We start from the raw sequence: 130,325 nt of genomic DNA on the forward strand, positions 1-130,325 counted from the left end.
GCCTACTGAGTTTGGCAGCCCCCTTGAAGACCCTTTGTGTGCATTTGGATAAGAACCTGCGCCAATCTTTACCCCTAGACAGAGCCAGTGTCATGGGCATGCAACCTGTGATGTTGCATGGGACCCCATGCTTAGAAGGACCCTGTGGTTGGCTTAACGTTGCCATCTTAAAATTCTTGATGATTTGTAAAAAATGAGGTCCTGCAAATTATGTAGCCATTTTTGCTCCCAGATTCTAGCTTTTATTATTGCCACTCAAAGCACTTCCCAGGTCTTACATCTGAGTAGTTCAATCCTCTCTGCCCATATCACTCTAGGAAGGGCTATTGGAAAGATCACCTGAAAGTGAGCTAATGCTAGGCCAGCCAGGTGCCTGTCTAGATGCCCTGGACTACTTCCTGGAAGGGTTTTTGCCTCCCTATGTTACCGGAAAGGGGTCTCAATCCAGACCCCAAGAGAGGGTTCTTGGATCTTGCACAAGAAAAAATTTGAGGTGAATCCATAAAGTGAAAGCAAGTTTATTAAGAAAGTAAAGGAATAGACAATGGCTACTCCATAGGCAGAGTAGTGGCAGAGGCCACTCAGCTGCTTGTACTTATTGTTACTTCTTGATTATATGCTAAACAAGGGGTGGATTATTTATGAGTTTTCCAGGAAAGGGGTGGGCAATTCCCAGAACTGAGGGTTCCCCCCCTTTTTAGACCATAGGGTAACCTCCTGAAATTGCCATGGCATTTGTAAACTGTCATGGCACTGGTGGCAGTGTCTTTTAGCATGCTAATTAGCATATAATGAGCAGTGAGGACAACCAGAGGTCACTTTTTTCACCATCTTTGTTTTGGTGCATTTTGGCTGGCTTCTTTACTTCATCCTGTTATATCAGCAAGGTCTTTTTGAGCTGTATCCCGTGATGACCTGCTGTGTGATCCTGTGACAGTGGATGCTTTAACCTCCTGGAAATGCAGCCCAGTAGGTCTCAGCCTTATTTTACCCAGTCTGTATTCAAAATGGAGTCACTCTAGTTCAAACGTTTCTGACACCTAGACGTTATGAAACTCTGGATCATGATGTGGAGTGTAGAATTCATCTATCAAGCTTCACCAGACCCAAAAACGAAGCCATCTATCACTTCACTCCTTTTCTTTGGTTCAAGAGCTCTTGGTGGCTCTCAGCCTATAGGACAGTCCAGGCTCCAAAGCTAGTGTTCCAGTATGGTTTCAATCTACCTTTGCAGCATTTTCTCTCAATGCTCGCATATAGTCTCTTCTCTGACCACAGTGTCTTCTTTTCTTTTCCCAGGTCCATCTTAGACATTGTGACCTCTGCACAAGGAAAAAGCTTTCCTTTTCCATTCTGGCTCACCATCCCCATCTTTCTCACCAGCTGATATTCCTCCTGTCCTTCAAGGCCCTGCCGTGTTCTCATTTCCTCTGGAAAGGGCCTTCTGTGACCACCCCTCCTATATCCTCTCTCCCAACAAGACTGCACCCTTATTGAAGACAGAGCCAGTGTCCCATCTTCGTACCTGCCCCTTCAAACCACACATCCAGCAATGGTCAGTGAATAGTTTCTAGTGCCTTTTCACTGGAGGGGAAAAGCAAGAACCCCATTTCCTGATGAGGCTTGATTACATACTTCCAGACCCAGCTCACCTGCTGTTGGAGGGTGAGTCAGGGAGGGCCTTGTCTGACCTGTTTCCCCAGCTAAGACTCTGGGATCACGCCTGTCTCCATTGCCGAGGGGACAGTGGGGGATGTTGGTTGGCTGAAACATTCAGAGAAGGGAGGCAGGTTCCCTAACAAGGCCGAAAGTATGTGTGGATGCTAGGGATAGAATTTCCAGGCTCCAGGAAGGATGATTACTGTTCTCTGGCTGACCAGATTTTATCCAGTTTGGACACCACATAATTACATTAAAAGTAGGAGGTAGAAGGGGTATCAGGAAGAGGAGAGAGAGGGAAGTCATGCTAAATGGGAAGTGGCTACAGGAACTTGGAGTTAGCAAGCTGGAGAAAAGAAAGTTTGAGAGAAGGGAGAATCCTTTAATGTCTTAGACAAGGTGATCCATGTCTTTAAGACTGTTGAAGCCTGCCTGGACTAGCAGAGGTGGACAGTTTTGTGTGGTCTGTCAGGGCCAAAGTTGGTCCAAGGCAGCAAAGTTACAGGAAACAGAGTTCTGCTCAAGCAGGACTGTCAAACCTGGAAGAGTAACAAGAAGGAAGGAATGAGCTGGCCCTTCCTCATTAGGAATGTCCAAGTGAAGGTTCCAGCCACAATGGTTCCTGCAACACAGCCCTCAATTCTGTTTCTCTGCGTGATTCTCTCACTCCATTTCTCAAAGCCATCTTTAAAACTGTGTCTTCCTCCTTAAGCCTCAGATTCTACCCCAGTGTAAATGCATCAACCATGTTCCACTGCCACGGCCCCCATTCTGGTTCTGTCATCTCTGGCAACAGTCTCCAGCAGTCTAACCAGTGCTCCAGCCTGCCACCTAGAATCCCACCAATCTGCCTCTATGCTTCCAGAATGAGATTTCTAAAATACAAATCTGGATCAGTTACACACCTGCTCAAAGCCTCCAGTGGATTCTGGATGTCCTTAGTAAGTGGGTGAATCCTTACAGTGACCTTCAAGGTCCTTCATGGCCTGACCTGGCCAGCCTATCCCATCCCGTTTTCCCTTGCACCTTACACACCAGCAATACTGGAGACTCTAGATCCCATGCCCACCATGCTCACACTCACCTCTGAGCCTACATGTGCTGTTTCTCCCTGCCTGGAAGACTATTTTCTTACCACTCCCCCCACCCCACCGACTCCACTCCACCTAGCTCTTTGCTATTTATCTATTAGGTCTTAAGTTCAGTGTCACTTCTTCTGGGAAGCATTCCTGGATTCCCGAAGTCTGGGTTATGTGTCTCTGCAGTATATTCCCTCAGCAACCTATCACTAACTTTTGGTGTGCAGTATTATATGTGCCCATATTATTACCTGTACTCCACACTTCCTCTCCCACTAGAGGGCAGGGACCATGTCTTTTTGTTCACTCTCATCTTCATTGCCTAGTTTCTGACACATAGTAACTACTCAAAATATATTTGTTGAATAAAAGATTGTTCTTTGCAGAGAGGCTGTATAAGTGACTCCTGCTTTGGGCCCTTTCCACCTCCGGGTCCCTGAGGCTGTAAGACACACCTTTTCCTACCTTAAATGATATGTTACCATGTGTAACAGGAATTTCCCATGTTCACTTCCTGCTTCAGAGATTCACTCCAGGCTACGATGCAAGGGGCAGTAGGAGCTTCCTTGAGGATCCAGTATGAACAGTGTTTGGTTGAACAATATGATTACAGAAGAAAGACTCACTGGTGAAATGTTTGGTTGCCATAGCATGAAGCTCATTCTAGATACACATGGGAGGGTAATTAATTTCCTGCAAGGGGCTGGACAGACATCCTGCATCCCTGTATGTTATCTTACTTCTGTGATTCCTATAGAACCTGGTGTTACCTCATTTGGCAGAAACAACAGACAGATCATCAACAGCCAACAAAATATCTACCCCTCACACTTTGTACATGAACTCAAAATAGATCACAGATCTAAATGTAAAATGTAAAACCATAAAATCTTTAGAGGAGAACATAGGTGAAAATGTTTGTGATCTAATGTTAAGAGAAGAGTTCTTAGACATGGCACTAAGAGAACAATCCAAAAAGTAAAAAAAAAAAAAAAAAAAATGAATTCACTGAACTGAAAACATTTGCTCTGTGAGTCAGTTAAGAGAATGAAATGAAAAGTACCAACTGAGAGAAAATATTTGCAAATTACATATCTGACAAAGGACTTGTTTTCAGAAGAAATAATTCTGTAAACTCAACAAGCAATCTAATTAGAAAACAAACAGAAGACTTGGACACTTCACTAAAAAAGTGGCTATAGTTTTTCTGTATATAGTGGCTACCACTGTACACAGATGGCAAAATAAACACATGGAAGGTGCTCAACATCACTACTTTTGTGGAAAACTAGTTATGATGCTACACACCTATTAAAGTCACCAAAATAAAAAATACTAATAAAACAAATGCTGTCAAAAATGCAGAAACTGGATCTTGTAAAGGTTTTTGGTAGGCGTGTAAAATGGTACAATCACTCTGGAAATCTGTCTGGCAATTTCTTTAAAAGTTAAACATATAAGTACTACTAGGTTGCAAAAGTAATTGCAGTTTTGCATTAAAAGTAATGGCAAAACCGCAATTATTTTTGCACCAGGCTAATATATGACCCATCAATCAAAATCCTGAACATTTATGTTCACACAAAAACCTTTATACAAATGTTCATAGCTGCCTTATTTGTAATAACCAGAAACTGGAAACGAGCCAGGCATCCTCCAATGGGTGAAGGTTAAACAAACTGTGGTACATCCATACCATAGAATGGTAGCCAGCAGTAAAAAGGGAATGAATTACTGATACAATGAAACAGGTTGGACGGATCCTAAGAATATTGTGCTGAGTGAAAAAAGCCAGTCTCAAAAAATTAGATATTAAAAAGATTTCATTTATAAGATAGTCTCAAAATGACAAAATTATAGAGATGGAAAAGAGATAAGGGGTTGTCAGGGGTGTGGGACAGGGAAGAGGGCTGTGACTGTAAAGGGGCAGCATCAGAGAGATCCTTTGTGGTGGTGAACAGTTCTGTGTCTTGACTATAGTGGTGGCTCTACCAACCTATACATGTGCAGATACACAAAACACATGAGTGCATGCAGCAGCTGGTGAAACTGTATTGTGCCAATTGATCGGTGATGCATTGCAGGTATGTAAGATGTCATCATTGCAGGTAGTAGGGTGATGGGTCCATGGGACTTCTCTATACTGTTTTTATAATTTCTTGTGAGCATAAAATTATTTTAAAATAAGACCTTTAAAAGGTAGTCTGGGATAGAGGCGGTGAAGGAAGCTCTTATATATTTAACTTGTGCTAGGTGTCTTAAGTGTGTTCATTTATTCAGTGCATTTATTGAGTGCCTTCTGTATACAGTGCTATGCCTAGGAATACAAAAGAAAACAAAACGTTACCACCTTTTTGATATTTATAGTCTATCTCAAAAAGGTTAAGTAGCTTGTCGAAAATCACACACTGGTAAATGATGAAGTTGAATTCAAACCTGCACAAAGCCAATGCTACCTCTAGCATTCAAGTACCATGTGGCCCTATAGCCCTTGTCCCCCTGTTCTCTTTGAGCCCCTGTTAACTCCATGTCCCCAGAATGTCCTAGAGCAATTAGTAATCCTTTTTCTAAGGCCAAGATTTTGACCCTGTCAGAGTTTTTGTTTCAGTTTTGTTTTTTTCTGTCAGATTGTCCCAGCCTTTTTGTCACTGAAACAGAAGGTATCAGGGAAAGGCATTGGAACAAGAAGTGATTTTTGGCCAGGCACCATGACATGAGCCTGTAGCCCCAGCTACTTGGGAGGCTGAAGCAGGAAGATCTCTTTTGCCTAAGAGTTTGAGTCCAGCCTGGGCAACATGGCAAGACCCCTTCTCTAAAAAACAACAACAAAAGCCTGATTTTTGTTTCCATTTGTTTCTTTACATAAGACTTTGGACAGCTTTATTAAAATTTTAAAATTACTTATTATAGTTAAGAGTTGGTTTTCACAAATATTTCTATTGTTAAGTCAAGAATGAATACTTATTTTGAAGTTTCCATGAAAAGAAAGTTATATTTGTAAAACATAAAGACATTCTTGGCATCTCGCTGCAACCTCTGTGGAATGAGAGTAATTAGAGGTACTCAGAAGTGTTCCTTTTCGTTTTGTATCCTGGTTGTGGTCTGTCTGACTCATGGTCCCCACAGCTTGTGCTGTCAACTGGGAAGTGTCTATCTCTCCTCCCTGGAGAGTTAACCTGCTCCAGTCCCATACCCTCTTCCCGCAGTAATTAAGTGTGTTGCAATGTCTATGTGCAGATGTCACCTGACCCTCAGGATGGGGTGGAACCAGGGAGCCAAACTCATGATCACTATTAGGATGTGTAACAAAATAATCCAAACAGTGCCAGTCATCAAGGAAAGACAGACAGGGCCTCCCCAGAGCACCCTTAAAGCATCAGCACACTATTCCTTTAATCCTGAAGTTTCTCTTTCTGTTTTCCCTTCCCCAGATGGCAATGGCTTTGTGTTTTCTGATTATAAAAGTAATAGACACACTTATTTTCTTAAAGCATATAAAGATATAGAAAAGAGTAAAAATCAACCAGAATCTCACTATATCCTTCCAGATATATCACTATATCTTTCCCTTTTCCAGACCTATATCATATCTGTAAGTACAGAGGACAATATTTAGCAGGTTAAACAAAAAGTTAAAATAAGAAATGATGATAATAATAAAATATATGTGTACTTTAATGTTTTATTTTAACGTTATGTCAGTGGTTTAATACACTCTAATATAGACAGTCTGCTGAAGGGAGTTCACCTTTGTATTTCTTACAAAGATATCATAATATTTTGTTTTCAAGTTCTTGTTTTGGCTTCTTTGAATAAGAAAGAGAACTTAAAAACATTTGTGAAGCAACTCTGAGAGGGGAACCTTGAATTTTTATTATCTCACCCCCTTCCTTTTTAGCTACCTTACCTACTACCCACAAGACAATAGCTATTGAATTTAGTTCTTCAAAACATTCAACTTTTTTTTTATAGCTTTTTTTGATCTTATCTCCTTTTTCAGTGTACATAATATTTAACTATGTAATTACAGTAGCAAGTAAATTGGCATGAGGAGAACTTCATAGAGAACTATACAACTGACACCTGGTAAGCACATGAGCTCCCTGCTGGGAGCAAAAGAGGGTAGGTGTGAAAGCTCACAGCCTTCCCTCCAGGGCCTTCCATGGGCCTAAGCATCAGGCTTTCCAGATGGAAGGGAGAAGGCTGACTCAACTGGGGAGTCAACTAAGTGGTTGGAGGTCAATTAGGAGAGTTCACACTCTATATAAATACATATACATTCAAAATAATTTATTTACAAAAGATGGGATTGCATGTTACATGTAACCCATTTTTGTTTATTATGTTATTGACATAACCATAACTATAACTGACATAATCACTTTAAATGATTGCATATTGTGTGAATATGGCATCTTTACCTAGTCTCCAACTAAGATCTGTTAGACTTTTTGTTTTGTTTTGTGCTTGTTTGCATTTTTATATACTTGTTGGATTATTTCCTCAGGATAAATTCCTAGTAGTGGAGTTGCTGCATTAAAAGTTATTTATGTTACTGCCAGGCGCAGTGGCTCATGCCTGTAATCCCAGCACTTTGGGAGGCTGAGGCGGGTGGATCACTTGAGATCAGGAGTTCGGGACCAGCCTGGCCAACATGGTGAAACCCCGTCTCTACTAAACATACAAAAATTATCCAGGCATGGTGGTGTATGCCTGTAACTCCAGCTACTCAGGAGGCTGAGGCAGGAGAATCAGTTGAACCTGGGGGGTGGAGGTAGCAGTGAGCCGAGATCGTGCCACTGCATTCCAGCCTGGGCGACAGAGCAAGACCCTGTCTCAAACAACAAAAAAGAAGTTAAATATGGTATTAAGATTATTGTTGCACATTGCTACCAATTCCCCAAGAAAATGTGTCCCAATTTACATACCTCTAGTAATAAAACCCCCAAATTTTCCTATAGACCTCATGGCTGTTCCCCTCCTTGCCCAGCTTCCTGGTGAGTAATAAGGACTCTCCAGTGGAAAAAGTTTGGAGGGTAAGATGAGCCCCCCCCACATAGAGGTGCCAAATGGGATGAACAGTGCTACTTAAATGGTAAACCCTTTAGAGACAGAAAATACTGGGAGTGGGGTAGGAGTGGAGTGAGACTACCTCTTTCTTTCCTGGAATCTCAGTGCAGCATGGTGTGGCAGAGAGGGCCAAGGATGAGATTCAAAGAGACCTGGTTGTGATGGATGGCTCTGTCATTTATATATAAATGACCTTCAGGCAAGTCATTTAACTTCTTGGAGCCTCAGTTTCTTCATCTATAAATAAAGTTATCCTCTCTTAGAGCATTTATCCCATTTGGCCTCACATTACAGTGATACATGTTCTAGCCTGACCATCAGCATGGAATTGCTGTCTTAATGTGGGGAAGAAGCTGACCTTGGACTTTGTTCTTACAACTTGGGTCTTGTCTAGTTCCTAACAACAAGTCCTTGCTTGCTATTACAGTTTGGGTTTCTGCATTGTACTTGACAATCACATTGCCCAAATTGTCCTATCAAATGCATCTAGAAACACAGCTGGAGACTGGGGTAGAACGTGAGGGAAATGGAGAGAATTGTGCCCTAGTATGAAGGTACTATGTTGACAAGATGGTGGTTAAAACTGTGATGGAAAAGCATTGAAGCACGCCCTATGAAAGCATGACTGAGACACAGAGGCGTTAATCAAAGGGTAGAGCCTCTCAAAAGTGCATCTTCCTCCACACATGATAACTTCTTTGATCATGCAGTCTCAATTCACAGTGCATTCTCTGAATGCCAGTTGGTTCCTTGCTGCATCAGTGATTTTCCCCTGTAAGCCCACAACGTCCCATCTTATCTATCTTCTTTGGTCCCTATCCCTTAGAAACTTGTGCATCAGTGGAAGTCCTCTTCCTGATCTCTCAAAAATCTGGAATTTGAGGGAGTGGTTCCTGCACACTTTCTGCCTGGCCTTCCCCAGCTCCCTTCAGTATCCTTTTTCCAAATATGATAACACTAGAGCAGGCAACAAGTCTGAGACCTAGTGAGTGTCCAGTCAAGGGATGGGATGTCAGTCTCCCCTTTTTAGTGGTGATCAAATATTTCCATTGATTCTCTTGAGGTGAGGAGGATACTGTCCATTGCCTGCACAATATCTTTTCCATCTCCCTTTCTTCAATTTCCATAGATAGTGGCTAGAGACCCCATGTCATTCACGAAGTAGTTCCTTACCCCATCTCTAGAGGATGACTCTTGATTGATCGAAACCAATCACAGTACCCTCATGCCCTTTGGCCATCCATTGGTCAAAGCACAGGCAAATGACCCAGTTCTGACCAATGAAACACAAGAAGTATATGTAGGGAACAGGGGAAGAAGGCCAAGTCTCCAAGACTTTCCCCCTCCCATGAAAACCAACCCACGTATGGCATAACAAAAATAAAGAACCTGCGTCCCTGATGGCATAGTTGAGCATGCCCAGTGTGAGCCAACACAGCAATACCAGCTCAAAACACTTCAGGTCATACTTTTTGTAACTTGCAACCAAATGCATTCTCAATCAATACATGTGGTCTCCCTCCCTTCACTGCAGAAGGATGATCCAGTCAATAGCCTTGTTCACCTCCCCATGGGGAGATGAGCAAAGAGCCTAAACTCTCTTTTCAAACATTGCACTCTCCAAAAGCTAACCCCATGCTCGATCCCAGGCTTCCTCTTACCTTGTGTGTATTTGGGGTGGTGATGGCAGGATAAGAGATGATGCTGGTTCTTCTTGCCTGGTCCCTCTCAATCAATCCTGCAGGAGTGGGGAACAGTTGGCTTCTTAGAAAATGGGACACCTGAAGGTTTTTATTCTCAACAGGGTTTTACTAGCTAATTCCAGATAAACCAGAATGGCTTCACTTTATATTTCACCTCCTACTCAAAAGGTCATACTTTTAACACGTTCACTATCACTGGCCCTATGGAACATCCACCTCTCCAGGTTTCTCCCCATGAAGTTGGAATGTGGCTTTGCCCCAGCATGGTACCAGTCATACTCTTGCTCTTCCACCAATGGCAGGGAAAGAACAAGTGATGAACACCTGTTCTGTACCCAGCATTGTCCTAGAAATATTATACATACCATTTTTACCTTGCACTTAAGAGCAAGAGCTATGACAACAGACAGACCTGAGTTCGAAGCCCTGATCTTTTTATGTGACCTTGGGAAAGTCATGTGACCTCTCTGAGCCCCTTTTCCTCATCTGTAAAAGGAGGATAATAATACCTGACCAATAGGATTGCTGAGGGGTTAAATAAGTTGCATGTGCCTAGGACAATTCTGTTATGTATGTTGATTGTTATCATTATGATCATTCCAACACAACCTGCCTGATCTTGAACTCAAGCCTGCAAACACTCCTTCCTTCCTAGACCAACTGCTAGACTTTCACACATGCTGCTGGGCTCCCTGCCTGGTCCCAGCCCCCTCTGTCCTGCCTAGGTGTACCTCTGGTTTGACAATACCATCTCTTTCAACAAAAGCAATTCCTTCAAAATAACAACTCTTGTTAACTTGGGCACTTATTAGATGTGAGGTACTATGCTCAACATTATACATGTATTATCCCTACCAATCATCCTAGAAAGCAGGTATTAGCATTCTCATTTTCCAGGTTAAAAAAAAATGGCTCAGTGAGATTTAGCAGCTTTCCCAAGGTCACACAGCTGCCATGTGAATGAGCTGGGATTTTAACTAGTCTGTGTGCAACAAAGCCTGTGTTTTTTAGTCATTGCCTACAACCCCGAGAGGCAGAAGGGGCAAACGTTCTACTTCCTTCTCATTTCACAGAGAAGGAAGCTGAGTCTCAGAACATGTCAAGATCACACAGCTGGTCTGTAGGAGGACCACGCCTGCAACCAGATCCCAGTAAAAGCAGCCAAGCCAGAGTCATTTCAGGCACCAAAAGGTTGAGGGAGTATCTTCTGACTTCAAAGGCAGGAAGGAAAAGAGGAGACACTTTGAAATCTGGGAGGGGAATTTATAGTATTCCCTTAGAGTCTTTTTGGCAAGAGTCCATAAAGTATCTGTGGAGACAGGGATGGAGTTGTCCCTGTTCCTATCCTAAGTTGTCCCTGTTCCTGCACATGCATTTGAAATGCATATGTAAAGTGTACTGAGGTTTAGAGTTGGGAAATGCACTTCCTATCAGGGAAGACTTCCTAGAGGGATGCATTTTCAATAATCCTCAAAGGATCAATACAAAATTGAACAGGCAGAGTTGAGGGTGCCTGGATACCTGGCAAGTGTATAGTCCTGACATCAGGCCGACACATACTAGATGGTTATTATGAGCAAGGCAAGACAGTAGTGCACCATTTACATGCTTAGTGATGTGATTTTTAAGCTGTCCTTAATGTTTAAGATTGTGTTTGCTTATGTTATTTTATTGGGTGAATAAAGGGAAGAATTATCATCTACAGGGGTGTCCAAGGGAGAGAATACAGTTATGGGTTCTTAGTTTCTGTTTCTGGTTGAGTCAGTAAAGCCTCTTCCTCAGTCCTCTTTTCTGCTTATCACTAGACACAGAAAATAAAAACTGTGGCTTCAGGCTGCTAAAAGCCTAAAACAAAACAAAACAACAACAACAACAACAATGACGACAACAACAACAAAATAAGGTGGGTTGGACAAGCTTGATAGAGTTCAGACCTAGGCTCGCTCACCACCCTGAACCTGACCTTCGCAATCTCCTTGCAATAGAAGCCCTCTAACTTTCTAAGCAGAGGTTTCCAAGACAGTCTCCCCATGAATTCCTGTTGGGAACATAACTTCTTTATTTACTCATCTGCTTTAGGATTCATAAAGTGTTTTCCATCCATTACGTCATTTGATCCTTACACTGTCCTTAAGAGATAGATGTGCATGGACTATTCTTATTTACAAATGAGGAGACTAAGAGTTCAATATAGGGGTGTCAAATAGGGTTAAATTCACAATTACTTCCTGAAACATTATATTAAGTATTCTGGGGTCAAGTCCAGGGGTTTAGCAAAAGCTAGTACTGTGGCCAATTAGCAATGTCTTCCTCGGGCACAGAAAAGGAGGATAATGGCACACACTCTGGCAAGTTAAGGGACTCAGTTCTCTGATTCCCTGCCCAGGGTCTTTTTCTCGCTGCATGTTCCTCACAGAAGGCTTGTGGGAGGAGGCACAGGTATGTAGATCAAGGTGAGGAAATGGCACAGAGTAAATGCTCAGTGTGGTGGAGTGAAAAATGGCCCTCCAAAATACATCCATGTTTTTATCCTAGAATCTGAGAATTGGTTTATATGGCAAAAGAAAGGGGATAAGTCTTTGCGGGTGTGGTTAAATTAAGATTCTTGAGGTGGGGAGATGATTCTGGATTATCCAAGTGGGCCCTAAACACAATCACGTGTATACATAGAAGAAGGAGGCAGAGAGGGATTTCACACACAGAGAAGCTGATTTGATTTGAAGATGGAGCAGAGAGATTTGGAGATGCAGCCATAAGCTAAGGAATACTGACAGCCACTAACTAAAAGTAGGAAAAGACAAGGAACAGAGTTACCCCAGAGCTTTTGGCGGGTGCACAACCCTGCTGACACCTTGATCTTGGCCCAGTGCTACTGATATCTGACTTCTAGATGCCAGAGCTGTGAGGGAATATATTTCTGTTGTTTTAAGTCACCAACTTTGTGGTTATTTGTTATAGCAGCCACAAGAAACTAATACACTCAGTAAATATTAATTTTCCCTCCTTTCACAATCTTTCTGAGTTCCGTAAAACACACACTCATACACAAACATGTTGTATTAAGCCGTTCTTGCATTGCTACAAAGAAATACCTAAGACTGGGTAATTTACAAAGAAAAGGAGTTTAATTGGCTTATAGTTCTGCAGGCTGTATAGGAAGCTGGCATCTGCCTGGCTTCTAGTGAGACCTCAGGAAGCTTACAGTCATGACACAGGGCAAAGCGGGAGCAGGCATATTGCACAGCAAAAACAGGAGCAAGCAAGAGAGTGGGGCGGGGTGCATACACTTATAAATAACCAGATCTTGTGAAAACTCACTCAACACCAAGAAGACAGCATCAAGCCATGAAGAATCTGCCCCCATGACCCAAACACCTTCCATCAGGCCCCATCTCCAGCATTGGGGATTACAATTCAACATGAGATTTGGGTGGGGACAAATATCTAAACTCTATCACATGTTATATAACAAATAATATGTATTTCCATATATATTCCATTAATAGGAAAAACCTCTATGATGAGTTGAAATGTTTTAAGTAGAAACAAATGCTTACTAAGAATGTGCTTAGATGCTTGCTACATGAAGCTGTTTACTCTATGTGGGTACTAATTAAGAATCAATCTGTCTGCTCCATTTCCTACAAGTACAGTTATTTGTCCGATGCTTTCTTCAGTCCATTTTCAAGCCCACAGATAGAATAGCAGCATCATGAACAAATGTGAGCCTTTCCTTCTAAGAGAAAGGCTTTGCCTCCACAACCTGGAGGAGGTTTTTTGTTTGTTCATTTGCTTGTTTTCATTTTGAAGGTGTCAGGGCTGCAGTTTTCTTCCTCTAGGAAGAAGCTGGTAAATAAGCAGAAGTTTAGTGTGCCATAAAATTAGTACACAGGCAGAACAGTCCAAGGCCAACAAACTGAAAGCAATAAACCATGTAATCTCAGCTCATTACCTATGGAGCCTGAGTTAGAAAAGAAAATCCATTATGAAAATGACATTCTTAATAATGAAATCTTATTCATGGATGGATGGATGTTGGGGAAGCTGTGAAATGTGGCTTTGGAGAGGTTTGGAATGTTAATATCTGAGGATTCAGGAGATGGATGTTGTAGATAATCACAATGTAAATATTAGATTGTGAGTCACTGGACCACTTGAAAAAAATATTCTATGTACACGTTACTCAGTAGAAAACACCTGTTGCAAGAAGTCACAGAAGACATGGAGCTGTCAGAAAAAAAATCATTGTCAGAAGAGCTTCAGTGAAGATTTTTACCAGTCTAGACATGCTTGGTAGCTGGTAGTTCTTGGTGCTCTATTTGGACTGGAGGAGATTTTAAAATCTATTTAACCCAACTCTTCCCCACCCCCCACGCCACTTCACAGATGAAGAGCCTGAGGCTCAGAGAACCTCAGTTCAGCAGTGTGTAATGAATTAGTGTGTGGTAGAAACTTTACTCCTGGGCCCATGCCTCTTCCCATTCACCATGCTGCCTCCTAGGACACCCCTCAACACACACACACACAGACGCGCACACACACACACACACACACACACACACACACACCTGCTCACCTTGTCAGAGCCAGTATGGGCCTTATCTCCAGCCTTCCTTGTGTACTTGCTGAATCAAGTTAATCTATAACAGGTGTTTATTGTGTGGAATTGAGAATCTAGCCACTTTACACTTGGCTGGATAAGAAAAAAGTGCCATTTAGAATGTGTTTATCTGGTTTATTAGACTCTACCCACTACTCTTGGGAAACAAGATTCAAGTTGAATTGGGGCACCAGGACATCGGAAATGAGAGGACTTCAATAGTCCTTTGGTTGAACCAAGTCTTTTCTGGTCTAATGTAACTTCAAATCACTCTTGTCTTTATATACAGAAACCCTAAAGGAACCTCACTTGAACTGAAGCATCACATACCTTCATTACTACCTCAACCTCAACATGATCAAACTCCTCAATCCTAAGTAAATGCAATATTATATCCAACACGTGGGTGGGTATCCTGTTTTTGAGACAGGGTGACTTATTTCAGTAGCTGCAAAGTCCTGAAAACCACAAGTCCTGTGAACCCTGGCTGATATTTAGGCCTTCAATAAATACTTGTTGAATACGCAAAATTTAGCCCCAAGTTTATATTCTTAGAATTCATAGTTCAAAAGAAAGAAACTTGGCTTTTGCGGCATCAATAGATCAAATTATATGAAAGTACTCTTATTGGCCCTGTTTTGGGCACATGCTCCCCCCCACCTCACCCTGACAATTCCCCTGGGCAAAATGATGGTGTACCTTGATTGGTCAGGCCTGGCTCAGGGACTCAGCCCTATGTCTCATAGCAGGCAGGATACTGAAATTGACAATCCCACCTAAACCACTTAGGGTAAGGGAGAGGCACTTCCCCAGTGGAAGATGGGCAGACAAAAAAGAAATTTTCCTACCACAATGAACTTATAGTCTTGGGGGATATGATTTAAAAATTGTCCTAGTATAATGTGGTAAAGCACCAGGTGTTCTGGGAGCAGGGGGTAGCATTTATTCTACAAAGTCCTTTCATATACATGAAACAATTTGTTCCTCACAGTGCCAACCACTATGAAGTTGGCATCCTCATCCTCACTATATAGAATCTTTGGCCTCCTATGATCTGTCTCTTCTCTTTTTGACTTCAAGTCCCTCTTTGTCAAGCTCCCTTAGCCAGGCCACCCCACCCTCAGCTTTCTTTTCATTCCCAGATATCTCAACCTCATTCCTTTTTTTAATGTAGAATTCTTCTGACTTGATGGCAAATAAGTTGTCCTTGGTCCCATAAAAATATTGGCACCTATCACTATACAAAACACCCACCCTAAGGCAAACACCATACCATATGCTTTACACACATTCTCTCATTTAGTCTTCTTAACAGCCTTACAAAATAGTAGTAGAATTGCAGAAAGATTGTGTGACTTAGCCAAGGCTACTTGGCAAGAGCTGGGATATAAAGCTAGCTCTGTCTGGCTCCCACAACAGCAGCATTTCCTCCACTTGGTTTCCACACCAACTGAGGGATGGTTGAAAGAGCTGGGGATGTTTAATCAGGGGGACAACACACTTAGGGGTACCATTATCCATTCAAGTATCTAATGGGCGGTGAAGTAGAAGAGAGAATTCACTGGAATTTTTGTGGCACCATAACCAAGAAAAAAGGACCGATTATAAACATAAAAGTGAGGGATAGTTGGCCGGGCGCAGTGGCTCACGCCTGTAATCCCAGCACTTTGCGAGGCCAAGGCAGGAGGATCACGAGATCAGGAGATCGAGACCATCCTGGCTAACACGGTGAAATGCCATCTCTACTAAAAATACAAAAAAATTTAGCCGGGCGTGGTGGCGGGCGCCTGTAGTCCCAGCTACTTGGGAGGCTGAGGCAGGAGAACGGCGTGAACCCGGGAGGCAGAGCTTGCAGTGAGCTGAGATTGCACCACTGTACTCCAGCCTGGGAGACAGAGAGACTCCGTCTCAAAAAAAAAAAAAAAAAAGTGAGGGATACTTCTGTTCAATGTAACCAGTATGATAGAAGGTAGTGAGTATCCCACCACTGTGGGTATTCAAGGAGATAGTGCCAACAGCTTTTAAGGGATGTGGGAGAGTGAGAGAACTCTGACTCGGGGAGCATATTGGGTAGAGGATTTCTAAAGATCCTACAACTATGAAATTACTCCTTGTTTTCTGCTAACCCCATTTCCTCAAGTTAGAATCCTTGCAAGTCTGACTCGAGATTCTGGATCAATTCCAGAGGGTAAACTGATTTTTTTAAGTTAAGCCCTGTCACAGTGGCTCACACCTGTAATCCCAGCACTTTGGGAGGCTGATGTGGGAGGATTGCTTGAGCCCAGGAGTTTGAGACCAGCCTGGGCAACAAAGTGAGATCCCGTCTCTACAAAAAGTTGAAAAATTAGCCAGACATGGTGCCTGTGATCCCAGTTACTCAGGAGGCTAAGGCTGGAGGATCACCTGAGCCCGGGAGGTCAAGGCTGCAGTGAGCTGAGACCACGCCACTGCACTCCAGCCTGGGCAACAGAGTGAGATCCTGTCTCAAAGAAAAAAAAAAAGTTAAGCCAAAAGACACCTTGGCTGGAAACAAAACAAAACATGTTGATAATATGAACATACCGTAGGGACATGTTGTACATTTTTATGCGTCTTTAAGCATTTTAATCTGTCTCAGACTTTTCCAGAGTTTTTAGTTTCATGTTTATCATTTTAAAAACACTCCTTTTTTATCCAATTAAGATGACTGCTTGTTTGAAAATAGTTTTACTGATTTTAATATTCTGCCTCAGACTCTAAGAGAATTACAACAGGAGCCGAGCTTGCATTCGGCACGTGGGATCAAGCCCTAACAGCACCACTTTGTTTGCCGTATGTGGCCTTGCCCTGCGTGCAGCTCTGAGGCTGAGCTCTTAACATGAAATGGGAAATAGAGCCCTTCCTCCTTCCTCCGAGGTTGTCCTGGGAGAGCTTGGCTGGTGGGAGTGCTGCATGAAAGAAAGGACCCGGCTGGGGCATGAGCTGAGGGGCTGACAAGAGGGCGGAGTGCCCACACTGTGAGAGGCATCTTGGAGGCATTTCCTTCTGTCTCCCTCTACCTCACCCATGGGTCTATCACCCCAGGCTTTGTGCTAAGGGGAAGATGTGGGACTGTTTCTCTCGTCCTGAGGCAGGAGTCCAACTGTCCAATAGGACAATCTGCTATAAGTGTCCATAGATGTTCGGAATTGGGATCAAACTAACTTGGCCTTGGAGCTGAGGACTCGTTTCTTTCTCATCTGTGGCATATGTGGAGCTACTGTGTCCCAAGCTCCATTTTGCAGGTGAGGAAACCAAGACCCAGAGAGGTTCCCTGTCTTGCCAGAGGTCAGGTAGCTGGTCATGCTGTGTAAAGACTTGAAAGCTGGGCCTCCTGATGCCCAGCCCAGTGCTCATTTCACTGCTTGCACAGTTCTTCCTCCATGTGCAACTTCCCGTCAGGCTGGTAGAGGACGAAGCTGAGCCAAGGAAAGGCGGGTTCTTGCCATAGGCCTTCTGTGGGTCTGTAATGTGGCCCAGCTGTGATCACAGCTGGTGGCCTGGCCTCTGGTGCCCTGGATCCAGGTCCCTAGTGACACTGTGTCTTGAACCTCCTTTCTAATCTGCCCCATCCTGGGGACATGCCAGCCTGAGAGCTCTTCCTGTTGGGGTCAGGTGTGGCCCCCACAGCCTTAAGACACTTGAGTTTCTGATACGGCTGGTGTCAGCGCCTGTGCCATGAGCACCACCGTTGCTCCTCCAGCTTCCCACAGAAAGGGTAACTGGTGGGCCATCCTGCTCCTGAACCAACTCTGAGTGGGGGCAGGACATGTGAAATTTGAAAATGAGTCATACGACTAACTGAAATTAGGAGCCACCATGCCCCGATTAACCTCAAATTTAGTGCTTCCTTCCCCGTTCCTACCCAACCATGTCCTAAGAATGAGTTTCCTGACAATTTTTATCCCTCACTCAACAAGTATTTATAAAATACCTACCTGTGTATGTTCTGTACTAGGCTCTGGGGAAGCAATGATGAACAGAAAGAACGCTTAACTCACAGACAAGCTGGAGGCAGAGGCAGAGGCAGAGGGGTAAACAGGCAGTTACAATATAGCAAGAAAAGCACCATGCCAGAATGCTGAGGGGCTGTAGAGGATATCAGTCACCACAGCCCCGGGCATAATGGGACGTTTTGTACAAGGGGCAACATCCAATTCTTCTCCTCCTCCTCTTCCTGCAGAATTCCAATCTATCATTTTATTCAGTGTTCTGCCTCTCCTGCCATCAGCCTATTGCCCTTGCTTACAACAATCCACATATCCAGAAATCAGATACATCAGCAACTCAGTAGCCTTGGGAATGATCCCAGTGCCTTCTGCTTGGGAAATCCTGATTTTGCCATGTTTCGCCATCTATGCAAAGCACAATGCAGAATTATTTTATATAGAAACTGAGATGAAAGGTAACCATTTGGCCTCAGATGGTGCCACCTTCTGTATCTTGAACAACTTGCAACACAGCTGGCCAGCTTGGCCCATTACCAGGGACACCACTCTATCACTATAATTAGAGCAGCAGCCAACAAGAGATTAAACCAGCGCTTGTTCTTCCATGAAAGCAGAGCTGAGGGGAATAAAGCTTTTCTCATGAGCACAAGTAATTTAGTGTGTAGGGCAGGCTGGTGATGGAAGGAGAACAATTACTCATTTAATGTCACCTGTCGAAACTAGAAATAAATTTTGGCGAGTGGATCCTTGGTCATTGTATTTCGTGTAAAGTCATGAACATTCCAGAGCTAGGCTCTGGATTAAATTGGTCATGAGGATCAATGTTAAGGCCAAGTCTTCCCTAAGATTTCAGTTTTTCTCAGCCGCCTTTATAACAGCCAACATTTGTAGAGCACTTACTGTACTGCATATCATATACATTTTTTTTTGTTTAACCGTTTTATTGAATCCTCTATGAAGTGGGTACTATTACTATTCCCATTTTATAGATGAGAACATGAAAGCTCAAAGTGGTACAGTCTCTTCCTGGGAAGATGCAGAAAGTGAGCCTCTAAAACCTATGACCCACCTTGATTTCCCCAAGTAGGCGTATTTGAAAATATCTTTGAAAAAGTAGCTGTATGAAGTTTTGAAAGGCCCTGAACCTGTGGCTAGTTCCTGGGCTCTGAACTTAATTTTTGTCAGTGGTGATATTGACAAGGAAACATCGCTGCCCTTGTCATTGAATGTTTTTGGCCTCAGCTCTTCAGTATTCTCTAGCCTGATATTGTCAGCCAATTGCTTAAACTTCCTGAGCCATGTCTACAAAGTGGGATGCTAATCCCTGTTCTGACTACTTCACAAGGCTGTTACAAATCTCAATCTCAGTGGAAGCAAAAGTGTTTTGCAAACTGTATAGAGACAGAAATGAGATTTTTTTAATGCACGTCAACATTTTTGAGCACTTAGCTTGTGTTAGGAACTGTGCTAGGTGCTAGAAATGCAAATAAAAATGAATGACATATGTTTGTTTACTCATTCAACAACTGAATATTGAGCAGCTCCCATGGGCCACATACCGTGCCATGCACTGGCAATGCATCTGTGTCTGAGACAGGCCCAGGTTCTGTGTTCACGGCTTATGGTATGCAGAGAAGATAAATGTTCTCAACCTGAATGCAGCAAAGTAATAATGTTCCACAGGTGCTGTGATAGCAGCATTTCAAAGTGCTATGGGGCACCTAACAGGGCATCCTAACCTGGTCTAGGAGTCCAGGAAGACCTTCCTTGGGAAGTGATACTTAAATGTCTGCTGTGAACACAGAGACTATGGGGAGATGGGTATATAAACCAATAAATACACAACTATGATAGCAGGATATATAAGGTGGAGAAGGGAGTCTTGCCACATCTGTATCAGAGTCAAGGTAGATTTATTACCCAATTCTGAGTGTTGCTGTCACAATTTGGACATAGCCATAAAAAATTTCCATAGATATTTAAATGTATCACTGCAAGGAGATGACTAAGACTCAAAATAGTAACTACTGAAAGTAGTAGGAATACTTCCTGCTTCACCTTCTCCCTCTCTACACCTCCCTTGCATACACACACATGCACACACAGACACACGCAGACACACACACAGACACACACACACACACCACCACCACCATATAAATCTGGTTAATCTGGCAAGTAAAATATAAAATGCACACCATGGGCTCCTAACCCAGATAGTAACAGTGGTTCTTAAAATATCTCATGACTAGATCTTGGTGATCTGTATATAAAATGAGTTTTTAACTTTTCATTGTTGAAGCTTTTTCATGAGTAGAAGACAAGCGATTGAGCAAGACTCCTAAGTAATCCCTGTCCATCTCCCAATCCCCAGCCCAGAGCGTCTGTGAGTTGGGTTACAGTTAGAAAGCTGAGGCTGCCCAAGGGCTGGCAAGAGAGCCATACGGGGTCAGAAGAGTTATCCTAGCCCTATATTCACTGCTACTTTGGAAAGTGCATTGTTCAAGTCATTTTCCCTCCCTGAGCCTCAGTTTCTCCATGGGTGAATGAAGTTGGGAAAGTCCTTTTGAGCTGGTGTTATGACTTTCTGAAGAGGACTCTCTACCCCATCTATCTCCCCAGGCTAAAGTGGGTTCCTGTATTATATTCTTGGCACTTTTCCTGTTTAGCATTTGCCATTGTCTCTATTTCTTTTTATCTATTTATTTATCTCTATCAGTATTTGCCTCCCTTGGACTGAATTCCAGAAGAGCAGAGGCTGTGGTGTCCACCACTTTACTCATATGTTTAGCCTGGACCTGGTGTATGTTCACAGCTCAACAAACGTTCACTACCTAAAGGACAGCAAGCACTCACCCCCCCAGCCCCTCTGGCTTGGTACCACAGAGCATCAGGATTTCCTACCTGGTGTTTGTGAGAAGCCCTCTGCTGACAGATGTGTGGGGTTTTTGGACATTCCAAAGGGTCGTTTTGTTGCAGCCATCAAAATGATTACAACCACAAGTCCCTGGTTCAAAAACCATCCCTGTCCTTTCCACAGGTATGGAAGAAGCGAGGCCAGAATCAAAAGTTTAGTCAGAACAAAGTCAGCTGATGCTCATATTGTGACAAGGAGGATTAGCAAACCTTAATATGGGATTTTTAAAAATCCAATAGTGGTTAAATTTTGTGAAATCAGCACATCTTAGAGTGATTTATGGAATTGAGCTGCCTTTAATGTCGTCTTATAAACCATTTTTTTTCAACTAGACTCATTTGTTTCTTCATTTATTTAAAAAGTGCATCTTTTTAGCCTTTACCATGTACAGACCTTGTGCAAAACATAATGAGGACAAATGGATGTCCACTGGCAGCCAAGTGGAGGCCGCGTGGAGGAAAGAGGTGGCCAAGTGGAGGAAAGAGGATCTACTTAAGAACTACAAGGCTGACTATAAAAAGTAAATATTTGTGACCCCATTTGATTAAAGTCTGTCTCTTACTGCTAGACAGTAGAGTGAGCCCCAGGAAGCCACGAAACAGTTTTCTCTGTCTTGCTCAGTACCAAATCCCCAATGCTGAACAGTGCCTTGGTCCATAGAAGGAACTCAATATATGTTTGTAGAATGAGGGAAATAGTGTCACCTAAAAGAGACTTAAAAGTGCTGGGGGGACTGGAAAGGTAAAGCTTAGTCTCAGCTTGGAAATGACATGATCAGAGCTGAGAGAACCGTAGAGTTAGTGCTTCCAGCCTCTGGTCTCATCCCTATTTTACAAAGAAACTGTCATTAGAGAGGGAAAGTGATTTGCCCAGGGTCACACAGTGTAATGAGCTGAATTTTGTCCCCCTTAAGTTCATATGTTGAAGTCAGAATATGACTGTACCTCAGAATGTAACTTTATTTGGAAATAGAGTCTTTAAAGAGGTAATAGTGTTAAAATGGGTCATCAGGGTGGGCTCTTATCCAATATAACTGGTATCCTTATAAAAAGAGGAAGTTAAGATATGGCTACACACAAAGAAGGAGGCTACGTGAAGACATAGGGAGAAGATGGCCATCTACAAGCCAAGGAGAGAGGTCTCAGAAAAAAACAACCCTATCAACACCTTCATCTCAGGCTTTTAGTCTTCATAACTATGGAACAAATTTCTTTTGTTTAAGCCACTCAGTCTGTGGTACTTTCTTATGGTGGTGCTACCAAACTAATACACACAGAAAGTGATGGCAAATCTTGAATTAGAAGTCGGGCCTGCTAACTCTCCATCCTTGGCCCTTGGCATGACAGTACCCATCTGGTACAGTCAATGCCCTCCCCAACACCCACTCCCAAGGATGACAATGGCAATGGTGAGAATAGTTAACATATACATTGTGCCTAGTATGTACCAGACCTTCCTTTAAATACTTTACATACATTAGCTCATTTAATTCTCTTGACAGCACTGTGAAGTAAGTACTCTACTGTTATTATCTCATTTTTACAGATGAGGAAACTGAAGCACAAGTGCCTTCGTAAGTTGCCCAAGGTAATGCAGATACTAAGTGCTGGAGCTGGGGTTCCAGCTCAGGCAGTGGGCTCCAGGAGCCTGCTTCTTCTACCATCATACTATTCTAGTGGGCTATGTCTACCAGCAAAGGTATTTTTTTTTTAAATTATACTTTAAGTTCTAGGGTACATGTGCACAACGTGCAGGTTTGTTACATATGTATACATATGCCATGTTGGTGCTGCACCCATTAACTTGTCATTTACATTAGGTATATCTCCTAATGCTATCCCTCCCCCAGCCCCCCACCCCACAACAGGCCCCAGTGTATGATGTCCCCCTTCCTGTGTCCAAGAGTTCTCATTGTTCAATTCCAACCTATGAGTGAGAACATGTGATGTTTGGTTTTTTGTCCTTGCGATAGTTTGCTGAGAATGATGGTTTCCAGCTTCATCCATGTCCCTACAAAGGACATGAACTCATCGTTTTTTATGGCTGCATAGTATTCCATGGTGTATATGTGCCACATTTTCTTAATCCAGTCTATCCCAGCAAAGGTATTTTCAAAGTTGAGAGGTATTGGTGGCAGTTAGAGGCTATCACTGCATTTGGTTTCATATAGCCATTAGACATGGATATGCTTAATCTGAAATAGCTCACTGGAAGCATAAAACATGAGCAGAGGGAAACCAGGAGCCTGACTAAGGAGTGGGGTGCTCGGATTTAGTTGCTCCAAAATCTTCCAATGTGTTAGGATATTAGTGCAGAGGCATTGAAACAGATTTTAAGCCTCCCTCAAGTTCAACAACATCTTCTAAATCAGACTTTGAAAATGAAAGAAACAAACAACTTCAGCCAAAATGCTTGCAGTAAGAAACCTGGGTTTGAATACTCTCTTTACTACTTACTTGCTGAGTGACTTGGGGTTTATGGAATCAGCCTGAACCTCAGTTTCTCCTCCCAGGAGATGGGGAAAATAACACCCATCTCGTGGATGAGACATAATGTATGAAAACACTAGCGCAGTGCCAACACATAGTAAGTGATGAATAAATAAAGCTTTATTTTATTTTTATTTTATTTTTGAGACAGAGTCTCGCTCTGTCACCCAGGCTGGAGTGTAGTGGCGCGATCTCGGCTCACTGCAAGCTCCGCCTCCCGGGTTCACGCCATTCTCCTGTCTCAGCCTCCCTAATAGCTGGGACTACAGGCGCCCACAACCACGCCCAGCTATTATTTTTTTTTTTTTTTTGTATTTTTAGTAGAAGCGGGGTTTCATCGTGTTAGCCAGGATGGTCTCGATCTCCTGACCTCGTGATCCACCCGCCTCGGCCTCCCAAAGTGCTGGGATTACAGATGTGAGCCACCACGCCCGGCCAGAAAGCTCCTATTAGTTAAGCAAAATGACCAAACCCAAACATTCCTTCCTCTATGAATCCTCACCCAATGCCTCATCCTAACCTGTCGGAATTAATTGCTTTTTCCTCTGGCTTTCGGTGGAAGTTGCTTGCACTTCTACTTGTCACTCCATTTGTCCGTGTATTAATGACACGCCTGTACATCCATCCATCATTCATTAAAATTGTGCTGAGCATTTTCCATGTCCCAGTGCTGTGTTAGACACTGGGAGTTCAGAGATGGATCTGACCTGGTTCCTGTCCTCAAAGGGCTTGGGCTTTTGGGGGCAAGCCAGGGCTGATGTGCCCAAAGGACACAGACACTAAAGCAATAGTAATACATCTACGATTTTATTGTATCATAGCAATATTTTCCATGGAAAACCCAGCACTTTGTTGGATTTCTATTTATTTATTTTATGATTTAGTATTATTTTTATAAAATAAGGAAGTCATAATGTTTTCAGATCGTTTTCAAATTAGCTTCTAAAGGTCTTAATCTGGTTCCACTTGGCAACAGACACATCTAAGGAACCATTACAAAGAACTGTGTTAAGTGCTGGGCTAGAAAAACCCCAGTGTTTACTCGGGGCTGAGGTAGGAGAGCCCCACTGCCCCACTGGAACGCCCCAACGGAAGGAGCCATCCCTAATGCTTGCTTCATAGACCTTCAAGCTGGACAGGGCTTAAATGCCAGCTCCTCCAGTGCCCTCCACAAAGGGTCGTGGAGGTCAGGGGGGAGGTGCACTTCAAGTGGGAGGCTCTCGCCCACTCCCCCTCTAGCCTGCGCCGTAGAACTCATTTTTTGTTTCATTTGAGGAAACAGAACCTCAGGCGGTAGAGGTGACTTGCCCAAGATCACACAAATGGAGTGGAAAACATTTAAATAGCTGACATCTATTGATTCCTTTTTATATGTAACGCACTGGCTGAGGGGCTTTACATGCGTTTTCTCATTTAATCCTCCTGATAATTCCATGAAGTAGGTACCCTTATTTTCCTCATTTCACAGATGAGAAAATTGAGGTAAGTAAGAGACTTTCACAAGGTCATTTAGCAATTAAGTAGCCAAGTCCAGATTTGCTCTCAATAGATGGTGGTTGACGTTGGAATAACAGTCTGATCCTGACCCTGGACGCACATCTGGGGCCCGTGGCACCTGGGGCAGGGGCGCTCGGTTCTGGGCTGGGGCTGGGGGAGCGACCGGCACGGGCGGGCCGGGGGTGGAGCCTCTGGCGAGCTGTTCACAGCGGGCTTCCCAGGAGGTGAGAAAGTCCCGCCCCTAGCCGATGGAGGGCTGGGATTGGTTCTCCGGGACCGATTGACGGCTCAGGGCACGAGCGGGGACCGCAGCGGCGGAGGTGAGGGCGCCAGCAGGAAGTGGGAGAAGAGGCGACCCAAGGCGGGCTGGCGGGCTGGCGGCAGTCGCTACTCGCCTAGTAGCCTCAGCCGCTGTGGGCTCCTGGGGAGATGGAGGGGCCGGGGCTGGGCTCGCAGGTGAGTGCGGCCGGGCGGTGGCTGTCCTGGGGGCCGGGAGAGCGGCTGCAGCTGTGGAGGAAAGGATGGTGTGGGTGAGAGGCCGCTCGATGAGGGGGTTTCGGGAGCGGCGGGGCCTGGGTCTGGGAAGCGGGAGCCTGGAAACACCACGAACGATGCTGGAAATTCTCTCTGAGGTGACTGGGAAGAAAAGGCGAGGACTGACGGGTGAGGGCCCGAGCCGGCCCCTGCAGCCTCCATCCCTGGCCAGGGCGCCCCCTGGGGCCGGTACCCGGAGCCCGGCGGGGACCTCTGTGGGCCTGGGGAGGAGACGATGGCCCTTCCCGGGAGAGGTGTCAGGTGACACACCTGATTCGGACCCGCCCGTCTTGACGTTGGCCCGGAGTCGGAGCGGTTCTGTTGATTTCTTTTTCAGCCCTGGCGTCTTAGCACCCGCCTTCACCCCACCCAGTCCAGTTTTCGCTCCTGTTTCCGCATCCTTGCTTACTCCTTGAAATAATTAAGGCTGCTTGTTTAGGATGGAGGAAAGGGGCGTGGAGAGGGGAGGTACACCACAGCGATCTGCAAAATCTCAAAGGACAATATTCCGTGGAGGAGGTGTTATATAAAAGCCAGACGGAGTTCCAAAGAAGCCAGGCGGGCCAGTCGGAGAAGTTGCAGGAGGTAGATGTTGTCTCCAAGAAATCAAGATTTTTGTGCTTTTTGCTTATGGCCCTTTCCTAGTGCCTAGAGTACTGACTAGTATATTGTAGACGTTCACTTAATATTTATTGAATAAATGCAGAATTTCCAGGTTCAACCAGTTTTAGTGAGTGCATAACCCATGTCAGATGCTTTCATATGCATTATTTTATTCCAGAATTGAAGCATCCTTAAGAAGATATTATCCCCATATACAGATGAGAACGAACACTAAAGCTGTCTTCAGTTGGAATCAGTTAGGCGGTAGATTCTCAGTTTGGGATGATTGGATTACCTGATCTCTAAAAACGTTTTTCCAGTCCCGAGAGTGTTCCTCATGCTTTCCCTTTCCCTTCTTTCAGCAAGATCTTGTGTAGGTTTAAGTGAGGGACAAGATGTCTGGGGAAATGTCAAGGTGTTCTTATTGGTTATTCTTGCATTTTAACAGAAAAAAAACAGTTCTCAGGCAGACTGGATTTTACCAAAGGGTGTTGAATCTTCACATGGAAACAGCGCCTCATTCTTTTTCTCAGAGAGGCTCAAAGAAAAGTTGGTAGGAGTAACTATTATGTCTTAATTACTGCCACTCATTTACAGAAGGCTTCAAGTGCTTAAAGTTCACTCTCTCATGCTGAAGGGAAGATTAGCCTTGTCCCATGGGGTTCCATGGCCTATAGAGAGGGAGAGAATGATTTGGTGGTTGAATTTAGTAGGGAAAGGTAGAGAGATCATTGTCGTTGTTAATAATAATTGCTCTTGTTCACTTTTTCAATAATGTGAAGACCTTACCTATATATACTGCTTTGCAGTTTGCAAAATACTTACCCATTTTTGATCCTCACTATAATCCTATGAGGTGGGGAGAAATGATTATTCTGATTTTAAAAAGGAGAACAGAGGCTCAGAAAACTGAAATCACTTGCTACAAGTCAAATAGCTGCTAAGTGATAGAGCCAAGACTTCAGTCGTTCCTTCAGCAAATGTGTTTTGAATGTCTGCCAGGCACCGTTTTAGGTGCTGTGATAAATTAGTGAACAAAACAGACAAAAACATTACTGCTCTCATTGAATTTGGTTCTTTTGATTCCAAGATCGGTGCTGTTGGATTTTTGCCAGGATTTGCCTATACAATCAGGTCTGCAGTTTCCTTTCTGACCTCATCTTTTTTTTCTTTTTTCAGACAGAGTCTTGCTCTGTTGCCAGGCTGGAGTGCAGTGGCGCGATCTCGGCTCACTGTAATCTCCGCCTCCCGGGTTCATGTGATTCCCCTGCCTCAGCCTCCTGAGTAGCTGGGACTATAGGTGCGGACCACCAAACCCTGCTAATTTTTTGTATAGTAAGATGGGGTTTCACCATGTTGGCCAGGATGGTCTCGATCTCCTGACCTTGTGATCCGCCCGCCTCGGCCTCCCGAAGTGCTGGCATTACAGGCGTGAGCCACCGCTCCCAGCCTGACCTCATCTTTTACTGCCTTGCTTGCCCGGTCATCCCCAGCCACACCAGCCTCAGAGTCTTTCGTACTTACTTCTGGAATGCTCTTTCCTTGTGTGCCCACTTGGCTTATTCCCCCACCTCTTTAAAGTCTTGACACAAATGTCACCTCTGTGTGGCATTCTGTGACCCCCATATTTAAAATTGCAACCCTTTTCCATCATCAGCACTACCAGCAACACTCCCTGGCCTCCTTCCTTGCTTTAGATTTCTTCTCAGCATTTAACATCATTTAACGTACTTATTGGTCTTGTTTATTGTTTCTTTCTCCTCCACTGAATGTTAGTGCTATAGGGACAGTGATTTTTGTCTGTTATGTTCACTGCTGTGTTCCTGGCATCTGGAACAATGCCTAGCACTGGTGAGTACTCTGTAAATACTTGTCAATGAATGAACTTGGAAACTAAACTGTGGTACTTCTGTTAATGAGAACTTTAATGACATGAGAACTTTTAATGAGTGTCACATATTTCTCTCTCACTCACTCGCTCCTTCTCTCTCACTTTCTTTTTATTCGATAATCTGGCAGGATAATGCCTGTCATTGGAGTTTAAGTGTGGTTTTCTAAATCTTGATTTTGGCTTAAATTAATGCCCACTATAACTTTAACAATTCTTATATACAATTTAGAAAAATAATCTCATTCATGACGTCTCTGTCTGAGAAGTATTACATGATCCCTCAGAGCTTAAAGATGCCCTAGTTATTTATTGTGTAAGAAACCACCCCAAAACGTAGTGGTATAAAACATGCCTGTGTCATGCTCATGGACTCTGTGTGTCAGGGACTTGGAGAGACTGCAGCAGGGTTGGTTTGTTTCTGTTCCACCATGTCTAGAGCATCAGCTGCAAAGACTCATAAGCTGGAGATGAATTGAGAGCTGGGGCCAGTATTTATGAGTGTCTTCACTTACATCTGGCAGTTAACTTTCAGTAGAGACACCTACACGTGACCTGGGCCTCTGCACAGTATAGTGGCTGAGTTCCATTAGTGACCATCTAATGAAAGAGCCAGGAAGAAGAAGCTGCCAGTTTCTAGGGCCTGAGCCTGCAAACTGGCACAGCATCACTTCTGAAATATATTATTAGTGAGGTAGTCACAAAGCTCAGAGTCAAGAGGAAGGGACATAGACCTTTACCTCTTGATGGAGAAGTAGCAAATAATTTTGAGGCTATGTTGTAAAAATTACCACACATGTATTCATATGTCTGTTAGATAATTTTCATAATATCTTGTTCTGCTTTTCACTCTTCTGTGGAGGACAGTGAGCTAGCTACATATCTCTTTCTTGGTATCTCTCTTTTTTCCCTCTTTAAATTTTTTTTCCCTATGTATCTTAATTAAAACAAAAACAACAAAAAAAAAACCATTTTATTCTAGTATCTTGAGGTAGTTGTAGACTGGAATCCTAGGAAGACTAGAGGAAGTAAAATGGAATGGAATCATAGAATACTTGGAGCTGGAAGGCTTGTCAGTGAATTACCTAGTTGAGAGATTCTTAAACTGGCATATAGGATAAGCTTCAGGGCGTTAGTGAACATCTTGAAATTAGTGAACATCTTGAAAAGTTAGTTTACATGTGCAGTTGTGCATTTCTCTTAAGTAGAGAGGCCTTAATTTTGGTAACATTTTCAAAAAGGTCCATGACATTTGGAAGGTTTGAGAACCATTTATCTAGTCTAGCCCTTTAACTTTTCCCATGAATTCAAGACTCAAAAATAATAAACTTACTTTCCAAAGGTTCATAGCAAGTTAGCAGAGCCCAGGTGTCAGGGCTCCTGATGCAGTGCATTTTCATTGCTAGTCAGGTGGTCCAGTCATGATATGATCTTGTTTGATTGTTTGCTGCCACTTGGAGTCCACCCATTCTTTAGGTCAAGGTCTGAGGAGTAGTCTGTATTTCACTCTGCTCTGAAAATGGGGAAGGGAGTATATCCCTAACTAGAATATAAGTTCCTTGAAAACCAAGGACCTTGTCTGTTGTTCATTGCTATATTGCTGTGTCTACAATAGTGCCCAGCACATAGTAGGCATTCAGTAAATGTCTAGAATGAATGTATTATGGAAGGAATTGTGTCTTATTCATCTTTTATCCCTGATTACTTACTTCTGTGATTTGTATGGGTGTTCTTTATATTTCCCTGAATGAATAATTAATGAAAACTCTTGGGAGTTGGCTGGCATCATGAGAATTTGCTTAGTCTGTTCTGTTACCTTAACATTGTAGGCAGCCATGTAGCAGTTAAGCTTCTTTATCCATGTAGTGTGTTTGTTCATACAGTAAATTCTTTACCAGTTCACAAGTCAGTAGTGACTATTGTAATAGCTCAGCTTAGGACCATGCAACATGAGACTGAGAAGGAGCTTTATGGGTGTATTGATATGTCCCTTTCACTTTACAAACGTAGAAATGAGCCAAAAATAGAGTAGATGATTCACCACTATCATACAGTCAATGTGGCAGTACCAGGAATTTGGTTATTTGGCCCGTGTCATCAGTGCAATCAGGAGAGGTTAGGCTGAGAGAATACTGTGGAAGCAGGGACTCAATGTATCTTCTTCCCTATCTTTTGAGACTCAAGGTTACCTGTCTTCTTCTCTGTTGTGTCCTTGCCCTCCTTTTCCTGAGCTTGCTTTACAGAAAACTTCACAGAAAATAAAAATTTCAGCTCTCTTCTGTTTGAACATGGGGATAGGAGCTGGCGGCCAATTTCATATTGTCATGGGTCATGTTATTGTAGGATTTGACATGTATTTCTAAATTATATTCATTAACTAATAGCTCAGTATATGTTCATGGCAAGATTTGAATTAAAGATGGTGGTTATAAATCTGCCTCAATTTAGCCTCTTGACAATTTTGAATTTTTTCCAAGGGGGTACTGACTTGTCAGATTGGATTAGATCATCTTTGTTTATACTTCATGTGTCTGATGAAGAGTTCCTGATCTGCTATTTTCTTATTTGCTTGTGCTTATTATTATTATTATTGTTACCTCAATTCATGGCTTCTTTGTAGAAATCAGCTTAAGCTACTTGCTTATTTTGGGAGAGGTAATTTGGTTAAAATTTAACAATATAATTTGAAAATAATCTAATATATATTGTAAAATGCTGAAGGTCCTACTGTCAACTCTCTGTTTGTGGAAGCTTTCTCTGCCCCCAGGTTACCTTGTAAACAGAGTATAAGGAGTGACCTGCTTGGCATATCGATAAATGAGACTGCCGTCGTTAAAAATTAGTAAAGCTTTCCTGCCAGCAGAGGTGTGCTAAAAAGAAAAAATAAATTTGGTAAAGCTTTAAAAACTCAAATTTGTAAATTTTATTTTTCCTTTTTAAGTAAAAAGATAAAAAGTTATTATAATAGAAGCTTTAACATTTTCTCACATTACCTAGTGGGTTACTGCATATATGGGTTTGAGTGTACTTTCCTCACTTTGCAGATGATTGACTTCAAACACAAGCTTTGAATATAGTCATTTTTAGGTTTTACTTTGATCTGCATGCGGGTAAACAATGATGACATGAATAGAAGATATCTTCTGTTTTCTAGTTTCTTAAAGTTGCCATTTAATCATATATAATCACATATTGCCTGCTATTATTATTTCACTCTGTCTCTGACATATCTCCCTTATTAGACTTAAATTCCTGGAGGATAGACACCCATGTCTTATATGCCCTTAGCATAATTGTACATCATAAATACACAGTAATTAATTGCCGACTAAACAAATGTTCTTAATTGTGGATATTCTTCACATTAAAACATGTAAACCTCCTCAACTTTATACATGAAAAATAAAGCTGATGTCCTTAATGCCTTAACATAGTATAAGAAGCAACAAATTTGTATCTAGAATGAGTCAGTATTCTGTGATGAAAAATCTGTGTATAAACAAAGGGTCAGGGTCGGGTGTGGTGGCTCATGCCTGTAACCCTAGTGCTTTGGGAGGCCAAGACGGAAGGATAACTTGAGGTCAGGAGTTTAAGACCAGTCTGGGCAACATAACGAGACCTGTCTACAGAAGAATAAAAAAATCAGCAGGGTGTGGTAGTGCTTGCTTATAGTCCTACCTACTACGGTGGGTCGGGTGGTAGGATCACTTGAGCCCAGCAGATAGGGCTGTAGTGAGATTTGATGGTGCCACTGCACTCCAGCCTGGGTGACAGAGTAATACCCCATCTCAAAAACAAAACAAAAAAGGCTTAATCTTTCTAACCTACAAAGAAAAACAGATATGTGCAATTCATTAGAAAAACAAGTAGACTATGAAAAGTCAATCCACAAAAGAGAAAATATGGAGAGCCAGTATACCTAACAACAACAACAACAACAACAAACAAAACACTCAGACTCATTAGCAACTAGGGGAGTACAGGTGAAAGATAGGATGCCATTTTTAGCCATCAAAGTGTCAAGGTTGTAAAAAGATTGATAATATTCAGTTCTGGGAAGGTTTGTAGGGAGAAAGAACACGTATATACTTTGCTATTGGGACTGTGAATTGGGGAGAGTATTTGGTCAGAATCTATTTATGTTTAAAATGCACGTTTTTTGACTCAACAGTCCTACTTTGAGGAATCAATCCTATAGAATTAGAATGCCCAGGGTGTTGATTGTGTATAGATATGAAAGGCTGAAATCAACCTGTGTCTCTAATGAAAGGGGAATGGTTGAATGAATTATGCTAGATCTATATACAATGGAACAATAGTGAAATATTACTGAACTGCAGGACTGTACATGATATATTGTTACATGAGAAAAGCAAGTTGAAGAATAATGTATATAATGTGATCCTATTCTTTGTTCAATAAGTATAAGAAGAAAATGATTAAAAATGTGGATATATGTATGTATATAGCACAATATTATATATGTTAAAATATATATACATAATGAGGGAAGATGCACCCAATTGTTAATAATGGTTATCTCTGGTGGTACAGTATTGAAGAGGAAAGAGTCCGGATTGTTAACCCTGTATTCACTTCTGTATTGCTAGATCTTTAAAATTAATATGTTATCATTTTATGGTTTTAAAATTCTAGTAAAAATTTTTATATAAAAATACACTGATTTTTTTTGTCAATCTTAGCTGCACTTTTTGTTATACCTGTTACTTATTGAGATTCTAGAAATTTTTAGTATAGTTCAACTCTTTTCTTCAACCCTTTGCCTTCTTCCAATTGAATATAATTACTGTGATATCAGGAAAAGCATCCTAAAGTAATGTTTTTATTTACATTTTAATCTAACTACCTACATGTTTATTTTTAGCTGTGTGTGATTCTGCGTGTGTGTTGGGGGGGTACTGATTATTTACCAGATAAATCAGAATTTACCTATTCAGAAAAGCAGGTGGACTGAAGAAGAAAAAGACCGGAATTCAAAAACCACCAAATCAGTAGCTGATTTGCCTTTTTTCTCTCTGATTTGCCCCCAGCCTTGACTTGAGCCCTGGAAATAAGCATCAGTGCAGACGAGTGCTCTATGAGAAGCTATCTAGTTAAAGCTCAAGGAGCTGCAAAGGGATTTCCTGGCAGCACAGTCACCAGAACCACTGAGGGAGAACTCTCTGAACAGAGGAATTGTGACCCCAAGACAGTAGTTTTTAGACGTGACACCAAAAGCACAATCCATAAAAGAACAAATTGATAAATTGGACTTTTTTAAAATTTAAAATTTCTGCTCTATGAAACAGACTTTGAAGAGATGGGAAAGTAAGGTACAGACCAGGAGAAAATATCTGCAAATCACATATCTGACAAAAGACTTGTATCTAGAATACATAATATAAAGAACTCTCAAAACTTAACAGTAAGAAAACAAACAGCTCAATTAAAAAGTGGACAAAAGACTTGAACAGACACTTCACCAGAGAAGATATACAGGTGGCAAATAAGCACGTGAAAAGATGCTCAACTTCATTAGCCGTTAAGGATATGCAAATTAAGACCGTGATGAGATGTCCCTATACATCTATTAGACTGACAATCCCAAGTGCTGGTGAGAATGCAGAACAATTGTAACTCTCATAGTTGTTAGTGGCAATGCAAGGTGATATAGCCAGTCTGGAAAATAGTTTAGCAGTTTCTCATAAATTTAAATATACCTAACATATGGCCAAGCAGTCTTATTCTTAGAGAAATGAAAGCATGTTCACACAAAAGTTTGTCCACAAATATTTTTAGCACCTCTATTTATGATTGCCAAAAGCTGGAAAACAACCCACGCAGACTGTTTGGATAGATTATCTGTGATGCACCCATGTAGTGGGATACTACACAGCAATAAAAAAGAAGGAATTATTGATAACATACAACAACTTGGATAAATGTCAGCACCATTGTGCTGAGTGGAGGAAGCCCCTCCTAAAAGATTGTGTACTGTATGATTCCATTATATGACATTCTGGGAAAGACAGAATTAATGACAACAGATCAGTGGTTGCCAAGAGTTGGTTGGGGTTACAGGAGGGTATGACTGCAAAGGATGATGGTGGTGGTTACGTGACTCCATACATGCATGTGTTAAAATTCATACAGCTGTATACCAAAGTTAATTTTACTGTAAATTAACTTTTTAAAAACAGTGCCCCTTCAAAATAATCCCTTGAGGGATTATGGACTCATTTAAGTAAAACTGAAAATTTTAAAACTTTCTTTTAAAAACTTTTGTTTTAGGTTTGGGGGTACATGTGCAGGTTTGTTATATACACAAACTTATGTCATGGGGGTTTGTTGTATAGGTTATTTCGTTACCCAAGTATTAAGCCTAGTACCCAGTAGTGATTTTTTCTGCTCCTCTCTCTCCTCCCACCCTCCACCCTCAAGTATACCCCAGTGTCTGTTGTTCCCTTCTTCTTTTTTTCTTTTCTTTTTCTTTTCTTTTTTTGCAATGGAGTCTTGCTCTGTCACCCAAGCTGGAGTGCAGTGGTGTGATCTTGGCTCACTGCAACCTCTGCCTCCCAGGTTCAAGTGATTCTCCTGCCTCAGCTTCCCAAGTAACTGGAACTACAGGCACAAACCACCACCCTGGCTAATTTTTTTTCTTTTTTTTTTTTTTTTAGTAGAGACCGAGTTTCACCATGTTGACCAGGCTGTTCTTGAACTCCTTACCTCAAGTGATCCACCCACCTTGGCCTCCCAAAGTGCTGAGATTACAGGCATGAGCCACCATGCCCAACCTGCTGTTCCTTTCTTTGTGTTCATGAGTTCTCATCATTTAGCTCCCACTTATAAGTGAGAACATGCAGTATTTGGTTTTCTGTTCCTGCATAAGGGTAATAGCCTCCAGCTCCATTTGTATTCCTGCAAAAGACATGATCTCATTCTTTTTTATGGCTGCATAGTATTCCATGGTTTATATGTACTACATTTTCTTTACCCAGTTTGTCATTGATGGGCATTTACATTGATTCCATGTCTTTGCTATTGTGAATAGTGCTACAGTCAACATTCACATACATGTGTCTTTATAGTAGAATGATTTATAGTCCTTTGGGTATATACCCAGTAATGGGATTGCTGGGTTGAATCGTAGTTCTGCTTTTAGCTCGTTGAGGAATCGCCATACTGCTTTCCACAATGAACTAATTTACACTCCCATCAACAGTGTATAAGCATTCCTTTGTCTCCGTAACCTTGCCAGCATCTCTTATTTTTTGACGTTTTAATAATAGCATTCTGACTAGTGTGAAATGGTATCTCATTGTGGTTTTGATTAGCATTTCTCTAATGATCAGTGATGTTGAGCTTTTTTTCATATGCTTGCTGGCTGCATTTATGTCTTCTATTGAAAAGTGTCTGTTCATGTTCTTTACCTACATTTTAATGGGGTTTGTTTTTGTCCTGTAAATTTAAGTTCCTTATAGATGCTGGATATTAGAACTTTGTCAGATGCATAGTTTGCAAATATTGTCTCCCATTTTGTAGGATGTCTGTTTACTCTGTTGATAGTTTATTTTACTGTGCAGAAGCTCTTTAGTTTAATTAGATCCCACTTATCAATTTTTGCTTTTGTTGCCATTGCTTTTGGCATCTTTGTTATGAAATCTTTGCCCATTCCTATATCCAGGATGGTATGTCCTAGGTTTTTTTCTAGGGTTTTTATAGTTTTGGATTTTACATTTAAATCTTTGATCTATCTTGAGTTGATTTTTTATATGGTGTAAGGAAAGGGTCCAGCTTCGATTTTTCTGCATATGGCTAGCCAGTAATCCCAGCACCATTTATTGAATAAGGAGTCTTTTCCCCATTTCTTGTTTTTATCAGCTTTGTTGAAGATCTGATAGTCATAAGTGTGCAGCCTTGTTTCTGGGCTTCCTATTCTATTCCATTCATCTATGTGTCTGTTTTTGTACTGGCATCATGCTGTTTTGGTTACTGTAGTGCTATAGTATCGTTTGAAGTCAGGTAATGTAATTCCTCCAGCTTTGTTCTTTTTGCTTAGGATTGCCTTGGCTATTCAGGCTCTTTTTTGGTTCCATGTGAATTTTAAAATAGTTTTTTCCTAGTTCTGTGAAGAATGTCTTTGGTAATTTGATAGGGATAACATTAAATCTGTAAATTGCTTTGGGCAGTATGGCCATTTTCATGATATTGATTCTTCCTAACCGGGAGCATGGGATGTCTTTTCATTTGTTTGTGTCTTCTCTGATTTCTTTGAGCAGTATTTTGTAATTCTCATTGTAGAGGTCTTTCACCTCCCTGATTAGCTGTATTCCTAGGTGTTTTATTCTTTTTGTGGCAGTTGTGAATGGGGTTGCCTTCCTGATTTGGCTCTCGGCTTGATAGTTGTTGTATTGGAATGCTAGCGATTTTTGTACGTTGATTTTGTATCCTGAAACTTTGCTGAAGTTGTTTATCTGCTGAAGGAGCTCTTGGGCCAATACTATAAGGTTTTCTAGATATAGAATCATGTTATCTGCAAACAGCGATAGTTTGACTTCCTCTCTTCCTATTTGGATGCCCTTTATTTCTTTCTCTTGCCTGATTGTTCTGGACAGGACTGCCAATACTGTGTTGAATAGAAGTGCTGAGAGCAGGCATCCTTGTCTTGTAAAAACTTTATTTAAAATTAAAAATTTCTAAAAAATATTTAAAAACTGTCTTTTAAAAATGAAATTTAAGAAACTTTCATTCTTAAAACTTTTTGGAACTCTTGGAGAATTGACTTTGGCACATTATTTCAAATGTCTTCAATTTTTTATTCTCAATTGTGTATTCATCCTTAGAGAATGATTTTCTTTTTAAACTGAAAAGTTCATGGAAATAGGTTTGGTGATAAGATAGGTGAAAGCTAGGTAACTTTATTGATGGTAAAAAGCAAGATGAGATTAAAAAATAATAAGTCAGTTTTCATTTATAGCAATTTTCTAGGTACAGTTATATATCCCACAATGTTTCGATCAACGCCAGACCACACATATGATGTTGATCAGAGCAGTAGCTTATATCATCTAGCCTAAGTGTGTAATATGCTATACTGCCTAGGTCTGTGTAAATACACATTGTGATGTTTGCACAAGAATGAAATAGCCTAATGATATGTTTCTCAGAATATATCCTCATTGTTAATGAAAGCATGGCTATATTTGATGTAACCCTCCCACTGAACACACCAAAAAATGCAGGGTACAGTATAAAAGCATTTAAAGTATTTTACCTTTTTGATGCTAGTGTAAACATTTTTTTTTAAAGATTCCTTAGGATTTTCTATGCATATGATCATGTTTTTGCAAGTAAAAATGGATTTACTTCTTTTCTAATCTGTATGCATTTTTATTCTTTTTCCTACTTTATTATGCTGTCTGGTACTTCAGTACGGTGTTAATTAGAAGTAATGATAATGAGCATATTTGCTTTGTTTCCAGTCTTGGAGTAAAAATGGTCTTGTACCATTCAGTGTGATGGTAGCTGTAGATTTCTTGTAAATGTTCTTTATTAGATTGAGGAGGTTCCCTTCTTTTCCCTTGTGTTGAAAGATTTTACAAATTTTGTCATATGCTTTACATAAAGAATTTTCATATAAAGAATTTTGTTAAATGCTTTATTCTACTATGATATATATTTTTTACTGTTATATATTTGAATATATATTTTATTCTGTTAATATGAATATTCACCTTGTTTATTAATATGGTGGGTTACATTGATTTATTTTGAAATGTTTAAGCTGGGTTTGATGTATAGTCTTCTTTATATATTACTGGATTCACCTTACTAATATTTTGTTTAGGATTTTTGTATCTGTGTTCATGAGGTATACTGGGCCTATAGTTTTCTTTACTTGTAATGTCTTTGTTGGTTTTGGTATGTAGTGATTCTGCCTCATAAAATGAGCTGGGGGCCGGGTGTGGTGGCTCACGCCTGTAATCCCAGCACTTTGGGAGGCTGAGGCGGGCGGAAAACAAGGTCAGGAGATTGAGACCATCCTGGTTAACACGGTGAAACCCCGTCTCTACTAAAAATACAAAAAGCCGGATGTGGTGGCACGCATCTGTAGTCCTAGCTGCTCGGGAGGCTGAGGCAGGAGAATGGTGTGAACCCAGGAGGCAGAGCTTGCAGTGAGCTGAGATCGCGCCACTGCACTCCAGCCTGGGCAACAGAGCGAGACTCCGTCTTAAAAAAAAAAGAGCTGGGAAGCATTCTCTCTTCTGTTTTCTGAAGGAGTTAGTATTATTTCTTCCTTAGATATTTGATAGGGTTAACTAATTAAGTTATATGGGTCTGGAATTTTTTATGAGAAAGATTTTCATTATGAATCAAATTTATTTAATAGATATTATGTTATTTATTACTTTTAAGATCCATTTTGATAATGTGTGTCTTTTAAGGTGTTTGTATATTTCACTTAAGTTGCTAATTTATTGACATAGTTGTTCAAAATATTCCCTTTTTATCCTTTCAAAATTTGTAGGCTTTTGTAGTGATGTCTCTTTTTTAAACCTGATATTCGTCATTGATACTTTTTCATTTTTCTTGATCAAACTGATCAAAGGTTTATCACTTTTATTGACTTATTCTTTCTAGAGAGCCAGATTTCGTCTTCAATGATTTTCTGTATTGTTTCTCTGTTTTATAGTTAACGAATTCCTTCTATTTTTATATTCTTCTTGTTGTATCCACTTCGAGTTTAATTTTCTTTCTCTAGATTATTAACGTGAAAGCTTAGATAACTTACTGTAGGCCCCCTTTTTTTTGGTAATATAAGCATTTAAAGCTACAAATTCCCTGTAAACACTGCTTAGGCTGCATACTAAGCTCTTTAAAACTGTTGTGCTGTTGCTTTCTGGCTTGCCTTATGTCTGATGAGAAGTCTGAGTGTATTCTTTTCTTTGCTTTTTTGAACATATGTGTCTGATTTTTCCAGACTGGTTTTTTTTGTTTTTTTTTTTGAAAGGGAATTTCGCTCTGTTGCCCAGGCTGGAGTACAGTGGCGCGATATCAGCTCACTGCAACCTCCGCCTCCTGGGCCCAAGTGATTCTTCTGCCTCAGCCTCCTGAGTAGCTGGGACCACAGGTGCGTGCCACCATGCCCGGCTAATTTTTGTTTGTTTGTTTGTTTAGATGGAGTCTCGCTTTCTCACCCAGGCTGGAGTGCAGTGGCGTGATCTCGGCTAACTGCAAGCTCTGCCTCCCGGCTTCACGCCATTCTCCTGCCTCAGCCTCCCAAATAGCTGGGACTGCAGGTGCCCGCCACCATGCCCGGCTAATTTTTTGTATTTTTAGTAGAGACGGGGTTTCACCATATTGGCCAGGCTGGTCTCGAACTCCTGTCCTCGTGAACTGCCCGCCTCGGTCTCCCAAAGCGTCCAGACTGATTTTAAGATCTCTTTATTACTGATTTTTAGTGATTTGATTATGATATGTCTTGGTGTAGGATTTCGGGGCTTATCCTACTTGGGATCCATTAAACTTGTAGTTACTGTGAGTTTATAATTTTCACCAAATTTGGAAGATTTTTGTTATAATTTCTTCAAATATTAAAAAAACTTTTTTCCTTGTCTTCTGGAACTGCAATTATACATCTTCAGTCGTCTTCTCTCTGTGCTGCATTTTGGATACTTTTCCTTGTTGTTTCTTCAATTTAAATGGTCTTTTCTTCTATAGTGTTTAATCTGCTGTTAATCTAATCTGGTGTAATTTGTATTTTAGAGGTTGATTTTTTTTTTTCTCTTTTGAGGCAGAGTCTCACTCTGGTGCCCAGGCTGGTGTGCAGTGGTGTGATCTTGGCTCACTGCAACTGCCTCCCAGGTTCAAGTGATTCTCCTGCCTCAGTCTCTCGAGCAGCTGGGATTACAGGCATGGGCCACCATGCCCAGCTAATTTTTGTATTTTTAGTAGAGACAAGGTTTCACCACATTGGTCAGGGTGGTCTTGAACTCCTGACCTCAGGTGATCTGCCTGCCTCGGCCTCCCAAAGTGCTGGGATTACAGGGAGATTGACTTTTATCCGCAGATACTCTAACCTGATCTTTTGTCATATCTTCAATTTCTTTGCTCATTTTGTTAATGTTTTCCTTTAAATACTTATACATACTTATATTAGCTGTTTTAATGTCTTTTTCAGCTAATTTTGTCATCTTTATAGTTTCAAGATCTGGTTCTTTTCTTCTGGCTATGGATCACATTTTTCTTGCTTCTTGGCATGTTTAGTGAGTTTTGATTTGATAGTGGACTTTGTGAATGCACGTTGATGAGTATCTGGTATTTGTTGCCTGTCTTTAAAGACTATTGGGTATTGTTTGGCAGGCGGTAGTTAATGTTGCTCAATTTGAGTCCTTTGAAGTCTGATTTTAGGCTTCTCTAGAGTGGTTCTGGTGTAGTCTTTATTCCAGATATAGTTCAGCCCTACTTCTAAGGTGTGGCCCTCTGATATCTCCACTGAATAACCCAAGGGATCATCAAAGAGTCTCTGCTTTGGCTGATCAGAGTTTGAACATCTTCCTGCTATGTATAAACTCCAGTAATTGTTCAGTTTACAAATCTCCATTTTTTGCCTATCCTTGACAAGTTTCCCTGTATACATTACTTGTCCTAGTACTCTGCAAAGACTCAATGGGCCTCCTGTACAGATTTTTTGGAGCCCCCTTTTTTCTGGTTGGCTCACTTCTCTCTTGAAATGTGCCCACAACTGCCAGCTATCTCAGCCTCTCTGATCTCAAATTTCTGTCTCCTCAATTTAGCAAGGCTGCTGGGCTCTAAAACAAAGTGTTTTCCTCTCAGTGCCCATGATTGCAAAATTGCTGGGGTGATGGTGGGGCTCACCTTGTGTATTTGTTTTGTTTTTTTCTCATATCTTGGCAATCACAGTCTTACTGTTCTCATTGTCCAAAGTCTGAGTACAGGTTACTTCATATATTTTGTTCACTTTTCTAGGTTTCTTTATTATAGCAAGAAAGCAAGAGGTTAAGTGCAATCCTAGTTATCCCATCATGCACAGAAGTAGAAGGCTCTACTTCATTTTTAACTTAACATATAGCCAACAAGGAGTAACCAGAATTTATAAGGGCTACCATTCAAGAAGAAAAAGAGAGAAGCCCACTAAAAACACAAAAATGGACAAATTGCTTAAACATGTACTTTATAAAAGAAGAACTCAAAATGGCCAGTAAACATGAAGAAATATACAACTTGATAATTATAGGGAAATACAAATTATTATCACTACAAGATATGTTTACACATTCATCAGATTGGCAAAAGTTATGGGGTCTGATGATACCAAGTATTAGTAAGGATTAGAGCAACAGAAGCACTCATACCCTGCAGGGGACAGTTTAACTGGTACAACCATTTTGAAGATGAGTTAAGCATATCTTTAAAGCCAACAGTTCCACTTCCAGATATATGTTTTTGAGAATTGTTTACATATATATATATATACATATATATGTGTGTATATATATATACATATATATGTGTGTATATATATATATACCCACACACATATATATACACACACACATACACACACACATATATATATATATATATATATATATATATACCCAGAGACATGTACAAGAATACGCATAGCAATATGTTTTTTTATAATAGCCCCAAACTGGGAACAATCCAAATATCCAGCCATAGTAAAATAGATAAATTAATTGTAGTATGTTACTGTATTGGAATGTTATACAGCAATGAAAATGAACCTGTTGTAGCTTTCATAACAACATGGATGAAGCTTGTAAGTCTAATGTTAAGCAAAACAAATGATAGAGAATACATATGATAGATTCCATTTGTACAAAGATTAAAAAATGTAAAGCTGAACTGTACTTTTTAGGGTTGCATACATTAGAGATAAAACTATAAAGAAAAGCAAAAAGTAATTATAACTGAAGTCAGGAAACTGTTCTTTTAGTGTGGGGATGTGGTGGAGCATAGCATGTGTGCAGGCAGTCTTCTAAGGTGCTGGCCCAGTTCTATATCTTGACTTAGGTAGTGGTTTCATGGAGGTTCATTTTATATTTATTCTTTACTCTTTACAAAAGAAGTCCATATATATATATTATATATATATATATACACGTATGTGTTTTATATACTTCAGTCTTTATAATAAATCATAATATTTTCAGATATTCAGAGTTTAAAAATACGAGTCTCTTTTATATGGCTCTGAGGACAGTTTCAGAAAGGAAATTCTGAAAACATTTCAAGGCAATGCTATTGGAATAACTAATAATCTCCTGAGGAGACTGTTTTGAAGATATAATTTCTGATACATTTATTTAAAAATCAGCTTTTTAAAAATTGTAGATAGGTAACTAAATTTGCTTATTAAGCACTAATTCAGGTCAGGTGTGGTGGCTTACACCTGTAATCCCAGTACTTTGGGAAGCAGAGGCAAGAGGATCGCTTGAGGCCAGGAGTTCAAGACCAGTCTGGGCAACATAGTAAGACTCTGTCTCTACAAAACTAAAAACTAAAAAATTAGCTGGGTATACCAAAGGATTATAAAACATTCTGCTATAAATACACATGTACACGTATGTTTATTGCAGCACCATTCACAATAGCAAAGACTTGGAACCAACTCAAATGCCCATCAATGATAGACTGGATAAAGAAAATGTGGCACGTATTCACCATGGAATACTATGCAGCCGTAAAAAAGAATGAGTTCATTTCTTTTGTAGGGACATGGATGAAACTGGAAACCATCATTCTCAGCAAGGTAACACAGGAACAGAAAACCAAACACTGCATGTTCTCACTCATAAGTGGGAGTTGAACAGTGAGAATGTATGGACACAGGGAGGGGAACATTACACACTGGGGCCTGTCAGGGGGTGGGGGGTAAGGGGAGGGATAGCATTAGGAGGAATATGTAATGTAGATGACAGGTTGATGGGTGCAGCAAACCACCATGGCACATGTATACCTATGTAACAAACCTGCACATTCTGCACATATATCCCAGAACTTAAAGTATAATAAAAAAAATTAAAAAGAAAAAAATATTATCTGGGTATGGTGGCATGCGCTGGTAGTCTCAGCTACTTAGGAGGCTGAGGCAGGAGGATTGCTTGAGCCCTGGAATTCGAGGCTGCAGTGAGCTATGATCACACTGCTGCACTCCAGCATGGGCAACAGAGGAAGACGCCCTCCCAATAAATAAATACATCTTTTAAAAAAGTGGTAGGAGCCAAGATAGCCAAATAGGAACAGCTCCGGTCTACAGCTCCCAGCGCGAGTGACACAGAAGACAGGTGATTTCTGCATCTCCATCTGAGGTACTGGGTTCATCTCACTAGGGAGTGCCAGACAGTGGGCACAGGTCAGTGGGTGCGTGCACCGTGTGCGAGCCGAAGCAGGGCGAGGCATTGCCTCACTCGGGAAGCGCAAGGGGTCAGGGAGTTCCCTTTCCTAGTCAAAGAAAGGGGTGACAGACGGCACCTGGAAAATCGGGTCACTCCCACCCGAATACTGCACTTTTCCGACGGGCTTAAAAAACGGCGCACCAGGAGATTATATCCCGCACATGGCTCGGAGGGTCCTACGCCCACAGAGTCTCGCTGGATTGCTAGCACAGCAGTCTGAGACCAAACAGCAAGGCGGCAGTGAGGCTGGGGAGGGGCGCCCGCCATTGCCCAGGCTTGATTAGGTAAACAAAGCAGCTGGGAAGGTCGAACTGGGTGGAGCCCACCACAGCTCAAGGAGGCCTGCCTGCCTCTGTAGGCTCCACCTCTGGGGGCAGGGCACAGACAAACACAAAGACAGCAGTAACCTCTGCAGACTTAAATGTCCCTGTCTGACAGCTTGGAAGAGAGCAGTGGTTCTCCCAGCATGCAGCTGGAGATCTGAGAACGAGCAGACTGCCTCCTCAAGTGGGTCCCTGACCCCTGACCCTCGAGCAGACTAACTGGGAGGCACCCCCCAGCAGGGGCAGACTGACACCTCACATGGCCGGGTATTCCAACAGACCTGCAGCTGAGGGTCCTGTCTGTTAGAAGGAAAACTAACAAACAGAAAGGACATCCACACCAAAAACCCATCTGTACATCACCATCATCACAGACCAAAAGTAGATAAAACCACAAAGATGGGGAAAAATCAGAGCAGAAAAACTGGAAACTCTAAAAGGCAGAGCGCCTCTTCTCCTCCAAAGGAACGCAGTTCCTCACCAGCAATGGAACAAAGCTGGACGGAGAATGACTTTGACGAGCTGAGAGAAGAAGGCTTCAGATGATCAAATTACTCCGAGCTACGGGAGGAAATTCAAACCAAAGGCAAAGAAGTTGAATACTTTGAAAAAAGTTTAGAAGAATGTATAATTAGAATAACCAATACAGAGAAGTGCTTAAAGGAGCTGATGGAGCTGAAAACCAAGGCTCGAGAACTACATGAAGAATGCAGAAGCCTCAGGAGCCGATGCAATCAACTGGAAGAAAGGGTATCAGCGATAGAAGATGAAGTGAGTGAAATGAAGCGAGAAGGGAAGTTAGAGAAAAAAGAATAAAAAGAAATGAGCAAAGCCTCCAAGAAATATGGGACTATGTGAAAAGACCAAATCTACGTCTGATTGGTGTACCTGAAAGTGACGGGGAGAATGGAACCAAGTTGGAAAACACTCTGCAGGATATTATCCAGGAGAACTTCGCCAATCTAGCAAGGCCAACGTTCAGATTCAGGAAATACAGAGAACGCCACAAAGATACTCCTCGAGAAGAGCAACTCCAAGACACATAATTGTCAGATTCACCAAAGTTGAAATGAAGGAAAAAATGTTAAGGGCAGCCAGAGAGAAAGGTCGGGTTACCCACAAAGGGAAGCCCATCAGACTAACAGCGGATCTCTCAGCAGAAACTCTACAAGCCAGAAGAGAGTGGGGGCCAATATTCAACATTCTGAAAGAAAAGAATTTTCAACCCAGAATTTCATATCCAGCCAAACTAAGCTTCATAAGTGAAGGAGAAATAAAATCCTTTACAGACAAGCAAATGCTGAGAGATTTTGTCACCACCAGGCCTGCCCTAAAAGAGGTCCTGAAGGAAGCACTAAACATGGAAAGGAACAACCGATACCAGCCGCTGCAAAATCATGCCAAAATGTCAAGACCATCGAGACTAGGAAGAAACTGCATGAACTAACGAGCAAAATAACCAGCTAACATCATAATGACAGGATCAAATTCACACATAACAATATTAACTTTAAATGTAAATGGACTAAATGCTCCAATTAAAAGAGCATTGGATAAAGAGTCAAGACCCATCAGTGTGCTGTATTCAGGAAACCCATCTCATGTGCAGAGACACACATAGGCTCAAAATAAAAGGATGGAGGAAGATCTACCAAGCAAATGGAAAACAAGAAAAGGCAGGGGTTGCAATCCTAGTCTCTGATAAAACAGACTTTGAACCAACAAAGATCAAAAGAGACAAAGAAGGCCATTACATAATGGTAAAGGGCTCAATTCAACAAGAAGAGCTAACTATCCTAAATATATATGCACCCAATACAAGAGCACCCAGATTCATAAAGCAAGTCCTGAGTGACCTACAAAGAGACTTAGACTCCCACACATTAATAATGGGAGACTTTAACACCCCACTGTCAACATTAGACAGATCAACGAGACAGGAAGTCAACAAGGATACCCAGGAATTGAACTCAGCTCTGCACCAAGCGGACCTAATAGACATCTACAGAACTCTCCACCCCAAATCAACAGAATATACATTTTTTTCAGCACCACACCACACCTATTCCAAAATTGACCACATACTTGGAAGTAAAGCTCTCCTCAGCAAATGTGAAAGAGCAGAAATTATAACAAACTATCTCTCAGACCACAGTGCAATCAAACTAGAACTCAGGATTAAGAATCTCACTCAAAACCACTCAACTACATGGAAACTGAACAACCTGCTCCTGAATGACTACTGGGTACATAACGAAATGAAGGCAGAAATAAAGATGTTCTTTGAAACCAACGAGAACGAAGACACAACATACCAGAATCTCTGGGACGCATTCAAAGCAGTGTGTAGAGGGAAATTTATAGCACTAAATGCCCACAAGAGAAAGCAGGAAAGATCCAAAATTGACACCCTAACATCACAATTAAAAGAACTAGAAAAGCAAGAGCAAACACATTCAAAAGCTAGCAGAAGGCAAGAAATAACTAAAATCAGAGCAGAACTGAAGGAAATAGAGACACAAAAAACCCTTCAAAAAATCAGTGAATCCAGGAGCTGTTGTTTTGAAGAGATCAACAAAATTGATAGACCACTAGCAAGACTAATAAAGAAAAAAAGAGAGAAGAATCAAATAGACGCAATAAAAAATGATAAAGAGGATATCACCACCAATCCCACAGAAATACAAACTACCATCAGAGAATACTACAAACACCTCTACGCAAATAATCTAGAAAATCTAGAAGAAATGGATAAACTCCTCGACACATACACTCTCCCAAGACTATAAACTAGGAAGAAGTTGAATCTCTGAATAGACCAATAACAGGAGCTGAAATTGTGGCAATAATCAATAGCTTACCAACCAAAAAGAGTCCAGGACCAGATGGATTCACAGCCGAATTCTACCAGAGGTACAAGGAGGAACTGGTACCATTCCTTCTGAAACTATTCCAGTCAATAGAAAAAGAGGGAATCCTCCCTAACTCATTTTATGAGGCCAGCATCATCCTGATACCAAAGCCGGGCAGAGACACAACCAAAAAAGAGAATTTTAGACCAATATCCTTGATGAACATTGATGCAAAAATCCTCAATAAAATACTGGCAAACCAAATCCAGCAGCACATCAAAAAGCTTATCCACCATGATCAAGTGGGCTTCATCCCTGGGATGCAAGGCTGGTTCAATATACGCAAATCAATAAATGTAATCCAGCATATAAACAGAACCAAAGACAAAAACCACATGATTATCTCAATAGATGCAGAAAAGGCCTTTGACAAAATTCAACAACCCTTCATGCTAAAAACTCTCAATAAATTAGGTATTGATGGGACATATCTCAAAATAATAAGAGCTATCTATGACAAACCCACAGCCAATATCATACTGAATGGGCAAAAACTGGAAGCATTCCCTTTGAAAACTGGCACAAGACAGGGATGCCCTCTCTCACCACTCCTATTCAACATAGTGTTGGAAGTTCTGGCCAGGGCAATTAGGCAGGAGAAGGAAATAAAGGGTATTCAATTAGGAAAAAAGGAAGTCAAATTGTCCCTGTTTGCAGACAACATGATTGTATATCCAGAAAACCCCATTGTCTCAGCCCAAAATCTCCTTAAGCTGATAAGCAACTTCAGCAAAGTCTCAGGATACAAAATCAATGTACAAAAATCACAAGCATTCTTATACACCAACAACAGACAAACAGAGAGCCAAATCATGAGTGAACTCCCATTCACAATTGCTTCAAAGAGAATAAAATACCTAGGAATCCAACTTACAAGGGATGTGAAGGACCTCTTCAAGGAGAACTACAAACCACTGCTCAATGAAATAAAAGAGGATACAAACAAATGGAAGAACATTCCATGCTCATGGGTAGGAAGAATCAATATTGTGAAAATGGCCATACTGCCCAAGGTAATTTACAGATTCAATGCCATCCCCATCAAGCTACCAATGACTTTCTTCACAGAATTGGAAAAAACTACTTTAAAGTTCATATGGAACCAAAAAAGAGCCCACATGGCCAAGTCAATCCTAAGCCAAAAGAACAAAGCTGGAGGCATCACACTGCCTGACTTCAAACAATACTACAAGGATACAGTAACCAAACAGCATGGTACTGGTACCAAAACAGAGATATAGATCAATGGAACAGAACAGAGCCCTCAGAAATAACGCCACATATCTACAACTATCTGATCTTTGACAAACCTGAGAAAAACAAGCAATGGGGAAAGGATTCCCTATTTAATAAATGGTGCTGGGAAAACTGGCTAGCCATATGTAGAAAGCTGAAACTGGATCCCTTCCTTACACCTTATACAAAAATCAATTCAAGATGGATTAAAGACTTAAACATTAGACCTAAAACCATAAAAACCCTAGAAGAAAACCTAGGCATTACCATTCAGGACATAGGCATGGGAAAGGACTTTATGTCTGAAACACCAAAAGCAATGGCAACAAAAGCCAAAATTGGCAAATGGGATCTAATTAAACTAAAGAGCTTCTGGACAGCAAAAGAAACTACCATCAGAGTGAACAGGCAACCTACAAAATGGGAGAAAATTTTCGCAACCTACTCATCTGACAAAGGGCTATTATCCAGAATCTACAATGAACTCCAACAAATTTACAAGAAAAAAACAAACAACCCCATCAAAAAGTGGGCGAAGGACATGAACAGACACTTCTCAAAAGAAGACATTTATGCAGCCGAAAGACACATGAAAAAATGCTCACCATCACTGGCCATCAGAGAAATGCAAATCAAAACCACAATGAGATACCATCTCACACCAGTTAGAATGGCAATCATTAAAAAGTCAGGAAACAACAAATGCTGGAGAGGATGTGGAGAAATAGGAACACTTTTAAACTGTTGGTGGGACTGTAAACTAGTTCAATCATTGTGGAAGTCAGTGTGGCGATTCCTCAGGGATCTAGAACTAGAAATACCATTTGACCCAGCCATCCCATTACTGGGTATATACCCAAAGGACTATAAATCATGCTGCTATAAAGACACATGCACACGTATGTTTATTGCGGCATTATTCACAATAGCAAAGACTTGGAACCAACCCAAATGTCCAACAATGATAGACTGGATTAAGAAAATGTGGCACATATACACCATGGAATACTATGCAGCCATAAAAAATGATGAGTTCACGTCCTTTGTAGGGACATGGATGAAATCGGAAATCATCATTCTCAGTAAACTATCGCAAGAACAAAAAAACAAACACCGCATATTCTCACTCATAGGTGGGAATTGAACAATGAGATCACATGGACACAGGAAGGGGAACATCATACTCTGGGGACTGTTGTGGGGTGGGGAGAGGTGGGAGGGATAGCATTGGGAGATATACCTAATGCTAGATGATTAGTTAGTGGGTGCAGCGCACCAGCATGGCACATGTATACATATGTAACTAACCTGCACATTGTGCACATGTACCCTAAAACTTAAAAGTATTATAATAATAAAAAAAAAAGAAAAAAAAGTACTGATTCAGGGAGGTTTCTCTTTAAGGTATCATTTCTTTAGAGAATGCAATATAATATGTTTTATTAAAGTTGATTAATAGGAATCTATTTCTACTTGGAAATCTGAATAGCCTATGAGATTAGAAGATTGGTTATTATGTAAATGAGTAGTCAAAGATATCACTGTGATTAGGGTCACACTGTAGAGTCTTTTAAAAATATATTTAGAATATATGTAAATCATATGTACATTTGGTATATTTGTGCTTTTAGGAAACAGAAATTTTGATCATCCCACATCTTTAGCTGAAGGAGTCCTTCTCTCAAGTAAAACTAAGTCTTTGTTAAGGGTATTAAAGTGATTTAGTGAGCATCATTTGTGCTAAAGATTTTAACTCCCTCTGCCTGCCTGCTTGTCCACCAAATATTTTAGCAAAGTTGTCAACAAGTGTCAAAATTGCTCATCTTAATTGATCATCTACCCATCTGCCCTAGAGGTGATAATGAACCCAAAAGGCTGTAGTAATGGAAAGGAGAAATAAAATGTATTCATAATCCACAGAACGGATAATTGATCTTAGATTTTTGTGGGCTTTTTTTTTTTTTTTTTTTTTTTTTTTTTAATATTAGCGAATCCTGTACTGGTTTTCTGCTAAGGTCTAAGCTCAGTGTTTGAGTTTAGAAACACTCAAATTAGTTTGAATGACAAATCTGAGATAATTGTTTAAAGAAAAATTTTTTAGCTTGCCGTATGCTGCTGCTTCTAATAGGTGATCCGAATGTAACATTTGTTGATTCAGCTAATGGGACTATCTTGGCAGTCATTCTTTTTACCCTCCCAAATTCTGCAGTCACTTCTGTATTAGTTACCCATTACCGTATAACAAATTACCACGCATTTCGTGGGTTAAAACAACACCTACTTATTAGCGCTATGCTTTAACCAACTGAGCTAGCAGGCCACCGCATAATACTTATTTATTATCTCATAGTTTCTGTTTGTCAGGAGTCTAGGCATGGCTTAGCTGGATCCTCTGCTAAGGGTCTCTCACAGTTGACATCAAGGCTGAGCTTGGGGTCCTCTTTCTAGTTCATTTGGTTATTAGCAGAATTCAGTTTCTTGCTGTTGTATGATCAAAGTCTCATTTTCTTCCTGGTTGTCAGCAAGGACTGTTTTCACTCCTGAAGACTGCCCACAGTTCCTTGTTATGTGGCTCTCTCACAGGCCCTCGCATATCATGGCAGCTTACTTTTTCAAGGCCAGCAGAAGAATCTCTTGCTTCAGTTGGCTAAGACAGAGTCTGATATAACATGACCATGGGAGTAATTGTCTCATCACCTTTGCCATGTTCCATTGCCTAGAAACAAGTCACAAGTTCTGCCTGTGCTCAAGAGGAAGGAATTATATGAGAACTTGATTAATTGGGGGGTTCGAGGATATTCTTAGGGTATGTCCACCACAACTCCAAAAAGTAGAGGCCTGGCAAACTTCTTACTAAGTCAGTAGCAGTGGTCCTCTGCCCACTACAAGTAACAAGGTCCATCTGTGCCTTTTCAGATGACCTTTGTTTTATGAACAAAATATGTAATTTGGATTTTTTGTAATAGTAAGCATCTTTTCTACTGAACAGAATTAAGATAAAGAAAATCTTCCTTAGGATACACTTTTTTTTTTCTTTTTTTTTGAGACAGAGTCTCACTCTGTCACCCAGGCTGGAATGCAATGGTGTGATCTCAGCTTACTACATCCTCCGCCTCCTGGGTTCAAGTCATTCTCAGGATACACTTCTAAAACTCCAAAAAATGTAATTTATTAATATAGATATTGTTGATAGTAGCAAATGCTTCATTATGTAATTGAGTGTGACATTAATTCTCTCATGCTTTGTCAAATGACTCTTACTCTTCAGTGCAGGAATCACAGCCATGGCCCCCACCCTCCAGGATTTGGTCGATATGGCATCTGTGCACACGAAAACAAAGAACTTGCCAATGCAAGAGAAGCTCTTCCTCTTATAGAGGACTCTAGTAACTGTGACATTGTCAAAGCTACTCAGTAAGTCTTCCAAATGCTTTGGTTTATCCTTATGTTCTCTAGAATTAATAGTAATGTATGTGTAGTTCATGGAGCTTCATATGTTTACCTCTCTTAACTTTGTAATAGTGGTTAACACCAGCACCAGTATATTTGTCATACCAACACCACAGTACTTAGTACAGTGTACCTGAGCTGTTTATGTACCAGGACGTCCCATTAGATTGTAGGCAGCTTCTTAGCAAAAGCGTGTCTTCATCTTTGTAGCTCCAGTGCTTTTGCACAGTTCCTTCTTGTGTAAGGTACCCAATAAATGTTCCTTGAATGAATGGATGATTTTAAATGACACTAAGCCAAACTCTTTATTTGAAACACAAATCTAAGTCTTTTAAAATATACTACAACCTGAACAGGTAGATGGAATGAAAAATACCGACTTACACATTTATAGATATTTTAAAAAATCATTTATTTCTTGAGTACTTTCCATGTGCTTGTTGTGCTGGATTAACTAGAAGAAATACGGTAAGGTAAGGTGGAAATATGTTCTCTGACCACTTGAAACACATAGTGTGTTGTTTTGCTTGCACCAGATATGGAAGTACATTTTGAAAGTTTCCCCTTAAGATCTCCATATGTGGGTATTTGCATTGAGTCAATTATTTCCAACATTTTCAGCTTCATGGATCTTGTTGATTATTAACATCTATCACACCTCTTGACATTGAGCAAATTTTGAAGTATTTTGTTCATCAGACTACATCAAGTATTAATCCATTTTTGTAGTAATCAAACATAAATCTGCCCAGCAGATTGCCCATCAAATAAAAATCATGCCAATCTAATCAGCCTGAGGGGAACTAATGTTACCATACTAACTTGATATAATTTCTATCAGAAGCAAAGATGTTTGGAGATTAATTAGCCTATTTGGCCTTGATATGGACTAATGTATTGTCTATGTTAATTAAAAAATATATTGACAATTATTTGAGTATTCTAATTACCAATTTATATTAACTCTAGAGGCCTTGGGAACCACTCTTTTAAGTGAATATTATTTGATGTTGTTTATATTTTATTTGTACAAAGATGAGCGTATTCTTAAGGTAAATATTTGCTTTAATTAGGATGGAAACATTTAAATCTTTCCCTGTTGCCCATAAAACTCTTAAGATAAATGTCAGAAATTAGGCTCTTTTTAGAGGGAATCTCAGTAAAAACTCACATTTTATGTCTTTCCTAAAATTTTCTTCAGGTCCTGGACCTTCTCAAGTGGTTGTCGGGAGACCTGTAGGTAGTATCTGGGAACGGCATAGAGAGCTATGGAGTGTGTGTATGTGTGTGTGTGTGTATCTGTGTTTTCTAAACCAGCAAAACCTGAATGTATATTCTTATTATGTTTCTAAAATAAAGGGAGTATTTATTTTCCAGTAAAATGTTAAAGTTGACATTTAAAAGATGGAGAGTGTAAATGTATGTGTGTCATTTTCAAAAATTTACTGTTTTAAAAATGCCAAAAAGACACACACACGCACACACACACACGCGTATTTTGGTAAGGCAGAAATTATTCTAATTTACAGTGTGAGAAACAGACAATTCTGCCATTTGGTTTGATTTTTGATCCTTGTGGGCTTATTGAAACTTTCAGGTAGTTTTAAGTAGAAATAAGTTTTAAAGAAAGTGCTCAAGGGTCAGTTGGGACTTCATAGAAATATTGCTAATAGGCCGGGTGTGGTGGCTCACGCCTGTAATCCCAGCACTTTGGGAGGCCAAGGTGGGCATATTACCTGAGGTCAGGACTTCGAGACCAGCCTGGCTAACGTGGTGAAACCTATTAAAAATACAAAAATTAGCCTGGTGTCTTGGCACACGCCTGTAATCCCAGCTACCTGGGAGGCTGAGGCAGGAGAATCGCTTCAACCTGGGAGGCAGAGGTTGAAGTGAGCTGAGATTGCGCCACTGCACTCCAGCCTGGGCGACAAAGCAAGACTCCATCTCAAAAAAAAAAAAAAAAAAGAAATATTGCTAATAAATGATTTACCTCTTTATTCTCTATGAAATATGTCTTTTTAATGCTATAATTTCTCTATGAAATACCTCTTTTTAATGCTATACTATTTGACTGATTAACTAGTAGTTAAATCTCTCTCAAGCCCATCATTCCTTTTCTATTCCTATTGCTTCTCTCTTACTTTAGGCTCTCATTGTCTCTCACCTGCATTTATTGCAATAATCTCTAAATTGGTATTTCACTCTCTGTCCTCACCCTGCTCTAAGCAGCTTCCATACTGCCTCCAATGCGATCTTTCTTAAAACTCAAAGTCTGAGTGCTTTCCTCTTTAAAACCCTTTATTGGTTTCCCATTGAACTGTACATAAAGCTAAACTTCATAGCATAGCACAGAAGGCCCATGTGATCTTTGCCTATTGCGTCTGACCTCATGTCTCACCATTCCCTCTCAAGCTTTATGCTTTAGCAATGTTAAATTGCTTTTATTTCTCTGAACATCCATGTAGTTTCACATTGCTGATTTTTGTACATGCTGCTTCCTCTGCCTGAAATGCCTTTTGTCAGCCTATAAAATATAGCTTAGTTTCATCTCCTTCAGGAAGGGCTAATCATTTGTTCCTCTGCTATACCTATATTCTTTCCATATTTCGTTGTGGAATTTATCCCATTCTAAGTTTGCTTTTAGTCTTTATCCCTTATTGTGAGATTATTGCGTGGGCTTGGTTTGATTCAGGGGTAAGATTATTGTCAGGAATTGGCACCAGGTGTTTCTGGCACATAGTGGAGATCAGATGAAACTTATTGAAGGAAAGCAATGTAAGTTTAAAGTTTATTTAGTTAAGAAAGTCAAGTTCAGCTCCAAAGAGATTAATCTGATCAGTACATAAACCAGGTTTCCTTTTGCTGTTTGGCTTTATACTGTGTCCTCTCTATGCATGTCTTTGTTAATTATTATATTTCTGTATTGACTGAAAGGCAGTTTGGATAGTGAAAAGATATAGTAAAGTGAAGAAATTTTGATATTTGAAATGATTTTAATTGTATCAATTATGCTTTTTTTTTAATTTGAGATACGGAATTTTTGAACGATGTAAAGAGTTGGTAGAAGCAGGATATGATGTCAGGCAACCAGATAAAGAAAATGTGTCGCTTCTTCATTGGGCTGCTATTAACAACAGACTGGATCTTGTAAAGTAAGATGGGATATATGTGTGTTAATTGTGTATTTATAATTTTAGACCTCACCTTCATTTATCTTTTTCTTTAAGTATGGGTATTGAACCGTGTGTAATCCTCGTGTAAAAGAACACCTGAAACTTTTTCTGCCACACACGTTGGTTATTATAAAGTTGAAAAGGACCTTAGAGACCATGCCTGGTTGATCCAAAAGGGAAAATTAGAGATAAAGCCAAGGGGGCCAATCATAAAGTTTAGAAAGTAAAAGTGAACATTTTTTTAAAAAGGAAAAGTATAATAAACTTTTTCAGAAGAGAATGGGAAGTCTCATCTAGTTTAGAAGAAGCATTGAAATATTTTACATTTTAATACCACGAAGAATAGATAGGTAGGAGATTTAACCTTTTAAAAAAAACTAAATATGGAATATACTTTTAAGTGGGCATGTATTGGATTGTATAAAATATTTCCCCTTCATGAAGCACTACTGCCTACCCATTGTTTCTTTTAAACAGCTTAACATGTAAAATGTGCATGTGTATGTGAATGTGTGTATATTTTGTGTTATAGGATTAGATATTTAAAATCCTCAAAGTTTAAGAAATTTATTAAGGTTTAAAATGTTCTAACACACATGAATACTCACAGGCAAACTCCTCTTCTGTGGAAATAAACTGGCATGGTATTTAGATAATATGCTGTATGAAGCTCAACTTTGAAGTAATGAGACTAATTCCTATAAACCATAGAAGAAAATCAGTCTCATTAGCTTATATGTCCACCTTATACAGTGCCTCTCATCTCTGTACCCTAAATACAGGGCAAAACACTCAAAATGTCTAACTTTTCCAAAAGGATTTTAAATTAATTCTTTACTACTTACTTTTAAAATTCATTCCCACATAGTAATTCTACTTTTAAACTGTTGAAGGTGACATAACTTTACCTTTCTCCTTCCAGTCAAGTAAGAATATCTGTCTGATTCTAAACCTTTTGAATATAAACAATTTCAAGAGTGCTGCGGTAGTTAGACTATGCAGAGAGTAGTTATGATGTATTTGATATGTAAGTTATAATGGAATGCTAATTACAGCAGGACTACTTACATCCTAAGGATGTTTCATCAGGGATTTGTCTGATTCTGCCATGTGAACCTTTCATATTTCTATAGATCTGGGTGTTTTAGGGATTATTACTATCATAATTTGTTCTCCAACATATTTATTACTATGAAAAAATTAGTATTTTCTTTCTCAATATGAAGCTTAAATTTCAAATCTTATTTTCATTTGTGTCTGCTTTTAACAGGTTTTATATTTCAAAAGGTGCTGTTGTAGATCAGTTGGGTGGAGATTTAAATTCAACTCCTCTTCACTGGGCCATCCGGTAAGGTTTCTTTGAACGCTGAAATTAAATAGCCACATGTAGCTAGTGGTCACCATATAAAAAATCAGTTATAGACGATTTGAAAGGCTGTCTTTTCTTTTTTTCCCCCCTTTATTTAAAAATAAATTTCAGCTCTAAAGAGTTTGCAGAAAGGATGTTTTCGATATTTAATTTAGGGCTTCATTATGATTATCCAACTCAAATATGTGTTTTATAGTTTCTTTTTTGTAATTAGAATAAATAATTTTCATACTTGATAACATAAATAAAAATAGTAGTTCAGTGAACTGCGAACTCAATCAGTTCAGGCTTATGACAGATGTCTATTTACAAAATTTACGATTTTATTTCAGAGGTGAGTTTCCTCTTAAATGTGAAGTATATCTCTATATCTTAGGGCCAAATGAGTCAACTAGTTGTTGCAGGATTAACAAGAAATTTTGAGTAGATCAACTTAGAACATTTATATTGTGTGGTCACTCTCCTTTTTTCTCTGTTGTATATTGGCCATCTGAAACTGAAGTTAATAAGTCTTGAATACTTATCAGTTTCTTTTATTAATTTAAACTCCACTCTCGGTGGTTGGTGGGGTTGACAGGAATCTGAAACTGAAGTGAATAATTGTTCATGTAAGTCAAGGAGTTGAATCTTTTCTCCATAGCTAAGAGTTTTGAAACTCTAGGGTTACTTCATGCCCTTTAAGCTACTGAGGTACAGTACTTTACATGAAAAATGAACCATAGTCAAGCATAAGAAAAGCATATGAATATATAGCTCTTAATATTATCACATTAAACCCATAGTTTATGAATATTATATTTCTGTATATCTGGCTTATGATTTTTTGATTTTAAAATGACAGTGACATCTAAGTGGTCTTAGAATCTTCATTGTTACCATGTCATAAAGAATTATTATTCACGTATGCTAATGTGTGAAGGTCAGGTTTAAGGTAGATTGGGAAGTTACCAAGTTTATCACTTGCACTCAAGAATGATTATCCAGGCCGGGTGCAGTGGCTCATGCCTGTAATCCCAGCACTTTGGGAGGCCCAGGCAGGCAGATCATGAGGTCAGGAGATCGAGACCATCCTGGCTAACACAATGAAACCCCATCTCTACTAAAAATACAAAAAATTAGGTGGGCATGGTGGCATGTGCCTGTAGTCCCTGCTGAGGCAGGAGAACCGCTTGAACCTGGGAGGCAGATGTTGCAGTGAGCCGAGATTGTGCCACTGCACTCCAGCCTGGGTCACAGAGCGAGACTCCGTCTCAAAAAAAAAAAAAAAAAAGAGAATGATTATCCATATAGTTCTAAGTTTGCAGCATCTAAGTTAAAAATGTTTGGACAATCACCATTGTTTCAAAAATCTTACTGTTAGGAAATATTTTTTATATGTAACCAAAATCCCTCATGTCTTAGGAATATCAGTCTCACCCTGACTTTTTGCTTTTTCTGCATGCTACAGAATGGCTTTTTGTCTTCTGTTTGCAGACAAGGACATTTACCTATGGTCATATTATTACTCCAGCATGGTGCAGACCCCACTCTTATTGATGGAGAGGGATTCAGCAGCATCCACCTGGCAGTATTGTTTCAACACATGCCTATTATAGCATATCTCATCTCAAAGGGACAGGTATGTTCTGAAATGTGTCTTATACTCCAGTTTTTATCATCTGAAGAGGTTGGGGAAATTATTAGTAGTAGTCTCTTCTCATTTTTAAAGTGGAGGTTAATGGATATCCAGATATTCAGATATTAGCCTCAGTATGTTTAGCTATTGAATACTGCTTTTCAGCTTCATTGGAGGGAAAAGGACAGGTCATTTAGCTCAGTAACGTATAATAGATGTTTCTGGAACTTGTAAGCTGGTAATAGTTTTTCTTATGAACCCAGTAATTTGCAGAGTTTCTCAAAAACATGACTTCAAAGCCTGTATTTTTCTTCTAGTTGAATATAAAAATGGTAGTCAAATCACTAAATTAACCCATCATTTGCTTTCATTATTTGAGCCCAAATGGGAGGCCAATTTGAATGTATGTTTCTTATTGTTCTCTAAAGTAATTCCATGAAAATTGACTTGCCTTGAGAGGCACAGGTTAAATTATAGGTTATTGTAAGTTTCACTGTCAATTATACTTGCCTGGAATATGTTTTCTGGTAGCAAAGTAGTTTACGTATTAGGAGACTTGCCTGTAAAAGGCATGAAAACTGTTTGCACAAATGCTGTTGGAATGATTGTGCTCCCTTTAAATAAGCACTTTCTCTCAGACTTAGCTGATTGAAGTAGAATTATAACCTCCTAGGTTTCATTGTTGGAAAAATATAAATATATGAGGAAGAGTCCTGTCTGCTTCTCTTAGGTGCCTTCCCAAGTCCTGTTCCTCCAAGGTCCAAAAGAATCTTCAGAAGCTGAAACTGTTTTTCTTTGGCTTAGCTGAAACCATTGCTGTATACCTTAAACCTAGACCTGTCTTATTAAAAGGATTGTATCCTCATGGAAATATGATTTCCTTTTTTTTCTGTGTTCCAGAAAATAGAAAGGAAATTTTCATATTTTACTATTTAAAACTTAATATGATAAGTCCAGAAAGACAAGTTGCCTCAGAAGATAGGGAATTCACTATTTACTGGAAGTGTTTGAGTAGATACTGAATGACTTTGTATAAGAAATGATAATGCGAATTAATGTGTCAACTAAGGTCTCAACTAGGTGACTTTTAAGGTCTCTACCATCTCTTGTATTTGATGGTAGCTATCAACATTTTACTCTTTCCCTTAACTGTGTTCACATCATATAACACTTTACATTATATATTCAGATTTTCTTTTTAAAAATATTTTGTGGAAATCCGTGGATTTTTACCCTATGGAAGTGAGCAAAACATTCTTTTTATCAAATGATATTTGAGCCCTTTATGTAGAAATAATGGTAGTATTGAATGTATTAAAGAGATATTTCTATTAAGAGAACAAATAGACTTTTGAGTGTATTTACAGTTATGCTAATTGTCTTCTTTTTGAATAGAGTGTGAATATGACAGATGTAAATGGGCAGACACCTCTCATGTTATCAGCTCACAAAGTAATTGGGTGAGTTTAATTTAGTCCGCTCAATCTCATTCTTGGTTCCAACTATTTCTTTTCTGTGTATGTAATTTTAAGTATCTGTGTCTATGTGAGATGATAGTACATTGAAGAAAATAAGATTTTTCACACTGAGACTGTGATAATCGACTTTCAAGGTAGTTATAGTTAGAAAAGCAGCCTTGAAATACATTTTCTCTTTTCTGATAGCTTTGGCAAAAAGTTTGAAAGCTACTAATAAGAAAAAAATTTCCTTACCTATCAAGTAGATATACCTTGAAATATACTTGTTAACATGACTTGTATTTCTTCCTTTGGCTTTAAAAAAATGGCTATAATTTTAAATGTTCTCATAATTTGAAATCTAAGTGATAAGTCTGCTTTCTGGAAAATGTTAAATTTTGAAATTCTCTGACATCATTCTGGACTACTTTGAAAATATCGTTAACTGAAAAGAGTCTGTATGTTCAGATCAGGCACTTACATATTTAAGTTTTTCTGTGTATTTATTTCTATAAACACATGATTAATGACCACTGTATAGTTCAACTTCTGTTATTTATCTAAGCAGATACTTACGACAGTTCTCACTTTAGCAGTTTGTTTCTATGTTGTATTGAATCTCTGATTTTGCTTGTACTTAGGACTTCTGTTCTAGGAACTGTGTTAGTTCTAATGCTATTTCCTTTTTGTTCATGGAATGGTAGGACTGGAGGTAGAATTTTATTAAAAAGCATTTTCTCTTCTTTGCTGGTAAATCTGAAGTCAGGTATAATCTCTATAAAGATATTGATGGAATAAATAAAGTAGAATATTGTTTTATTAAAAGAATCTCTTCAGTGGTCATGAAGGAAGGAAAGGTATTGGTAAAGTAAAAATATTTTACTGAATTCTGTCTTCTAGTCTGTAACTTTCTAAGATATACAAATATTTTAGGACATAATTTATACCTGTTTTATTTAACAGTTGATTTGATGGAGAGTATGAAGTTAGCTCCTCAACTAAGACATACATTTAGTCTTTAATTGAATAAATAGCATAGCATTTAATATTGGCTAAAGTTAAATCTATATTCAAAGAAAATTGTTAGCCAATAGAACAACAATATGAAAGGAAAAGTTTGAAAAACAAAAGCAGTTATTCCACTGCATTGTTAAAATTATCTATCTATATAGCAGGTCGTCATTTAATAGATGTCTTTTTTTTTTAATCTCCTATTAGTACCTAGAATAGAACTCAGTACAAAGAAGTTTCTCAGTTCTGAATACTTAACTGAATGGTTAATTGATGGCATTATCTTAAAAGATTCATAATTTGCATTTACTCCTTAAGTCATCATCTCTGTTAATGCCTCTTGGTATTTTATTATTTTGAGACAGGCCAGAACCAACTGGATTTCTTTTAAAGTTTAATCCTTCTCTCAATGTGGTTGATAAAATACACCAAAACACTCCACTTCACTGGGCAGTTGCAGCAGGAAATGTTAATGCAGTTGATAAGCTTTTGGAAGCTGGTTCTAGCCTGGATATCCAGAATGTTAAGGTATGGCCAGGTATTTATCTCCCTTAGTTTATTATATCTTGAGTTAGAAGATTGATAAATTAACGTAAAGATAAGCTATATATTTGTTTTCAGTTACCCCAAGATAGATATAAATGATAATAGCTGGCTATCCTTGGAATAATGTGTTGAGTCTATGATTCTGGTGTGTTTAAAAAAAGTTTAGCACTCATAATATATTAAAAATACTTTTAAACTTTTTACCCCACTCTTTTTTAAGGGAGAAACACCTCTTGATATGGCTCTACAAAACAAAAATCAGCTCATTATTCATATGCTAAAAACAGAAGCCAAAATGAGAGCCAACCAAAAGTTCAGACTTTGGAGGTGGCTGCAGAAATGCGAGGTATTTTCATATGGGGTCTTTTCTATGGGATAGATGACTTTTTTTGTTCATTTGGTTTTGTTTATTAAGGCATCAGAGGAAACCAGAGAGTTGGCTTTTTGCTGCATTATATCTGCTGACTATATCTTTCCCCCGCATCCTATTACCCAAAGTTGGAAATTTGGCACTTTCGTTGGCTATTTATTGTTGGTCCTCAACTAGATGCTCTAAAACTGCTTGTTACGTTATGAATATCATTGTGTACTTCCACATTTATTTAATGAATGTATTGAAATGCAAAAGGTTTTGATTTTTAGAGACACAATGGGAAAAGCACCTTGTTGCAAGGAGTTTTATAGAAGCTTGTAGGAATAGTTTATTCCTTACTAAAATTTTATTTATTGAAAAGAAAATAATAACATTTACAATGTTTCCTTAGAATTATGAGGACTTTAAAAATGATAGTGTTGAAAACTTTAGGCATATGATGTCACTTTATAAAAGAAAACACTGGAATTTTGAGAGATTAAATCCAAATTTTATTCATTTTTTTAGCTTAGCAATTCTGAGTGGTGTTCCTCTAAACTTTAAAATGAACTGAATAATGGAAAACGTTAGAAACTTCAGGTTATTCTCATGAATGGCTAAGAAAATCTAAGTCATAGAAGTGAATACTATTTAAATTGTTAAAATGGAATATTGGATTGATTCCACTGTTTCTAGTGTTTTCAAATATGATACCATCATCTTATTAATAATAATTAGTAATTGTACTTTCAGAGTGATTCTAAATTAACAGACACTGTATTGTTATGTAGAGGATCATCATGAATGCTACACTGCTTTTGCATTAGGCATGTGGAGTGGGGAGAGAAAGAAATAGTGGTTATTCCTCAGTCTCCTTTGCCAGCTCCTCCACTTCTCCCCCATCTCTTGTTGGTAGGGTGCCCCAGGATTTTGTTATTGAGCTTCCTTTCTATCTATTCATTCCATAAATGCCATCTATATGTTGATAACTCCCATATTTGTCTCTCTAGTCTAGACCCTTCCATGCTCATATATCCAATTACCTACTTTACTCATCCGCTTTGATGTCTGATAGGCATCTCCTGATACCCTCCCCACCCTTCCCCTGACTAAGCCAAGCCTTCCCCATCTCAGTAGCTGGTAACTCCAGCATTCCTCTGTCTTCGCCTTTTTTTTTTTTTTTGTCATACCACATATGCAGTCCATTAGAAAGACGGGTTAACTAGTTCAGCCTTCAGTTTATGTCCAGAATCTGACCCCTTCTTACCACTCTACCACTGCCATGTTGGTTCAGCAGATGAATCTTCTAAAATGTAAGTCAGGTCATGTCACTTATCAGCTCACATTCCTATGATGTCTCCTCATTTCTCCTAGAGTAAAAGCAAAGTCTTTATGATGGCCTATAGGGCCCTTTGTCATCCAGGTTTTTATATACTATAAAATTCACTTAGTATATTTATTTGTCTATCTTCCCCAGCTAGAATTTAAGTGAGAAAAAGATCTTAAATTCATTGATGTGTCCCAAGTGCCTAGAATAGTACCTTGCATATAATATGCCCTCAAGTATTTGTTGAATGATTAGGGCAGCTTGTCTGTAAGAGTGTTATATCTAGGATTTAGAATTTTGAGATCCATATTTAATTCTTATCTCCGTTCTGAGATTATGTTGCTAGGAGATTCTAAATTTACATTAAAAAAAATCTAAACTAGCCCATTTTGTGTCATCATGCCAATTGGAATAGGAAACATTTTAAAGATTTAATGTCATTTGAAATTATCCACTCCTAGATATGGCTTAGAGAGGTGAAAATGGAAGAAGAAAGAAGGAAGCCCTGCTTGCTTTCAAGGTCTCATATCTTGTCATTAAAGACTGCATTGCACAAACATGGGGCCCAGCTTCAATTCAGTCAGACTGTTGTTTCATAGAAGTTTCATTCTTTTAACTTTGCCAAAATAAACCTGAATTAGTAGCATCATGAGGACATATTTCAATCTTTGATCTCCATGTGACATTTGACACTGAGAACATCCCCCTTCTCAAAACTCTCTTCCCTGGATTCCCTGAAACCTTTCTTTCTGCCGGTTCTCATCCTGCCTTTCTGGTCAGTTGTTCTTGGTTATTTTTGGTGACTTTGCTTTTTTCCCCTTAAATGTTTGTTTTGGCTAAGATTCTGCCCCCTTTCTACCTGCACACAGTCTTTGGGATGTTATTCACTCACGGCTTTACCACCTATGTACTGATAAATTTCAAGTCTTCCAGAATGCTAGACCTGCTTTTGACTGCCAGCTGGTTGTCTCCTAGTTGTCCATAGGCATTTAAAATTCAACGTTCTCCAAACATAGCTCATCTTTTCTGCAGACCTATTGCATCTGACCTTCTGCATCAGGGATGGCATGGTGCAGTGCCCAGGTTGGAGCTCTTATAGTTCCCTCATTAAGTCTTTTGTATTAATTTCTATGTAGTCCCTTGAGCTTGCTTTATGCTTTCCAATATAGAATACTGTTTGCAAGAAGTTATTTTGAAAAATCTTAGCTCTCATTAACAGTTTTCTAAAAGACCACCATTTCTTGTAGAGAAGAAAACAAAACAAAATATGTTTAATAACATTTTATAAAATGTAGGGCTTTTAAAAGATTGTTTCGCACTTTGGGAGGCCGAGGCAGGTGGATCGCCTGAGGTCAGAAGTTCAAGACCAGCCTGGTCAACACAGTGAAACCCCGTCTCTACTAAATATACAAAAATTAGCCAGGCATGGTGGTGGGTGCCTGTAATCCCAGCTACTTGGGAGGCTGAGCCAGGAGAATCGCTTGAACCCGGGAGACAGAGGTTGCAGTGAGCCGAGATCACACCATTGTGCTCCAGCCTGGGCAACAAGAATGAAACTTCATCTCAAAAAAAAAAAAGAAAAGATTGTTTCCAAGATGTACAATCTCTCAAACCTCAAATTTATCAATCAGCAATTTTAGAGGAAAACTTTGTGTTAGCTTTGTTGTTGTATTAATTGTTATTATATACTTTGGAAGTAGTTCTTATATTGCACTATTATTAGATACTTAAGAGGTAAAATCCATAAAGCTCTAAAATTCTGAATCTCTTAATAGCTCTTCCTGCTGCTGATGCTTTCTGTGATTACCATGTGGGCTGTTGGATACATATTGGACTTCAATTCAGATTCTTGGCTTTTAAAAGGATGTCTTCTAGTAACACTGTTTTTTCTGACATCTTTGTTTCCAAGGTGTGTATGTTAATTTTTGCAAGGCTGGTTATTGTGTTTCTGATTTTATTTCTTATTTCTGTTGTTGGTTAGCTGGAGTCACAGATTTTTATCATGCTGTAAATATTACTTACCATATAACAGCATCCTGCGGGTGGATGGGAGGAAAGGGCTCTGGTAGCATATTATTTGGCTGAAAGCAAATTGCTCAACCCAGTAACTTGGTTGACTTGACAACTGGTGGAAAATAAATATCCTGGGTCACGTTTTAATTGTTATTTTTGGTGAATGATGGGGAGATTTTTGTAATCATTTCATAATTATTCAAGATTTTGTAATCATCTTGAAGCATTTTTGCTCATTTTTCAGAAATTGTTTCCTTTTTCTAAATTTATTTTAAGCTAGTTATTTTTGCTCTCAGTCATTTTTAGTTGAGTTAAATTGTGAGAGGTTATAAAATAGTAAATATGGTTTTATTTTTAGGACTATATTTATACATGATTATATATAGTTAATGGTTAAGAGTCAGACTGCTTGAATTCAAGTTAAGCTTTACCACATGACAGTCTGACGTTGAACAAGTTGCTATAAAATGAGGGTTAACTGTTGTGATAATGCCTGCCTCATGGTTAACACATGTAAACACATAGAACTATAGCTGACACATAGTACTCAATAATCATATCACCCCCCATCTCTTCTTCTCTCTTTCCTTTCTCAATCAAATGGCATCCAGTTCCTCAAATGAATATGGGTGTCATGCTTGGATTACTGTCATCCTCTCCTCACCTCCCATGTCCAACCCATTACCAAGTGTTCCCTACCTGCCTGTCTCCATCTCCACAACTCGCATCCTAGACCAAGTCTCCTCACTGGTCTCCTGACTTCTTATCCCCCTGGAGTTTACCCCCACTTAGCAATCAAGGGAGTCTTTTAAAAAGCAGATAAGTTCTTTCTTTTCTCCCTGCTTAAAGCGCTCTAGTAACTTTTTCTTGTACTCAGAACAAAATCCAGACTCCTTGCCTATGGGGTGTTATGTGATTCGTTCCCTCCCCAGCGACTTCCTCTCTTTCCTTTCTCCTCATTGCACTGTACCTTCTTTCTCACACATCAGGCTCATTCCCACCTGGGGCCTTGGCCCTTGCTTGGGTCTTTGTCTGAAGTGTTGTGACACCTTATCTTTTCATAGTTGGATATGTCATTCAGACCTCAGTTCAGCTGTCACCTGCTTAGTGAGGCCATTCCTGACTGATGCTGCTGCATCCCTGTTTTATTTTCTTGTAGCACTTAATCACTTTCCTGCAATGTAAAGCCCATAAAAGCAGGAAACTTGTCTCTGCTGTTAAACATTTTCATTCACTGAATGAAAGAAAAATGTAATGATGGTGATCCATAGAAAAGAATCTAAAAGGAAATACAGGGTTGCTCTTTGCAGGTTATGATTATGAGTATTCCGCTGTCTTTCTGTCGCTTGCCAGCATTCTCTGGCATAAGCATGCCCTGCTTTTGTCATAAGAGCAAATGAAGTATTAGAGCAATCTTACTACTATATCACCCAAGAGCAGGACAATTGGCTGGAAATGAATTAGAATTTAAATGTAATGTGAAAACTCAAATTTCTGAAAAATAGCAAAATGCCTAAAATTGTCTGCTATTCAGACAACTTGTAACTTAGAGATATTTATTCACTTTCCACTAATTGGATTAACTTGGGCTCTAAATAAATTTTAAGCCAAATCACCAGGGATCAGAGCCATCACTCCTTTTTCAGAGAGGAAGCAAGGGCTGGTAATATCTACTCCCCTAGGATAGGAACATTTGAGATTATGTTTGGTTATTCGTTTATTGTAGTTGAAGCCTACATTATAAAAATGGACACAATTCCAATGTGAGTCAAATGCATATGACAACTTTATTCATACATCCTTTATTTCTCATATTCCTCTATAGGGTCCCAATTTCATGGAGGAAAGCAACTGTAAACTACTATTATTACAGGGCAGTTGCTTATTGATCTGGGCTGTTAACCTGACACCTGTCAGGAGTGGACATGTAGTGGTAGCAGGCTCTTGTAAATTAGTAGTTCATTGCATTAACCTAATTGGTCAAATGCATTTTTTGCTGCAAGATCTCCGACAGACCATACCCTGGAGGTTGCAAGGGTTTCATTTGGCCTATTTTGGCAGCATGTTGAGCATCTAAAGTTTGGATTCTTTAGTTCTTCTCAAATATGAACTTACCATTATTATGGTTGTGATCCTGCTAGCTAATTTTTTTTAACCCTTCATACCTACTGTTAATCATTGTTTTTTCCTGGAATAAATTTTAAAATATATTCAGGTAAACTATATTCATGCATAAGATGACTGTAGTGAGTATTTAGTGTAAAAGACATTTTCTTTTGAAACTGCAGTATTTTGGATAAATTACATGTGAACCTCAAGTTGCCTGTGACCCAAGTGAGATTGTTAGTGTTCTGAATACTAGTATCATTTTTAGCCTTTGTGTATCTTTTTATATGAAGTGTCTACTTCTCAAGCTGATTATAGGATGAATGTGCTTAAGGTTGTGTGCATCAGTATGCTTAACAAATATCATTTTAGTCTCTGGAAGAAAGCTTGCTAAATGTAAAGGTGAATCTCAAGTATATAAATTTTTGCATTATAGTGTATTTAAAAATATATGCCAAAAAAGAAATAAAAATATATATCTCAGTAGAAATACAAAAGATTCATTGAAAACATATATTAAATTGTTGTGAATTAAATATTGTATGAGTTGGTTAGAAGAACTAGAACATACACTTCTTGAGAGTCGTTGTGCTTTAGTTTTCTCCTGTGTAAAATGGGGAGATGATGTTGCATAACTCTATTACCACATGGAAAGTGACACATAGTAAGCACTCAGTATGTGAAAGCTATTACTGTTGCTGCTGGTATTATTACTACCATTATTATTTAGGGAAATTTAGAACTAAAATTAATACAAGTCATACTAATAACTTATATTTATCTTTTTTCTTTTAGGTTCTTGGTTGGGTATAAGAACCTTGTATACTTACCAACAGCCTTTCTGCTAAGTTCTGTTTTTTGGATATTTATGACTTGGTTCATCTTATTTTTTCCTGATATCCTTTAAGCATCAATTTTGAGGCGTATCTCATTTTGCCTTTAAAAGAGTAATGTTATTGTTAGGAATTTAGGTATTGGAAAAGGCCCAGGGAATGCAACTTATATTTGCATGCATTTAATGGTTCTGGATGAAGATGTTTAATGTTGAAAATCTACTTGATTCTAAAAGTAGTCTCAGAGTACATTATGGAAACAGTAAGTATCTAGTATTTATTACTCATAGGAGGGGAACAGTAGAATGTATTATTGTTTTACTTGTACCATAATTTGTTGGATTGTCTTGAGATTCCTTCAAGGTCAGATGGTTCTCATAATTTGGTCAGCAGTTATAGTTAATTAATACATTTTCTGAGTACTAAGACGGACTGCATGAAAGGGATATTGGGGAAAATATGGCTTCCTCAGTAATGGTAAGTGTTAGTGATATTATCTAAGGCAATGATTCTCAATCCACAGTGAAAATAAATGTACTTTGCCACTCAACATATATGTAAAACAAAGACTGTACTCCTAAGATATGCTTTACTCTATGGTGTTATTTCATCCCATTTCCTTTTTAAAAAATTTTAATCATGGCCCATTTAATTCTTTCATGACCCACTAATGAATAGCAGCCTGAGATTAAAACAAAAACAAACAAAAAAAAACTCATCCAAGGAATAGGTTTATTACTTAAGGATCAGGGCCCAGGACCAAGTCCAGCTTAGGGGTGTGTTGTTCTCTTAGTGTTGGCCAAGTCCTGTCACCTAGAAATGGGGAGAGGGGTTACTTGGGCTCTAACCATTTGTGACTTCAGGTAGGTGGAAGGCATTTTCAATCTTCCCACCTCTTGCCGAACTCCCTTCTCCCCTTCCAAGGACCCTGAGAAGCCCTGATGGCCTTGCTTTGCTTATGGAGTAGGAGAAGAAGGAATGTTGTAGATAGAAATATACCTTTCAGTGTATTCATTTAAACTTCCACATTACTTCTCTTTCTGGTAATAGCATTTCCAAAAAGAAAGAACAGAATGTTTATGGGAGACATGCATAAACTGAATTCAAGAATATTTTTTCCATAGGAATAAATGTGAAATGAGATGGCCATAGGAGTTCTCAAAGTACATATGTCCACATCCATTATAGCATGTTTTTCCTTTATGCTCCTTTTTATTTCTGAGCATTATCTCTAATTTAATTTTTCAGGTTTCTTTAAGTGAATGGCACAGCATACATTGGGGCCATTTGGCTTTTTTCAAAAGATTTTATTATCTCTTCTTTGTCTCATAATTACTGATTTGGTGGCAGTTTTTTAAGCACTAGCCTTATTACCACGACTTAATGAAGGCTTGGATGATATTATTATTATGATAGAAAAATACATGATTTTATAAGTAGTCATGAGTGCATCAAATAACAGCACAGGATACAACAGAATCACTTGCAGAAGACCTAACGCTCATAAATTCTAGGGTAATTGACATGATACTGAGGAAGGAAAGATAGCTTATATTTTTGTTTACCAATCCATATGGCAGTGGAATAAAACAGTTTTAAAAATGTGTTTTTGATAAATTTTTAAAATTTGAGAAACATGTCAGATTTTGCACAAATATTGAATTATTTCAAATTTGTAGAATCAAAGTCATAAATGGTTACAGCCCAAGTAACCCCTCTCCCCATTTCTAGGTGACAGGACTTGGCCAACACTAAGAGAACAACACACCCCTAAGCTGGACTTGGTCCTGGGTCCTGATCCTTAAGTAATAAACCTATTTCTTGGATGAGTTTTTTTTGTTTGTTTTTGTTTTAATCTCAGACTGCTATTCATTAGTGGGCCGTGAAAGAGTTAAATGGGCCGTGATTAAAATTAACAAAAGAGAACTGATTTCCATAGCTAGACAGAATCTTAAGATGTTGGAATCAACAAGATGGATGATTTTATTTGCTTGTACAACCTAAAGCCCTTTGTTCTAGGCAACCATATGAACCTGCTACTTGTGAGGGCTTATAAGTCAGTAGGTGGCATACTTCACCATCAGAACAATGTTCTTCAAACTAAATTTTAAATCTTGGAACTGCCTTGTGGATGAACTGAGATGCTGCCCTGGGTTTAGGCTAGCTTTGTCTCAGGCTGCCGTCTGGATTGAATAAGGGCATCTGCTTCCGCAGATACTGGCCTATTAGGGGAAGACATTCTGGGGCACTATGGAAGAAGACAAAACGATTTTGAGTTTTAGCTCTTTTCAGACTAGTTATGCACCACTGGGGCAAGGTACATAATTTCACCAAGCCTTAGTTTTTCTGTAAATTGGAGATAACAGAAACAAGCTCATGGTGTGGCTGCAAGGATTACTATAAAGTGCTCACCACAGTCCCCATGGCAAAATTGGCATTCTATAAATATACCTAATATTTTATTATTATTATTCTTATGAATAAAATTGATGTGGAAGGCTGCATGTTTAAACTAATTTCAAGGGCAATTCTAGGTTGGCTTCTCAGATGATCAGTTTCTTTTGGTATCTTTTATAAGTTCAGCAAGTAATGTCTGGCTTGTACGAGGGGGGATTGAGTACAATAAAATAGAACCTTATTGATGAGTTTGAAGATAAAATTCAAACTCAGGAGAGAAATGGTGAATCACTGAATATTACATTTGTGATATTGGCTGTAACTAACTGAGTTAAGTTTAAGAGGGATAAATACATGTGAAGTCCCATACTGAGTTTCAGAAAATCAGTTATACAAGTGCATGTTATGGTGAGCTATGACATAGCTTCTGGTCAAGTGCAAAGGAACGAGGAGCTGTGACTAAATGCTCAGTGTGGCTAGTGATGCAGCTGTCAAGAAAGCAAGTATATTCTCACATAGTATTACAAGGATTTGAGTGTCCAAGCAAAAGACAACAGCAGCTTCTCTGTCCTCTACACTGGTGTTTGCTCTGTTTTGAATTATATCCTTTTAAAAGAGAGAATGACAAATGGGAGCATGAACAGAGGAACATGACCAGGAAAATGTTATATAAGGATGGTGTTGCTATTTATCTTGGAGGTATGATCACTGTCTTCCAATTTCAAGTGTTTGAAAGTCTATCATTTGGAAGCCAATGCACTATGTAGAATGGGCACTCAATAAAAATGTATTGAACCAATGAGGGGATAAGCTTATGTAGGTTAGATCTAAAAGACAGCTACAGTGCAGATCTAAAGGATCTAATGAATGAAAATCAGTTGGTTGAAGTTATAGAAAGGCAAATTTTAGCTCCATATTGAGAGACTTAACTGCAAAAGTGTTACCAGCTTACTGGGAAGGCTGTGTGTCTATAAACTATAGTCCACATCTGAGTGCCATAGATAAAGCATTCTTAAATTCAGGGAAGGGAGAGGATGATTCTCTCCAGGGAATCAGAAAAGATTCCAAGGAAGGAGGGAAAATATAAGTTAGGTTTTAATCGCAGTTAAGACTTGGACACCCTAAAAGTGTGGTTTTAGAAGAAAATGAGAGGAAGTAGGGGACATTTTAGGTCAGTGAACGACACAGGCAAGAGCACCAAAGCAAGGAGTGTCTTCAGCTTCTATGTGAGGTGATAGGGTGTAATTCACTTTACTTGGAGAGTGGTGATCCAATGATTCCCCTGCCATTTGTTTTGTAAGTTAATCAAAATAGGAGTCGAAAATTCAGTCAGCTCAGCATGCAGGATCATTACATTATGAAACTGAACGTATTTTTGAGAACTGAACGTATATATTTTGAGTCGTGTGTCGATCAGGATTTCATAAAGAAATTATGTGATTCTTTCACAAAGGATCTTGCCCTATGTACCTTTAATAGTGTCTTTCTGCAAACATGTATCTAATATATAGGGAAATACTTTTATTTGGAATCTCTGCATCAAGAGGGTTGTTTCTTTGAATGATTTTGTTAAAATGATCAAAGAATATTTTTCTAGATGCTCACAGGAGAGCCACAATTACACCATTAGAGATAAATTTATTTGGTCTTGAGTGTTTGTCACTTTTCAGGATGTTCCTCATAAGTTGCAACTATTCCTATCAAGTATTTAATATGAGCTTCAACTAATAAGGAAACATTAATTATTAGCCAAGTAGGAACAAATTCCAGTAGGATTAGAACATAGGAGGGGAAGAGATTTAGGGGCAGGGACATGTGTGCATAAGGAAGGTGAGATTCTTAGGTGCCAATGATGAAATTTGCTTACATCATAATTACATTATTTTTAAAGGAAGTTTGGTGTATTCCTTAACTTGGCTTTAACATTTAGCAGGAGCCCCTTTCTATTTCAGTTTCATTTTCAGCATAGTAGCCTTTCTATACTTTTTCTATAAGACTTGGGCAACTGATCCAGGCTTCACTAAGGCTTCTGAAGAAGAAAAGAAAGTGGTGAGATTTCTTTGTTACTAATATTTTTAATAGGAGGGTTTGTAAACTTTAGAAAGTTTATATGCACATATGCAGATGTGTTGCTTTTTGTTAGGGCTGCATGACATGTGGGGTGATATAGCAAAAATTAGATTTCCACTCTTAACAGTTTTTTCATTTATGTATATGAAAGTTTTAACACATATTTTTATTTTCTGTTGAAATAATACCCCACCAAGACTTTTTCAGATGTGATTCCTTTTAGGAATATGATCTCCTACTTCCTTGTAATAACATTTTCATAATGGTCATTTAGCTTACATTTCCCTACTTAATAAATGGAGAGTAACTAGTCAGTGACCAGGGAGAGTCCTTCTGCTTATTGGCTGAGGAGATGCCCCTCCTCTTCCTCAAATGTGAAGTTGTCAGATGACCTGGCATGTTTTCCGTTGCTCATGAATGTTTAGAAGTTGGAGAATGTTGTCTTTGTTACCTAAAGCCAGTGTTCCTGAAAGACCCAGCCCTTGGTGCTTGTAACTTTCAGTTTTGATGTATACTGGTGGGTTTTTCTTTTTTAATGTGTGTGTATATGTGCATATTTATTTTTCTCTAGCAGATCATAACTGGGAGATGATTGCCATTCACAGAGATGAGGTGATAGGTGGGAGTGGTGGGGTGGTATAATTTTTATGCATCCTAATTTATTAGCTGTTGGTTGAAAATGCAACCTTGAAGAGTCACATCATTTCAAGCACAGAATGATTTGGTGGCAGGTATTCCAAATTGCTTTTCTAACTACTTCAGTTTGGAGCGAGAACTGTGAGAATGGTGTATAACCGTGCATAATACATTTTCCAATAAAATGTGGTAATAGGTCAAACTTCTTGTCTTTCAGAATATCATCACTCTTGCAGAAACTGGCTCTCTGGACTTCAGAACATTTTGTACATCATGTCTTGTGAGTTTTTTCATATAATTTTTTTCCGTAGTGAGAGCAAATTCTTGGTAACGTTGCTGATGTAAGCATTTGTCAGATCTTCATGGTATATTTATACACCTTTGTTTTTACCCATTTCTAATTTTACATTCCTGTCTGAACAGCTTTCTGTCTTGAACATATGGCAGAATGATGTTTATAATCTCTTGAAGTTGTCTCTGGTTACATCTCTCTGTGAATTATCCATCGTGTGTTTTATTTGCTTTTCTCTGTCATGAAGCATATATTAGAACTAACGTCAAATCAGAGGCTCATAATGACCTTAGAAACCACTTAGTGAAACCTCTCATTTTGCAATTGAGGAATCAAGGGAGGAAGTAAATTCTCCCAAATTATTGGTGGTGCTAAAAATGGAACTTGGGTTTCCTTCCCTTGGTTGAGTGCTTATTTTGCTCTGTGGTACTGCCTCATTTCTGCTTAGCCAGTGTGAACAGGTTCTGGAATTCAGATCCCACTTAGTGACGTCCTAATCAAAGTAGACATATGGAAGTAAATACTAATAAGGCATTCCATAGCCTCTGTGTGAATTGATGGTCTATTTAGGATTTGTGCCAATGCCTCTGTGACCTAAAGTTAAAATTTTGCTTGTGATTTGTTACCACTTTGAGACACTGGTTTTTGCTTAGGCCTCTCTTAATTGCCCACTTAGATAAGGAAGCCATTAAGGTCACTCCACTGCCATGTATGCAACTCCTGTGTGGCTCGATATGATCAACACTGCCTGTGGACTGGACGGTGCATAGGTGAGAGATTTAATTTTTCAATTACTACTGTGAAGTTAAGCATATGTTTAGTTATGACTCACAGAAAAAGTGGAAGGGCATCCTAGGGCTCCATTTTCAATATTCTAGTATTCCAATAGCAATGAGCCCATGCATCGTTATTACGCTACAGGTAACATAATATTTGCACATGCATCATTCTGTTTAGTAGCCACAGGCCTGTGAAGTAGACAGAAAAAGTATTATCTCCATATTACTTGTAAAAATGCTAGATCAGAGAAGTTAAAACACTTAACTGACAGTGACACAACTAGTAATACATAAGCCTAGGTCTCCTGATTCCAGTGGGTGTTGTTCCTTCTGCCGGGTTTTGCTGCTCCAGGAGAAGGTCAGACCATGATGTAGTAGCGGAGGAGTATTTGTGTCATTAGCATTGAAATGCTCCCATCTCCAGCATTGAGAAGGCAGCGCATGCAAGAGAAGACTTAGTTGCCTTGTCCTTCCCGCTTTCTTCCCTTCTGTAGAAGTTTCTCAGATTGTGGGTTGCCACTCTTTGCATGTCCAGTAGCAACATGTAAATTTGTTGCTGCTCCTCAGTTTCGTTTTCTGTGTTCCCCCTGATTAAGTCAATCCTTGATATTCAGAGGTGGTGCTTTTACAAACATGTTACATGGAAGGAGGAAAGATACCGGGTATGATTTGTCCAAAATCCCGCCTGGTTCCCTTACTTCTGTCACAGGATAGGACAGCCTAGAAAAGTGTTTGCTTAGTTAACTTTATTCTATTCCAGAAGTTGTACTTTTACAAACATGTTGCATGGAAGGAAGAAAGAGACAGGGTGTGATTTGTCCAAATTCCTGCCTGCTTCTCTTCCTTCCATCACAGAATAGGCCAGCCTAGAGCAGTGTTTGCTTAGTTAACTTTATTCTAGTCCAAAAAAGTATCTTCTTTTAAGTAAGCAATTAATAAATATTAGTTCAGTTAACATGGACAATTGACTGTGACATATCAGAAATGTGTGGTTTGATTTAATGGTACTTAAAAGGAAAGCAACAGCTTTATTTCTGTTTTACTTTGGTGAAGACTTTTGACAGGAAAGTGGTTAAGGAGGTCTTATGTTGAAAATCAGAAGAAACGAAAATATTAAGTATGTTTTTTTTCTTTTTTCTTGAGGTTTTGGCAACCATCACTATTACATATTCTTCTTGTTTTTCCTTTCCATGGTATGTGGCTGGATTATATATGGATCTTTCGTCTGTAAGTGTAAATTTTTCTTACAACAAGCACATACATCTACACCCATTTCTACTTTTCCTTGTAAACTCTTGTATATCACATTCTGGCTGGGTGACTATAAACCATACTCCTAATAAAAACAAAGCAAATTCCTCTAAGACTCCCTCAGCATTGGGAACCTGCAAGAAATACAATATGAGGTTAGTTCTCAGTACTTTAGGAAAAAAATGTGATAAATTTGAAAAGTAGTCAAAAATAGAAATTCATTTAAGGCAAGTGCAGATTTGCTCCCCAGTGAAGAAGGAAAGTCAGCTGCTGAAGTACAAAGCTGGAGGTGATAACTGAATAAAACAGGAAAAAAAAAAAAGGTCAGTGGTAGAGAGGTTGGGGGATAGTTGTCCAGTCATTAAGGAACAAACCTCTGAAAGCCCATGCCATTTGGTAAGTATCAAGTTGAAACTGAGAACTGATGGTGGGAATACTAACAGTTAAAAGGTTGGAAATAGTAACTTGAAAGAAAACATGAGATCACTTATTCTGCGGCCCTGAGGAAGGAAAAAAGCTTTCAGTAGCGGTTTAAAAGAGTATATAGGGGTCTCACATAGGGAATGACAGCCAGCTGTTCTGAGGTGGTTGACTAAGAAGGACAGGGTTTAAATTGAAGCAAGAAAGATTTTGGCTATGTCTTAAGAATTGCATGATTATGGTTTTCAGACCTTGGAAATAGATTACCTAACTGGAAAAACCTATAGTGCTTGTAGTTTATTTATTTGGACTTTAACTGTTTATTATTTATTTATTTTAAGGCTTTTGGAGAATTGGGCTCTAAACACAGAGGCTTCACTTCCATCCACCCTCCTGTTACATTCTTGGTCAAATCTTAGACTTTACCAGTAGGGTACTAGTTTGTTGCTTGAGCTGAAGTCTGGAGTAATTCTGAAAGACATTAAGAACGTTATTTTCCCCTTAGCATCCTGAGCCCAATACACATACACATTTTTCCTCTCTTTCTCTCTTCTGTGTCTCTCTGTCTCTTTAGTTTAAAATTTTTGTTAGTTTTCAAAAGGCAATTCTTTGTACACTTGCCCCCCAGGCTCCCAGTTTCCCTTCCTAGAAATATCAAGTATTACAAATTTTGTTTTGTTTGGGGTTTCATTTTTAGAGATTATTAACTAGTATCTATGTGTAATGAGTTATTTTTTGCCCTGCCATAGGCATGGAGGGCTTCAGTTACCTTGTCAGACCCTTTCCTACCTGACGCCTTGGGTGTCTTTGATCACTAGGCAATGCTTTTATAGCTAAATGTGACTGTCACCATTTTAAATAGGGCTAATAGTCAGAAGGTTGTAATCTCTGAGCTCAGTTCTTGTCAAAAAGGCCACCAGTAACCCTGAGCATTCTATTTTTATTTTAATTAATTTTAATGTTATTTGTTTGTTTTTTGCTTATTTATTAATGTATTTTTTGAGACAGGGTCTCACTCTGTCGCCCAGACTGGAATGCAGCGGCACCATCATGGCTCACTGCAGCCGTAGCTTTTTGTGCTTAAGTGATCCTCCTGCCTTGGCCTCCCAAATAGCTGAGACTACAGGTGCCTGTCACCGTACCCAGTTAATTTTTAAATTTTTTGTAGAGCTGGCATCTTCACCTTGTTGCCCAGGCTGGTTTCAAGCTCCAGGCCTCAAGTGATTCTCCTGCCTCAGCTTCCCAAAGTGAAGTACTGCACCTGGCCAGCATTCGATTTTTAAAACTTCTTAGATTATGTCTTATGGTGTAAAAAGTAAAAGAGTTTTTGACAGCGCTTGGTTCGATTGAGAAAGCTGCCTTTCAAGGCCTGACAGTAAAGCATATTCCTGGAAAACCTTTGTAAGTTGGCACATAGACCAACTTGTCTCTTGGACTGGATCCTATGGGAGAGGAGCCAGAGTTTACACCACTCCTGCCTCTCTCCTCTTCTCTCTCTTCACTAAAAATAGTCACCTTTGTTTGGCATCTATGACCAGCATAAGACTGTATTGATAAGGACAGAAGCGATTTTCCATCACATTCAGTCTTTCCAGGTTAGTTTTTTTATTACACATGTTGATTCTTCCCTCCTCTTTGTCTTTTTTCTCTGGCTCTGAACCAATTTTCATATTACATTTTGTTTCATAAGAACAGTCCCACCTTATATTCACTTACAACTGTATAAACTAGCTGAGTGTATTTTCTTACCTTTATTCCATTTATATTCCAGCAATATTTCTTTACACTGAATGAGGGCATTGTGTCATTTATTATTATTTCACAGACAAAACATGAACTTGTGCTCCGTTTCTCTAATGAGGCCTCACTGTCATCCCACCTCCCTTGTTTACCATTAATGCTGTATTACTAGAGCCCTGCTCTATACTCTCCTTCTCATGTGATCCAATAGCTGCTACTTCTGTACAGCCTCCATCCATTTCATCTTTTGTAAGGTCTGTTTACAAGGTGGACAGTAAGTGACTCCAAAAGTGTCAGCATCCTACAAGTTACAGAAAGAAAGATTGTAGATTACCATCAGGAAGAACTCTGTAACTGTCAGAGCCATCTAAAGATGAAAACGATTGACCTGGAATGATGTGAGTTCCCTACCATTAGCCACTGGCCAGCTGATAAGAATGTATTAGCACAAATTAAAGTGTTACATTGCATAAGATAATGTACGTGACAACTTGCTGTCGTATCTTTGATATTAAATCTGAAAACCAGTATTCTGAAAACTTCAGTGTGAGATCATGCTGTATTATCAAAAGAATTCCCAGAAGGGAGCAGTAGAAATCCATAAACTGAAAGAAAATAGATATTCTTTCCCAATCAACAGCTGTTTTCTCCACCTACTGTTGGAAATTATATTGTTTTTTGTGATATCAGGTGCATGGGATGCATCTTTCTTTGCCGTCCTAATGAGACGCTCTAGAGAGAGTGTAATTTGCCTTAATTTGTACCTTGATTGCTACTCTGTGATGATTGCTCTTAGAATGCTTCTGGCATATATTCATGAAAGATGGTTGGGAATCAGAGACTTAAAGAGAAAAGAAAAGTAGATTTTCAGGATTTAAATGGACAGTTGACGGGAAAGTCATAGACTCATTTTCTTCCTGTCCCTGGAGTTCTTCAGAGCAGCATTGGGAAAATGTCCAAAACTGTTTATCAAATTGTCAGAGGCGTTTATGAAACCTCAAGGTGCAAATCGACAGAATTATCTTTTAAAAATAATTCACCCTTTATGCATGGCCAGGGTGCCTGTAAAAGTGATTGGATTTACATAACCTTGAAGATCCGTTCCCTTGTTTCTGCTGCTTCCTGTGTGTATTTCTCCTTAGTGCTGCTCCTAGCTACATGGGTTAAGAGGTTAATATGAAAGGCCATAGTAAAGTTCTTTAATTGGCACACCTGGGGAGAAACTGAGCTGTGACCATCTGAATCTTGCTCTATATTCTTTTCCCAGGTGTATCTGTCTTGTGAGTCCCTTCATCTGGCCTTTCTTCCTCTGCAGATTTAGTTATGGTGTCAGTGCAGAAGTATACCCATGCCCAGCTCCCTGCATGCTATTAGATTGTATTCTGATGATATCTAGGTGCTTGTGGGATATCTTGTGCCCACAGCAATGGCCTGTTCATCTGAATGCTTAATAAGAGTTTATATTCAGTCCTGTAATAGACCCATAGTTGCTATAAACATGAATAAGGTAGGGAATGTTCTAAACAAATAATTAACTTCAGGCTAGTATATCTTATGCTGAATGCTGATTTTAGTAAAGATTTTATGGACGCTTTTTGCTTTATTCCTTCACTGTTAACTACTTATACAGTGTTATCATAGCCTCAATTAACATTGAGCCACCATTTTGTCATCTTTAGTTTTTGAGCTGTCATGTGGAAAATGAAATCCTAAAATTGAATCATGATCTGTGCCATACTTTCTCTTTTCCCTATATAGAACTGCAGTGATTTTATCTTCTTGGAGACTGATAAGTAGTTTATTGCCTTTTTTTTTTTTTTTTTTTTTTTTTGGTGAATTCACAGATTGGTCCAGTCATTGTGCCACAACATTCAAAGAAGATGGATTATGGACTTACCTCAATCAGATTGTGGCCTGTTCCCCTTGGGTTTTATATATCTTGATGCTAGCAACTTTCCATTTCTCATGGTCAACATTTTTATTATTAAATCAACTCTTTCAGGTATTTATTTCTCTTCTTATAATGGCTTTGAGTAAAATTTCTAAAACTTGTAGTGAGACAGACTTGAATTTAAAATCAGAAGATGCACATTCTGTTTTTACCTCTGTCACTGACTCTGTGGGTCTAGCCATGTCATTTAACCACACTTGAATTTCAGGTATTTTGTCTGTAAAATGAGGATAATAACGCCTGTCTACTACATTAAACCACAAGATGGTTTAAAGGTTAGCATAATAAATTATTAGAGTATGACCTAGGAGTTACCTAATCTGACCTCTTTATTTTACAGATAGAAGTACAGAAAGGTAAATTGAATTGCTCAAGGTCACCCAGTGTGTGGCAAAATCAGAACTGGAAACTTAGGTCTTCTGACAGTCCCATTCAAGGGCTTTTTCCATTGTACAGTTAAATTATATGTTGTGTGTAAGCATAGTATAAACTGTAAACCATCATGCAAACGTCAGATGATTGTTTTCCCTCAGTTTTTCCAGCGCTGTTTGTTACCCTTATTACTATGCAGTGTTTAAATGGATGAGAGTGGTAAGAAATGAAAAATACATCACTAACCAGTGGTCATAGTAATTACATTTTCAGAGAAGGCCATGGCCATTAGAAAGTTCAAGCTCCAGGGCAGTAGTCACCTTCAGCTTTCTCCAAAGCTTTAGTCCCTTCCCTGCTGGCTTCCATCCCCTATGAGCCTAACCTAATTCTCATTATTGCTGTGTCCTGCCCATGTGGAATGGGCAGCAGGTGGTCATCAGTCTGAATCAATTACTGTAAGACCTCAGATAATTAGAGCATTACTCAACCAAAGCAAAGTGTATTCCACTTTTATGGGAAAGTAATCATTCTCAAAATAATAATAATTTTAATAATAACAAGAAGAGAAGGAGGAAGGGAGGGAAAAAGAAAGAAATTAAAGAGAAAAAAGAAAATGTTTAGGGATGAAATTGAGTTAATAATATTGACTAAACTGAGGTTTCTGAACATTCCTCTCACTCTCCTATCACTCTGACTTCAATAGACTCCAGCAGCAAGAATAGATACTAGCATCTGTCATTATTAGTATTATCATTTATAATACCTACTATTTATAATGCTTTGAGACATTGTTTCTAATTATCTTTCTTTTTTTCTGGAATCTTAGAATAAGTACAAGTATATGAGATGATAATATCCTTAATTTTTTAGAAAAAGGTCAATAAGGCAAAAAATGGACTCAAAGTTTCAGATAGTTTTCAAAAGGAAGAATTCAGAACAAAGCTGTTTTCTTAATGAACAAAACAATCCAGTTCTTTGAAAACGTTCATTTCCTGAGTGCTCTGGGTAGTCGTGGCTTTGACTGTAGCAAGTCAAGATGAGTGTCTAGGTTATTGGTTAGGAGCATGGGCTTTATTCTCACACTGACCAAGGAGTCAGTCCCAGCTCTCCCACTCTAAGCTGTGTGGCTTTGAATCAGTTACTTCATCTCTCTAATCCTCTGCATTAGGTATTTGATTTTATTTACTTATTTATTTATTTATTTTTTGAGACAGAGTTTCGCTCTTTCACCCATGCTGAAGTGCAGTGGCGGGATCTCGGCTCACTGCAACCTCCGCCTTCCCGTTTCAAGTGATTCTCCTGCCTTAGCCTCCCAAGTAGCTGGGATTACAGGTGCCCACCTCTACGCCCAGCTAATTTTTGTATTTTTAGTGGAGACGGGGTTTCACCACGTTGGCCAGGCTGCTCTCGAACTCCTGACCTCGTGATCCACCCACCTCGGCCTGCCAAAGTGCTGGGATTACAGGCGTGAGCCACCGCGCCCTGCCGCAGTTAGGTATTTTAAATAGATTATCTCAAATCCTTAAAATAATATGATGAGAGTGGTATGATGAGCTGCTTTACAGATAAGGAACTTGAGGTTTAAATGAGATAACTCTGTGAGTAGTTATGGTTTTTAATGATTTAAGAATTTTTAAGTTACCTTAATTCTCAGTCTTCCCCATGTTTTTGGAATTAAATGTTCTTTACTTCTGATTAACTTTCTCTTTGGCCCTTTTCAAGGAGATACTAAGGAGAACACACAAATTGAGATAATTGCACTGATACTGATCTTATGTTGTTTTATTTATCTAAAAGTTGCACACTGAATGTGTGCAACCTTCCACCCTTCTTTTTCAGATTGCCTTTCTGGGCCTGACCTCCCATGAGAGAATCAGCCTGCAGAAGCAGAGCAAGCATATGAAACAGACGTTGTCCCTCAGGAAGACACCATACAAGTAAGCGAGACCTGTTTTGGACGCTGAGTCCTGTGGAAGATCCCTAGTCACCGGTTTCCTAAGCTGGTGCCACTACCCATGGCCATGCTGCTGTTCTGTAATTTGCCATCTAGTACAGCTGACCCCCCTTTTCTTAGAGAAGCTTTAGTGATGGGGTGAGTGGTAAAGTCGTGAGCCCCATGGTGGTAAGAATTCGAGAGTTAGTTTACTGGACACAGCACAAATAGTAAGTGACTTTGAAGTTTTGCCAAGGTGGGGAATCTCTCCAGTCAAGCCACATGGTCACAAGGTTGTTTGTTGCTGGCGTGGAGTTGATGTGAGATAATTAAGTGTATGGCTGAGAGAGCCAGCCACAGGGTGCTCTGTAGAGAGCGTTCACTTGTGTGCTTTGCCAGGATTTTCAGCCTGGCTTTCTATCACCACTAATTCTTCTAGCCCTATGTTGAATGTGCCCACTTGTACCAGGGAGAAGCCAATTTTTCAGATTTGGATTTGTTCCCCCTGGAGCATTTGGTTGTATAAAACACGTTTTCAGTTGAAAATGGGAGTATGTATAGAAAGACCTTCGTCTTATGATATGAAAGATTGGGCTTTGAAGCTTATCTCCCTGCCACTTATGGCAGGGTCTTGGAAACTGGGAGTGCTGCAGAGGTGACCCAGAGCCCTCTGGGGATTTGAATGCTTGCTGCATATCTCATGAGCAGTCTATTTTAAAGCATGCTGTTGGTACAAGATGAAACTGTTAGGCTGTTAGACAAGGGGATCAGAGACTGGGATATAACTACAATGTGTATTTAGGAGAGGAGAGAAATTGACTTAACTGGGAAGAGATGGCTAAAGCAATGGCGAGTGGAAAGGAGCATAAACTTGTGATGATTGTTTCACATTGACAGTGATAATAAAATCCCTTTCTTTGTAGTTAAACCAGAGGAATAAATGTTTACTCCACTAAACTATGGAAGCCTGTGATAGAGTTGGAATTTGAAGCTGAGCCTTGAGAGATGTGGGGCAGGGCACAATGGAGTTGGGAGGGAGGAAGGGCATTCCAAGCCCTAGAGAAGAGTCTGAATAGAGGGACACATGAGAGCACTAGAGCACGTTTGCTGAGTGATGGCAGCATCAACTAGAGGAACTCAAGGGAAAACCTGAGTCCCGCCCAAACCAAAGATTTTACTTGTTTTCCTCCCCTAAGTTACTTTTACTCAGTACAGTAGTCACCCTTTCTCATGAGGGATATGTTCTAAGAACCTCAATGGATGCCTGAAACTGCAGATAGTACTGAACTCGGTATATACCGTGTTATTTCAGTCTGATAACCCAACAGGCAGGTAGTGTAGACAGAGTGGAAACACCAGACAAAGGGATGATTTATGTCTCAGGCAGACAGAGCTGGATGGCGTGAGATTTCATCATGCTCCTCAGAACGGCATGCAATTTAAAGCTTATTAATTGTTTATTTCTGGAATTTTTCATTTTAATATTTTTGGGCTGCTGTTGACGACAGGTAACTGAAACTGAAACCAAGGGGAAGGGGACACTACTCTAACTAGCTTTTGAACCAGGCCCTATACATTTCTAGCATGCGTCCCCACTGCCAACCCATCAACTCCACATAGCCTTCTTCCCAGGAAGTTGCCCTCTGAGTAGTGTTGGTCCTTTACTGGCAGCAATGCCATCATCCCCATGCAGAACACAATCTTCTAAACAGCAACGCAGTCATCCTCATGGACAGGTGTGTTTTGATGTGTGTAAGGGATTGGGTTAGGCACTTAAAAGATAGAGCATATGCGTAAAAATGAGCATTTCTCATAACTGGAATAGATAGTGGTACTTCCGAAATTTAATGGAGAAAAAATGATGCCTAAGACAGTGCAGTCAGGAAAGCTCCAGTGGAAATGTGGATATTGGCCTGGGCCTTGAGAACTGGTAGGACTTGAAAGGATAAGGGGGTTCCTGAGCTAAGTGTAGAGCAGTGTGCGTTCCAGGCCCACACATCTGTGATCATGGGAAAAACAGAGCCAGAGTAGCTGGAGCAGGAGATTTATAAAGATGCACAGAGGAGCTAGAACTAGAGGGATACATTGTATAGAGCCTTGAATACAAAGAGGAGGAATGTTTATTTGAGCCTCTAGGCAGAGGAGTATCTTTAAAGGGTTTCGATTGGGAGGTGAGGGGCTATGACTATATCAGGGTTTTTGGAGGACAACAGTCTGCAATATGCAAGATGAATTAAAAGGAATTGAGACAGAGAATTCATTTAGAGAGTTACTTATAAGGTTTAGGGAGGCCGGGCGCGGTGGCTCATGCCTGTAATCCCAGCACTTTGGGAGGCTGAGGTGGGCGGATCATGAGGTCAGGAGTTTGAGACCATCCTGGCTAACACGGTGAAACCCCGTCTCTACTAAAAAAAATACAAAAAATTAGCCGGGCGTGGTGGTGGGCGCCTATAGTCCCAGCTACTCAGGAGGCTGAGGCAGGAGAATGGCGTGAACCAGGGAGGTGGAGCTTGCAGTGAGCCGAGATCACGCCACTGCACTCCAGCCTGGGCGACAGAGCGAGACTCCATCTCAAAAAAAAAAAAAAAAGTTTAGGGAAAATCCCATCTGGTTGATTACAGTTGTTCTGGCCTATGTGGCCTTTGAGGTAATCAAGGTCTGAATTAGGGAAGTAGGAATAGAAAGAAAGAAACTTATTGATGTCAGTGGCCAATCCATTAAGTGGGGAATCCAAAATGAAGTGATGATGAAAAACCCAATTAAGTGGCTGAGCGAGCAGAAGCCAGGAAATCTCCAAATACAGATTCAGGTCCAGAAATAGGCTTCAGTTTTAAGGTACCAGAAGCCCAGGAACTATTTGATCTACCCCATCTACCCCTGGATTTCTGCAAGATGTTCAAAGGACCTTGCATATTATAGATTCTCCATAAATGTTTGTCAAGCTACACAGGAAATATAGTAAGACATGTTCTCTTTTTTTTTTCTTGGCAGTCTTGGATTCATGCAGAACCTGGCAGATTTCTTTCAGTGTGGCTGCTTTGGCTTGGTGAAGCCCTGTGTGGTAGATTGGACATCACAGTACACCATGGTCTTTCACCCAGCCAGGGAGAAGGTTCTTCGCTCAGTATGAAGAAAAGCAACCCAAAACTCTCAATCTGATTTGTTTTTGTTTATGTCAATGCCCTGTAGTTTGAAAGTGAAGATTTAGAGTTCACCTAAGTCCAAAGGAAAACACGTGGTTTTTAAAGCCATTAGGTAAAAAAAGTTCTCAATAAAGGCATTACAATTTTTTAGGTTTAGAAAGATGGACTTTTCTGATAAATCTTGGCAGACATCTAAAAAAAAAAACCATATTTTTCACAAGAAAATGCAAGTTACTTTTTTTGGAAATAATACCCACTGATTATGGATAAAATGGAATATTTTCAGATACTATATTGGCTGTTTCAAAATAGTACTATTCTTTAAACTTGTCATTTTTGCTAAGTTATTTGTCTTTGTTGTATCTGTAAATATGTAAAAAATGTTTAAATAGATGTACCTGTTTTGCTTTCACACTTAATAAAAATTTTTTTTTTGTAGTTGAGACTTGGTTTCTGACACTTAACACTTCTAGAGTCTTAAATTAAGATGTACATAGGACACAAATTAGTTCACAATTCCAGGAATGAGTTGAGATTATGATTAATACCAGTAAGCACGATTTAATATGGTTTTTCATCTTACTTAGAAAATAGAACATAGAAAGTCTTAAATATTAATTACAACTTTACTTAGTACCCTCAAAATATTAGACTGGTATGACTATAATTACTAATTTCCCTTGTTCTACAGGAAATGCTAATTCAACTTTAGTATAGTATTTATACACCCCTGGGCATGGCACCTTCCTGCTGAGCAACCTCCCTTGGGTTCCTGTTGCTCTTGGGGTAAAAGCAAAAATTCTCATTGTGACCTACAAAGCCTTGAAGCATATAATCCTGTTTTGTTTAGCAGTGTCAGTGGAGCATGTTGTACTCTAATCATGTGGCCTTTCATTGCAAGGATCCGTTCTTTCTTCTACCAGAGATAAGAGATGCAGATAAGGAAACTAAAGCCAAAGAAGTTTTTATCTTCTCCAGGGTCACAGAGATACCAAATGGGGCTGCCACTCTACAGTCACAGTCACCTAGAATATCACGTGACACATAGTATTTGTTCAAAAAATATTAGAATTTGTTGAACCAATTTCAGGGTTTTAAGCAAGAGATGATGCTATCAGAATTGTGTTTGAAGACTGTGCTTCTCAATTGGAGTACAGAAGAGCTTTTTCAAGGTATATTCTCTTTCTCCCTTCTTCTCTCACCAACTCCTACCAAGTTAGTATTGTGGTCCAAATGGTCCAGAGACATTAGATCAGAGTCACAGGGCCAGGGTGGGTGTCTAGGGCTCACAGTTTAAAATTCAGTTTCTCCATCTCAGACCTTTCAAATCAGTCTCTGGGGAGAGAGTGCTGGAATCCTAATGATTCTTACATATGCATACTACTGTTTGAGAATCATTTACTTAAGGAACCTTACCTTCTCCATTCTATACATTGTGAAACGTTTAAGCTTGAGAATCACTGCTTAATAGGTATGCAGTTGTAGTGGTAAAGAGACCAGATTCTAGGGACCCTGGGTATGAATCTATGACCTACTAATTACTGCATAAGTTACTTTTAATCCCTTTGGGCAAATGACATAAATCTCTAGAAACTCAGTTTCCTCATTTGGATTATGTAGATAATAATAGTAAACAATTTGAAATGTCATTATGAGAATTAAATGTGTTAATGTTTAAAAGTGCTTAGAATTGTACTTGGCATATAGTAAATGTTCAATAAATGCTGGCTATTAATTGAGAAGTCTAACAGAAAACTGATTACCAGAAAGATAAGCTAGAGGTAGAGAAATGCACCAAATCCAGCCTTCTGTGCTCTGTGTTGTATGTTCTAGGGCTAGAATTCTGCAAGCTACAGTCTCCCTGCCAGATGACTTCCTGTTAAAGTCGGCAGTAGACTGCAAGGAGGAGCAGAAAAGGCACTTATTCCATTCTTCTTGCCAGCTCTTCCTCTCAGTGTTGCTCCAATGATGGCCCTTTGCCCTGCAATGACATTTTGGAACCAATGTCTAACTTTTCTTCTTCCCAAAACCTACTTCATTGTGCCCCATTAGAAGTACTAGCAATAACCAGGCAGGGCTCTCTCCTTTGACATCTGACTTCTGCCCCGGGATACTTCTTCTCTGGGCATCTGAATTATGATAACCCATCTCTTCTCTTAGTTTCCCTATTCCCAGGAGTGATAGCTGCCTCTAGCAATTACTATCTCTATGTTAAATCAGTGTGTTCCCTTGTTACTTTTTCAAAAATAATAGCACCTGTTTAGCTAATTCCCTCTACTATATTCTCTTTATTAAAATAACTAGTGTGGTTTCTGTTTTTCTGGTGAAACTTGACAGATACAGAATATTAGAAATAAGCTGTTAATGATGGTCTAGGCAAGAGGTAATGAAGGCCTGAAGCAAGATGATGACAGTGGCACAGAGGAGACCCAGCAGGCCCAGATCACAGAGTGGATGCGGGAAGAAAAAGAGGAGTCAAAGATGGCTTTGAAATGTTGAACCCAATGAATGAGAGGTTGAAGATGCTACTCTGAGAAATAAGGAACACAGTGTGGGGAGACTAGGTGATGAGTTTGGTGGCTGGGATCTACTGAGTTTGAGGTACTTGCAGGCTATCCAGTGGGAAAGTCTAGAAGGCAACTGGAAAGAGGCCAGGGCATGGATGGGAATCACCTGCATAGAAGGATAAGATTGTCACAGGGGAGAGGTAGAAAGTAGATGAAAATGGAGAGTCACCTTCCTCAAAGGGAAAGATGAATGCTAAAAAGATACCAAAGATGACATCTAATGCGAACAAACAGACTAAAAAGTGTGAGAGGAAGGTGAAGGGCAGGAGCAAAAGCTTATGGAATATGGATTTAGGGAGCTGGAGAAGGAAGAAGTAACTAAAAGGAGATCGAGTAGGAGGACAAGAAAGTAGTGTCAGCCAGACACAGTGCCACTCCTGTAATCCTAGCACTTTGGGAGGCCGAGGTGGGCAGATCACCTGAGGTCGGGAGTTTGAGACCAGCCTGACCAACGTGGAGAAACCCCATCTCTACTAAAAATACAAAATGAGCTGGGTGTGGTGGCACATTCCCGTAATCCCAGCTACTCGGGAGGCTGAGGCAGGAGAATCGCTTGAACCTGGGAGGTGGAGGTTGCGGTGAGCCGAGATTGTGTCACTGCACTCCAGCCTGGGCAATAAGAGGGAAACTCCACCTCAAAATAATAATAATAATAATAATAGTGTCATAGAATCAAGAGAGGATTCATTTCAGAGAGGAAGCAGTCAGTTGGCAGGAACTAAGGAGCAGCTTGAGCAGAAGTTGAGAATAGCTGATGAAAGACAAAAGAGTTTGTGATTAAGAGGTTATTAGTAGGGCCAGGCGCAGTGGGGATTGGCAAATCACTTTAGGCCGGGAGTTCGAGACCAGGCTGGCCAACATGGGGGAAACCCCATCTCTACTAAAAATACAGAAATTAGCCAGGCATGGTGGTACACGCCTGTAATCCCAGCTACTCAGGAAGCTGAAGCAAGAGAATCGCTTGAACCCAGGAGGCAGAGGTTGCAGTGAGCTGAGATAGTGCCATTGCACTCTAGCCTGTGCAACAGAGAGAGAGACTCCATCTCAAAAAAAAAAAAAGAGGTTATTAGTGGCCTCAGTTATTAGTGGTGATTGAGGATGGAGAGTAGAGGCAAGGAAGACTAAAGAGTCTAAAAGACTAAGGGCTAAGTGGAATCTAGTCTTACAGCTTGGCTCTGAAAGGAGAGAGGAGACGGCAGTAGCTTGTGGCATAATACCAAGGTTTAGTCTTTGTTTTATTTTAAATCCAAGACAAACCCAATCATGTTTTTCAGGGCCAGGGGAATGAGACTGTTATGCTATTTTGCCATAACTTTATTCCTTTCTTCAAATATGTATATAGCCACATTGGAGACAACAAATTTGAATCTCTTTCACAAATATCAGGCAAAATCTTGATCATGCCCCCTGTGACTTAGGATGGACGCTGGCACCATGAGTGGAATCACTTGGATGTAGCACAGTCTATATTTCAGGTGTGTAGTAGTCATGGGAGCTCATGCAATAATAAATATCCTCCCAATCTCAGTGGCTTCACACAATGTTTCTTTCTCATGTCATGGTCTGTTTAGCTGTTAGCAGGTGTTCTTCCATGCAGTGACTCAAGCTGCTTCCCATCTAGTGGCTCCACCATTCCTAGGGCCTCAGTATCCACTGAACTTCTGCATCCAGACATATGGAAAGAATGGAGACTCTCCTGAAAGGTCATGGAGGCCAGGACTTCATTGGGCAAACTCAGTCATGTGTCTCAGTGAACAGCAAGGGAGCCTGGGAAATGTAGTGGAACAGCATGCCCAAGAAGTGGAGGGGAAATACAACTATTGCTGAACCACAATAAGCTTCTTCCTTTGTTTTGTTTTTTTCTGAACTCATTCAGTCCAGTATGTAATAAACTTTTAGATTCTAGCAGAATTTGCATTTAGCCTGGCCTATACTCTCCCCTATTTCATTCACTCAACAAATGTTTATTAGGTGTCTTCTATGTGTCAAGCACTGTGAATGGCTTGACATGTCACATTCTTACAAGGAGGCAAATAGGAATTCAGAATTTCAATACGATGACATAAGTGCTATGCTAATTACATACCGGCTATGGGAGTACAGAGGTAGATTAATTCTGCCCAGGTAGTTCAGGAACAATTTGCAGAGGAGATGGCATTTGACCTGTGACTTGCTTAACAGGAGTTCACCAGGATAAGAAGTTGGATTAGTGGGTAGAGATGGGGGGAGGTTCCCATCTTCCAGGAATTCTAGGCAGAAGGAACAGCATTAGCAAAGACATGATGGGGTGAGGGTTCTGGGCATGTTTGGAAAGCTCCGAGTCTTTGAGTGTAGCTGGAACTTGTCTGGAAGAGATTGTCTAAAGCTAAGTTGAAGGTGTAAGGCCAAGGCCAATTTGTGAAAGTCTTTATGTGATACACTGTTATGGGCTGAACTGTGTCTCTGCAAAATTTATTTGTTGAAATCCTAACCCCCAGTACCTCAGAATGTGACGGCTGCATGTGTAGATAGGGCCTTGAAAAAGGTAATTAAGTTACAGTGAGGTCATTCAGGTGGTCCCTAATCCAATATGACTGGTGTCCTTCTAAGAAGTGGAGATTAGAACACAGACACCCACAGAGCAAAAACCATGTGAAGACAAAGGGAGAAGACAGCCATCTCCAAGCCAATGAGAGAGGTGTCAGAAGAAACTAACACTGCTGACACCTTGATCTCAGACTTCAGCCTCCAGAAATGTGAGACGATACGTTTCTATTAAGTCACTCAGTCTGTGGTACTTTCTTATGGCAACTCTAACAGACTATTACACATCCTAAAAAGAGGGATGGAGGGGATGTATTCTAGAGACATTTGGAGTCAGAATCCAGGAGACTTGAGAAGTGAGGCAAGGTCAGGTGAGGAAGAGAGCAAAGCTAAGGATGGCTAAAGTTTTTAGCTTCAGATTTCCTGGGTAGATGGACGGTGGGGTGAGTCACTGTGAAATGCAGCAGAGGAGGAGGCGGTTGCATTGTCCTGTGGTCATTTCTCAAATATGTGTTACCCCTCAGCAAACCTGGAAATCCCATGCATAGTGCCAAGATCGTGTACTGCTTTTAAAGCTCATGTAGGGCCTTGTCCAAGACACTACATAAACAGCACTGAATAGATGCTCATTTCAAAGAAAGCCTTTCCCAGGGGACTTGGAGGGTGGAAAAACCCATGGTTTAGCCAAGTATTTTATAGTTCTTATCACTAGATTTTCACTTGTTTCATGTATTCCAGATAATTCAGAATTGCACAGTGCTGGGGGAAGTGCTGTGGTTGTTAAAAGCAGAAGCCCAAGAAGTGCTTGAGCTGCTGAAACTTGCTGAAGAGGGAGAGAAAGACATTTCTAATTGGCTGCATTTCATTTGCAAGGCTGGCAAATTTGACGTAGAAGTCTTAAGAAAATTGCTAAACCCCAGGGAATTGTCCTAGAATAAAAGAAAATCATCCTCATGTCATTTATAATACAGAGGCAAATGCCACGCTTTGTTGTCATTTCTGAGTTTTCACGAGATGTGTAACATTACAAAGTCCCACGATAGGACAAAAGGATCAACTCTTCAGCAATTTTATTAGTTTTGATTTTCCTTTTAGATTTTGCTATCACGTTCTCTATTTTCTCCCAGACCCCCTGTTTTCTTCTCCATTAGCAGTAACTAGAAAGACACTTGGCTGACAGATTCTGAAAGACTGCTTTCCTTTGCCCATTGTTTCTTCCTTCTCACTCCTTTCTCAGTTGACATCCAAATTTATTATATCCTCTGCAGCTCGTTTTTTGAACTAGCTTTATGTTTTTGAAAATTTCTATCTCAAAGAAAAGATCTAGAGCCATACAAGATAGCACTAAAACATTTATTTATTGCCTCTCCCATTCCAAGCATTATAAATAATAAAGCATTTGTTATAGATTAAACTTTACATAATTTTCTTCCAAAGGCCTCTTCTAACATTCAGTGAAGACCTGATCACTTCTGAGGAGAAACACATAATGTACAACTACAAAGGAGAGGCTATTTGGGGAAAGGTATCCATCTGTGCAGGATTACTTGGCAAGTGTTTTAGGCTCGCAAAAAATCTGAGAAATGGCGCACCTCTTCATTCTTTCTTCTCCACTTGTTGTGTAAGGCCTCCAAACCCAATACCCGTGGGGCCAAAATTTTTGGCATAGCAAACTGTGAATGAGAAGAGGATGAAGGGAGAGACAATGCATTGGTTAGTGCCATTTTTTTCAGGGCTTTCTGTCTGAGCACAGTCCTTTTAATTATTAGAGACATCCTTTTGATAAATTTATGCATAAGTTCGCCAGGCACGGTGGCTCATGCCTGTAATCCCAGCACTTTGGGAGGCTGAGGCAGGCAGATCACCTGAGGTCAGGAATTTGAGACCAGCCTGGACAACATAGAGAAACCCTGTCTCTACTAAAAATACAAAAAATTAGCTGGGCATGGTGGCATGTACTTCTGATCTCGGCTACTGGGGAGGCTGAGGCAGGAGAATTGCTTGAGCCTGGGAGGCTGAAGTTGCAGTGAGCCAAGATCACACCACTGCACTCCAGCTTGGATGACAGAGCAAGACTCTGTCTCAAGAATAAAAATAATAATAATAAAAAGATTTATGCATGAGCTAAATTTTTAAAATAAATTTAACAATACTTATCTTAGATCTGTTAATAAAAATTGTTTACACTTCTTGCCACTTTACTAAATGTGTTTGCAGATATTTTCTCATTTGAGGATTGCCTGCCCAGCCTCATCCCCTGTTGCCTCCCACCTCTGCCTCCCTTCCTACATTCCAGGCACACAGAACCACTTGCAGTACCTGGAATGAACCATGATGTCCCAGCTTAAGTGTCTTTGTAATCAATGATCCCTCTTCCTGGAATGCCCCCTCCCAAACCCACATTCACCCATCAAGCCTCAGAGGAAGCCTGTCTTGTGAGAAGCTTTCCCCATTACCCCAAGCTGGTTCCTCTCCTCTTTTTAGGTGACTGCATTGTGAATGTTTCTCTACTATAGATTTTTTTTTTCACTTTGAAATGCAATTATTCATTTACATGTTAATTTCCCTACTGACTTCGGCAATATTTTAGGGTATTATGAGCTATGAAGGCTGAGGACCCCGTATGTCTTCTACTGCCAGGAGACGGCAACCATCTGTCAGATAGTGGGCTAGTTCCCATCCTGTGTCATCACAGGAAAAGCTTTGGCAGCTGATATGGTTTGGCTGTATCCCCACCTAAATCTCATCTTGATTAGCTCCCATAATCCCCACATGTTGTGGGAGGGACCCAGCGGGAGATAATTGAATCATTAGGCGTGCTGTTCTCGTGATAGTAAGCCTCACGAGATCTGATGGTTTTATAAAGGGCAGTTCTCCTGCACTTGCTCTCTTGCTTGCTGCTATGTAAGGTGTGACTTTGCTCCTCCTTCGACTTCTGCCATGATTGAGAGGCCTCCCCAGCCAGGTGGAACTGTGAGTCCATTAAACCTCTTTTTCTTTATAAATTACCCAGTCTTGAGTATGTCTTCATTAGCAGCATGAGAACAGACTAATACAGCAAACTACAGTTATGACTTATAAAGTCTTCCCTCTTAACTCCCTTTCCGTTGCTCCTCTCACTTCATTCCAACATACTCCTTTGGAGATTCTTGAGACACCATCATTAAGTGATGAAACTCCACTGAGCAACAGAATAGGCCTAGGCTCAGGGGTGGAGGATGCATTGCCTTGGCCCTAGTGCATCCCTTCCTTTGATAGTGTCAAGAAGGAGCTAAGCCTCTACTATTTCTCCACAAGACCAAGGGATTATGGAGGCAGCGAGGGGCAGAGCCGCAAGGACCAGGAGGAAAACCAGATCTGTCCCTGTGATCACTAAGTAACGTGCAACATTAACAACAGAACTGTTAGTCGGGGGTAGGCAGGAGGGAGATAGACATGCTGTGATAAACTCCAGTGAGGCCAAACTGAGTTCACCCTCCTCCAGTCACCCCCTCTGCCACTCAGGTGAACAGATGGTGTTTCGATTTTTGGAAGGGGGTGTGGTGTTAGTTGTCCTGGCCTGAAGCCTCTTCCAAGACCAGAGGCAGTGCACTGTTTCCTCCTCTTCCCTTCCTCTCTCCCCCAGGTGCCTAACTTCCCGAACCATTGAGCATCTGAAAGCATCTGGTCTCTGCCAGGTGCGCCAATGCAGAGGACCAGAGCTGGGTCAGGTGGGAGATTCCCTCCCCTTAGGTGGTTTTGCTCCTGAGAACCCAACGCTGCCCAGGCTGAGCAGCCATACCTCCTGGAAGACACGGGAAGACCTCCAGGCGTGAACATAATTTCCTCTCCCAAGGGCCCTTTTAGGGAAAACATATTTCAAGAAAGTCTCCAGAATCACTCACCTTTGCAATAAAGTTCCCCATCTTTGTCAGTGACATTTGTGGACTCCAGACTCTTCCCACAGATGGCACAGCGGAAACAGGTCTTGTGCCAAGGCTGAGGGGCACAGAAAAGTTGCATATTTAGTGAGGTAGGCAACACATTCTGTTTCCATTTCAAGTCCCTGACCAGCAGCATCCAGAGGAGTGACACGTCTTAACCATTTGCTTACCTAATGGGCCCCATAATTTCTCCAGGGGTTTGGAGAAAATGAGGTGCTATGGCCTTAGCCAGCACTTCTCAGAAGTCTGAAAATGGATTTGTCATGGTGATTTGCATATGTTTTCCTTCAGAATAGACTAAACGGGAAAGGGCTTCCCCAGGCCAAAAAGATCCAAGGAACAAACTGGTCAGAGAAGGACTTGGGCTGGGGGCACTGGGTGATGTTTATGTTGAATATAAAGTTAGACAAGGAAAAAAAATAAAGAAATCAGGCAATTGTTCAGGGAATTCAACCTTGTTTTAACTCTCTGGTTTAATTCCTCTGTGTAATTCTGAGGCAGAGTTGCATAATTTAGATATTCTAGATCTCCATCCTCCTGCACATCTGCGTGTCTACCAGGTACAGCCCAGGGCTTCTCCTATGTCTTCAAATGGCCAGTTTTAGGGTGGAGCCTGCCCTTGTGTTTGAAGTTAGATGCTCCCCACGGCCCTTCCTCCCACCATGTGCTATAAACATAATTTTTTCTTTCCTCAGGTCTGACTCCTTTGGTGAGTACCCAGGCTTTGGGCCTGAAACTGGAACTTGCAGAGCACATATGCATGAGTGTCTCGGACATCTGATGACTTTCCTGAGAGCCAGGAAGTTCGTAAGTGAGGATGCTTCTCACTACTGTGAGGCATCTGCTATATGCATTGGTCATGGTGGCAGCAATAGGTTGAGTTAGGCAGTGGTTGGTCTGGGGCTGACATCTTTTGGGGGGATTGTGGACACTGGAGGGTAGACGGGCTTTTGCTTTGTATCCAAGAACTTTCAGCTGGGTGCCTTCCATCTAGTAGAATAATGCTTGCTGCATCAAACTGCACCAGTTCCAGCTTTCAAAGGGCAATGCTAGATGACAGACAGCCCCAGCCTGGGAAAGTGGCTGAGGATGTGTGGTTTCTAAAGTTGTTCTGGGAGCTAGAGAGAATGACAGCTGCTTGCAGCTCCCAATTTTTCTCTCATTCCTCCCAAATGGCCTGGTGGAGATGAGCAAATTCTGTCTGGCTCATACAGAAGGTCTTACCTTGCCTCCTCCCATAACCTTCTCAGCAGCATAGACTGACTTGCCACATCGAGGGCACTTCTCGGACTCTCCAAACTTCGCAGTGAACTTGGAAGGGTTGCTGGTGGTAACTGAGCGTGCCGGCTTTGGGGACCTGTTGGAAGTAGACAAATGAATGAAACGTAGATTTCCCTTGGCAAAGAGTAGAAGAGCTGTGTGGCCTTGAGAAAGTGACCTCACTTCCGTGTGTCTCAGACTCCTCATCTGGAAAATGGGGATAATTTCTCATAGCGTTGTTGAGAGGGTTAAACGAGGCGACATTTGTAAAGCACTTAGAACAGTGCCCGCCTGGCATGTAGTAAGGGCTAATAAATGTTAGCTAAAATGGGTTTAGAGCTTTCCTTTTTGTTGTAAAGCACTTAGCAAATGTTCTAGTTATATTAGCTTGTGTTATTATTGTTGTTGTATTGTTATTACTACTGTGCTTATTTATGTTTTTCTGGACCATTTGCAAGGCCACTTCTTTCCTTTCTAAAGAGAGTTATGAAAATTACAGAGCAAGGTGGGATTTTGACAATGGGTGCTAATCAGTTCCTGATGAACCACGGTCCATGAGCTGATGCATTCCTTATCACAAGCCAGGCTGTCGTCCTGCCTCCAAGGGTCACCCGTCCCACGAGAACAATGTCCAAAATAGAGACATAATAATAGCCTCTCATGTGTTGGTATCTTTTGGTGTTTGCTTGTATATTATATCACTTGAGCTGTACCACAACCCTGTAAGGTAGGCGGCAGGGCTGGTTGCAGGAGAGTGAGGATCAGAGTGTGACTGCCCAAGGCCAGGCAGCTCATGACTGATGGAACTAGGAGGAAATCCTAGGTCTTCAGACCTTGTTACTCTTTGTGCAGCATCACTAGGAAGCCCTAATGTTGAAAAGTGAGCTTCAGTCAGTGTGAGGCAGAGAATGCAGTGGTATATTTTATTCCTCAATAAGAGTCTCCATTTGAGATTGAGTAATAAGAGAAACTAACAAAAAGAAGTCTTCTGTCTAAGATGACTAATCACACATCTCTCCACTTTTCCAGGCTCTCCTGTGGCTTACTCTCTTTTGAAGGGATCAGCTGATTCCTCAGATGGCCGAAGTGCTGTCTGGGGGAGGCCCTCCATGGGACACTTCCTTGGTTGGGCTGGGCCTTTCTGGCCAGTCCCAGTGCAGAGCTCAGCCTGGAGGCCAGCTGGCCAGAGAGTAGTGTCAGGCCAGTGGCCATCAGACTTTCCTCAATTCTGGGCTGGAGGTCAATGTGGTTATCAAGAAAGTGGACCCAGGGGACCAGACTGGTGGATGGAGGTGGCCAGAGTGATGTCCCAGCTTCCCTAGGATAATGTGGCGGGAACTCTAGCACTGTATTGGCAACAGGCAGCCAGGGAACCCCCAGAAAAATCATGATTGATTGTTTACTCTGAGGCACAGCCCATCCTTGCAGACACACTCCCCCTGCCATGTGGACATTTGTCATCTTACAATCCAAGGGAAGAAATCTTTTCATGACAGGCACACAAAGAATGGCCATTGCTGCCCTGCCATATTTGTGTGATTTACACAGAAACTCTCAACGGGGAAGAAAGGAGACTCCATGCAGTTTTGCAAAGGTCAAACAATGGAACATCTGTACATCCTGGGTTTTCTCTTGACATGCAAACCAAGAGCCATGGTGTAAAAGTAATTGCCCTTTAGAATGGCAAATAATTTAAAGAGAGTCTTTGGAGAGATGACACATTGTTCGAACTTGGTCAGACTGAGTATTCCTATTGTTGGCAAGTCAACAATAGAGTCCATTCTCCCACTTCCAGAAAACGTTGCTATGGGAACGAAATGAACTGTCCTGATAATTGGAGACTTTAACAGGCAAGGGGGAGCAGGGCAGTAACTCACTGTTGGAACTGCAGGCCGAGATGCTCGCCCGTGTCTGTGCTGAGACAGCCAGCGCCTTGTCCATACCCGATCCCTTTGGGACCATATCTGCGCCCATAGCACACCTTGCAGTAGATCTCCGACTCATGAGCCGCGACTGTCGTGCTGTCAAGAGCTTTCCTGCAGGCCACTGCCAGGAAAAGGAAGGGTCATGGGATTGGAATTGAAATCCTTCTCCCCTTCTTTGCACCCCCAATGCCATGCCCGGGGCCAGAGACCCAGCATGAGGGGCCCCTGAGCCAAGAATACAATGTTGATTCCTGACCAGAGTATCTGCCCTGAGTTGTGCACTCCAAGACAGTCCCGATCTCACAGATGACAAAATTGGGTTCAGTGGTTCCCAGCTGGAAAAGGGTGGAAGCTAGCATTAGAACGAGATATATAGTCTCAGATCTGCTAAGGACTGCATCCCTGAGTCTTCCCAAATGACATCAGGGAAGTGTGTGTGTGTGTGTGTGTGTGTGTGTGTGTGTGTGTGTGTGTTTGTGGGCGTGCGCGTTGGCAGGGGGTGGGTTAAGGCAGGAGAGAAACTTACTTTTTTCTTAATCATAAAAGAATCAGGATTGAGCACTTTCTGTACTTACCATAGCCTTTGAAGGACACTGTGATATTCAAGCAGACAATTGCCATTGAGGCTAATTTTGGTCAAATTCTGGAAGCAGAGGAGGTGGGGAAGGGGGTAGACCTGCTTTATTAACTCCTTAGGCTTCTATTGGCTCAAGCCCCCTGGTTACTGTATATTACCTAATGTAAAGTATCCTCCAGTATAAGGCAATCAAGCCCTCATTTTTCCGAAGAGAGGATTTATAGAAAGATTTATTTTGCAAATTTAAAAAGAAACTTTTAAAGATATAAATAAAAATGTCAAATATCTACTTATAATTTTAATTTAGTAATATAAATCAACAATATATTGATTTGGAAAGGTTACTTTTTTCTAATCCCACATAAATTTGGGGAATAATTATCTCCAATTCTGTCTTTGCATCTTCAACATCGGCATCTCCCTCACCACCAGAATCATTTCTGGGGGCAGCTGGCCCAGCTTTTCTGAGCAGCTCACCTTCACTTCTATCTGTACATTTTAAGAGGCAGCCCTGTTTTATACCTGAGTAGGAGGTTGTCACCTAGAAATTGCATCTCAACAAGAAGGACCTATTAGCATAGCATTAGGGCAGATTTTTAAAAAGATATAGAATTTCCACCATGTAACGACTTGCTACATTGCTTTGCAACAATGATTCTTAAAGGTTGTTTATAGTAATGCTCAGTGCTTATAATAGGGAGATAATATCCCCAGGAATAATAATATGTGTGCATTAAATGTATTTGCCTTTTAAAAAAACATTTCCATCAAATGATCCCTATAAGCAATCCAGCATTGAATGAGGTTATTTCAGGCTAATATGCCTTCTTCAAATGATATTATCTTTTAAAAAAAATAAAGTAATTGAATATGGGAGTGGAGGAAGAAGATAAGGTTGTAGATGAGGTAGGATTAGCCAGGGGCTGATGTGTGTGGGGCAAGGGAGTTTATTCTGGGACTTTATTTGACTATTCTGTCAACATTGTATGTGTTAAAAAATATCTGTACCAAAAAAAAGTTTAAATCAGTAAATAAAATAATAGGAAGAATGTCTTATAGCAGGAGAGACTTTATAAGGCTTTAAACACAAGGCATATCTTTTTTATGAAGATGAATTTGGGGGGAGAATGCCTTATATTGAGACATAGAAGGTATATACTTGTCTCTACCCTTCTTGTTACTGTCAGTTACCAACCTCCACAACAACGGCTTGCATATTTGCTGATGGTCTAGACTCTGAGTTCCTTGAGAGCAAGCCTGTTTTGTCTTAATATTCCAAGAATTTAGCACAAGGCCTGGGCCAGAATTAGTCCTCTGTAAACATTTATTGAGTTCATGAATGAATGAATGAATGAATGTGTCAATGTAAATCAGTGAGTTGTTCACAATTATACAATAGTAAGTTGCAGAGCCACGGCTTACCTCAGCTCTTTTGACTCCTAGTCCAGTGCTCATTCCCATCACTCCAAGACTGCCTATACCCTAAGGTGCCCTGGCCAATTCTGTAGCCACTCCCTGGCTTCTGACGAGCTTTTGTGAACAGACAAAGGAGAACTGTGCTGTCCAATGCTGTGGCCACAGCCACATGCTGTGCTGTAAGCACAAAATGCATATCAGATTTCAAACACTCAGTACAAACGTCATGTAAAATATCCCACTGATCATTTGTATATTGACGTATACATCGAAATTATAATGTTTTGGATATACTGAGTTAAATAAAATGTTTTAAGATTAATTTCATCTGTTTATTTGTACCATTTTTAAACTATGGTTACTAGAACATTTAAATTTACATATGTTGCTGCATTATATTTATTTCTTTTGGACAGCAAACTTACTTTCTAGATTTCATGATTAGTCTAGAGATTTAATTGTGAAGATTTATCTAGAAGTCAGGGGAACACTGGCCTGGGCACAATGTAAGGTAGACTCTGCGTCTCTGAACGCCATTTCCAGCAGCTACAGAGTTGCCTGCGGACGGACAGGTGATTATCTTGTGGTAATAATATAGAAAAGTGTGCTCCTCTCTGGGGCTCTTCTACCCATCATTCCTGAAACGTATGCTGCTCAAATCCTCATCCCATCAAAGAGTTCTCAGGAAATATCAAAGGGTTAAAAGGGATGTACCAAAAAATGCTCAAATCTCTTCTACTATGACTCCTTTGAACAGGGCATCTTCCTGCTACCTGGGAAAGACAAGACACCCTCTACTATGGAAAGCTTCCCTACAATTTCCTGTTCCCACGCAGATACCAAAGTTGATCAAAGGAGAATACAGGCCTAGAAGGCTGAATTTCCATATCAAGACCCCCCAGTTTTCTCCTTGTAACAACCTGTGCAGTAGGTATAATCATCTTTGTTTTATAAATGGAGAAATTGAGGCTCACCATGGTGAAATGACCTGCCCAAAATCTCAGTGAGTACATGGCAGAGCCCAGACTCAAACCCGAGTCCCTTTTACTCTAATTCTAGAATTCTTTCTAATATTCCTAATCCTGTTTTTTAAAGAATGCTAGCTCTCTTTGGACAAAAGCCCCAACAGATGGAGTCCAGCCCTTGGAGTTCTTTTCAATTGCATGGATGCCTTGCAGCTACCGGGCTGAAGCATGGGGATGCTGGCATGGCTGTGGGGACTAGTCGGGGAGGGGGCTCGCCAAATATGCAGCAGAGCTAGCCCTTAAGCCAGACCTCCTGGAGAGAAGCAGAGAAGGTAAGTGGCCATTTTAAAACCAAGGCCAATTTTCTCCCAAACAGGACTAGCTGCCAGGAAACAGTGTAGAACGCAGTCATGTCAAAGAGCACTGGACATGGAGTCTAAAGGTAGAGGTTCATGTATAAGACTCTACCGCAGATGCACATGACCCGGGCTTAGATGTGAGAAATGACTTATTGAAAGTCACGTGAGTCAGGCAGGGCCAGACTCACAAGGTCTCAAGGTTCTCAAGGTTCTAAAGGTTAAAGCCACAAGGTCCTCAAGGTTCAAGCCACAAGGTCTCAAGGTTCTCCCTATTTTTGACATGTGTGAGTCAGTGTCTGGCGGGTAATGGTCAGGATTTCTTTCATGCAGTTACTGGTGCCCAGGCCCTGAAATGCTTCCCTCTCTGACTCTTACATACAGAGTTGGCATGTGTTGCCCCCCTGCCTGACATAGGTTCTCTCTCAGGCAAGACCAGTCACAGCTGGCTTCAGTCACAGCTGACCAGAAGGGGCAACATAGACAGCCAAATCCATCCTGGCTTCAGATAAGTGCCGGCTTCCTTTCTCTGCCAAGTCACATGTTGTCAATGTCGCCATGGGGTCAAAGTTTTCCCTACAGAGAGCAGTGACAGGCTAGTTTGTTCTGACGTTGAGCTGCAGGAAAATGCATGGCCTCTGAGCTGGGCAAGCAGTTGAAGCAAGGGTATTCAGGAGAGCACCATCTTTTCTTGGTGGAGCCCAGGAGTTAAATTTCTAACCAGTTCCCAGGTAATGCTGATGCTGCTTGTCCCAGGACCACACTGTGAGAACCACTGGCATACAGTGTTTGTGATTCAATGTGAATTTTGTGATGCTGTCCGGATGCTGAGGGGCCCCCAGGGTGTCCACCCAACTCACTGCAGTGGAAACACGTCTTGTGGAAACTCCTTCCATTGCACTGGATTTCTTCTGCATGGTAGACGGTCTTTTCACAGGCTCCACATTTTGCGCCTCCGCCCCAGTTTGGCATCTTGAAGACTATCTGGTCAAGGTCAAGTCTAAGGGGACATAAAGCAAATACCGTACATTGAAGTGGCCCCAGGAGTGAACCAATCTCTAATAGTGCAGTGGTCTGAAGACCAGGATCCAGCCCAATAATTTTTTTAGTGTTTCTTTTATTCATTCATTTAGCAAACAGCTACTGTGTGCTAGTCATTAAATAAGCTCAGACACTTAGATGGCTTTGGGTAATCACTTTACCACTTGGGAACTCAGTTTCTTCTCCTGTTAAATTTCAGTAACATCTATTCCTATGTATCTCACAGGGCTCCTGGAAGGAATGAATAGGCTAATTTCATGTACATAAAAGTATATACAACGATCGTTTTTTTTTCATCTCAAGTTTAAAAAATTATCCCATCAGAACTGGGAATCATCTGTGAAGATGGTATTTTCTTCTTGTCTAGCTAAGAGCTTCTCAAATCACCTTAGACCTTGCTAAATGCAGATTCTGGTTTGGTAGATCTGGGGAGAGGCAGGAAATTCTGCATTTCTAACAGACTCCAGGCAATATTGATGCTGCTGGCAGTGGACTACATTTTGGGTAGCAAATTCTTAGCTTATCTTGCTGATAGAAAAGCATATTAATAATATATAAGATCTCCTATTCCAAGTTATTCCTCATATCCATACATTCCTTTTTAAGAGTATAATCACCCAGGCTATAACATATATTGGCACTACACTAGGTCAGTAGTTGGAAACTTGCTTTCTGCTTTCAGGGCTACCCTCTACCTGCTGTGCATATCAGGATGAACTGCATAGCTTAACTTTATACCTGTTTTCCCACCTATACAGTTATTCTTTTCCCTGCTGCTTCAGTGTCCTTTAGAAAATCAAACGACATGATGTGCAGGAAGGTCCCACAGAGTTCACAGTGCTCAGTAGGAGCCAGACCATGGTGCTGACATGTCCTCCTGCACCGTTGGAGACATTCAGCTACAAGGAGCTGCTAACAGCCACAGCCCCAGGACTGTCATTGTCTCCTCACCACAGAATTACATTTAAGAGATATTAACCAAAGAAAATTATTTAAAAAAATAATTGTCCTCTGTATTTTTAGTAGAGACAGGGTTTCACCATGTTGGCCAGGCTGGTCTCAAACTCCTGACCTCAAGTGATCTGCCCACCTCGGCCTTCCAAAGTGCTGGAATTACAGGCTTGAGCCACTGTGCCCGGCCTAAACAAAAATTAGCCAGGTGTGGTGGTGGGCACCTGTAATCCCAGCTGCTTGAGAGGCTGAGGAAAGAGAATCACTTGAACCCAGGAGGCGGAGGTTGCAGGGAACCAAGATTGTACCACTGCACTCCAGCCTGGGCAACAGAGCGAGACTCCGTCTCAAAAAATAAATAAATAAATAAATAAATAAATAAAATAGTAATAATAATTGTCCTCATCTGCATATGTTTTTAGTATGAATCCAGGTTTTCAGTTTCCTCAAAGCAGAACTAAAATAAGCCATTGATGTTAAATGAAATTTCTGAAATTCAGCTGCCCAGGGGAGCTGAATTTTCACTGGGACCCTCTGGTTTCTAAGAAGCCTAGTGTGTCATGACATGGAGCACTATCCAGCCATTCTGAGTGGCTGCTTCTGACCTTCACTTTCCCTTCTGGGAAGCCAGTCACCTTCTTATAATAGTTGGCGATTAACACTAAGCCCTCCTGGGTCAACTGGTCCGGATTGTATCTCACAGCCTCATAACAAAGGCAGTTTTTTGCTAAGAAACAGAAAGTAAATAGCAAACAGACCGCTGAACCTGATACTAGGTCTAGAAGGAATGTTTCTGTCTAAATATTCCCCCAAAGAACTTTTCCTGCTTAGAAAAACTGTGAGGTTAGCCAGGAACATCCTATCCTTCCTCTCACAGAAGTAGGATCTTCTGCTAATTCAGTAAAATTTTAGAAAAGAACTTTAAAAAAGGAAACATTGGGCTGGGCATGGTGGCTTACACTTATAATCCCAGGACTTTGGGAGGCCAAGGCAGGAGGATCACTAGCCCAGGAGTTTGAGACCAGCCTGGGCAACATAGTGAGGCCCCTGTCTCTACCCCACCCCCCAAAAAATTACCCTGGTGTGGTGGCATGCTCCTGTAGTCAGTCCTAGCTACTCAGGAGGTTGAGGCAGGAGAATCACTTGAACTCAGGAGTTCTAGGCTTCAATGAGCTATGATCACACCACTCTCCTTCAGCCTAAGTGACAGAGTGAGGCCCTGCCTCTAAAATAAATAAATAAGAATTTCTTTAAAAATGGAAGCATGTGGTTTTTCTATTTCTGTAGTTTGGGTTGTTTAGGAAACTAGAAAGAGTAATGGATTTTGAGTTGAAAGACTTAGAATTAAAACTCACATTCATTCGTTCATTCATTCATTCACCCTGCATTTACTACCTGCCTATCATGTGTCAAGTACTGCACTAAGTACTCAGTGACAAAAGGGGGAAAACTTATAAAAATGAGTAGTTTGTGACCCCTGGCATTGAGAAGCCCATGTTGTAGTGAGAAAAATAGACAAGATTCAGATGCTGTGTACCAGAGAAGAGTCTCGTGAGACATGCTACAGAAACTCAAATGACGGAGTGGCTCCCCACATTTAGTCTGGGGATAAAGGCAGTGAACTGTTGGAGGGTCACAGAAGAGATCACATTCAAATGGGGGTTTGAAGGGTGAATAGCAGTTCACCAGATACAGAAAAGTGGGAAGGAATAATGCTAATGAAATCATGCAGAGAAAAGAGCAAGCAGAAAGGCATAGAGGCCTAAATAGCCTCTAAAATAGCCCAAATTTGTTTATTTTGGACTGTATTTAAACTACAGACTTTCAGGGCTGGAATAGATTTTTAAGACTGCTGGACCCTCTCATTTATAACCAAGGTGTATTTAAAAGTAAGCATTTAGGGATATTTTTCTTAGCCAACTTCTTTTTATACAATCCATTCTTCTCTCATTAAAGATGATACATTTTCTAGAAAAGAATAGACTCACATAATTTTGCTCATGTTCATTTTGATCCTGAGTTTCAGCATGATATAAAATAGAGGAGAAATATAATAAATTTCCTCCAGGAACATGGCAGTGACACTTGTAAAATTAATGATATAGAAATTTTCAATGAAAACAACCTTAGGTCAAATTTCTCATTTCAGATTTGCAGTGGAGAGTTCATTGGCATGTCTTGCAAGTTAATAGGAGACAGAGATACCTCTTGGGGGATAAAAATACATATATATCCGTGTGTGTGTGTGTGTGTGGATTCATTGCCTAGGCATACTTTTCAAAATGAGAATAGGATTACAGATAATACCTCCTTCACAAACTAATGTATCCTAGCACTGGTTGTTTTTAAGTGATCATAAATATCTGACATATATCATCAGGACTTGAAATTTAAAATAGAAATCTGTAAGTACTCTATTAATGATGCTCAGTTCCATTTCTGAAGATGGGAATGTAACCATGGAGGCTAAACAGAAGATGTCTCACAGGCCAAAAAGTAGAGGATATTTTAAAGCATCCTGAATCCAGGCCAGGCATGGTGGCTCACGCCTGTAATCCCAGGACTGAGGCTGAGGCGAATGGATCATGAGGTCAAGAGATCAAGAACATCCTGGCCAGCATGGTGAAACCCCATCTCTACTAAAAATACAAAAATCAGCTGGGCATGGTGGCATGCACCTGTAGTCCCAGCTACTCAGGAGACTGAGGCAGGAGAATCACTTGAACCCAGGAGGTGGAAGTTGCAGTGAGCTGAGATCGTGCCACTGCACTCCAGCCTGGCGACAGAGTGAGACTCCATCTGAAAAAATAAATAAATAAATAAATAAATAAATATAAAAAAAGGCATTCGGAATCCAGAGACATGGATTCTAATCTCGACCTTGAACTTGGGTAAAAAATGTTGATAATAGTATCTCCTGGACAGGACCATTGTGAAGGTCATGGAAATATGATGGAATTTAAAGCAGTATTGAGAAATTATTTTTTCCCACTTCACTTTAGGTTACTCAAATGGCACCAATGTGCTAATTAAGGAGCTATGATTTGAAATCCCAGTTAGGTCCTGGCTTATGAACATAACCTTTTCAGCTTCCCACATTGCTTTGGAATTCTTGTGTCCCAACACTCCCCTAGACAGTCCCAGAATGTGAGTTTACCCTGGCAAGGTACCAAGGGATGGGCCATTTGTTTATCAGCGTTGCCTGGTACTGGCAAGGGTCATTGAAGGTGGGATACAATTATAGGCTTGCCCGTCACTCAGCCCTGTTTGTCACCTGGGTCACAATCTCCATCATACCACCTGGCACGACTCTCTGGGCCAGTCCCTGAGATGACTATGTTGTCAAAGACAAATCGTGGGTCAAGATTGAAATGTGGGACAGTCTGGAATTTACAAGGATGGGATAGAATGGACAGCCCTGTGACATCAACTTGGAAGAGGTTGGACTCCAGATTTGGATACTCAGATCCCAGTGAGAGACTACCTTGTGCCCACTTTTAAACTAAGATGTAACTAATACCATAGAAGAGATTATACTAGGAATGTGCTTCAGTGGGGCAGTGGGAAAAACACTGGATCAGGTGCCAGAGGCTGGAGTTCTAGTTCCATTTTGCCTCTTCGAAGCTGTGTGATCTGGGAAAACCATTCAATCTCTCTGAACTTCAGTGTCTTCACTAGAATGAGGGCAATAATCCTTTTTATTTCACCATTGCTGAGAGGACCCTATTAGTTCAAGTACTGTCATATCATTCTGTAAATTGTAGAGTAATATAAAATGTGAGAACCAGTTAGGTTCTCCCACAATTTTAAGTTGTCATTCATCAATCTAAATTTTCAAAAGAATAACTGAACTGTGTATCTTGGGCACATTCCTCCTAATCCAACTATTTCTCCCTTCCTCCCTCCCTCCCTTCTTTCCTTCCTTCCTTCCTTCCTTCCTTCCTTCCTTCCTTCCTTCCCTCCTTCCTTCCTTCCTTCCTTCCTTCCTTCCTTCCCTCCTTCTTTCCATCCTTTTTCCTTTCCTTCGCTCCCTTCCTCTCTCCCTCTCTTTCTCTCCCTCTTTTCCTCTTTCTTTCTTCCTTTCTTCCTTTCTTTCTTTCTTTCTCTACCAACTATAAAGCTGAGCAATGATGAGTTAGGGCAAAAGTGGTGGGTACATAAAATGAGAACCCAGGAGGGAACTTTAGGCCATGACTTTGGGCAGAGACCTGAAGCCACAGTGCCACAATGCCACCGTTTTCAGCTCAGTGCTAGCTCAGTTGGTCATCCTACTAGATGCCTGATTTCCTGCAGTGAGTTCAATTGTCTACACTGGCTGAAGCAAAGATTTTGGATCATAGGAACGCATATATATGGAATCTAAGCGATAGTAATAGTCATTTCTAACTTTATTATTGAAGTTAACATGCCTGGAGCACTGCCCTTGGGTATCGTTTAATCTTCACAACAACCCTTCAAGGTGGGTACTATTATAACATTTACTTTACAGATGAGGAAATGGAGGCTTTGGGAAATTACATTAGTCCAAGTTCATGGGACTGATATGTGTCACATGAATAGATTGGAACTTACGTTTCTCTGACTCCAAAGCTTTACATATATTATTTTATGCCAGTTGCTTTACATATATTATTTTTTAATACTTAACAACAGCTGCCCCAGAGCAAATTTTATTTCCATTTTTATGGATAAGAGAACTGAAGAGAGAGCTTAAGTAGCTTTTCCAAGGTCACACAGCTAGTAATTGGAAGAGCTGCCATTCAACCCCCAGTTAAGCTGGTTCTGTATCTCATGCTCCTGTTTATAACACTGGAGAGAGGACAAGGGTCAGCACCTCCATCACCCAGACTTCCCAGTTGATGGGAATTGAGACGTGGCCAATCCATTGTCTCTCCATGGGACACAGAGGGTACTCAAGGGTGGGACTAACAGGGAAACTGAATTCATTCACTGAAATCAATGACTTTCTGAGTTACGGCTGTTCAACATGGAAAGGACTTCCTTGGAACTGGAGAGTTATTCCGCACTATTGATTTTCAGCTGAGGTGGGGACAGACATCCAAGTGGCTGCTATACAGTGAAGTCCCTTCAAGGGTCCTTTAAGCCCTGAGACAGATTTAAGGATCTGAAAAGTGATTGAAACCTCACTTTGCAGAAAAGCTGCCCAATGGGGTGCCCTCTCAAACCCTCTCCTTTATTCACTCTTAATTTGGGTAAGAAAGATGACATAGCCACAGTGAAAACCATGGGCTTTGGAAGAACCAAGCTTAAGTTCAGAAACACTAACTGTTGAACACTGGGCAAGTTGCTCAAATTCTCTGACCCAGTGTCCTCAATGCATGTCCTCATGTAAAGACAATATGAGAAGGCTTGTCTGGGAAGGTTGTTTTCAGGTTAAAGAAGATAATAATAGCTAAGACACCATATAGAATTACTTAATACATAGCAGGAATTGAATAATTGTAGTTACTTGCATCATGACTATTATTGTTGTTATTACATTATCTCCAGTTTTCAAGTCTGTTCTTTTAGAACAAACAACTCACTCCCTGCTTGTTTTCCATGGCCCTTCTGGTTCAGATTGTGAATCAGCTTTGTTTTTCAGCCTTCGGAGTGTGCCGTGCCCCAGGACAGGTGTGCCCAGGTCGGGGTGAGAGTCGGTCCCCTTGCGTTGTTGGATTGGGTTGGAGGCAGCGTGCCTAGCCAGGGGCCCTGTAGCCTGGGGGAGCTCATGCCCTTCAGTTCTCGGTGTAGGACATTCAAGGTCAGTGGCTGCTTCCTCCTGAGCTTCTGAACCCAGATATGTGACATCCTGCGGCCAGAGGCCCTTTCACAGAGCCCAGGAAGAACAGGTTGCTCATTGCCAGCATGGAAATAAACCTGAGTGTTGGCTCTCAGCCCCTTTTAAACTCAGACATGGTAGACATACATTAAATGAAGGCTGTAGAACATGGGCATCTTACACCTTTTGTGAAATTATATCTGAAGCGTGGCCAGCTTTTACTTCCCAAAACTCACTCTTTGTTCTATTTTGACCTCTACAATTTATTTCTAAAGACCACATCATATCCCAGTTTACCTCCTGGCTCTGCCACTTTCTCAGCCATGTGATGCTGGGCAATTCCTAAGCTTTCTTGAACTTTAGTTTCTTCCTCTGAAAAATGAGTTTTGCAGAACTTTTTGTGACCCTTAAATAAGCTAGTACTCGTTCCATGCCTGCCTAGGCCATAAACGACCATCAAATAAATCATGATCAACCCTTTCCCACAGTAAAGCTCAGAAAAGGCTCCATCCTCCATGCCCTTTAAGACCATTACTGTCTCCCTTCCTGCCATTCTTCACTGGGATGAATAACTGCAGTTTTTCACATTTGCAGGCATCACATTTCTCTTTGTGCATGAAGCCCAACCCTCTATACAGTATTTATTCACAGATATCTGAACAGCACACTTGTAACTGGAAATCTGTCTGCTTCAGGACTTGTATTTCCTGTGTATTATATTCCTAGCCCTGGGCCTTTCCTCTTGTAAAACAAATTAATTATCTTCTAACTCCTGGTCAGCTTCTTACCCACTCTGACCTGTGGACTTTTATCAGCACGCTTGTACTTAGCAGGAAACCCCCCCAAAACCCACTGGGTTTGGCTGTATGCCTTTTCTCAACGGCCTCACATATTTGTACGGTTATATTAAACTTTACAAAAGTACTTTCCTATACTTTATCTCATTCAATTCTCACAAGTCCCTTTGATAGAGGTAGGCTACCCTTAGTTTTATTGTTCAGAAAATGGAAACTCAGAGAAGTTAAGTGATATTCAGAGCTATAATTTGAACGGGCTCTATAACCGATTATCTTTATTTTCTTCTTGAATATCCCAGGATTTCTGAGTTTCCATTCTATCAAGATTCTGTCTCCACTTCCTCCAAGGGAATTTTGGCTATTTGCTGGCTGAATGCTGCTGCAGCTCCCTCTTCCTTCATTCCTCTCTTCCTCCCTTCCTCCCTCCCTCCTTCTCTCTTTCCTTCCCCCCTTCTCTCCTTCGAAGGAGGAGGCCCCTTGTCCTGTGTCTCCTGTTTCTGATGGATGACACGTGTGTCTGGGCTGCAGAGCACCTGTCTGCCTGAACCCCAGGGAGGACACAAAGCCCTGGGGCTCAGCTACACCTCCTGCCCAATAGCCTGGGCTCATTGCCACTGACCACAAACAACTGAGTTGTTCAGAAAGGGAACAAAGCCAAGTCATAAGACTCCCTCACGTTTTCTGGATCATAAAGCAGTTCTACATGCATTGTGATGAAGTGTATGTACCCAGCATTGAGATTTAATCCCAGATGTAAACTGAGGACACAGGCCATCCCCAATTTCCCACTCTTCGTGCAGTTCACTTATACCCTTCCCTGCATAGAGCTGCCTCTACCTCCCTCCAGCCCTGACATAGGAGACGGTACATACATGCTTATTAAATTACATTGAATTGTATTGCAGAGACAAGGTTCCTCAGACGAGTAACTCAACTCTTCCTTCTTGGAGGAGTCACCACCTTGGCTCAGGAACAGGGCAGAAATTAGAGTCGGCAGCTTGGATCTTTCAGCAGCATTTCCACTCAGACCATTGCTTAAAACCTCTTCTTATTCTCAATCACACCTATGTCTGTCATTCACTGGGATATTTTAAAAAGTCCTTGACTAAAACCTAGAGGAAACAGTGGGAATCCTAACCACTGGATGAATTATCCTCCCATTTAATAGAGCTTTTAATATATTTCAACATAGCAATGTCTTTTTGGGGTCCAGTTTTGATTAATTTCAAATGATTAAAAGCAAACTTGTTGCTGAATATCTTTGGGATACAAAAGTCTATTTAAAATCAACAAGCCCAAAATCTCAGTCATTCACCACGACCTTTTGAATAACACCATTCCAGGTAAATTGAGCATGGGAAAGCTGTCTTATATATTGCATCTAGTACAATCGCTTATCGCTTTGTGCAGTACTTTACAGTTTGGAAAAAATGTTGCCAATTTATATTGATCCTTGCAGAAGAGGAGACCAAGCCCCTGAGGGCAGGAACCTTCTCAAAGTCTGTCATCCATGAATTATGTGGTGGTTGTAGGACTAGAAGGTCAGCAGACTTTCCATTATTTCCTCCCGCTTTCCAGTTGTTCCAACTAAGATGACAGGAAATGTAATTCCACCACGTAAGTAGTTTTATAATGAGAATAATTCTTTACTCATTTATCTGCCTATGAGGTCCCTTAAGCCCCCCAAATATTAACCATCCTTGCAGGAATTTTTTAGTACCTGCTAGATCCACACCAGAGTCAAGTACAACTTGAGCCTCCTTGCACAGAACCAGAGAGGGTGCCGGCACTTGAGACATAAAATGCGCCCCTACTCTATGGGACCCTTTATAGTCCAAACCAGCCACAGAACCAACCCACCTCCAGCTCAAATGTCTGCCTTGCTCCACTCACCTGCCTGTGTGGTCTCCGTTCAGCTCAACTGAGTCTGAGGGGCTCTTGTCCTCTTTAAATATATGAAGGCTGTCACCAGCCTTGGCCTGCTGGGGGAAGGGCAGGAGGGAGGCCAAGGGAGAGGGTGAATGAGACGTGAGTAACACAACTGCTATCAGGGGCTGAAAATAGACTGTGACCAAAGCCCTGAGTTTTGTCTCCCCCAACCCCCAAGCCACCTGTGAGCCTCTTGGAGAACCGTATCACTTGGGTTCTATTTGCACTGCCAATTGCTTATGGCAGCAAGGGATCAATTTATGAAGTGTGTCATTTCTGATCAAGTGGTTGGAACAGGAACAAGAGCTAAGGGTTTAACATCGAAAATCATTTCTCCAGGCCCCCACCCCACTGACCTTCCTGGAAATCAATGCAGGGTACCTGCAAATGAGTCATGTGCCATATCTGGGAGCCTCTGGAACTTAGAGCCACAGGTCACCACACTCGTGAAGAGAACTCAGAGCTAAAAATAAGGGTGATGGGTGTCTGAAACGATACTTAGATAATCTCTTCAAAGAAGCTTGGGGGAAAAAAGGTTGGCACATCACTTGGGACCTGTCACTCCATCTATCCTAGGAAACGAAGTTTTCTCTAAAAAGTTTTGAGTTACTTTGTTATTATCCTTTTCTATTTAAGAATTTGATACAGCAGTGCATATTTATCATCATCACATTACATTTATAACATCTTGATATGTCTCTGTAGACCCATATTTTCTTTGGAGGTCTAATTTTTCTTTGTCTGGAATTCACACCGTTTAAATTTGATCAAGCATCAGGGACTGATATAAATTATGGTATTGAAAAGCTGACAAGAGGTTCAGAGATGTGAAGACCAATTCTTCATGTTATAGATGAGGAAACTGAGGCACCAAGCCCTTTCCACTCATGTTGACCCGGATGTTGAGGTAAGGTACATGTAGAACCCAACCGGGAGGTTTATGATCCAGCCTTCACATCAGATATTAGCCCTTTGGTTACCTGCCCACAAAGCAATTGTTGAATGATAGAATATTTCACTGTCAAGAAGGTTGCAGTAATTTCACAAAGACGGCCGTGGCATAGTCTCCTATGAGATATCCGTGGTCTGTGTTTTCACTGAATGGCATCTTCATCATAGAGACGAGGCAGTCATGAGGATTTTAGAAAGTTAAAGCTAGAAAGGACTTTAGAAATCGTCTAGGATAGTGGCTTTTATTTGTTTGTTTGTTTAGAGAAAGGGTCCCGTTCTGTTGAATAAGCTGGAGTACAGTGGCATGATCACAGCTCACTGCAGCCTCGATCTCTTGGGCTCAAGCAATCCTCCTGTCTCAGCCTCCTGAGTAGCTGGGACTATAGGCGCACACCAGCACGCCTGGCTAATTTTTTTGTAGGGATGTGGTTTCACCATTTTGCCTAGGCTGGTCTCGAACTTTGGGCTCAAGTGATCTGCCCACCTCGGCCTCTCAATGTGCTGAGATTACAGGCTTGAGTCACTGAATCTGGTCAACCAATAGTAGCTTTAAAATTTTTTTGTGTGTGTGTTTGCATCAGAATATTTTTTTCTGTAGATAATCTTAAGAGGAACATCAGTATATAAAGCAGGTAAAAGAGGAGCTTCCAGTGATGATGAGCATTTTTTCATGTGTCTTTTGGCTGCATAAATGTCTTCTTTTGAGAAGTGTCTGTTCATATCCTTCGCCCACTTGTTGATGGGGTTGTTTGTTTTTTTTCTTGTAAATTTGTTTGAGTTCATTGTAGATTCTGGATATTAGCCCTTTGTCAGATGAGTAGATTGCAAAAATTTTCTCCCATTCTGTAGGTTGCCTGTTCACTCTGATGGTAGTTTCTTTTGCTGTGCAGAAGCTCTTTAGTTTAATTAGATCCCATTTGTCAATTTTGGTTTTTGTTGCCATTGCTTTTGGTGTTTTAGACATGAAGTCCTTGCCCATGCCTATGTCCTGAGTGGTATTGCCTAGGTTTTCTTCTAGGGTTTTTATGGTTTTAGGTCTGAGAAATGCAAATCAAAACCACAATGAGATACCATCTCACACCAGTTAGAATGGTGATCATTAAAAAGTCAAGAAACAGTTGCTGGAGAGGATGTGGAGAAATAGGAACACTTTTACACTGTTGGTGGGACTGTAAACTAGTTCAACCATTGTGGAAGTCAGTGTGGCGATTCCTCAGGGATCTAGAACTAGAAATACCATTTGACCCAGCCATCCCATTACTGGGTATATACCCAAAGCATTATAGATCATGCTGCTATAAAGACACATGCACACGTATGTTTACTGCAGCACTATTCACAATAGCAAAGACTTGGAACCAACCCAAATGCCCAACAATGATAGACTGGATTAAGAAAATGTGGCACATATACACCATGGAATACTATGCAGCCATAAAAAATGATGAGTTCATGTCCTTTATAGGGACATGGATGAAGCTGGAAACCATCATTCTCAGCAAACTATCACAAGGACAAAAAACCAAACACTGCATATTCTCACTCATAGGTGGGAATTGAACAATGACAACACATGGACAAGGAAGTGGAACTCACACACCGGGGCCTGTTGTGGGGTCGGGGGGGGTAGGGATAGCATTAGGAAATATACCTAATGCTAAATGACGAGTTAATGGGTGTAGCACACCAACATGGCACATGCATACATATGTAGCTAACCTGCACATTGTGCACATGTGCCCTAAAACTTAAAGCATAATTAAAAAATAAATAAATAAATGAATGAATGAATAAATAAATAAATAAATAAATAAATAAATAAAGAGGAGCTTCCACGCATAAGTTGGAGTTGAACAATGAGAACACATGGACACAGAGAGGGGAACAACACACCCCAGGGCCTGCTGTGGGGTGGGGGATGGGTGAGGAGAGGGAACTTAGAGGATGGATCAATAGGTGCAGAAACCACCGTGGCACACGTATGCCTATGTAACAAACCTGCACACTCTGCACATGTATCCCGTTTTATTTTTTTAAGAGAACAAAGGAAAAAATAAAGTTATAATTAAGCATTAAAAAATAAAAGGAGCTTCCTTGCTTGAAATGAATGCTGCACTTTGACCGTCACGTCTTGCCCTCTTTGCACATTCTGAACTTGCCTTTACACGCCTCCCCACAACATGATGTGTAGTTTCAGTTTTGGATTGTAATTAGTTTTGTTCATTATGGGTTAGTACTTACTTAAACCTAATGATAAATTTTAGTGCTTTCTTCACTCAATTACTGTTTTGTTGTTGTTGTTGTTTGTTTTTTGAGATGGAGTTTTGCTCTTGTCACCCAGGCTGGAGTGCAGTGGCGCAGTCTCAGCTCACTGCAACCTCTGCCTCCTGGGTTCAAGTGATTCTCCTGCCTCAGCCTCCCAAGTAGCTGGAGTTACAGGTGCCCACCACCATGCCTGGCTAATTTTTGTATTTTTAGTAGAAACGGGGTTTCACCATGTTGGCCAGGCTGATGTCGAACTCCTGACCTCAGGTGATCCAACCAACTCAGCCTCCCAATTACTGTTCTTTATTTACTTTTTGTACCTTACATTTTTAATTCTGTGTGTGTGCGTGTGTGTGCGTGTGTGTGTGTGTGTGAGGTAAATCATTCTCGATGAATTCATTGAGAGAGTCTGCTGTAAACTTACTGAATTATCACATAATGTAACAAATGCCATAGACAGGCTGGTTTAAACAACAGAAACTTATTTTTGCACAATTCCAGCATCTGGAAGTTCAAGACCAACGTGCTGGCAGGGTTGGTTTCTTCTGAATGTAGATGGCTGTTTTCTCTCTGTATCTGCACACGGTCTTCCTTGTGTATCTGGGTCCTAATTTCCTCTTCTTACAAGGACAGCAGTCATATTGGATTAAGAGCCACCCATATGATCTCATTTTAACTTAATTACCTCTTTAAGAACCCTATCTCTAAATACAGTCCCGTTCTGAGTTACTGGGAGTTAGGACTTCAACATATGAATTTTGGAGGGACACTATCCCGCCCCTCATAGTCTTCATTTTGCTTTCACTTGAATGCTAGTTTGGTTAAATTTAGGAATCTCTATCCAAAATAATTTTCAGTCAGACCTTTGAAAACTGTCTTCAACTATTTTTAGTAACATACATGACAGTTCTGGTGCCAGTCATATTCATGTTCCTTTATTGACTTGTCTTGTTTCCTCTAGAAACTTTCAGGATCTTCTCTTGAATTTTATGACAATTTCCTGTGTTAGGGCCTTTTAAATTTTATTTTGCTTGAAATTTAGTGGATGAGTTCAACTTGAAAACTCACTTTTTTTGCTTTAGGAAATTTCCTTTTATTATTTCTCTCATTAATCCCTCCCTCTATTTAATGTTTCCTCTTGCTGAAACTCTCATTAGAAGTTAGAATTTCTTTCTCCTTTTATGTTTATTAAGGGAGAATTCCTTAGCTCAATCTTACATGGAACTAATTTGCATTTCCTCCATGTACATTCTGCTTAGCTCATCTACTGATTTTAAAATAATTACATTTATAATTTTTAAGATACCTAATTTTTTCATATAGCCCATCCTTGCTTTATAAATGACATATCATCTTGCATCTCTCTGGGGATATTCATTATACTAACTTGGGGGAAGTCTTCTTTGTTTGCTCTATCAATTATGTTTTCTTGGATATTTGTTCTTTTGTGTGTTGAGTTTGGTGTTTCACCTTCATAGTGCTGGTTTTTCAACTATATTTGGGATTTTTGGATATACGTTTACCATGTCATTTGAGAATTTCTGTTTTCCTTTTGGTGGATACCACCTCTGATTAAAGGAGCTTTCCCGCAGGGACTGTGGGACAGGGATGGAGCCTGCTACCAGGTGTGTGCAGTGGCGGTGTGTTTCCTGGGTGTGAGCTGTCCCACTCCCTCTGGAGGTCACTGGTTCTATGGGGAGTTCCCTGGGATTTCTGGCCCCTTAGTCTGGAGCCACACTGGAAAGTGAGGAAAGCTCCTATCCCTGGACCCATCTTCTTATCCATCACCCTTGTGATAGCCCAGGGTGCCTTCCACTCTGCATGTCCAAGTTTGGGATGTCCCAGGACAGCTCCTGCCTTGCCGCATGCTGCTACACTGCTGTGGCCAGGCCTTCTCGCTCTGTTAATCCACAGCCTTCTGCTTTCTCTCTGGAATTCTTTGAAGTTTCTCACTTGTTAATGGACACTTCTTTTTATGGTGTTGTTTTCAGTGTTCTCTCTAATTTATTTTCTTTTAAATCACTTTCTGGAGTTCTAGGGTCTGTCGGCATTCTCCAGCACTGTGCTGTCCAACACAGTAGCCATAACTGCACGTGGCTATATAAGTTGAAATTATTTAAGATACCTAGAACGTAAAAGTCAGTTTCTCAGTCACAGAAGCCACATTCCAAGTGCTTAACAGCCACATGTGACTAGTGCCTCCACAGTGAACAGCATAGCTATAGAATGCTTCCATCACTGCAGAAAGGTCTCTTGGACAGCACTGCTCTACATCTTCTGAATCTGAAAAGTGAAGAAATTCCTAAATCCCTTTTGAGATGCTATGAGGAATAGGTGACAGTAAGCCCGTGTTGTGCACACGGCAGGGTGCTCAATCAGTACAAGCTGAACGTCCACTCAATGGCAAGTGAATTGGTGGTGCTGGGACTGGAACCTGCTGTTTCTGCCTCATTGTTCCCAGAATTACCATAAACAGGTGAACCATTGAGAAACAGAGGGCATGAAGGAGACCAGGCAAAAGCGTGAACCAGGACAGTGAGGGCGACCTGAAATCACATGCCTTAAAACACTGTCTTTATACCCCAAATCAGAAAAAGAGAGCTCGATTAGAAACAGTGATTTATTTAATCCTCACAAGAACTTTGTCAAGAAGGCATTATTATTCTTACCCTGGTATGAATGAGGAATGAAATAAATGCAGTCCATGAAAATGAACTAAATCTCTTACGCCACACAGTTAGGTCAACGGGAAATTCACGGCGATGTTAGGACTAGAATCCACTGCTTCCTCATTCGTATTCCTTAGGATAACTAAAAATTAGTAAGTCACGGGGAAACACACATCACAAAGGTGATGAGGAAATTCAAACCCAGATCTAACCCAAAACCCTTCCACAACATGGTTCCAAAATGTGTTTGATTATGGTCCCCTCATAAAACATTTTTGAGCAATACATGCATGCACAAACACACACACAGGTTTATGTGTGTGTGTGTATATATATATATATATATATATATACACACACACACAGTATAAAAAGTATTCACAATGATGCACTAAAAAGATAATAAATAGAATGCAAGTCTCAATCTTTTGTCTCATACTCTAGCATTATTTCTCATGTTTCCTAGAGGGCTCCCCACCTCCTACTTTGAGAACCACTGATCTAAACCATGCCACATAAAAGAGGGAACATTTTGTAAGAGGGACTTGCAGGCTTGGGAATCTCAGCTTCCATCTGCTCATCTAAACCGCTCTGAAAAGAAACATAATTGGACCATAATGTATTCAATGGCAGCCACATTCTTTGAGTAACTAGGGCTTTTCACTATTTCTGTGCACCAGTGGTCTGATATTTGTCACTGGCTCTTATTTCAAAAAGAGAATTAACTCTAACCTACCATTCAGAGGTTGCTCCTGACCATGCGTTGCGTCTGTGAAAAGCATGGAAATGGGCAAAGCAACACATAAGTGCATCAAGATGGTTCTTTTTTTCCAAGAAATAATAACAAATGTCATCTTTACTGAAATGAAATGAGACTTGATGAAACAAATGACTCATTTATTTACATCATCCAGATTTTTAAAAACTGGCCTCCTTGTTTTCATGACCATTCACTGCTTGCTGTGATAACAGTGTTTTCAGCTTAAAAGCACTATGATGTGTTTGATTCTCTCTTGGGTGCAATTTCTCTCCTCTGTGTCCCTTTATCTCTGTTTCTGCCTCTCTCTGAATCAAAGAGAAGATATAGGTGTTATTATCCCCTTTTTATAGATGAAGAACTTTGTTTGAGAAGTTAGGTTATACAGCTAGTATATGGTAAAGTCAAACCTTGAACTCAGATTCTCTGTTCCAGAGCCAATGCTCTGACGGAAATTTTAACTAGTAGAATTGCTTTAGTCAGAATTTCATCTAGTTGGCATTATGTAGTTGGGAGAGAGGACAGGGTGGGGCTGAGCACCCGCATAGCCAAAGTACCAGCTTAACTTTATCTTGCACTGAGAGATTAGCAGGGTTTTACAGAAACAGTCCCACAGATTCAGAAGAGGCTGTGCCTACATTTGCTATTCAGCTGGTACAAAGCCTTTAGGAGAAGCCTGGAGCAGCACAAGTCCCCGAAGTGGGTATCACAGGGCCAGCAAATCGACAGAAGTAAATCAAATTGCAGAGGTTCGGAGTGGATCAGTGGGATTGCCTTAGGAGGTGTTTCCACGGGCTGTGTAGTCTTTATGACTCTTCACCTGTGTCAACAACAGGCACTTCAATGTCTTTTGAATTTAGCCCTTCCTTTGTGCCTCCTCTTCTTATTGCCCCAGTTCAGATGTATTGCCTAGACTTTTTCAGAAGCCCCCCACCCAGTTTTCCCACTTCCCTTCCATCTGTTACACCACCACCAGAGTCATCTTTCAAAACCTGGATCTGGTGATGATGGCACCCTTCAGCTCGCAGACTTCTGTTAGTGCCCCGTTACTATAAGATCATGTTAAAAATTTTAACATCGTTTTCAAATTTCTTCATCTTACTCCAGATTAACTTTCCCACTTCTCCCACCATCCCACTTTCCTTTATCCTATCTGCCAACCTCTTCAGTCTAATCACTGTTCTCCAAAAATAGCCAGTACTTTCATGCCTCTACGCTTTGCTCATGCTCCCTCCTCTGCCTGGAATGTCCTCCGCCTCCTTCACCTCCTCCCTCTGGTGGAATCTTCCTCATCCTTCAATAAACAGCCCAAATGGCCTCTTTAGGGGAAGCCTCCATCCCTAACCTTTCCAGGTAGGATGTGATACTCTGCACTGGGACCTTAAAACATGCTCTCATTATGGGGAACTTTGTCTGCTTGTATGCGTGTCTTTTTGGATCATTAGATGGTGAACTCCTCTGTAAAAAAGAGAGCATCTTATTTGTCTTTGGGTCCTCAATGCTAGCACCTAGTAGGCATCTAGAAGTTGAAGTTGAATTTATTCATGTAGCTGAATAATTTTGAGAGGTCTTGAAAGGGCCAAATTCCTACCATATCTGAGATAAGCTGCAAGAGATAAAGCACAAATTCAGCAAAAAACATTTACTTACTTAAGTCTATAGCCACTCCATCTAAACATAAAGATTGGATGCATTTTTATAATAGCTGGGAGCCTTTTTTTTTTTTTTTTGGCTTTCCCAATAAGTTTGTGCTGTGTCTATAGTGTAATAACACTGGATTAGAATGAATAGTTATGGGTTTCTAGTCTTAACTTTTCTATTAATTAGCTGTGTGCCCTCTGACAAGTCAGTTCTCCTTTCTAGTTCCTTACTTACAGAATATTCGTGTGAGGCAGATGATTCCTAAGGTGCTCTCTTTTTTTTTTTTTTTTTTTTTTTTTGAGACGGAGTCTCGCTCTGTCGCCCAGGCTGGAGTGTAGTGGCGCGATCTCGGCTCACTGCAAGCTCCGCCTTCCGGGTTCACACCATTCTCCTGCCTCAGCCTCCTGAGTAGCTGGGACTACAGGCACACGCCGCCATGCCCGGCTAATTTTTAGTAGAGACGGGGTTTCACCGTGTTAGCCAGGATGGTCTCTATCTCCTGACCTCGTGATCTGCCCGCTTCGGCCTCCCGAAGTGCTGGGATTACAGGTGTGAGCGACCCCGCCCAGCCGGTGCTTTCTAATTCTATAATTTGATAATTCTTATTTTCCAGTTAGGAAAACTAAGTCTTTACTTCCCTTGGAGCATGATGGAGCTTAACCAACAAAGGGTAAACTTTCTACATTGTCATAAAAACATCTTTGTCCTACTATGACCCTATTACCAAAAACTGTGGGTATTAGAAATGGTACAAGGTATTTTATGAAGTGAGAATTCCTGATATGGGGAAAAACAAAAACAGAAAAAGGCAGACACAGCTAACAACCAAAAAAACTCCTTATTGCTAAAACATCAGAGTTCTGCTCCTTTAAAGTTGGAAGGCCTCACATCAGGAGAAGAAAAAGACCTCAGAAAGATTAGTTGATCTTTTGTGTTCACAAAGATGAAAGAGTTAAGTCGTCAAGCCCCCCCGAAAAATGGTTTGGAGTAAAAGGAGAAGATGCTTGCATGTCGAGTTTAAAACTCGGGTCCTCGGGGATTGCATTCTACAAAGTGACACAGGTCCAAAGAGAATCAGAATCTTCAAGGTGGTGTGTGCAGCGGTGTCACTGCCCCTTAATGGTTGCTGTGACAATTACCCTTTATATAAGAAGAGATCTGAGAGCCCCCCCCCAATATTCTGAAGTGCTGTATTCCAATTTCTTAAAGATAGTCTTGGTCGGGCGCGGTGTCTCACGCAGGTAATCCCAGCACTTTGGGAGGCCGAAGCGGGTGGATCACCTGAGGTGGGGAGTTTGAGACCAGCCTGACCAACATGCAGAAACCCGGTCTCTACTAAAAATACAAAATTAGCTGGGCATGGTGGCGCATGCCTGTAATCCTAGCTACTCAGGAGGCTGACGCAGGAGAATCGCTTGAACCCAGGAGGCGGAGGCTGCAGTGAGCAGAGATCATGCCATTGCACTCCAGCCTGGGTGAAAAGAGTGAAAGTCCATCTCAAAAAACAAAACAAAACAAAAACAAAAAGATAGTCTGTATATTTTAGAGCAATTTTAAGTTCACAGCAAAATTGAGTGGAAGATACAGAGTTTCCATATATCCCCTGCTCCCAGACATGCATTGCCCTGCCCACTATCAACACTCTGCACCGGAGTGGAACATTTGTTGCAATCAATGAGCCTACAATGTTACATCATTATCTCCCAAAGTCTATAGTTGACATCAGAGTTCACTCCTATGGTTGTTCATTCTGTGGGCTTGGACAAATGTATAATGACACGTATCCACTATTATATCATCATACAGAATAATTTCACTGACTTAAAAATCCTTTATGCTCCATCTATTCATCTCTTCTTCTCCACTAGCCTCTGTCAACTACTGATCTTTTTACAGTCTCCATAATTTTGCCTTTTCCAGACTATCATATAGTTGAAACCACATAGGATTGTAGCCTTCTCATATTGGCTTCTTTCACTTACCAATGTGCATTTAAGGTTCTTCCACGTCTTTTCATGGCTTGAGAGTGCATTTCTTTTTAGCATTGAATAATATTCCCCTGCCTGGATGTGCCATAGTTTATCTATCTATTCAACTACTGATGACCATCTTGGTTGCTTCCAAGTTTTGGCAATTATGAATAAAGCTGCCATAAACATTTGTGTGCAGATTTTCATGAGGACATAGTTCTTGTGCAGACATTACTCATTTGGGTAAATACCAAATAGTTTGATTGCTGGATTATATGATAAAAGTACACTTAGTTTTCTAAGAAACTGCCAAACTGTCTTCCAATGTGTCTGTGCCATTTTGCATTTCCATCAGCAATAAATGAAAGCCCTCGTTGCACCGCGTCCTCACCAGCGTTTGGTGTTGTCAGTGTTTTGAATTTTGGCCATTCTAATACATGTGTAGTGGTATCTCGTTGTTGTTCTAATTTGCAATTTCCTAATCACATATGATATTGAGCATCTTTTCATTTTCTTATTTGCTCCCTGTATATGTTTGGTGAGGTGTCTGTTCAGGTCTTTTGACCATTTTTTAAATTGGGTTGTTCATTTTCTTATTCTTCAGTTTTAAGAGTTCTTTTTATATTTTGGATAACAGTCCTTTATCAGATGTGCCTTTTGCATATTTTCATATTTTATTCCAGTCTGTGGCTTGTCTTCCCATTCTCTTGACAGCATCTCTTGCAGGTTTTTTTTTTTTTGCAGAACACTGCAAAAATGTTCTTCCTTTTTAAAATATACCTTTTCAAGCTAAATTCCACTTTTAAATTGCTTTAGCAGAAATATTAACTATCCAGAAATGTCTTCCCAGTCCACAGAAATAGGATTTATTTTATTTGTATTTCCTGAACTTATGAATTAGTAGAAAAGGAGTTAGAAAAATCACCTGTGTTCAAATTTGAGTTATAACTTTGAATGTGCATTCCAAATATTCATTGAGGGAGTGTCCTGGGGTGGCAGACTTCAACCCTGTTTCCTAAATTTTGCTATATCTGATGCCATAGGTTAAGGGACTTCAACTAATATCCCACAAATGCATAGGATATGACATTTATTTCTCACCGAGTATACCTACTGTCACGGCAACCTTCGCCAGCTGGAATGTAGACTGAGTAGATGGTGAGGTGCTTAGTCTGAGGAACTAAGTGTATGTGTGTGAGTGAGGAACACTTTCCTGAGAAGATTAGCTGGAACCTAAGAAAGGTTTCCTGTCTCCCAGAAGATGGGAAGATTTTGCCTCATGAGTATTTGTGAGAAAGTGGTTAAGGCAATAAGGAGCTCTGGTCACAGGATGACATGGTGCTAGGAAGGGGCCAAGTATAGAGTATGACAACTGTGGATCTTTTTATATATGTGGTCCCTTTTATAGAGGCTGAGATATGGTGCTGGAGGCTGTGTTATAGTTATTGTTGACTTGTTTGGTGATGTTTCTCTATGAGTTTCTTCTAGTGAGTTGTCTCCAAATGCTAGAATTTGAAAGTGCAATAAGAAGTTCCAGAAGCTATAGGGCCAGTACAGGTAGACCACAAAACTTGATAACCATCAGACCCTATAATATTTTCAGTCTGTAAAGAAAGACTGCATTATGCATACTCTCCTAGACCTGTGAAAGGAGAAATCATGAAATAACCTTCATTAAAAAATTTTCCTAGCATAGGCTAAGAAAATCGAGTATCGTGTTCTATTATGGCAATTGGCATAAATATTGGAAATGAAGATCATGTTCCAGTGATTGATAATCTTACATACATGCCATGTGAGAAATAGTCCAATGGACCAGGCACATTTATTCAAAGATGAATTGGTGATGGTAGGAATATGAAAACTTATAGCAAACTTTCAAATATCTAATGAACTGTCATATATATTAGGAGGGAAGAAATTTGTTCCAAGAAAGGGAAAAACTAGGACCAATAGACATTGCAGATAGGTAGACTGATATTGTTTCAATGTAAAGGAAAATTAGTGTCTGAGAAGGTAGTGCATCCTTTTTCAATTTACAGCAATTGGAAAATGAAATAATGTTTACAGCTCATGGTGAAAAAGAGTAGCACAACGGTTCCCACCTGCCTAAGGGCTGAGATGATTAATATCTTGCCAACCTGTAACCCAGTCCCAGCACAGTGATTGGGAAGCTCTGCATTGATGGGATTGCTGGTCTCTGAAAATAGTAAATTCCCCACCTTAGGAACCCTTCAAGTAGAGCCTGGAAACAACCTGGATGGGGGTGTTGTAATGGCAATTTTAAAATGCTTTTAAATGTATGTACTTTTTATTACAGTTTCATAAGTTCTGACAAATGCACAGATTCACATAATCACCACTGTGATCAACACATAGAACAGTTCTACCATCACCCCAAAATTATTTTGAGCTACTCTTTTGTAGTCACACCTATTCCCATTCCTAAGCTCTTGCAACCACTGATCTGCTCTCTATCCCTATAGTTTTGCCTTTTCCAGGAGGTCATATAAGTGAAATCACACAGTATCTAGCCTTTTGAATAAGGTTCCTTTCACTTAGCTTAGTGCATTTGAGATTCATCCACACTGTTGACTCATCCATGGTTTGTTCCTTTTTATTGCTGAGTAGTAGTTGATTGTATGGTTGTGCCACCATGCCCATTCATTCAGCAGCTGAAGAATACTCGGGGGACTTCTGGCTTCTAGCCCAACATTTTAGGAGATTAGAAGTCATCACTTTAGGCCAGGTGTGGTAGCTCATGCCTGCAATCCCAGCACTTTGGGAGGCCGAGGTGGGCAGATCACAAGGTCAGGAGATCGAGACCATCCTGGCTAACATGGTGAAATCCCGTCTGTACTGGGAAAAAAAAAAAAAAAAAAAAGCTGGGCGTGGTGGTAAGCACCTGTAGTCCCAGCTACTCGGGAGGCTGAGGCAGGAGAATGGCGTGAACCCGGGAGGTGGAGCTTGCAGTGAGCTGAGCTCCCGCCACTGCACTCCAGCCAGGGCGACAGAGCGAAACTGTCAAAAAAAAAAAAAAAAAAAAAAAGTCATCACTTTATCCTAACAAGTAAAAAGCTGAACAAACTGAAAACTGACAGCTCTTCTTAGCTCCATGAAATAATTGAAATCACAGGACAAACCGCTCTCCCCAATTTGGGCAGAGAATGGATCAAAGAACCCACAATTTACTGGAGCAGAAATCTCAGTGGGAACTAGTGTTGAGTTAATTTAACCAGTACATTATAGCTGGCTTTAAACAAAAAATTACAAGAACATGCTAATAAGCAAGAAACAGAGTTTGAAGAGACAGAGCAAGCATCAGTATCAGACTCAGAAAAGACAGGGATGTTTGAATTATTAGAACAGGAATTTTAAACAATTATGATTAATATATTAAGGAGTCTAGTGGAAAAAGTACACACTATGCAAGAACAGATAGGTCATGTAAGCAGAGAGATGAAAATATTAAGAAAGAATATAAAATAAATGTTAGAAATCAACTCTGTAATCAAAATGAAGGACTTTGATGGGCTTATTAGCCAACCGGACACAGCTAATGAAAGGATCAGTGAGCTTGAGGCTATGTCAATATAAACTTCCCAAACTGAAAAGCAAAGGAAAAAAAGACTTATGATAAGTGGAACATAATATCCAAGAACTATAGGACAACTATAAAAGATTTAAAGAACATACAATGAGAACACCAGATGAAGAGAGAAAAAGAAACAGAGGAAATTCTTGAAGCAGTAAAGACTGAAAAGTTCCCAAAATTAATGTCAGACAACAAACTACAAATACAGGAAGCTCAGAGAACACCAAGCAGGATAAAGGGCTGTTATTTGGTTTGTTTCCAGTTTGGGGGCAATTATGAATAAATATGCTACAAATATTAATATACAGCATTGTTTTTTGTAAACATAACTCTTCATTTTTGAAGGTAAATATCTGAGTGGAATTTCTGGGTCATATGGTAAGTCTATGTGCAAGTTCATAAGAAACTCCCGAATCATGTTTCAAAGTGCCTGTGGGTTCCCACTAACCACGTCCAGTTGCTCGGCATCTTCACCAGCATTTGCTGTGATCAATCTCATTTTGCTGTTTCTTAAGTTTTAGCCATTTTAACAGATGTGTAGTGGTATTTCAGTGTGATGTTAATTTGCATTTCTCTAATAAATAATGATGGTGAGCTTTTTTTTTTTTTAGACGGAGTTTCTCTCTCTGTCGCCAGGCTGGAGTGCAGTGGCGCTATCCCAGCTCACTGCAACTTCTGCCTCCCTGGTTCAAGTGATTCTTCTGCCTCAGCCTCCCAAGTAGCTGGGATTACAGGCATACGCCACCATGTAGAGCTAATTTTTGTATTTTTAGTAGAGACAGGGTTTCACCGTGTTAGCCAGGATGGTCTTGATCTCCTGAACTTGTGATCGGCCTGCTTCAGCCTCCCAAAGTGCTGGGATTACCGGCGTGAGCCACAGCGCCCGGCCGATGTTGAGCATTTTTTAATGTGCTTTTTTGCTAACTATACGTCTTGTTCAGTGAAGTGACTATTCAAATCTTTTATCCATCTAAAAAATTGGATTGTTTTCTTATTGTAGAGTTTTGAGAGTTTGTTGTATGTTCTGGAAACAAGTCAAAGGTGCTGTTAAAATCATCTGGAGAATGTTGACTTTTGTTTATTTTGGTAGGCAACCAGGCTGGTTAAATTCATACCACAAGTTGTGTCTTGCCTTCTGAGGGTGGTGGTTCCAATGTCAAAGCCAAGAGGTAAAGAAGGAAAGAAAAACCCAGTAAGCTCCCTGGTGTACAAGCTATTCTTCTCTCAGGTAATAGTGTTTGTATTCTGCCCAGAGATTTTAGTTATAATCAGTGGAGGAGACAGGCTGTAATGGGCTTACTTTGTCTTGTTTAGCACTAGTTCTGTAATGGCAATTTAAATACTGGACGGTGATTTTCCCAGATCATTAGTCATCAAACCTAGCAACAAATCAGAATTACCAGAGACACTTTGTTTGTTTATTTACATATTTTTTTTGAGACAGGATCTTACTCTGTCACCCAGGCTGGAGTGCCGTGGTATAATCATGGCTCACTGTATCCTCTACCTTCTAGGTTTAAGTGATCCTCCCACCTCAGCCTTCTGAGTAGTTGGGATTACAGGCATGCACCACCATGACCAGGTAATTTTTTAAATATTTTTTGTAGAAATGGGTCTCACTGTGTTGCTCGGGCTGGTCTCAAATTCCTGGGCTCAAGTGATCTTCCTGCCTCGGACACACAAAATGCTGGCATTACAGGTGTAAGCTACCATGGCTGGCTTCCTGGGAAGCTTGAAATAATATAGATTTAAGGGTTCCACCCTAGACCCATCTCCATTAGAAGCCCAAGAATCTGTCAAAGATGCTTTCTGGTGTTTCTAATACAGCCAACCTGGGACTGATTTGGGGGCCCAAAGTCAGGGTTAAGCTTGGAAGTTTGTGAAGCCCTGGATAAGACGATCTCCAGGGTCCTTTCCAGCCCTGAGATCCTTAGGCTCTATATTATTCAGAATATCCCATTCACAAAGATGCTTGTTAATGAGGTGCCATTCTATTCATTTCTCTCAAAATTTCAGCTGAAGCTGTAGATCACATAGGTCATCTTGGCAAAGGTCCCAGAGAAGATTAAAAATATGTAACTGATAGCAAGGTCAAGATATTAAAACCAAAAGGAGAACGGATGGTCTCCCAATCTGTAAGATTAGTTTCATGGAAATAACAACTTCTTGCAATAATAGCGGCAATAAAATTTAAATCTGCCTTATATAGTGTTTGCCAAGAGGAATATCATGTGTGTTCAAGTCTGAAGATTAGTGGTTTCATTAAGAGCCTCCTTTCCTCCCTAGGATCAGCTCTTTCCCATACATTTGATAAAACTCTTTGGTTGAGCGCAGGTTCTGCTTATGTGCTAGGAATCGCCAGAGAGTTTGAATTTGCTTTTCATAAAAATTTATTTCTAAGGACCTCAGAAATCATCTCCTTGGGATCACTTCTATAAGGATGGAAGAGGAAACCAGCCCTGACAGGTTAAGTGCCTTATTAGGTTAAGTGCCTTATTAGCGAGTCTGAACTGGGGCTTGAAGCCAGATTTTGGCTCCTAGGTTGTGCATGTCTTACTTCTCTGAGTTGAGTCAAGTGAGATGTTGGATGCAGAGCCTCTTAGCGTGTTAACAACAACGGCTCAGATAGCTGCAGTTGGCAGTGGCTGAGCTCCATGCAAGGCATTTGTAAAGGGTGCTTTGACCTAAAATGTTTCAGCTCCTGGATTTGCAGCTATGAAAATACTGGCAACTAAAATGGCTCAGAACTTGCAAAGTGCCAACTTGCTGGCACATCGTATTCTCTGGGCACTGGGAAGTGGATGGCCCTTGGCTCTCTCTGGAAATTTTTTCGCCCCATTTCCTCTCAAAAGTGCCACATGGTATTGTATAGCCAGGGCTTAATCAGGTGAAGCAGAATCTCTATGAGTTATGAAGTAAATGATTTCTTATAGAAATCAGATCTTATACAATTGTGAGAGAAACTGGGGGAATAAATGTTGGAAAGGGCTCGTTGGAAGATCGGAGTCACAAACCGGACAATCTGAGAAGCTGAGCATGCCCAGCCACCACAGAGGGACTGTGCGGGAGGAGCTGGTGGTAGAGGAATATATTGGGGGTTGGTGCCTCTGTGGGTCTGCATGGAAGCTTCTGGTGACAGGGCTGGAGCAGCTGCTCTTCAGCAGGACCCGCCCTCAGGAGGAGGCGGTGGACAAAACCTGGAGGACAGCCAGGCAGCTGGAGTCAGGGGCACTTTTGTGTCGTCATTGCATCACATTGCCCTGGCCTTCTGAGAGGAATGGTGGTTGTTTCCTTTCTCCCTCCAACATGGTGTGCAAACTCCTCTTTGGTGCTCAAAATCACAACCATAACATGAAGGGGTTTTCGTGAAATGTTCTGGCTTAAGCAACTTGATACGGAATAAATCACCTCAAGTTTAGAGCCTGAAATAGCAACAGCGGCCACGCCTTGGGACTAATGCCATGGAAGCACTGTTCTCATTTGCCATGAACAATCTGGAATCAGCCTGCCTCACCACAGTCTGAACACGCATGACGATGCCAGGCGGCCCGAGCTCTGGAGTGCGGGCCTCAGCTCCGGGCACAGCTGCAAGCACACGCTGGCGCTGCACAGGGTCTGTCCCTGAAGCTTTCTGAAATTAACTTCCTCAAAATGGGGCCAATAATAACTACCTCGCAATATTCTTTGGAAGTAGATATAATAGTAGATGCTCAATAAAAATTATTCCTTTTCTATCCCAAGTGCCACTTTTTCCCCTGGGTCACATAGGACCTGTCCTCTTTCTCAGAATGTCTCCAGGTAGAAATGACTTTATCAAACTCCAACTTGTTCAACCCGCCTTATTTTGCTGTTGTTCTGTTTTCTTTAGTTTTAGGCTTTGAGCAGTCTGAAGCTATGGTTTTTAGTTTCTGTCTCTGGTGATAAGCAGAAAAGAGGGGTGAGAAAGGGGCTTTACTGGTTCAACTAGAAATAGAAACTAAGAGCCCATGAGTGTATTCTCTCCCTTGGACACCTCTGGAAGTGTTGAATTTTGATAATGAATATAGGTATGTAATTTATATTAGCATTCCTGGCATTTCATCGTGGTCCTAGTTGCAAGTATCGACAAGTTCCAGTTTGTTGGATAGTGATAAAAAACACTGATTGGCACGGGAAACATCTGCCATCAATTCATAGCCTTTTCCCACAGGAGAGGGATGGAGCCCTTCTTAGGCAGTTAGACCAAAATCTATTGACTTGGACATGCAAGATCTATTGGTTTAGAAAAGTGAGTTTGGTAACATGAGTTCCCTGGGGATCCTTCAATTTTCCTGGGTCAGAAGAGATAAATTACGATTCCATAAATGTATTTTGCCATATAGGAGGGAAGCAAACATATATATGTATTCATGAATCTTTGCATATAAATACATATCTGTACATATTCATATAAAGCAAAAGAGATACTATGTATAATATTTTTAGATATATGTACTTAAAGTCATATAAAAACATATATACATATACATGTCTATCTGAGATATAAATAATACATAAGGTAGGATAGAGGGGCAAGACAAGTAGAAGCTGATATCAAAGTTGGAGACAGACAACCACAAAAGAAAAAGAACTTGAAAAGGAAAATAGTCTGGAGCCATTAATTTGAAAAAGATGTGGACCTATACATTTATTAGCCCCTGAAGGCATTACAGTATCATAGGTGGCTTAAACTGTGTTTGTTGAATTTGAATTTAACAAAGCAACAGTGCTCATGAATTTCTGAAATGTGAAGAAAAGTTTAAATTATAGTCAAAGTACAGTGCTCTATTTAGGAAATGGGGAGCTATATTATCATTTTAGAAAGATTTTAATTCATAGTAACAAAATTGTTCTTATTCAGGATGAACTTCTAGAAGATTCACACATAGAGGATATTTTTATGAAACGAAATAGGATAATATAGGCATTGTTTTGCACGACACAGTGCTGAGCATATGGTAAAAACTAGTAAACACTTGAAAAAGAATTCAGTATATACAGGGCCTTTTAAAAATGCACTTGATTACTTGACTGCTGGAGGACACGATAATATATTCCTTACCTACATTTTTCTACAAAATGTTGACAATCATAACAAGTCCTCATTTAGCCGCTGATTTGATTGAGCAAGTCACTGGCCTGTGTTCACTCAAATGGGAGACTAAAATGTAAAACTACTTTTTAAAAAGTTGACTAAGAAATTGATACCTTTTGTCAACCTAAAATAATAACACATTTCCTTTGAGCTTATCTCTTATTTTAAGCCCTCAAGATATGAAAACTGCTACTGATAAGTACTGTAAAGAATCTGCAGTCAACTCACATTCTTTTATATAATTAGTAGGATTGCTCAGGCAGCTTATCTGCTTTAAGTTCTGAAAATCTCTTTATCCTTTATCTTCAGAAACACTAATCACTTGGGAAGGACAAGACTGAGAGAACTTGTTTTAAAGTCGATTAAAAAAATTTTTTTTTCATCAAATTCTATTGCTTGAGTTTCCTGGGTTTCTTGAATCTATTAGTTCAACTACTTCCCTTTCTGGTATCTGAAATTGTACTTTACATCCACTTGAGCATAGGTGAGTTGCTTGCATTTCCTGGTGAGATAAGCATTTCTGAAGGCCTTTTCTATTCATTCTTTGGCTGACTTTTGCCAGGCCCAGGGAACAGGGAACAACTAGTCTGAGAACTAGGAAGCCTTTGCTCTGGGTTTCCTTCTGTGATCTGGTAAGAGCCCTTTGGCTACCAGCCACAGAAATGACTGGCAACATTAAGCAAAAGAAACTCTTGGAAGGATAGCAAAGGCCCAGACTCAGCGGATGGCTGAAAATCTGGTTTGAAGATGGGCTGGTGCCATGGCCACTTCAGAGGCTGGGAAGCAGGAGCCTCAGCAACAGTTGCAGCCGGGACAGACAGCAAGAACAACACTGCTAGGATGAGATGGAACATCCAATCCCCGGGGGGCTGGCCCAGGCTGGATGACAAGTCCACTCTTGCTAGACATGGATTGGGTTCCCAATTACAGTCCACTGGGCTCCATCCAACATGGAAAATGTCATTCCTTAGAGGAAATAAGGAGGCAGTTTGGGAAAAGAAACTTTTCCCATTGCATGCTGGCCAGATAACTTTGTCCACTACTGTGCTACTACCTAGTATCTTTAAAGTTGCTTCCAGCTTTGAAAACAAATGGAGAGTGCTTCTCCCATTAAAGCCATTGGAATTACCACGTCTTAGGGATGTTTCCTTCTATGAATGCCTATGAAACCAATGAACAATAATAGGACAAA

General features: G+C 40.4%; 2 protein-coding genes across 4 annotated transcripts; one reads left to right on the plus strand and one right to left on the minus strand.

Moving 5' to 3' along the window:
• The first annotated feature begins 25,264 nt into the window (after window positions 1-25,264).
• On the plus strand, window positions 25,265-84,598 carry ZDHHC13 (zDHHC palmitoyltransferase 13). 3 transcript variants are annotated; one of them, XM_004050816.5, is made up of 17 exons: window positions 25,265-25,438; window positions 51,193-51,338; window positions 54,404-54,526; window positions 55,818-55,895; window positions 57,390-57,534; window positions 58,927-58,991; window positions 60,365-60,527; window positions 60,766-60,891; window positions 64,000-64,133; window positions 67,139-67,239; window positions 71,498-71,622; window positions 72,497-72,559; window positions 73,248-73,341; window positions 74,494-74,577; window positions 78,606-78,763; window positions 80,924-81,021; window positions 84,009-84,598. In XM_004050816.5, the coding sequence occupies exons 1-17, from the start codon at window positions 25,412-25,414 to the stop codon at window positions 84,145-84,147; spliced, it is 1,869 nt and encodes a 622-aa protein (XP_004050864.2). In that variant the 5' UTR covers window positions 25,265-25,411; the 3' UTR covers window positions 84,148-84,598. The 3 variants fall into 3 exon arrangements, with proteins under 3 accessions (XP_004050864.2, XP_055210174.1, XP_055210173.2); XM_055354199.2 differs by having other exon boundaries at window positions 25,291-25,438; window positions 51,198-51,338; XM_055354198.2 differs by lacking the exon at window positions 25,265-25,438 and adding an exon at window positions 42,371-42,807.
• Window positions 84,599-90,205: 5,607 nt separating this feature from the next.
• Window positions 90,206-110,220, minus strand: CSRP3 (cysteine and glycine rich protein 3). The gene is made up of 6 exons (XM_019037422.4): window positions 110,137-110,220; window positions 100,533-100,672; window positions 96,311-96,479; window positions 94,398-94,530; window positions 93,135-93,228; window positions 90,206-90,923 (listed from the first exon to the last, which is right to left on the minus strand). The coding sequence occupies exons 2-6, from the start codon at window positions 100,642-100,644 to the stop codon at window positions 90,847-90,849; spliced, it is 585 nt and encodes a 194-aa protein (XP_018892967.1). The 5' UTR covers window positions 100,645-100,672; window positions 110,137-110,220; the 3' UTR covers window positions 90,206-90,846.
• Window positions 110,221-130,325: the final 20,105 nt, after the last annotated feature.

The sequence above is a fragment of the Gorilla gorilla genome, chromosome 9 (genome assembly GCF_029281585.2).
Source record: "Gorilla gorilla gorilla isolate KB3781 chromosome 9, NHGRI_mGorGor1-v2.1_pri, whole genome shotgun sequence".
In the NCBI taxonomy this organism is placed as follows: Eukaryota; Metazoa; Chordata; class Mammalia; order Primates; family Hominidae; genus Gorilla; species Gorilla gorilla.

Excerpts from the sequence above, each read along its gene's own strand:
- ZDHHC13 (XM_055354198.2), top strand. The coding sequence starts at position 42,622 with ATGTTTATTGCAGCACCATTCACAATAGCAAAGACTTGGAACCAACTC. Across the intron at positions 51,339-54,403 it reads GACATTGTCAAAGCTACTCA|ATACGGAATTTTTGAACGAT; the intron begins GTAAGTCTTCCA and ends TTTTAATTTGAG. Across the intron at positions 64,134-67,138 it reads CTGACATCTTTGTTTCCAAG|GTTCTTGGTTGGGTATAAGA; the intron begins GTGTGTATGTTA and ends TTTTTCTTTTAG.
- CSRP3 (XM_019037422.4), bottom strand. The coding sequence starts at position 100,644 with ATGCCAAACTGGGGCGGAGGCGCAAAATGTGGAGCCTGTGAAAAGACC. Across the intron at positions 96,480-100,532 it reads CAAGACGTGTTTCCACTGCA|TGGCCTGCAGGAAAGCTCTT; the intron begins GTGAGTTGGGTG and ends TTTTCCTGGCAG. Across the intron at positions 94,531-96,310 it reads CTCGGCCTGCAGTTCCAACA|GTCCCCAAAGCCGGCACGCT; the intron begins GTGAGTTACTGC and ends TACTTCCAACAG.